Source organism: Vulpes lagopus, chromosome 1 (assembly GCF_018345385.1).
Source record: "Vulpes lagopus strain Blue_001 chromosome 1, ASM1834538v1, whole genome shotgun sequence".
NCBI classification, from domain to species: Eukaryota; Metazoa; Chordata; class Mammalia; order Carnivora; family Canidae; genus Vulpes; species Vulpes lagopus.
In genome coordinates this window covers 52045822-52172654 of record NC_054824.1, presented here as the reverse complement: position 1 = coordinate 52172654, position 126833 = coordinate 52045822, and the positions used below count along the sequence as shown (strand labels likewise).

The window sequence follows — 126833 nt, the reverse complement described above, 5'->3', positions numbered from 1 at the left end:
TCTCCTCCCTGTGCTTGTGTCTCTGCCTCTCTTTCTATGTCTTATGAATAAATGAACAAAATATTTTTAAAAATTAAACCATTTTTTAAAATTTTTTTTAATTTTTTTATTTATTTATGATAGTCACAGAGAGAGAGAGAGGCAGAGACACAGGCAGAGGGAGAAGCAGGCTCCATGCACCGGGAGACCGACGTGGGATTCGATCCTGGGTCTCCAGGATCGCACCCTGGGCCAAAGGCAGGCGCCAAACCGCTGTGCCACCCAGGGATCCCAAAAATTAAACCATTTTAAGATAAACAATTCAGTGGCATTAGTCCATTTACAGTGTTGTACAACCGCTATCTCTTATTCCAAGCATTTTCCTTACTCCCAAATAAAACCCTATACCTGCTAATGCTGTGGTTTTACTTTCTATTGCCTCCTCCTCCCAGCCACCTATTTGCTTTCTGCTTACCTATTCTGTATATTTCATAAAACAGAATCAGATAGTATCTGTTATTTTGTGTCTGGCTTCTTTTACTTGGCATGTTTCAAGGTTCACTCATGTGGCATGCATTAGTACTTCACTCCTTCTTATGGCTGAATAATATCCTATTGTATCAATATGTCACAGTTTGTTTATATATTTATCCACTGATAGACATTTGGGTTTTCTCAACCTTTTGGCTATCATGAATCATGCTACACTGAACATTTAGGTACATGGCAAAGAACTTTCGCTCTTCTCTTCTTTGAACTCCCTCAAAAGATGAGGATTGGTAGAATTTCACCTGATTTCATTCCTAATTCTTTTTTCTGTTGACTCTCTACGATTCTATTCTTATCCCAAGTTCCAGCTTGTCTCATCACCAAAGGAGAGTGACTATACCAGTTACATGACATCTTTGTGGATCAAAAGACATTGTTGTATGTATGTGCAGTATGTCCTGCCCATTGAGTTTGGTATTGACCCTGGAAATGGTGAAGAAATGCTGGAGAAATGATTCCAACATTGTGCCAGTTATATGAATCCCGACTTGGAGTGTCCATGATCATAAGTGATTTGTTCAAAACCTAGATGTCAACTTTTTGCTGTAATATGCTGTGTCCTCTGATTGTCAACCCTCTCTTCCCATAGCTAGAGTTGCTTCAACCCCCTGTGGTTCTCTGCCTCATGTCCCACTGTGTATAAAACTAGGAATCTGTCCTCTTAATTCCTACAGGGTGCTAAGGTCTGTGCCCCAGCACAAATTGTTGAGTGAGCCCCACTCTTGAGACCTAATGTCAATGAGTCCCAGGAGTCTCCATCACCACACTTGGTCTTAGCACAATACTTACTTCTCTAAGCTAATTATCTTAAATTACTTCCATAACCACCACCCCCACTCATTCAAAATGGGGATCCTGACTTCCACTGCTTAGTGTTACTACAGAAATTAAATAAGATATGCAAAGTACCTAGCACAGTTTCTGGCATATTCCATGAGAGCAACTGCAGTATTATAATCTCCCTGCCTCTTACCTCTTGCTGAATCTGAGTTTTACCCCTCTGTTTGATCCTATAGCTTTCCTTTCCTGCCAACTGTTCTCTGTCTGCATGCTTGATTTCAGTTTCATCCCTTTTGCCACAACTGAGCACGTCCCCAGGTGCACGTTCCATCTCAGCCTTTGTACTTTTCAGTGTGGGCCTCTTCTGACTGGCAAGTCGCATTGCCTTCTGACATCTCAATTTTGGATGTTTCACTCAGCAAATGCAATGGTAGAAAAAATAAAGGGCTCCTGAGGTATATCCAACCAACATCTTATTTGAAAATTAAAAAATTTAAAATAAGCCAAATCTTGTGTTGAATTTCTTCTCACTGTCACTTGGAAGTAAATAGATCTCCTGTGGGAATGGTCTTACATACTGAGCTGAGAAATTCACTCAGATCTGTGACAAACCTGCCTTTCACAAAGGCAATCTGAGGAGGGATCAAAAGAAATGGTATTTTATTTGTCATCATTTATCAAGTATACAAAATGATTTCAATCATGTTAAGGATGAAAACAGGCTTATAATCAACATAAGATGAGCTGCTTTTTGTCATTCTTATGAATAACTGTCATCAAAGCCAACATAAAACCAGATCAAGTTTGTATTATTTCTCAATTATAGGAGAAAGAAGGGGGGTGGAGTGACTTTTTGAATGCTGCAATAAAGTCTCTCCAGCCAAAAGTTTCAGGTAATAATGGGCATAACTTTATAGCCCTTTCTAATTTACAAACAACATTGCATTTCATCTTCATGATGCACAAAGGTAGCACAGCCCACACTTGCACCTGAACCAGTAATGGAATGTATGTGAACATGTGCCTGCACATAAGGATGTTAATCAACAGTATGTGTAGTAGATAGAAGCAGAGAGAGAGAGAGAGAGAACAAATGAGCATGTCAGCATAGACTCAATAAAGAATAAATATTCACAAGAAATGGAAAATGCACCCAGCTTGCTTTAAAGAACCAGTACTATTCATCCATTGTTACAGTATAAGAAAAAAGGTAAAATTGGGTGTGTAGGGGGAGATGAAGATCTGTTTACATTTACTGCCTTAGTTAAAACACACTTTGAACTGCCTATTGCATAGTATTTCTATCAAGCCAGGCTTTCTGTTATACAATGGACTCCTTCCTACATTGTCTTCACAAACTCCAAAGCTACTTGGAACAAAACCATTCTCCAGTGCTTTAGGTGTGATTGAGCCATTGCCTTTCCTCCTAATCTCATACTTGCTGTCTTTCAGAAACCTTATTCTTCACCTCATCCTTTATCCCTACTTTGAGTTGCATGTGGATTCAAACCCTAACTCTAACTTGCCTCTGTGAAACTCACTGTTATGAGTTGGAACATGGGAACCATATCTTCCCTCTAAAGTTAGTGTGAGGATTAAACGAGAGAGTACATGAACAAGAAGTGTGGTGTCTTGTGTGTAAGTAGAGATCCATAAATGTTCCCTTCGTTTCCTCTCTGACTCCCCCATTCCTCTTTCCTATCAGTTAAGTGATCTTTCCGTAGAGACCAAAGACAAAGAGACACTGGCTGCCACCTGCATACCACCTTCATCCCAACATGCCCTAGCCCCCTGTTCATCCAAGAGAAGTGAACTGAGCAGGAGCAGAGGCAAGTGTTGACCAGGCCACAGAAGTCAGTCCTATAGAGAAGAAAAATATGTCTGTCTCTTACTTAAGGCCTGTCCTGGTGTGGCCTCAACCTAAGTTTGAAAATTTACTTTGCACTATTCCCACCTTATGCTTTGACCATATTTGACAATTTTTCTTCCCCAGAAACAGTTGGCCACACCTCACACTCCTCCCCACTGAGACCCTGCTATCTCTCTCCCTCACCCGATGCTCTTGCTCTTGCAATTTCCTCAACACAGAGCTCTCTTGCCTTGCTTCTCCTCCAAAAGCCTCAAAAACCCTTTAAAAGGCACAATTCCCAAGTAGCCAGCTTGCCCATTTACCAACGCCCCTTACTATTATTCTCCATGCTACAACCAAATGACTGACCCACCAAACACAAATGATGTGGTTTCCTTTCCCTTGAACCCTCCCTTAACTTGCATGCTTGGATCTATCATGCAACATATATTCCATATTTCTACCCTGCCTTCTCCCACAAGGCATGACTATGTGCTTCAGTTATTTCTGTACCTCTTTCTAGACTATAGGTTATAAATTCCCCAAGGTGAGGGATTATATCCTCCTCATCCTTAAATATCCCTAAACTACCCATTGACCTTTCCTTTTAGGGGCTAAAATACTTATTGAATTGAATTGAATAGAATAGAATATATTTCCCTTTATTTTAGAGGAAGCTTAAAGAAGGTTTGGGGGCCATAAGGCTATAAGATAAAACAACCAGTTAAATTTGAATTTCAAATAAACAAAGAGTCATTTTTAGTATGCCTCAAATATTGCATGAGGTACACTTACACCAAAAATTTATTGGCTGATTATATAGAACTCAAATTTAACTGGATATTCTATATTTTTATTTGCTAAATCTGGCAAATCTAACTGGGAAACATATCGTAAAAGGCAACAATGGAGGGAATATACCATATTCGTTTGAAGTATGTTGGAGGGATAGACTCAGAGTCGATGTAGTAGTTTATTTTTAAAGTTTTTTATTTTAATTCCACTTTGTTAACATATAGTGTTATATTAGTTTCAGGTGTACAATATAGTGATTCAGTAATTCTATGCATTACTCAGTGCTCATCATGATAAGCATGCTCTTTAATCCTCATGACCTATTTCACCCATTCCCTCCTCCTCCCCTCCTCCCCTCTAGTAAGCATCAGTTTGTTCTCTAGAGTTAACAGTCTGTTTCTTAGTTGTCTTTCTCTCTCTCTCTTTTTTTCCCTTTTGTTCATTCATTTTGTTTCTTACTCTACATATGAGTGAAATCATATAATATTTATCTTTCTCTTATTTATTTAACTTAGCATTATAGTCTCTGGCTCCATCCATGTCACTGCAAATGGCAAGATTCATTCTTTTTATGAATAGATAAATTCATCATAAAAATTATGGCTGAATAATATTCCATTACACACACACACACACACACATCTTCTTTATCCATTTATTAATTGCTGAACATTTGGGCTGCTTCCATAATTTGGCTATTGGAAATAATCTCTGCAATAAACATAGGGATGCATATATTTTTCTGAATTAGGGTTTTTGTATTCTTTGGGTAAATACCTAGTAGTGTAATTGCTGGGTTATAAGGTAGTTCTATTTTTAACTCTTTATGGAACTTCCATACTGTTTTCCAGAGTGACTGCCCCAGTTTGTTTTTCCACCAATAGTGCATGAGGGTTCCTTTTCCTCCACATCCTCATCAGGATTTGTTGTTTCTTATGTTTTTGGTTTTAGCTATTCTGACAGTTGTGAGGTGATAATATCATTGTGGTTTTGATTTGCATTTCCCTGATGATGAGTGATGTAGAGCATCTTTTCATGTGTCTATCAGCCACCATCTTGTATGTCTTCTTTGGAGAAAAGTCTGTTTATGTCTTCTGCCCATTTTTAATTGGATTATTTGTTTCTTGGATGTTGAGTTGTATCAGTTCTTTATATATTTTGGATAATAATCCTTTATCAGATATGTCATTTAGAGATATCTTCTCCCATTCTGTTGGTTGTCTTTTGGTTTTGTTGATTGTTTCCTTCACTGTTTCAAATCTTTTTATTTTGATGTAGTCCCAATGGTTTATTTTTGCTTTTACTTCTCTTGCCACAGGATATATATCTAGAAAGATATTGCTACAGCCAATGTCAAAGAAATTATTGCCTGTGCTGTTTCAAGTCTCACATTTAGGTCCCTGATCCATTTTGAGTTTATTTTTGTGTACGGTATAAGAAAGTGGTCCAGTTTCTTTCTTTTACAGGTGGTTGTACAGTTTTTCCAACACCATTTGTTGAAGAGACTGTCTTTCCCATTGCATATTTTTGCCTCTTTTGTTAAAGATTAATTGACCATATAAACATGAGTTTGTTTTGATGCTCTCTATCCTGTTCCATTGATATATGTGTCTAGTTTTGTACTAGTACCGCACTATTTTGATTACAGCTTTGTAGTATAGCTTGAAATCTGGAATTGTAATACCTCCAGCTTTGTTTTTCTTTTTCAAGATTGTTTTAGCTATACAGAGTCTTTTGTAGTTACATACACATTCCAGTATTTTTTGTGTTATTTCTGTGAAAAATGCTATTGGTATTTTGATAGGGATTACATTAAATCTGTAGATTACTTTGGGTAGTTTGGACATTTTAACAATATTTTTTCTTTTGATCCATGTGCATAGAATGTCTTTCCATTTGTATTATCTTCAGTTTCTTTCATCAGTGTCTTGTAGTCTTCAGAGTGTCTTTCAACCCCTTGGTTAAGTTTATTCTTAGGGTTTTTTTTATTATTTTTGGCACAACTGTACATGGGATTGCTTTCTTTTTCTTTCTCTCTCTTTTTTAAGTCTTTTATTTATCTATCTGAGAGAGAGAGCAAGAGCACAAGTTTGGGGGAGGGGCAGAAGGAGAGGGAGAAATGGGCTCCTTGCCAAGTAAGGAGCCCAATGCTCCTTGCCAAGTAGGGGCTCAATCCTAGGACCCTGGGATAATGACCTGCCCCAAAGGCAGATGCTTAACTGAGCCACCCAGGTGCTCCTGGGATTGCTTTCTTAATTTCTCTTCTGTGGCTTCATTACTAGTGTATATAAATGCAACAAATTTCTGCACATTGACTTTGTATCCTGTGACCCTACTGAATTCATTTATTAGCCGTAATAGTTTTTGGCAGAGTCTTTCAAGTTTTCTATATAGAGTATCATGTCATCTGGAAATAGTGAAAGTTTTACTTCTTCCTTACCATTTGGATGCCTTTATTCTTTTTCTTTGTCTGATTGTTGTAGCTAGGACTTCTAGTATTACATTGAATAAAAGTGGTGAGAGTGGACATCCTTGTCTTTTCTGACCTTAGGGGAAAAGCTCTCAATTTTTCACCATTGAGTATGATGTTACCTGTGGGTTTGTCATATATGGCCTTTATTATGTTAAGATATGTTCCCTCTATACCTTTGTAGGGTTTTTATTTTCATAAAACCTTTGTTGAGGGTTTTTATTATGATTGGATGTTGTACTTTGTCAAATGCTTTTTCTGCATCTATTGAAATTATCATGTGATCCTTATCCTTTCTTTTATTAATGTAGTGTATCACATTGATCGATTTGTGAATACTGAACCACCCTTTGCAACCCAGGAATGTATCCTACCTGATTGTAGAGAACAATTTTTTAATGTATTGTTGCATTCTTTTTGATAATATTTTATTGAAGATTTTTTAATGTATGATCATTAGAGATATTGGCCCATAGTTCTCTCTCTCTCTCTTTTTTAGTGTCTTTATCTAGTTTTAGTATCAAGGTAATGCAGGCCTCATGGAATTAATTTGGACATTTTCCTTCCTTTTCTATCATTTGTAAGAATTTGAGAAGAGTAGATATTAACTCTTCTTTAAACATTTGATAGAATTCACCTGTGAAGTGATCTGGTCCTGGACTTTTGTTTGTTGGAAGTTTTTTGATTACCAATTCAACTTCTTTGCTAGTAATCAGTCTGCTCAAATTTTCTTTTTCTTTCTAACTCAGTTTTGATGGGTTAAATATTTCTAGGAAATTGTCTGTTTCTTCTTGGTTGTCCAATTTGCTGGGATATAATTTTTCATAATATTCACTTATACTTCCTTGTGTTTATGTGTTGTTGGTTTTTATTTTTCCTGTTTCTCTTTTGTATATTTGAGTCCTCTCTTTTTTTGATGAATCTGGCTAAAGGTGTATCAATTTTGTTGCTCTTTTCAAAGAACCAGTTCCTGGTTTCATTAATCTGTTGGGTTTTTTTTACTTTCTATTTTGTTTATTTCTGCTCTAATGTTTATTATTTCTTCCCTTCTACCGGTTTTTGGTTTTGTTTGTTCTTTTTCTAGTTACTTTAGGTGGAAGCTTAGGTTGTTTATTTGAGATTTTTCTTATGTCTTGAGGTAGGCCTGTGTTGCTATAAACTTTCTTCTTTGAGCCATTTTTGCTACATCCCAAAGACATTGGTGTTTTCATTTTATCTTCGTGTATTTTTTTATTTCCTCTTTAATTTCTTGGTTGACCCATTCATTATTTAGTAGCATGTTATTCAACCTCTATGCATTTTTGCTCTTTACACATTTTTTTTCCCTTGTGGTTGATTTCTAGTTTCATAGCATTGTGGTCAGAAAAGATCCATGGAATGACCTCAATCTTTTTTACTTTGTTGATATTTGTTTGTGACCTAACATGTGATCTATTGTGGAGAATGTTTCATGTGCACTTAAAAAGAATGTATATTATCTGTTGTTTTAGGATGGAATATTATGAATATATTCATTAAATCCACTATTCCAGTGTGTCATTCAAAGCCACTAATTTTCTTGTTCATTTTCTGTTTGGATGATTGCTCCATTGATGTGAGTGGACTGTTAAAGTCCCCTACTATTACTGTATTACTATCAATGATTTCTTTTATATTTGTTGTTAGCTGCTTTAAGTATTTGGGTGCTCCCATGTTGGATATATAAATATTTACAATTGTTATATCTTCTTGTTGGATTATCCCTGTTGTTATTATATAGTGTACTTCCTTGTCTCTTATTATAGTCTTTTTTTTTTAAGTCCATTTTGTCCAATATAAGTGTTGCTATTGTGGCTTTCTTTTCACATCCATTTGCATGATAAATGCTTCTCCATCCCTTCACTTTCAATCTGCATGTGTCCTTAGATCTGAAGTAAGTCTCTTATAGTCACTATATAGATGGGCCTTGTTTTGTTTTTGTTTTGGTTTTGGTTTTCTAATCTGTTCTGTCATCTCTGTGCCTCCTGAATCTGGATATCTATTTCTTCTCCAGATCTGGGACGTTTTCAGCTATGATTTCTTCAGGTAATTTTTCTGCCCCCTTTTCTCTCTCTTCTCCTTCTTGGAGCTCCATAGTGCAAATGTTATTACACTTGATGGAGTCACTGAGCTCCCTAAGTTTATCCTCAGTTTGCATATTTTTTTTTCTCTCATCTGCCCAGCTCGATTACTTTCCATTACTTGTTCTCTAGGTCACTGATTCATTCTTCTGCTTCACCTAACCTACTATGTAGTCCATCTAGTTTAATTTTTCATTTCATTTATTGTGTTCATCTGACTGATTCTTTTTCATTTCATTGTTAAGGGTCTCACTGATGTCCACCATGCTTTCCTCAAGTTCAGTGAGTACCTTTATGACCATTACTTTAAATTCTCTATCAGGCATATTATTTATCTCCATTTTGCTTAGATCTCCTGCTGTGATTTTTGTCCTGTTTTTAATTTGGGACATATTCTTCTGCCTCCTCATTTTGTCTAACTCCATTTCTGTGTGTTAGGAAAGACAGCTATGCCTCCTGCACTTGAAAGTGATGGCTTATGAAGAAGAAGGTCCTGAGTACCCTGTCATGAAGTGTCCCCTGTTCACCAGCCTGGTGCTTGATGGTTATCTTCTACATGTGATGAATGTGCCCTGCTATTGTGGCTGAGCCAATTTTTCCTTTAGTCCAGTCATCAGCAATGAATCTCTTTGCCTGTGGTGGGCAGTGTGAGTCCCTGTGGTGTAAGTAGGGCCAGTCTGGGGATGCCTTGGGTTTGAGTTGAGTCAGACCCAGTATTTGCCACATTTGCAGTAGCTCCAAACTCCAGGGTGCTTTCTTTGTGTTGTCCTCTGAGAAGCTTTCATCGGTAGATGGAGCCTGCAGTCAGATCAGTTGTCTGCCTCCAGCCCCCCATTGAGGCATCCATCTGACTGGGGCATGTGGTTATCTTTCTCTCTCTCTCCAGGGCAGGAGACACTTTGGAGGGGTGCTGGCCACTGTAGGGGCTGCTTGCACACTGCCAGGCCTGTGGCACTGCTCTGTATGGCCTCTGGCCAAAGGCATATTGGAGAGGGTGGATCTGCCAAAACACAGTGCAAGGTGGGAGCCATAGAGTGGCCATGCTAGTAAGTTTTGTGCCCCCAGCCCAATCCTCTGCTGGAGGGGCCCTGCAGTGTTAGGACTGAAGCAGCCTGCCAGACTCTGTGGAAGCACAGCACGGGCAACAGTGAGGTCATAGTATTAGCAAGTTTTGTGGGCCCCACACCACATCCTCTGTCAGGTAGGCTGCCTGGAGGTGTGGATTGGTGGACGCACAACATGGGCAACAGTGCTGGCAAGTAGGTAGGAAGTCCTGCAGGTGGTCATGTGTTTACACTGGGGGGTGGAGGAGGAAAATGTTCCCTGCCAGTTCCTTTGTTCTAACAGGAGTTCACCAGTGGTTTTTGTCCCTCTGAGACATGTTCTGAGTTGAGTAAATAACTCTTCCTCTCTGATATACCAGGGATCTTTCAAACTGCTGCTTCTACACTTCATCTTCATGGGCCATTCATTGTGCTGTCTCTTTAAGGGCAGGGACTCCGTTTCCTCTCACCCTCCTGGTCCACTCAGAGTCAAGACCACTGTTTTTTTGTTTGTTTGTTTGTTTTTTAATTCCGGGTTTTAAGTTCTGCTACTTGAAAGAACTCACAAAATTCAGCCCCGCTGGTTTTCAAAGCCAAATGTTGTGGGAATTTGTCTTCCCTGTGCAAGGCTCTCCAGTGATAGTCTGTTTCTCTCCTCTCTCCATGCCTATGGGTTCCCTCACAACTGTGGACAGTCCAATGAGTCCATATGGTTCCAACCATGTCTCTGTTCTCCTTCCCCTCTTTGATGTGGCCTCTTTTTTACATTTAGTTGAGGAGTTTGTTCTCCAGTCTCTAGATTGTTTTCTGGGTTATTTACACGTATGTGAGTGTTATCTAGTTGCATCCATGGGATAAGGTGAGCCGAAGAGTCTTCCTATTCCATCATCTTCCCTGGAAGTCAAGGCTTCTGAGGGAACTGCTGTGACTTTCATGTCTGTTACCAGCATTCATCTCTTCAACACTCATGATTACTCATCTGGGAGACACACAGGTTGCTGTGCCCTGAAAAAGTCTCTTGTGATGTCTGTAGGTGGTCACCAAACTTGCCACATACTTGCTCTCAGCTCACACCATATCTGTGCCAGATCCTTGGGTTGCACAAAGAATGGGATCAGGAAGGTAATTTTTTGAGAGAAAAAGCACTGAGTTAACCGAAGTTACTAGGAGAAGTCACTCTTTTCTTTTTATTTGAATAACCATTCGTATACTTTATATAACTTTCCCATCTGTGTGTACCTTTCAAACAAATGAGGCAGCCCTCTCTTACTACAGTGTTTTTATTTCCCTTAATGGAGTTTTTTCTTATTTCTTCAATCCTAAAATTTCCCCTTTCAAGTCTGTTTTTTCTGCTGTTTCACATCTTCAGGCATCTCGGAGAAAGAAAAAAAAAGGGTTCATTTGAACAATAAACAATGGTTTTAAAAATGTTCTTACCATTTCACACTCCAAAAACTGAGGAAATGAAAAACACTTTCTCTCTCTGTCTCACTCTCTTTCTCTCTCTCTCTCTCTCTCTCTCACACACACACACACACACGCACACACATACGCACGCATGCACACACACACTAAAAGCCAGTGCAATCCCCTTCTGATTGCTTGAACTCCATTCTTCCCTGTCAAAAGATATACACCCGTGAGTACTTTCACATCTTAGCTACACTAGGCTTTCTGAAGAGCTTTCCTGCAGCAGGGACAGGGCAGCCAACTCCCCCACAGACTAGATGTGAGGGAATTTCCACAAGGACATTCCAGCAAAGCACCCAGCAGGCAGCAGGGGAACGCACTGTGCTTATTCTTAGTTGAGGACAGTTGGCGTCTTTGTTTTTATCTTTATTGAAACAAAACAAGTAAACCAAAGAATAAACATCTCTCTATAAACCTAGAAGCATCTCTCTTTCTCTATTCTATTCACTATCAAGCTATTGAAATTGGGGAACAGCTAAATGTAAAGAAAGGTCCTGCCTCCACATTTTCATCTATCTCCTTAACCCAGTGAAATCTAGCACTTGTTTCTAACCCTTAATCTGAAACTATTTCTTTCAAAGGTCACCAGCAACCAGAGTGGCCAAACAGGGACTCTTTGGCGAGTAAAAGAGATGCTATTAGTAATTATACTAAAACAACAGGTATAAACATGAATTGTTCCCATCAAGAACCTCTTATCTGATAAATCCAAACCCCTCTTCCCAAAAACTTTCTTGACCCTTCAGCATCTGACATAGTCACTACTCCTTTTTGAAACTGTTATTTCCACCCTTTTTCTTGACACTACTACTCCTCTATTCAAAGGACGGCTCAGATCTTTTTGTTGGTTCCTCTTTCTCACATTGGATGGAAAAGTTCCGAGCCTGATTACTTGGCTTTTCTGTCTCTCTCTCTCCCCCTCCTCAGAAACTTCTCCATTCCCTATGACATTAACTCTCCTCCCACCATGATTCCCAAGTGGGAATCTTATCTCCATTCCTGATGTATAATTCGAATTCTGGTCTCATTAAACTTCCTCGTAGATATTTACACTCAAATATTCCACCGTCACCTGAGAGTCTACCAGGCACGGCCCAACTCACTATCCATAATGTATTCCACATGAATTATGCTCCCAGGTTTGTGTAGTGAGGTGGTACTGAGCCACAGGTGATTCACACAACAGTGATCATCATCTGAAGATCATTTCCCACCTCTCTCACTCCTTCAACCCCTTACCACAAATGAGCTCATTCCAAAATGTTCCTTGTCTTTCAGTGGCCTACCATTCATCTTGCTACTCAAGCTTGAGATTTGACATCCCCTTAATTCCATTCCTTTTCCAGTCAGCATTTCTCCTAATTGATCTTGGACATAAACTTATCATTTCTTTCTTCATAATATTGATGGAGTCTCTCCCTTACCTTTGATTCCTACTGATCTCATCACAATTTCAGTTTAGAGATGAAAAATTTCTAAGCCAGATAGTAGGTCTTAAAAATGTCTGCTGCCTGGAGAGAAGGAGCAAGGTGAAGACTTAGGGGGTCTAATAAGTTTGGCCATTCAGGGTTCATTTACAATCTCCAAATGTACTGCTTCAGTACTGAGACAGGCATTGAAGATGCATCACAGAACCATGGCAGTATCCTGTAACACTGGGAACCTATGTGCTCCTTCAGCAATGCTGCTGTCACCTCTTATTCAAGGTCCAGCCCAAGTCCTCAAGCCTGGCTCAACCTGCCTGGGGTGATCTCTCTTATCTGAAGATTGAGTATATTCTATCTGCCATTGTTAAGTAGCTGTTTCATTGAGTATGTTTGACTTCCCAGAATTACACTGTGAACTCCTAGGTGGAGAGGGTAGGACCCATATCTTCATGTCCTTAGAATCCCCCACATTTCCTAACATGTGCCAGGTGGCCATCAATAACTGTTAAACAGGGCTGATCACATAGTTTACTGGGGTCCAGTATAAAATGAAAATGCAGGGGTCCTCATTCAAAAGGCAAGATAAAAGCTCATTCCTTTCTTCCAGAGTCTCTCTTGGTCTGTCTTGATCAGTTTTGTTTATTTGCTTTGAATTTGGGGATTTTCTTTTTTATTTCAAGTTTGTATTTTAATTCCAGTTAGTTAACATACAGTATTATATTAGTTTCAGGTGTACAATATGGTGATTCAGCATGGCTTTGGGGGGATTTTCTTAAATAATTTTCTGTTTTCTATTTAAATGATACTGCCTTTAGCACAGGGATTCTCATGAAATAAGTGCAGACCCTCACAGGCATTAAGGTCTTCTCTGAGACCTGGCAGGCTAACCCTCTTGGTACCTGGCACTGGAGTGTTCAGACTTCTGCAAGGGCACATGAATGGCAGAGTCTGGCAGGGCACATAGTGCCAAGGAAGGGAAGCAGGTGGCAAGGGAGGTGGGATTGCATGTGATCTAAGGCTCCAACTTTCATTGTCCCACCTGAAAGATTCAAAGATAAAATTATTAAGAGCTTTAGGGCGACAGCAGAGTATTAAGCTGGGGCCCCATATGACCAGTTATTGCAGTGGTCATATGTCCATGAGGCCAGTCCTGATGTTAAATGATTAAATGAATGTAGTAAATTGTAGATCATTCTTTCAAAAGGCAGTAGAAGAAAAATGGGGAAAGAGAAAGAGGTGGGAGAGCCAATGGTGTTTTTGGAGTCTATGATTACAGAGTGAGGGGTTTTGACAGGAAGGTTGCTTGAGAAGGCTGGTGCTGGGCGGACGGGGTGATGGCCTGGGGCAGGTGCGCAGTTGAAGGGTCTAATCTCTGAGTAGATGGATCACATTTCTTGGCCAAAAGTAGAGTGCAGAGAGAGTGAGTATAGAAGCAAAATGTTCAGAACTGTGAGACTTCATCATGGATATGGGGTAGAAATTGGCAGAAGTATTTAAGATTTAATGAAACGTTGTTTTGTCTCTTTATTTATGGATTCAGCAATTATTTGTGAAAAACAATTATATGCAAGGCACTGAGCTAGTTACTGTTGTATTCACTAAAGTGAATCAGACCCTGTCACAGTGTCTTGAAAGAGCTTGCAGTTACAAAGGAGACAAGAACAACATACATGTGTATGTAAAATTTAGGGCAGGCTGTGATGAGTGGCTTGGAAAACACTTTTTAGCTAAATCAAGCTTCCTAGAAATATCCTTGTGCTAAAGATTTAGTAGTTGAGTCTGTTTGGTACAGAAACACAAAAGAAAATAAACATGCACAATAGTCACAGCAAGAAGGATTGCCTCAGATTACTGCTTCATTTTCCTTTCAGAGAAATCTCCATGTTCTTTCAGTGGTTATATACTAAGGGCCTGCTATGTGCCAGGCACTGTGTTATATCACAAGTGAGCTGGAGTTTGCAAACAGTGGAGGGTAGGGAAACAGTTTATGATGTTTCAGTTTGCCACAGGAGAATTTTTAGCTTTGGATATCCAACAGAAATCTTCCTGTCTCCAAAAGTCCTGTTCTGCAGAAATTTAGCAGCTAAGACAGAGCAGTATCCTACATCCCCTAAATAATAACATGGCTGGCGACAGAATAGACTGTACTAGAACTTTGGAAACTCAAATCTCTGTAGAGTAGCCCAAAGAGGAGACTCAGAAAGAATTCTTCAAGATTGCCCTTTGATGTGACCTCAGGGTCCTTGCACAGAAAGAAATGCAGGGCCTGTCACAAGGAGAGAGCATGAGGCTGTGTGTGGTGATCACCCAGCAGTGGTTGGGAAAGAAGGTCAGAGAACGGGAGATTATTGCGGAAGGGAGCAAATTGCATTTCTCTTGCTCTCCATGGAGCCCAGAGGCATGTTTTGCGGGTACTTCAGGACTGAGAATGATCAGGGAACTGATGAACTTTGAGCAAGACCAGCTACCTAATCTTCTGGGCCTAGTGCAAAATGAAAAGGGGAGGTGCCTTGTTAAAAAAATAATTAAGAATTTCAAGAAAACAGCAGCAGAGCATTGAAACAAGTATGGGACTGTGTGCAGGACCCTGTACATTTGTACTGGTTGCACACCCATGTAGCCAGCCTTGATTTTCAGTATAGGGTTTGGACAAAGGGACAGTTCAAACTGGCACCTTGGCTGGCTTAGAATGTAGGTAGGCAACCCACTATCAGAGTAGTGTGCCCTAAAAGAACTATGAAGGAAACTCTTGCAATCATATTGTGTCCTTTATAGAGAACATGAAATACATCTTTCACATTGGTGTTTTGAACCAACAATACACACACCCACATGCACATATATATATCATTTGAATCAAATTCACATGAGCCTTACCTAGAGTTTTCTCTTTATTCACAGGTCTAGAGCAACAGAATATCAAGTCAGAAACAATCTTTATTCAGCTGCTGTTTACTGGGGCATGCTGCATGCCACATGCTGTCCTGGAAGGCTTATAATGCACTGGTGAACATAAATGCCCCTGCAGCCATCATTCCCCTTCCTGGGGAAGCAGTTAATGAACAGAACATGTATATATATATATATATGTACCATAAAATCAGATTGTGAGGGACACCTGGGTGTCCCAGGGTGGCTCAGTTGGTTAAGTGAGTGACTCTTGGTTTTGGCTCAGGCCATGATCTCAGAGTGAGATCAAACCCCATGTTGGGCTCCATACTCAGCATGGAGTCTATTTGAGATCCTTTCCCTTCCCCACTTCTCCTTCCCCCCAATTGCAAAGCATGCTCTCTCTCTCTCTAAAAAATAAAAACAACCAGATTGTGATATGTGCAATGAAGATAAATGTGGGTGGATAGCACATGATGATGTGTGTGTAAGAGGGGACAAACACTATTTTACGTAGGAATCAGCAATGGTCTCCTGAGAGAGCTCCTCTGTAGGAAGAGGACTGACATGAGGAGTGAATTGTGTAAATAGTGGAGAGAAAAGCATATCAGGCAGAGGAAATGGTGTGTCCAAAGGTCCTGTGGCAGGGTGTGTTTGGAAGCTCAAAGGACAGGAGGGAGCCCAGTGTCATCTGAGTAGAGTGAGATGAGAGAGTGTTGGGAGAAAGAGATTAGAGAGGAAGCTGGGCCAGGTCACTGTGATCTTTGCAAACCAAAGCAAGAATTTTGGACTTTATGAGACATTGACCTCTGTTTTAAAAAATGAAGAGTTATCCAACAGAGGAGGAAGAAAAGTTCCAGGCAAGGGAAAGAGCACATGCAGCAGTGCAGGGGAGGGGCTGGCCTCATATATTTGAGAGAATGTCTGAGACTTGATCCTGGTGGAGTCAAGCATAAGGAAAGATGAGCCTGTGAGGGAGGTCAGATCCAGGCCACAATGTGCTGTGTGAAGATCTCTGTGTCAGCCCCTCTTGCAGTGTGGCCACAAGGCTGGAACCCAGGGGAGTGTGACAAATGCCATGATCTTCTTTCTGAGGAGAGCCTGTTCCCACAGGCCTGATGCAATCTTATTTCTGTTAAACCATCTCATCTCTGTTTTCACATCAGCACTCTACAAAACAACACAGGCCAAGAGTCATAAGTCAATCTCCTAAATATGGAACAGGGAATTTTTTTCATGTTCTGAACCAAGATGACATGTCACAATGTTGTGCCATGGTTGAACCTGACCTTCACTGCATCCCACATCCACCTGCAGCCCAGGGCTTGTTTTGGTCTCAGCAAGGTTTGCTTTCATGTCAGCTGATTAGGCTTTAGGTGTCACTGACATACAGGGTGTTTGAAAGCTTCTGGGAGGCACCTTGATACTCATTTCTAAAGGCCATCTTAAAAAATAAATAAATAAATAAAGGCCACCTTAGAGGTCTAGGGGGTCAGGTAGGATAGGTGAAGATCTGCTTTACTGCTGAACGTGAAGACTAGAAACTACACCTCAGTTTTCTTTGCCTACAAAGAAAGCATGATTTTAGAACAGTGCTTGATCTGCCTGAAGAAAGTTTCTGGAGTGATGGGAAATAGAGGTGTGAATGGACAGTGCTCATCTTACATTGTGGGAATTATGTGTTCATTCATTTGACCAAAATTTATTGAGTGCCTCCTGTATGCCAGGCATTGTCCAAGGTGACATAGTTACAGCAGTAAACATATATTCTGCTGCTTCATATTTCAAATATTATATGGAGTTGCAACAGAATCAAAGGATGTTTTGAAGTGTCCATTCTCTTTCTTGGTATTTCTTAGTAATGAGTCATCACAGAACATTCCAAACCCATAGAGGGGCTGGTAGCCTGCCTAGATCATTCAGGGACCTCAGGACATGTCTGTCTTTTCTAATTGGTCAGTCAACTAGGAGATCAGAATAGAAGGATATAGGTAAGTAATTGATATTCCAATTGGTAGGTAAACTTTGAAATATGAAGTAAATTGTTTAATTCAGTAATCAACGCATTTCAACTTTTCTTGGTTGTATTAGTTTCCTGGGGCTGCCATAGCAAAACACAGCAAACTGGGAGGCTTAAAACAAAAGAAATTTATTTTGCCATGGTTCTGAAGACTAGAAACCTTAAACCAAGGTGTTGACAGGGCCATGATCTCTCTGAAGACTCTAGGGAAGAATCCTTCCTTGCCAGAAATCCTGGGAATCCCTTGGTTTGTGGCAGAATGACTTCAAGTCTCTGCTTTCATCTTTCTAAGTCCTTTGTCCCGGTGTGTGTTTTCAGATCTTTCTCTTATATGGACATCAGTCATTGGGTTTAAGACCTGTCTTCATCCAATGTGACCTTATCTTAATTATATCTGTGAAGACTTATTTCCAAGTAAGGTAACATTCACAGGTAGTGGAGATTAGGGTATCAACATATGGGCGGGGGGGGGGGGGGGGACACCGGAGTGGCTCAGTTGGTTGGGAGGCTGCCTTTGGCTCAGGGTCCTGGGATCCACCCCACATGGGGTTCCCTGTTCACTGGGAAGCCTGCTTCTCCCTCTCCCTCTGCTGCTGTCCCTGCTTGTGCTCTCTTGCTCTGTCAAATAAATAAATAAAATATTTTAAAAAACATATCTTTTGGGAGAACACAGTTCAAACCATGACACAGTTAAATCAAGGTGTGCCAAGAGGGATGGTAGAGGGAGCAACCCACCCAGGTGCAGGTAATCAGGGCTACATTATTCTTACAGGGTTTAAAAGCAGTTTTGTTATCATCATGGTCCCAGAATTCTAAGCAACATCAGTGGTCAAATACTCCTCCCCACCAGGGGATCTCCTACCACTCCAACTATCCTCCTCCTACTTCCACCTGAACAATGGTGTGAATCACTTGTTTTTTGTTTACTAAGGCTATCATAACAAAGTTCCACAGACTGGGTGATTTAAACCACAGCAATAAAATTTCTCCCATTTCTTGAGGGCAAGAAGTCCGAGATCAAAGTGTTGGCAGAATTGGTTTCTTTAGAGGCCTCTCTCCTTGGCTTGTCATCAATCTCTCCTTATGTCTTCACAGGGTCTTCTTTCTCTTTATCTGTGTTCAAATTTCTTCTTCTAAGGACACCAATCATGTTGGATTGGAGCTCATCCTAATGACTTCATTTTAACATAATCAGCTCTTTTAAAAAAATTTTTAAATATTTTATTTATTCATTCATGAGAGATACAGAGAGAGGCAGAGACATAGGCAGAGGGAAAAGGAGGTTCCCTAAAAAAAAAAAAAAAAAAGAGAGAGAGAGAGAGAAGGAGGTTGCCTGTGGGGATCCTCATAGGAGTCTTAATCCCAGGACCCCGGATCATGACCTGAGCCAAAGGCAGATTCTCAACGTGCCACACAGGCGCCCCTCCTTTATCAGCTCTCTAAAGATCTTATCTCAAGGCAGCCCAGGTGGCTCAGCGGTTTAGCGCCACCTTCAGCCCAGGGCGTGATCCTGGAGACCTGAGATCGAGTCCCACATCGGGCTCCCTGCATGGAGCCTGCTTCTCCCTCTGCCTGTGTCTCTGCCTCTCTCTTTCTGTATGTGTGTATCTCTCATGAATAAATAAATAAAATCTTTAAAAAAATAAAGATCTTATCTCCAAATAGAGTCTTATTCTAAGATAAGATACTGGGGATTAGGACTTTAACATATGATTTTGGGGAGACATAATTCAGCCCATTACACCATTGAATTAATCTATTAAGTATTTTCAGTCATATTATAGTAGAAACAAAAACCCTACTTTTTCCAAGAAACACATTCTCGTTACCACCATTCTGTTATCACACCTATGACTGTAACACTTCACAAATGGGTTCCTAGGAAAAGTTTCACAGCCATTACTTGGTAACAGAAGTTCATGGTGAAATAAGTTTTAGAGCAAAAAAAGTAGCAAGATTCCGAAACTTCCTTTATAAGGGAACCCCTTTCTCAATTGTTTTTCTGATGATAATGCTTTTCAGAAAGGTGCTGTCTAAAATAAAGCTGAGCTGAACAAAGCTGACTTTTGGCAATATAAATATTGTGGTGAGATTGTTAGGAATATATTTCATTGCTCTTAAAAAATAATGTATTTGTCATTAAAAATTGTAATAATCTTGTGTATGTTGTGTACTACCTATTAACATAAAAAGAAATAAAAAGCTGGTAATATTGCTAGGACTCATTTTATGACTTAAGTCTAGGACACAAATATGAACTTGAGAGCTGAAAAAAGAGCTAATTGATATTAACCCCAATGTCAGCTAATTGAGAACCACTGGCTAACAGAGCCAGTAGGTAACTGAAGGTAAAGATTGCATGTTCCACTGAAGGTCTTGAATGACCTTAGATCCACTAAAACAAACAAACAAACAAATAAAACTCCCCCCCAACACACACAAAGAGTATAAAGAATGAAATAAAATCACCCTAAGTTTGACCAACTAGAGGAAATCATTGTACATATCTAAAATTGTTTCCATTCTTTTTACTCTGCTCACCTATATTTATTGCATAATTCTTAAATTACATATTAAGTTCTACACCCTATTTCATATACTAAAATTACATCCTAACCATTTTCTCATGTCATTAGAAATTGTTCATAAATATCATTTCTGATGGATACAGAATGCTACATAACATTTATTCCATATGTTAACATTTGAAGCCATTTCCTTGTTGGTAGACTTTGGGTTGTCTAATTTTCTTTGTTATAAATAACACTGCAAAAAGACATCAGAATACATATGAATATATATTATGTATATAAATATTGTGTATTTAATGGATTCCTAAAAATAGACTTCCTGGGTAAAGATATGAATATTTTAAGGCTCTCTGACTTAGTGCTATTGAATATCGGAAAGCGCCCATTTTGCTATGTTAGTGTCAAGTATGATACCTGAAAAATGCTAATTTGATTAGTAAAAATTGATCCTGTTTTAATTTTTCACTTCCTTGATTCCAAGTGAGTTTGTATAGTTTTCCATATACTCATTAGCTTTCCCTTTTTATTATTTTCTATTTTAAAATAATAAAAAGTTTTTAACTGTGATAAAGTACATATAAAACTTACAATTTTAAGCATTTTTAAGTATAAAGCTCAGTAGCATTCAATATATTCAGATTGTTGTACAATCAGTATTCAGAACTTTTTCATTTTGCAAATCTAAACTCAGTGTTCCTTAAACAACTAATCAGTTATTCCTTTTACCCCTGATAACAAGCTTTTACTTTCTGTCTCTATAAATTTGACCATTCTAAGCATCTCACATAAGTGTTATAATAATACAGTATTTGTCTTTTTCCGACTGGCTTATTTCATTTAGCAAAATGTCCTTAAGTTTAATCTATCTTAGAGCATGTGTCCAAATTCCCGTCCTTTCCAAGACTGAATAATATTCCATTGTATGTATACATGACCTGTTGCTTTTCCACTCATCTGTTGATGGACATTTGGATTGTTACCATTTTTAGGCTATTGTGAATAGTGCTGCAATAAATATGGATATAAAAATATCTCCAAATTTGAGGCTCTACTTTCAATTCTTTGAGGTATATACCTGGAAGTGGAATTGCTGGATCGTAAGGTAATTTTATTTTTAAAAATTTTTTTGAGGAACTATTATAATGTTTTCCATAGCAGCTGCACCATTTCATAATCCAACCAACAGTGCACCCCATTTCTCTATATCCTGCCAACACTTGTTTTCTGTTTATTTTTTAATAGTAGTCATTTTAATGGGGGTGAGATGATATCCCATTGAAGTTTTCATTTGCATTTGTCTAGAGATTGTCATGTGAAGCATTTTTTCATGTTTGTTGGCCTTTTGTATATCTTCTTTGAAAAATAGTGGATTCAAGCCCTTTGCCCATTTTTAACAATTGGTTTTTCTCGTTATTGTTGCCAAGTAGGAAAAGCTCCTGAATATCTGTATACAAACAAAAGATCTGTAAATATTTTCTCTCATTTTATAGGTTGCCTTTTCACCCTACTGTTTCCTTTGATTCCCAGGGTTGTTGTTGTTGTTGTTTTTTACATTGTTGTGTTTATTGGCCTAAAATTTTGATTATTTACTTTGCCCTGAAATTTTCCAAAATTTAAATGTTGGAGGTAATGCAAAGAATATCACCTGGAATTTAACCAGGGAAGGCATAATAGCAATGTGATGTTTGGGGCGGGGGGGCGGAGTGGTTTTGGCTTTGGCTTTGGTTTTATTGAGGCATGATTGGCATACAATATTATATTAGTTTCAGGTGTACAAAGTAAGTCTAGTTATCATCTGTTACCATACACAGTTATTTTTATTTTTTTTAATATTTTATTTATTCATTCATGATAGAGAGAGAAAGAGAAAGAGGCAGAGACACAGGCAGAGGGAGAAGCAGGCTCCATGCAGGAAGACTGACGCAGGACTCGATCCCAGGACTCCAGGATCACGCCCTGGGCTGAAGGCAGGCGCTCAACTGCTGAGCCACCCAGGGATCCCCAACCATACACAGTTACTAAAATATTATTGACTATATAGCCTATGCTGTACTTTTTACTCCCATCACTCAAATATTTTGTAACTAGAAATTTTTCCTCTTAATCTCCTTCATGAATTTTGTACATCTTCTCACCCTTCTCCCTCTGGTAATCACCAGTTTATTCTCTGTATTTATGGGAATGTTTTATTCATTCGTTTTGTTTTTTTAGATTCACATGGAAGTGAAATCACATAGTATTTGTATTTTTCTAACTTCCTTCATTTAGCATAATATGCTCTAGATCCATCCATGTTTTCACAAATGGGAAAATTTCATTCTTTTTATGGCTGAGTAATATTCCATTTTATACATGGCTATTGTAAATAATGCTACAATGAACATGAGTACATATATCTTTCAAATTAAGTTTTCATATTCTTTAGAAAAATATACAGAAGTATAATTACTTCAAGTATGTTATTTTTAAAATTTTTTTCAGGAAACTCCAAGCCATTTTCCACAGTGGCTGCTCCAATTTTTGTTCCCTACCACAATGCACTAGGGTTCTCTTTTCTCCACATCGTTGCCAACACTTATTTTCTCTTGTCTTTTTGATACTAGCCATTCTGACAGATCTGACAGATGTGAGGTGGTACCACATTGTGGTTTTGATTTGCATTTCCCTCATCGATTAGTAATGTTGAACACCTTTTCATGTGTCTATTGGACATCTGTATGTCTTTAGAAAAATGTCAGATCCTCTGCCCATTTTTTAATCAGATTGTGTTTTTTACAAATTGGGTTGTAGGAATTCTTTATATATTTTGAATATTAATCCCTTATGAGATGTATCATTTGCAAATATCTACTCTTATTCAGTAGGTTGCCTTTTCATTTTGTTGATAGTTTCTTTACTCTGCAAAAGCTTGGGATCCCTGGGTGGCTCAGTGGTTTAGCACCTGCCTTTGGGCCAGGGTGTGATCCTGGAGACCCGGGTTTGAGTCCCATGTCAGGCTCCCTGCATGGAGCCTGCTTCTCGCTCTGCCTGTGTCTCTGTCTCTCTCTGTGTCCCTCATGAATAAATAAATAAATAAATAAAATCTTTAAAAAAACTGTGGAAAAGCTTTTTAGTTAGATGTAGTCCTAATTGTTTATTTTTGCTTTTGTTGCCCATCACCAATGAGACATATCCAAAAAAATACCATTATGACCAATGTTCAAAAGTTTACTGACTATATTTTCTATTAAAAGTTTTATGGTTTAAGGTCTCACATTTAGTCCTTAATTTTTATAGGTTTATTTTTGTGCATGATGTAAGAAAGTGGTCCAGTTTCATCCTTTTGCATGTTGCTGTCCAGTTTTCTTCAACACCATTTTTTGAAGAAAATTATTTTCCCCATTGTATATTCCTGCCTCTTTGTTCTAGATTATTTGAATGTATAAATACAGGTTTATTTCTGGGATCCTTACCCTATTCATTGATCTGTAAGTCTACACTTGTGTCGGGAACATACGGTTTTGGTTACTACAGCTTTATAGTAGATCTTAAAATTGGGGATGTGATACCTCCAATTTTGTTCTTCTTTCTCAAGATTGCTTTTCCTATTTGGGGTCTTTTTAGGTTCCATATGGATTTTAGTATTATTTGTTATAGTTCTGTGAAAAATGCTATTTTGATAAGGATTGCAGTGAAACTATAGATTGCTTTGGGTAGTATAAACATTTTAGCATAATAGGAACCATGAGCATGGAATATCTTTCTATTTCTTTGTGTCATTTTGAATATCTTTCATCAGTGTCTCATAGTTTTCAGAATACAAGTCTTTCAGCTGTTTGGTTAAATATATTCCTAGGTACTTTTTTGGTGCAAATACAGATATAATTTTTTAAATTTTCTTTTTCTGCTACTTTGTTATTAGTGTACAGAAACACAACAGATTTCTGTATATTAATTTTGTATACTGCAACTTCATTGAATTAATTTATTACTTCTAATAGTTTTTTGGTGAAGTCTTTAGGGTTTTCTGTATGTAGTATCATGTCATCTACACATAGTTTAAATTTTTCCTTAACAATTTGGATGCCTTCTTTTTTCTATCTTTTCTTTTTATCTCTTTGTCTTGTTTGTTTGTTTGTTGTGGCTAGAACTTGCAGTACTATATTGAATACAATGGTGAGTAGACTTTCTTGTCTTGCTCCTGATCTTTTTTTTTTTTTAAGATTTTTTATTTATTTATTCATGAGAGAGAGGAGGTAGAGACACAGGCAGGGAGAGAAGCAGGCTCCATGCAGGAAGCCTGATGTGGGATTCGAATCCTGCTACTTTGGATCATCACACCCTGAGCCAAACGCAGACACTCAACTGCTGAACCACCCAGGCATCCCAATCTTGCTCCTGATCTTAAAGGAAAAGCTCTTAGTTTTGCACCATTGAGCATAATGTTAGCTGTGGGTTTTTCTTATGTAGCCTGTATTATGTCGAGGCATGTTTCCTCTAAATTCACTTTGTTGAGAGTTTTTATCATGGAGAGATATGGAATTTTTTTCAAATGTCTTTTTTGCATTTACTGAAATAATCATATTGTTTTGTTAATGTGGTGTATCACATTGATTGATTTGTAAATATTGAACCATATTGGACTCCTGAAATAAATCCCACTTAATCACAGTGAATGATCTTTTTAATGTATTGGGGTTTTTTTGTTTGTTTTTTATTTTTTTTTTATTTTATTTTTTTGTTTGTTTGTTTGTTTTTTAAAGATTTTATATATTTATTTATTTGAGAGAGAGAGAGAAAAAAAAAAAAACACAAGCATGGAAGATGAGCAGAAGGAGAAGGAGAAGCAGTCTCCCCACTGAACAGGGAGCCCAATGCAGGGCTGGATCCCGGGGCCCTGGGATCATGACCTATGCCAAGGCAGCCACTTAACCAACTGAGCCACCTAGATGCCCCTTTTTAATGTATTGTTGAATGTGGTTTGCTAATGTTTTGTCGAAGATTTTTGCATCTATGTTCAAGAATATTGGCCTATATGTATATATTTTTTGTAGTGTCTTTGTTTGGTTTGGGTATCAAGGTAATGCTGGCCTCATAGAATGTATTTGGAAGCCTTCTTTCCTCTGGGACAGATCAAGAAGAATGGATTAACTGTTCTTTAAATGTTTGATAGAAGTTACCTGTGTATCTAGTCCTAAACTTTTGATCATTGGGAGGTTTGTGTGTGTGTGTTTGTGTGTGTGTGTGTTACTGATTCAGTGTCATCTCTTTAGATTTTCTATTTCTTCCTCATTCAATGTTGGAAGATTGTATGTTTCTAGGAATTAATCCATTTCTTCCATGTAGTCCAATTTGTTGACATATAATTTTTAATAGTTTTAAACATTATATAATCTTTTGTGTTTCTATGGCATCAGTTGTTACCTCTACCTTTTTTGTTAATGATTTTATTTATTTCTGTCCTCTCTCTCTTTTTTCTTGATAAGTCTGGCTAGAGGTTACCAATTTTGTCAGTCTTTTCAAAGAACTAGGTCTTATTCATCTTCTCAATTTCTTTCTTTTTTGGTCTCTATGTCATTTATTTCTGCTCTGATCTTTGTTATTTCCTTCCTTCTACTAATCTTGGGCTTTGTTTCTTCTTCTTTTTATTTAGGTATACTTTAGGTATAAGGTTACATTATTTGTTTGAGATTTTCTTGTTTCTTAAGGTAGGCTTATATCACTATAAATGTTTTTCTTTAAAACCACTTTCATTGCATCCCAAAGATTTTGGTCCATTGTGTTTTCATTTTCATTTGTCTCCATGTATTTTTTTTGACTTAGTCTTTCATTTCTTCATGGACTTGTTTCTTCATTGACCCATAATTAGTAGCATGTTATTTAGCTTCCATTTCTTTGTGTGTTTTTTTCAGTTTTGCATGTGTATGTGTGATTGGTATTTAGTTTCATACTACATGTATGTTTGAAAAAGACCATACAAACTACATGTGTGGTTGAAAAAGATGCATGATATAATTTCAGTCTTCTTAAATTTATTGAGACTTGTTTGTGGCCTAACCTGTGATGTCTCCTGGGGAATGTTCCATGTGGACTTTAACGAATGTATATTCTTTTGTTTTTGGACGGAATGTTGTGTATATGTCTGTTAAGGGTCTATCTGGTCTAGTGTGTCATTCAAAGATACTCTTATTGATTTGCTGCCTGGATAATCTATCCATCGATCTAAATGGGGTGTTAAAAGTCTCCTATTAACATTATATCACATGACTCTCTCTCTTTATGTCTGTTAGTATTTGGTTTATTTACTTAGGTGCCCCAAAGTTGGGTGTATAGACATTTGCAATTGCTATATCCTCTTGCTGGTTGATCCCTTTATCATTATGTAATGCCCTTCTTTGTCTCTTGTTGAAATCTTTGTTTTAAAGTTTATTTTGTTTGATATAAACATTGCTAGTCCTGCATTTCTTTTTCACTTCTATTTGCATGGAGTATCTTGTTCTATACTCTCATTTTCAGTCTCTATGTGTCTTCAGGTGTGGAGTGAGTCTCTTGCAGGCAGTATATATATGGGTCTTTTTAAAAAAAAATCCATTCCACCACACTATGTCTCTTGACTTGGAGCATTTATATCATTTACATTTAAAATAATTATTGATAGGTATGTACTTACTGTAATTTTGTTAACTGTTTTCTGGTTGTTTTTGTAGTTCTTCTCTGTTCCTTTCTTTTTTTCTTCCTCTCTTCTTTTATGGTAATGACTTTCTTTAGTATTATGCTTGGCTTCCTTTCTCTTTATTTTTTGTGTATATAATACAGGTTTGAGGTTTGTGGTTCCCATGAGGTTTGTATATAACATAAGTATATGGCAGTCTATATTAAGTCGATAGCTGCTAGGTTATAACATATTCTAAAAGAACTTCCTTTTTACTCCCTGCCTTTATGTATATGTTGTCATATTTTACATCTTTTTATTCATAATTTTCTTACTTCTAACTATGGGCTTTTCTTTGCCACTTAACAAAATCCCTTTAACATTTCTTGTAAGGCCAGTTTAGTGATGATAAACTCCTTTAACTTTTGTTTGTCTGGGAAACTTTTTATCTCTTTTTCCATTCTGAATGATAACCCTGGGAGCTAGAATATACTTGGTTGTAGGGTTTTTTTTTCTTTCATCTCTTTGAATATCATGCCACTTCTTCCATCCTATTAAGTTTCTGCTGAAAAAATGAGCTGATGGCTTTATGGAGTTACCCTTTACATAACTCTTTACTTCTCTTTTGCTGCATTTGAAACTCTCTGTTTGTCTTTAAACTTTGATATTTTAATTAATATATGTCATGGTGTGGACCTCCTTGGGTTCATCTTGTTGGAACTCTCTGTGATTCCTCAACCTAAATGTCTATTTCCTTCATAGATTAGGGAAAATTTCAACTCTTATTTTTTCTTTTTTTTTTTCAACTATTATTTTTTCAAGTAAGTTTTCTTTCTCTTTCTCTTCTTGTTCTTGGACCCTTCTAATGTGAATATTTGTGTGCTTAATGTTGTCCTAGAAATCTCTTAATCTATCTTCATTTTTTTAAGCTTTTTTTTTAAAGATTTATTTTTATTTTATTTTTTTTTTATTTATGATCGTCACAGAGAGAGAGAGAGAGAGAGAGGCAGAGACACAGGTAGAGAGAGAAGCAGGCTCCATGCACCGGGAGCCCAACGTGGGATTTGATCCCGGGTCTCCAGGATCGCGCCCTGGGCCAAAGGCAGGCGCTAAACCGCTGTGCCACCCAGGGTTCCCTTTTTTTTTTTTTTTTTTAAAGATTTTATCCATTTATTCATGAGAGACACAGAGAGAGGCAGAGGCAGGCAGAGGGAGAAGCAGGCTCCACGCAAGGAGCCCAATGTGGGACTCGATCCCAGGACTCCAGGATCACACCCTGGGCTGAAGGCAGGGGCCAAACCGTTGAGCCACCCAGGGATCCCCATCTATCTTCATTTTTTGAAATTTCTTTTTGGTGATTAGGTCAGGTGCTTTCCATTACCTTTTCTCCCAGCTTACTGATCCATTCTTCCACACCCTCTAGTTCACTATTGATTCCCTCTAGTGTGTTTTCCATTTCAGTTACTGCATTCAACTCTGATTGATTCTTTTTTTTTTTTTTTTTTTTTTTTTTTTTTTTATGATAGTCACACAAAGAGAGAGAGAGAGGCAGAGACACAGGCAGAGGGAGAAGCAGGCTCCATGCACCGGGAGCCCGACGTGGGACTCGATCCCGGGTCTCCAGGATCACGCCCTGGGCCAAAGGCAGGCGCCAAACCGCTGCGCCGCCCAGGGATCCCTGATTGATTCTTTTTTATATTTTCTATCTCTTTGTTGAAGTTCACATTGAGTTATTTCACTCTTCTTTCCAGTCTGGTGAGTATGATCATTCTTTTATTTTTTTATTTTTTAAAAATATTTTATTTATTTATTTGAGAGACAGAGAGGGAGCACAGGAGGGGGAGGGGCAGAGAGAGAGGGAGAAGCAGGCTCCCCACTGAACAGGGAGCCTTATGTGGGGGCTTGATCTCAGGACCTTGGGATCATGACCTGATCCCGCAGATGCTTAACTGACTGAGACACCTAGGCCCCCATGATCATTCTTTTAAACTCTTTTTTAGGTATATTGCTTATTCTGTTTCACTTAGTTCTTTTTCTGTGGTTTTGTCTTGTTCTTTCATTTGGAGCATACCCTCTGTCTACTCATTTTACCTGAGTTTCTGTATTTGTTTCTATGAATTAGATGGAACAGCTACTCCTCCTAAATTCAAAGGAACTGTCTAGTATATGATCATCCCCTGTGTAGGCTGTGTGTGCTTGGTGACTTTGGTTGGCTGGTTCTGTGGCTATTGTGGGCAAGGGGTCATGTATAGGACACTCCATTCTGGGGATGCCCTGGCAAGACAGCTGACCCTAAAGTGGGTATGGGCTGGGTATTGCTTGATGCTCAATGCAAGGGATGACCTGAAGGCGATTGGAGCTGAGGCAGGTGTGGGCTGGAGTGTTATGGGGTACCCTACATAGGATGCACAATGGTAGGGAGGCTGGATCTGAGACAGGGTGTGGGCCAGGGGGGTTCCTGGCCACTTCATACAACACATATTGTATGGGTTTTTTTGTTTGTTTTTTTTGTTTTGTTTTGTTTTGTTTTACGGTTTTTAACATTTTCTTTAATGTCACAATTTTTAAAAATGTTTAATGCCTCCCATGACTCCTCCATTTTGAAGAGAATAAAGTCCAAATTCCTTAACCTAACATCCAAGGATACTTCTGATTCAACATCAACTTCTATTTCAATACAGCAAAGTGGCTAACAGTGCACGAAGGCAGGCCACCCCAGCTGGAATCCCAGCTCTGTGACTTACTAGCTGTGTGAGCTTGGGCAAGGAGCTTGGTTTCTCTGTGCCTCTGTGTTCTCATCTGCAAAATAAGGAAATTAACAATTCTCACCTGATGGGGCTGAGGTGCTATGTGCAGTGTCCCTCGTGTGGAAGTGACAAAGGTGCCTGGGGGCCAGTGGGGCTCAGCCAGCACTGCTCCCAGATCCACCCTTACCTGGGGCCACGTCAGCTGGCCACACTGTCAGGCTGGGCATCAGTCTACACTGCAGCACCTGAGGGCTGTGATCCACCTGGTAAAAGCAGTGGCTTCCCACGTGCCATCTCCTGCTTAGCCTGGCACCTCCTATTTCCATTCTCTTATGATCTCCAAAATGTGGCGACCTCACTCTAAATATGCCGTCTCTTTTCATCATCCTAACTCCTCTCTGGCAACTAGGACTCACGGCCAGACCAAGCTCACTGAAAGTCCTGTGTAAGACAAACCAGGGATCACTTTAAGTGGCACCTCAGAAGCCCCCATTGTGTGCAAGCCTAGTCTGTGTCTTAGCAGTGCTTTAGAAGGCATGTACGCATGTATAAATGTACCATAGATATTTATATATGTTACTATAGCACTATGTGGAGGGCAACATAACAGGTGGACAGGGTCTGTCAGAGGAAATGAAAGAATCTTTCTGGTGGCTATGGAAGTAAAATCTGTATAAAGAATAAAACATTTTTCTGCAAAAAAAAAACCAAACCAAAACAAACAAACAAAAAAACGTGCCTTGGTAGGGTGGCTGGAACTGAGATGAGCCTGGACTAGAGGTTTCTGGGATACTCCATATAAGAGACACCTTGGGTGGGGTGAGTGGAGCTGAAGCAGGCATGAGCCAGGAGGACCTAGAGCACTCTGGACTAGAATGCCTTAGCACCCAGCTATCTGGAGCTTAAGTGATGTGGGTCATTAGTGTTCAGGGTACTCTGCACCTGCATCATCTTGTCATAACAGCTGAAGCTATAGTGAGAACTGACCAGGGTTGTCCAGTTGTGTGGCATGTCAGAGCCACTTTGGGGTGATGGCAGGGGGTGGTATGTGGGGTAGGTGCCTGGGGCTCTTTGGGGTAATGAGCCAGCTAGGGCATCTAGACCTTATTCCTGACTATGCTATCAAGGGGAAGGGGAAGTAAATCATGATGTTCATCAGTCACTCTTATTATTTGGTTTAGAAAATATTCTGTTTCTTCATTTTGCCTGACTCTCTGTGTTTGTTTCTCTATATTAGGTAGTTTAGCTATGTCTCTTTTCTTAAAAGCATGGCCTTATAAAGATGTCCTGTGGAGCCAAAAAGTAATATCTTTCCTGAGCCAGTAGAGCCAGGTGTTCTAGGAATTTCCCCTGTGTGGGCTATGTGTGCCCTCTTGTAGCATAGCTTCAAGTGTTGTGAGCACAGTGCCATGTGAACTGGTTGGGACTATTACAGGTGCACAAGTGAGCAGGGGTGGCCATGACACAGCTGGCTGCAAAGCCCTGCCAACTGCAAAACCCGGTTGCAACTTCAGGCATGCTGTTTGGCAGGGTGGCTCCAGGCCCCTTGCTGTTGCAAGTTTCAGTGTGATTTCTGTGGGCATTCTGGTAAGCAGAGGTAGTCCTGGCATTGTTGGCTATGATGACTGCCTGCAGCTTGATGCACAGAAGTTATTAAGTTTGGTATAGTCCCATTTGACCAGTTTTGCTTTTGTTGCCTTTACTTTTTGGTTTTGTATCCATGATATGATTGCCAAACCCAAATGTCATGAAGATTTTCTTTTATATTTTCCTCTAAGAGTTTTGTTTAGGTCTTTGATTCATTTTGGGTTGATTTTTGTGTATAGTGTAAGGTAAGAGTCCAACTTCATTATCTTGCACATGAATATACAGTTTTCCCAGCACTACTTGCTAAAAGAACTGTCCTTTGTCCTTTGAATGGTCTTGGCACCCTTATCAAAAATTCTTTGGCCATATATATGATGGATTATTCCCAGGATCTTTATTCTATCCACTGGCCTATATATTGATCTTTATGCCAATACCATGCCATTTTAGATACTATAGCTTTGTAATAAGTTTTGAAATAATGAAGTATAAGACCTCCAAATTTACTTCTTTTGACCATTCAGGGTGCCTTGAGATTCTATGTGAATTATAAGATGGATTTTCTATTCCTAAAAAATACACCATTGTGACTTTGATAGGAATTTTGCTAATTTGTAGATCACTTTGGGTAGTATTGACACATTTATGGTATTAAGTCTTCTAATTCATGAACACAGTATGTCTTTCTAAGCTTTATCTCTTTTTTGAATAATTTTTCATATCCTTTGCCATTTCTAGGCAGTCTTAATATCTTTAGTTTTCAATGTTTATGAACTCTTTACATATTAAGGACATTTACCTTTTGTCATACTGTGACAAATATTCTTCACAGTTATTCATCTTTCTACTCTTTTGATGATGGCTTGAAGTAAGTTTTACATCAAGTTAAAATTTATAATAGTATTTTGAATATTTTTTTTCATTTAGGCTAATTTTTTTTGTTGCTGAGATATAATGAACATATAGCATTATATCAGTTTCAAGTGTACAACATAATGGTTTGATATTTGTCTATACAGTTGACCTTTGAACCACATAGGTTTGAACAGCATGGGTTCATTTATGGTGGATTTTTTCCAATATGTACAGTACTATAACTGTATTTTCTCTTCCTTATGAATTTCTTAATGACACTTTAATTAAAGAAAATAACATTTTATTTTCTCTAGCTTACATTAAGAATACAGTATGTACATATATGAAGTATGTGTTAATGAATTATGTATTACTATTTCAGTAACTCTCAGGTAAATGATTCCTTAAGCTGGTATGTTCTTCACAAACACTGATTTATTTATTTATTTTTTTTACAAACACTGATTTATTGTAAGTGACTCTGATCATACTAAACATTCACTTCACTAATAGTAACTTCCTCTTACCAGGGGCTTTTTTGAGACAAAAAATAAGAAGAGAGGATCCTTCTTAGTTTTGTTCTTGTTCTTGTTCTTTTTTTTTTTTTTTTTTAAAGCTTAGCAGTGTATTAAATTCATCCCTTCTTCATCAATCAAAGAATGCAACCTAAGCTCTCTTGACCAAACTCAGTCTTGCATATTTGGGGCATATTTTAAAAAGAGGAAGAAAACAACTAAAATATTTTGGATCCCATTCTGGTGAGCATTGTGATACCAAGCAAGCCTGGATCCTTATTTCATGTCTTGTTTATTTTTTCCAGAAGGAACCTTACTTACACATAGTCCTTTAATTTTGAAAAAGTTGTTTTATCTGTTCAATTGTGTAGATGATGTTGACCTTGCTTCATGGCAGGTTCCAGTAATATTTCCATATGTTCCTAGTGGCTGTCTCATGCATGCGCACAAACAAGTCTGTCACCTCCATACTTGTCCAACCTGGGCAACCAGACTGTGGAGCCAAACTAGGGATATAATATATGGTAAGTAACAGCACTGTCTATTGATGTTGGAACCATTGGGGTAGCAACGCTATTCAACCTTCAGCAGCAAAATGGGTGAAAATGTCCTCTGCTTTCTGTATTTTAGTTTTTTAAAAAAGAATAATGTAGGGAGATATTAGTGCCTCGCTGTTTTAAAGGGCTTTCAGGAAGCAACTCTTCTGTGTTCTTCATAGAACTCATAAATGAATCCAGGGAGGGTGGACGATGAAAAAATCTGAGTCATAAACCCTGTGTATAACACTTGGTGTATATTCATGCAGGATTTTTGAGGAGAAGAACTGTCTGTTTTGGTCATGCTGCATTTCCAGTTCAATAGTTCCTGATATTGAGTGGATGCTCAATGAATATTTGTTGGCTGCCAGATGCAACTTACCACTGCATTGCCAGTTTTCTCAGTAACAGGGCAGTGAGAACCTAAGTAACATTCCAGGAGCTCCAGGGCCTGGGAATCTTTTCTCTAGGCACAGCAGATAATCGATCTAATGTCCATCTATAATGGGTGACTTAAAGCCACCCTAGGAAGAAAGGTTTCCCCATTGATGCCTGAAATTCCATGAATAGATTATTTTTTCTGTTTATGTTATTCCAACTTCTTTGAAAAATGCCTAGAGAAGGGGTACGCATATTGGGATCTTTCATGAGAATGAGTTGATTATATGAAAATTTTCTTCACAAGAGAGACCATTAACAGAAAGGGGAAGCTGTTGAGTTAGAAAGATTATACTCTCCCTGCTCCAGTATTCCCAAGCATGGGAGCTCAAGAGTTCCTCCAGACTTTTCTCTCAACCTTCAACATTGGCTTAAAACAAAGGTACTACTCAAGAATCTCTTCTTTCAAGAATCAGGCCTTAGTCTTGTTGTCCACAAGCCTATTTCTTTGGAGCAGAGACCCTCCTCTTTGTCCCCTCCCTACTCTCTACCCTAGCAGGTTCCACACAGAGAATCTATCCCTGGCTAAACAGCCATTATTATGGCTATACATATATTTTTAAGAAAGATAAATTTGTTTCCTATTAAAAATTCCATAGTGCTTGTGTGACTTGCATTTGAGACCAGCCAAAGGACCTGCTTATTAGACAGAGTGGAGGTTGATGTTTATTGAGCATCTTCTTCGAGCCAGGTACCTTTTTGCATTGGTGTTGGCTCCTTGGTGGTTTCTAGGATACGTAATCTTGGGCACAACAGTACCTAGCCAGATGGATACTGCCTGCGGGAGATGACTTTATTAGGCAAATGTCATCATTTCCATGTTTATTGAGAACAAAACTAAGGCTCTGAGGAAAAACAAAGGACATTCTCAGGGTTTCGGAGCTAAATTAATTTAGGATTCCAGAAGACCAATTCTCTTCTCTAGCAAGGAAGATTACCATTCCCATGGGGGCAAAGAACAAGTCATACGTTCCTTCTTATATTCTCACTAGACTTTAACATAGGACTTCGATGTGTTTCATAAGAAATGCATGTAACAGAAACCCATCCAAAATAAGCTTAACCAAAAACAACCCAGAGTACCACCTAGGATTGAGGAAGGTTGAACAACCAAGGCTACAGCTGCAAGAACGCAGTTGACTTCTGGCCAGACAGTGAATTCCATCCTCTGGAATCAGGTGTTTACCTATAATCCAATCAGCTGTGGCCCAGAGTCTTGAAGTAGAAACATGGTTCCTGTGAACTAATTTTGTGGATGAATGAGACATTTCTTTTAAAACAGAGTCATGTGCTGGGCAAACAGCCCAAAGAGATTTGTTATACTTGGATGCAACTCTATAAATGTTTATTGCCTGATTGTTTTTTGTCCTGACTAAACACTTTAAGAACCTTGTATGAATCATTCTGTTTTTTCCTTTAGTCCCAAGGCAGGGATTCATATGGGTTAAAGAAAAATATGTGTCATTTCCATATGCCAGTGGTTCCGTTGTTTACAAGTCACTGGAACAAATCAAGAAAGAAGAAACACACTGTTTATTCTCAAATACTTGGTTTCAAGGGGGCAGAGGAAACGGGAAAACATCTATGGTGAGGGCTATTGTGTATGGGGCTGGAAGACTATCAAGGTCAGTTACCAAATGGGTGGGTGGCAACAAGTAGGTGCTTTGTTTTGTCCCCACAGGAAGTTATTTTCTTTGTTTTGCAAGTTGGTTGAATTTCTCTGGAGTCAATATCCTGGATGCTCAGAACTCTTTTTTTCCCCCATTCAGAGTGCCCTAATTTTACATTTTACATAATTCCAGAAGTGACCAAAAGCTGATTTTCTGAAGTATGATACTTGCAAGTGGAGACTGAAGGCTGCACATACATGGGTCGTACTTCTACTGCCACCTTAAGGAAGCTGCTAGAATTTCAAGGTGGCTTGGTTAAAATGATTGTTAAATGCAAAGTTTCAGAAAGGAAAGTGAAAAGTTAAAAAAAAAAATCATAATGGAGTAATCCACCTCCTAAAAAATGACCTTCTGGAAGGTTTCAGGGCATAGGCAATGTTGCTAGGTGTGTCTGAGTTATGTAGGTTAGGGTTTGGGACCTGCCTCAACCCTCCACTCTCAGTGACTATCCTTAACTCAGACGTTTACATTTTCTAAGCCACAAGTATAAGAAAACTGATGTTAGTACCATTTCGCTGGGTTTCATGTTGACTAAATGACATCACCTGTGTTAATCTTTAGCACTTAGTAAGCACTCAGTAAATGATTGCTATGTTGTCATCTGAAATTTGCTATGTCTGAAGGCATTAGGGAAGCCTGTGGCAGAGAGAGGTACAGAAAGTGGGGGAGGGGGGCATCCAGGAGCTCACATATAACCAAATACTCAACACACAGCCTACAGTGGATCTTTGATAAACACCTAAATGAGGAGAAAGGGGAAAGCAGTGACATCACTGGAGATGACTTGAACTGTCAGAATGGGGATGGAAAACATTTTTTTTTACTATTCATTCTAGAATCGGGGAATCATTAAAATATAGAATGCTCATGTGGTAAGGATTCTAGAAATGTACTCCGATTTCTTTTTTCAACTAGGGTAACCAAATTGTTGAATCACTTCTCAACTTAAAATTCGAGTGAGTAGCATACTGGCATTAGAACCCAAGATTTTGACAAATAACCTAGTGTCCTTTATATAATGCTGAAATATAACTCAAGATTGGCTAAACAGAATTGTCCTGGTTTTTTCTTTTTTAAAAAAGATTTTGGGCAGCCCTGGTGGCCCAGTGGTTTAGCACCGCCTTCGGCCCAGGGTGTGGTCCTGGAGACCTTAGATCAAGTCCTGCATGGGGCTCCCTGCATAGAGCCTGCTTCTCCCTCTGACTGTGTCTCTGCCTCTTTCTGTCTCTCGTGAATAAATAAATGAAATCTTAAAAAAATAATAAAATAATTTTTTCATTTGATAGAGAAAGCACAAACAGGGGGAAGAGAAAGAGGAAGAAGCAGGCTCCCCAGTGAACAGAGAGTCGGACCCAGGCTCAATCCCAGGATCCTGGGACCACAACCTGGACTGAAGGCAGACACTTCACTGACTGAGCCACCCAGGTGCCTCTTTCTTTCTTTCTTTCTTTCTTTCTTTCTTTCTTTCTTTCTTTCTTTCTTTCTTTCTTTCTTTCTTTCTTTCTTTCTTTCTTCTTTCTATCTTTCTTTCTTTCTTTCTCTCTTTCTTTCTTTCTTTCTTCTTCCTTCCTTCTTTCTTCTTCTTTCTTTCTTTCTTTCTTTCTTCTTTCTTTTCTTTCTTCCTTTCTTCCTTTCTTTCTCTTTTTCTTTCCTTCCCTCCTTCCTTCTTTTTTTTAACAACTCAGGAAAGTTATTTAATCTATGGTTTAGTTTCCTCATCTGCAAAATAGCCATAATAATAATATCCTACTTCAGAGGGTTGTAGTAAAGATCAAATATGAGATGCTGCATATCAAGTATTTAGAACTGTGCTATAAATGTTAACCAGTATGATTATCAGACAACAAAGTTCACCTCTCACAATTAAATTGTTTCCTGGGCATGACAAATTAGACTTTGCCATCTCTAAAACCATTGGATTCCTAACTCTGTGTCTCCATGATAATAAAAACAGTCCATGATAATAAAAACAGTTGTTATCTCTTTATATCTCCGGGCACCTGGGACAATTACCTTTTTTTAAAAAAAGATTTTATTTATTTGAGAGAGAGACAGAGAACGTGATAGAGAGAGAGAGAGAGAGAGAGAGAGAGAGAGAGAACAAGCAAGGGGAAGGTCAGAGGGAGAAGCAGACTCTCCTGCTGAGCAGGGAGCCCAACGTGGGGCTCAATCCCAGGATCCTGGGATCATGACCTGAGCTGAAGGCAGACGCTTAACCAACTGAGCCACCCAGGTGCCCCTATTTTGATATAATTATAGATTCATACATAGTCATAAGACATAACAGAGAGATCCCACGTACCTATTACCCAATACTCTCCAGTGAAAACAGTCCACAGAACTGTACTACAGTTCTAGTATCTAGTATCACAACTAAGATATTGACGTTGATATCATTCATCAATCTTACTAAGATTTCCCCAGTTTTACTTATAACTCATTTATGTGTGTGTTTTTAGTTCTATATAATTGTATCATGTGTGCAGGTCCATGTGTATAATATCATGGTCTAGGAACAGGATAGATCCACCATCCACAAAGACCCCTTGTACTATTCTTTTATAACCATACCCACTTTTTTCCTGCCCTCTTTTCACTCCATCCCTAAACTCTGGCAACTATTAATAGATGTTGGGCTTTTCTCATTCTGCGTAATTCATGGAGACTCATCTGGATTGTTGCTTATAACCATGGTTTGTGCCTTTGTTATTGCTGAATAATATTTGATGGCAGATGTGCCACTGTTAAACCATTCACCCCTCAAAGGATGTCTAGGTTGTTTCTTGTATTTGGCTACTAGAAATAAAGCTGCTATGAATATTCATGTACAGGTTTTGTGTAAATGAAAGTTTTCATTTCTCTGGGCTAAATGCCAAAGACTGCAACTCCTGAGTAAGAATGGCAATTACATGTTTAGTTTTATAAAAAATTGCTGAGCTGTTTTCCAGAGTGCACCACTTTAAAGCAATGTGCCAGTGATCCAGTTTTGGGGCATCCTTACCAGCATTTAGTATTATCGCTATTTTTTATTTTAGCTTTCCTAATAGATGTGAAGTGATATCTCATTGTGGTTTTGATTTGCATGCCCCTACTGACTAATGATGTTGAACATCTTTTCATGTGCTTTTTGGCCATCTGCCTCTCTCCTCTTTATTGAAATATCTCTTCATATATTTTGCCCTTTATATAATTGAATTATTTCCTTTTTACTGTTGAGTTTTGATAGTTTTTACATATTTAAGATATGAGGCCTTAAGATATTTTACTTTAGAGTAAAACATCCACATTGGATTATGAGTAGCATAGTGTACATACTAGTAAAATACATGGCAATAGAGCACAAAGAATGGGAGGAGGTAAATGAAAGTATGCCATGGTCTGGTTCTTAACATTGTATATGAACTGACAGTTTAATCCATGCCAAACCATGGTAAGTTAGACATGCATATAGTAATCATTTAAAAGATGCAGAAAGAAGAATCATTTAAAAAAATTTAAAAAGATATCTAATTAAGTCAACAGAAGGATAAGATGGAATACCAAAAGATGGCAAGAAAGGAGGATTGAAGGAACAAAGTGCAGCTGAAACAACTAGGAAATGAATACCAACATGATACACTTACACCCAACCTTATCGTTTATTATATTACAGTAAATGATAGTGGAATATGACCTTTAATTTAAAACAAAATTTTTAAGGACTCAACTATTCAGGTGTTTACAAGGGACACACTTAAGTATAAAATCCTAGATAGGTTGTAAGTAAAATGATAGAAAATGTTTATCATACTAGCATTAATTATTAGAAAGGTGTTGTGGCTAGAGTAATATCAAACACAGTAAACCTCAAAATAAGAAGTACTACCAGAGATTAAAAGGGACGTTTTATTATGTTATAAGTAGGTCAATTCATTAAGGAGACCTACTGATCCTAAATATGAAGGTGACTGCTAACAGAGCCTCAAAGTATATGTGGCAAAAACTGACAAAACTAAAGAGAGAAATGACAAATCCACAATCATATTTTGAGATTCAACACTCCACTCTTGGTAATTGACAGTAAAGCAGACAAAGGAAGTATAAAGGATTCAAAAGAGTTGAGTATTCTAAAAAACACAACATAATAAAGAACATGATACACTGCACATATCAAATACACTTTTCACTGGAACATGGGGTATTTATCAAGAGAGATTATGTGTTGAGCAATGAGACAAGCCTAAAATTTAAAGCTTTAAATCACACAGAGTATTGTATGCCCACAGTGAAATTGTTAGATGTTAGGTGCCTGGGTGTATCAGTCAATTAAGCATCCAACTCTTGGTTTTGGCTCAGGTCATGATCTCAGGGTCATGAGATAGAGCCCCGCGTCAGGCCTCTGCTCAGCGTGGCCTGATTCTCTCTGTCTCCCTCGGCCCCTCTCCCCTGCTTATTCTCCCTCTGAAATAAGTAAATCTTTAAAAAAGTGTTAGACATCAATAATAAAAAAGATATCTAGAAAATTCCCAAAGATTTTGAAATTAAGTAACATGCCATTAAATAACACATTGTTCAAAAAACAAATCATAAGAAATAAAAATATGAACAATGAAAACACCACCAAAGAAAATGTGTGGATACAGCTAAAAGAGTAGTAATAAATATGAAATCCGCAGCTTTAGCTGCGGATACTAGAACACAAGCCTATTTCCATTTAAAATGGGAGTGGAAATAAAATAGATTTCAATATGGAATTTCATTTTTAACAATTTTGTTCAGATCGTTTCTCTTTGAGTTGGAAAATGTAAACCAATGAAAACTAAATAGAAAGGCAACTATAGAATAGACCATGAGAGGGCACTATTCTCTAACTCCAGAGGAAGAAGCCCTTCCTGTGAAAAACTGAAGGATTAGCTCTGGAACAGACCCGAGAAAACTTTGAGATTTTATCTCCTTATTTCGAGAATGAGACAGTTAAGGTGTAGAGTGAGCAAATGACTTCTCAACATCGTACAACGCTAGGAATAGGGTATTCTAGGAATAGCGTCAGAACTAGAAACCAGTCTCCTGACTTTTACAGCACATTTCTTTGTGAAATCAAAGACAGACCCAGACTTTCCTATGGGTTTATGCTAATGAGCTCTTTTCCCCTAGGATCTCCCAGTGATGGGATGGATGCCTGGAGTTGCTCAGCTGCTGTGGGGAAGGCAGAGGCGAAGAGGGAGGAAGACACCAAGACCTGGTGGTATTTGAGCGCCCAATAAGCTGTGCTTGAAACTAGTGCCACCTCCTGGATGTTCTGCAAGCCCATATAATCCTTTTTATTTAAAGCCAGTTGGTACCAGGTTTTTTGTCACTTGCAACCAAGAATCTTGAAAATGCCAAACTCCTCTGCTTTACAGGAGAGCCAATGAAATTCAGGACATATGGTTTTATTTTGGAAAGAGAAAAAAACGTTCTAGGTAACTCACCAGAACTGTGTTTGCCAGGTGAAACTAAGGATGGAAAAACATATGAGGACATTCTCACATTTCCCTTTCCCCCAGAAATTTTAGTTCCTAGTTATAGATACAATTTATTTTTCCTCTGCTGACTTCTCCATTGCATTTTTGGAAAGGCAAATTATTTCAAAGATCATTAAGAATGTATGTTGGTAGAAGGGAGATGCAGGTTGTGTCATCTTTAATACAACAGTCTCCTCTGACTCTCTAGGGGTATAGAGTAGGAAGTAAAAACACTGTACAGTTGATGTACTTTGCCTGTGTGTGCACTATCTCATTTCCAACCCATAGCAACTCTGTAAGGTATTTTCACCTGCCTTTTACACATGAAATAGAAACAAAGATGTTATGAACTGCCTAAAGTCACCCAGCTAATATATATAAATGTAAGAATTTGAACTCAAGTCTATGCTCTTGCTTTATGCTAGACGTGTTTGTACCCCTCTGAACCCAGTCCTGATAAATTTCTTAGGAACTTCAGAACATATTACTTTTGATTGAGGTGTTAGCTGTTAAACAGCTTTCATTAAGAGGGCGTGGTGAGGCAGGTTCTCTTACTTAGACCACTTAAGAGTCCTGCAAGAAGCAACAATCTCCTTTTCCTCCTCGCTTTCTGCTCAGCAGCCACAAGGCAGCAACCATGCATGAATGAATCTCCATCCATGTTGGCCAGGCTGGTGTCCAGATTGGCAATGCCTGCTGGGAGCTCTATTACCTGAAACCCAGCATCCAGCCCAACGGAGAGATGCCAAGTGACAGGACCACTGGGGGAGGAGATGACTCCTTCACCACCTTCTTCAGTGAGGTAGGTGCTGGCACACATGTGCCCAGGGTAGCATTTGTACACCTGGAACCCACGGTCATTGATGAAGTTCACACTGGCACCTACCGGCCACTGCAGTACCCAGTGGAGACCTGGCTATAGTACAAGGAGCTGTGTGCATGCTGAGCAACGTTACAGGTATTGCTGAGGCCTGGGCTTTTCTGGACTACAATTTGACCCAATGTATGCCAAGTGTGCCTTTGTTCACTGGTATGTGGGTGAGGGCATGGAGGAAGAAGAATTTTCTGAGGCCCCTGAGGACATGGGTGCATTTGAGAAGGCTTATGAGGAGGCTGGTGTGGATTCTGTTGAAGGAGAGGGTAAAGGAGAGGAATACTAAATGTCACAGAGGTGCTGATTTTATAGGGAAGCTTATTCTGTTTTAAGTCTTGAAAGATTGTGCGCTGATCAGTTAATTTATATGTGGCAGTATATACTCTCATATATGATTAGTGGCCTATGCTTGAGAATACAGGGCTTTGTTACAGACACAATCTGTCCATTTCTTTGATGGGTTTAAATAAGGTATTCCTTGTCCTAAATGGGGGGGGGAGGGAAGCACAATGAAAGCATAATGGTTTCAAAGGTATAAAAAATGCAGTTATACAGTTTGAGATAGTTTTTGCTCAGAAGTTCCTTCTAAATCATTTTTACCCACTTTCCCCCCATTTGAGGTATAACATACATAACATGTTTAAAGTGAGCTCATCTTAAGTGTAGAGCTTGGTCACTTTTAAACATATAACTCTATTTATTTATAACTATTTTAAACATATACTATATTTATAACTATGAATCATTACCCAGATTAAGATGTAGAACAAGTCTAGCACTGTAGAAGTTTCTTTTATGTCTTTCCAGTTGGTACTAGTCTACTCCTACCCAGAGGCTACCACTAGCGGGGTTGGATAATTGTCACTTAGTGTTGTCTGTTCTCAAACTTGTAAATTGAATTATACAGCATATATTCTTTTTTTTTTAATCTGGCTTCTCTACTCAACACATCTGTGAAATTCATTCATGTTGTAACAGTTCCTTCTTTCCTATCCTTGTGTTATAGTGCATTGCTCTTCCTTTTTTTAATAGAGGTATAATGGACATGTAACATTATATTAGCTTCCAGTGTACCACATAATGATTTCATATATATTGCAAAATGATTACTACAATGAGTCTAGTTAACATCTGTCTCTATACATGGCTACAGAAAAGTTTTTTTTCTTATAATAAGAACTCTTAAGTCTATTCTCTTAGCAACTTTCAAACATGCAATATAGTATTATCAACTGTTACTATGCTTATTTTATAACTGGAAGTTTGTACCTTTTGACCTCATTCACCCATTTCTCCCATCCCTAAACCCTCACTTCTGGCAACCACTTATGTGTTCTGTGTATCTATGAGTTTGTGGGCATGTGTGTTTTAAGATTCCATGTATTAGTGAGATTATACTGTATTTTGTCTTTGACCTATTTCACTTAGCATAATGCCCCCAGGGTCCATCCATGTTTTCACTACTGGCAGTATTTCCTTCTCTTTTATGGATTAATAGGATTCCATTGTATGTATTTATATCATACTTGGTTTATTCATTCAACCACTGATGGGCACTTAGATTGTTTTCCTGTCTTGGCAATTGTCATAATACTGCAGTGAACATGGTGGTGAGGGGGTACAGATAAATGTTAGTGTTTTAATTTTCTTCAGATCTACACCCATGGAATTTCTGGAATATATATCAGTACTAGTTCTAATTTTTTGAAGAACCTCCGCATACTGTTTTCCATAGTGGCTGCACAAATTTACACTTCCATCAACAGTTCATGAGCAATCTCCTTTCTCCACATTCTTGCTAACACTTATTTCTTGTCTTTTTGATGAGTCATTCTAACAAGTGTGAAGTGATCTCTCACTGATTTGCATTTCCCTGATAATGAGTGTTGTTGAATACCTTTGTATGTACCTGTTAGCCATTTGTATATTTCCTTTGGAAAATATGCAGATCCTTTGCCCATCTTTCTTTAATGTTTATTTATTTATCCATGAGAGACACAGACAGAGGCAGAGACACAGGCAGAGGGAGAAGCAGGCTTCTCACAGGGAGCCTGATGTGGGACTGGATCCTGGATCCCGGGATCACACCCTGAGCCAAAGGCAGCCACGCAACTGCTGAGCCACCCAGGTGTCCCACCTTTGCCCATTTTTAAATCAGATTGCTTTTATTTTGTTGAGTTGTATGAGCTCCTTATAGGGTTTGGATGTCAACGTTTTATCTGATAGAGGATTTGCAAATATTTTCTCTCATTCAGTAGGTTGACTTTTCATTTTGTTGATGGTTACTCTGCTGTGCAGAAGTTCTTCAGTTTGATGTAGACCTACTTGTTTACTTTTTGCCGTTTCCGCCTTTACTTTTAGGGTCAAATCCAAAAAGTCACTGCCAAGATTAATGTCAAGAAGCTTATCACTTTTTTTCCTAAGAGTTTTATGGTTTCAAGTTTAACATTCAAGTCTGTCATTTTTTTAATTGAAATGGAGTTAATGAACAATATTACATTAGTTTCAAATGTACAACATAGTGATTTGACTACTCCTTACATTATGCCAGGCTAGCTACAAATGTAGCTACTATCTGTTACCATACTATGTTACTACAATATAAATGATTATATTCTCTACTCTATACCATATATCCCATAATTTATTCATTCTATAACTGGAAACCCATGCCTCCCACTTCCCTCATCCATTTTTCTCATCTCTACTCCTTCTCCTCTGGCAACTAGCAGTTCTTTGTATTTATGGGTCTGTTTCTGCTTCTTTATTGGCTTGCTTGTTTGTTAGATTCCACATATAAATGAAATCATATGGTATTTGTCTTTCTTTGCCTGATTTATTTCACTTAGAATACCCTATAGGTCCATCCATGTTGTTGCAAATGGTCAGATCTCATTCTTTTTGATGGCTGAGCAATATTTCAGTGTGTATGTATGTGTCTGTTCCTGTATCAGTGGATGCATGGGTTGCTTTTACATATCTTGGCTGTTGTAAATAATGCTGCAGTAACTATAGCGGTGCATATATCTTTTCAAATTAATATTTTCATTTTCTTTGAGTAAAATACTCAGTAGTGGAATTACTGGATGACATTTCTATTTTTAATTTTTCGAGGAAACCCATACTGTTTTTCGTGGTTGCTATACCAATTTACATTCCTACTAATAGTGCACAGAGTTTCCTTTTCTGCACATTCTAACACTTGTTATTTATTTTTGTAAAAGATTTTATTCATTTATTCATGAGAGAGAGAGAATGGCAGAGACATAAGCAGAGGGAGAAGTAGGCTCCCTGCAAGGAGCCTGATGCGGACCTCGATCCCAGACCCTGGGATCACACCCTGAGCGAAAGGCAGATGCTCAACCGCTGAGCCACCCAGGCAATCCAACACTTGTTATTTATTGTCTTTTGGAGTCTAGTCATTTCAACAGGAGTAAGGTGATATCTCATTGCAGTTTTGATTTGCATTTCCCTCATGATGAGTGATATTGAGCCTCTTTCTTGTGTCTGTTGGCCACCTGTATGTCTTTATTGGCCACCTGTATGCCACCTGTATGTCTTCTAAATAATGTCTATTCAGGTCCTCTGCCCATTTTTAAAATCAGATTGGTTGTTTTTTTGGTGTTGAGTTGTATAAGTTAATATATTTTGGATATTAACCTCTTGTCAAATATATCACTTGCAAATATCTTCTCCCATTCAGTAGGTTGCCTTTTTGTTTTGTTAATGGTTTCCTTCATTGTGTGGAACTTTTTATTTTGGTATAGTCCCAGTGGTTTATTTTGCTTTTGTTTCCCTTGCCTGAGGAGACATATCCATAAATATGTTGTCAAAGCTGATGGTAAAGAGATTATTACTTATATTTTCTTCTAGGAATTTTATGGTTTCAGGTCTCTCACTGAGGTCCTTAATCCATTTGGAATTTATTTTTGAGTATGGTGTAAGAAAGTGGTCTAGTTTCATTCATTTGCATGCAGGTATCCAGTTTTCCCAGTACATATTTATTGAAGAAACTGTCTTTTTCCCCAATTGTATATTCTTGCCTCCTTTGTAATAGATTAATTAACTATGTAAGAGTGGGTTTATTTCTGGACTTTCTGTTATGTTTCATTGACCTGTTTATCTGTTTTTGTACCATACCATTTTGATTACTATAGCTTTCTAGTATATCTTGAAATCTGGGATTGTGATACCTAGAGCTTGTTCTTTCTTAAGATTGCTTTGGTTATTTGGTATCTTTTGTAGTTGCACACAAATTTTAGTATTATTTGTTCTATTTCTGTGAAAAATGCTATTGGTATTTTGATAGGGATTGTATTGAATCTGTAGATTTCTTTGGGTGGTATGGACATTTAATGATATTAATTCTTCCAAGCCATAAGCATGCTATGTTTTTGCATTTGTTTGTGTTATCTTCAATTTCTTGCATCAGTGTTTTGTAGTTTTCAAACTGAGTACAGGTTTTTCACCTCTTTGGTTAAGTTTATTCCTAGGTGTTTTATTATTTTTGATGTAATTGTAAATGAAACTTTTAATGATTTCCCTTTCTGCTACTTTATTATTACCCTGTAGAAATACAACCTATTCCTGGGTATTAATTTTTTTATCCTGCAACTTTATTGAATTCATTTATTACTTTGAGTAGTTTTTGGATGGAATCTTTAGGCTTTTTTATGTGTAATATATATCATCTGCAAATAGTGACAGTATTACTTCTTCCTTACCAATTTTTATGGTTTCTATTTCCTTTTCTTGTCTAATTGCTGTGGCTAGGACTTCCAGTATTATGTTGAATAAAAGTGGTTGTTCTCAATGATGGAAAAACTGAGAGCTTTTCCACTAAGATCCTGATCCTAGATCCATCATTGAGTATGATGTTAGCTGTGGGTTTTTCATATATGGTGTTTTTGATGTTGAGGTATGTTCCCTCTAAGCTTGTTTGTTAAGGGTTTTCATTGTGAACCATTGTTGAATTTTATCAAATGCTTTTTCAGGGTCTATTGAGATAATCACATGGTTTTTAATCTTTGTTTTGTTAATGTGGTGTATCACTTTGATTTGCAAATATTGAACCATTCTTGCATTCCTGAAATAAACCCCACTTGATTGTGGTAAATGATCCTTTTAAAGTATTGTTATATGCAGTTTGCTGATATTTTGTTGAGGGTTTTTACATCTATGTTCATCAGAGATATTGGCATATAGGCTATGTGTTTGTTTGTTTTGTAGTGTCTTTGGTCTTTATATCAGGGTAATGCTGGCCTATAGAATGTATTTAAAAACTTTCCTTCCTCTTCTATTTTGGAACACTTTGGGATGAATAGGTGTTAATTCTTTTTTAAATGTTTGATAGAATTCACCTGTAAAGCCATCTGGTCCTGGACTTTTGTTGTTGGGAGTTTTTTGATTACCATCCCAATTTTAGTAGTAATAATTTGTTTGTTTGAATTTTCTATTTCTTTTTTATTTTTTTATTTTATGATAGTCACAGAGAGAGAGAGAGAGAGAGAGAGAGAGAGAGGCAGAGACATAGGCAGAGGGAGAAGCAGGCTCCATGCACCGGGAGCCTGATGTGGGATTCGATCCTGGGTCTCCAGGATCGCGCCCTGGGCCAAAAGGCAGGCGCCAACCCGCTGCGCCACCCAGGGATCCCAAATTTTCTATTTCTTTCTCACTTTTGGAAGATGGTATGTTTCTAGGAATTTATCCATTTCTTCTTGGTAGTCCAACTTGGTGGCATATAATTTTTCATAGTATTCTTATAATTTTTTATATTTCTGTGGTATCAATTATTATTTCTCTTTCATTTTTTATTTTATTTCTATGAATCCTCTTTTTGTTGTTGTTGTTGTTGTTGTTGTTTTCCTGATGAGTTAGCTAAAGATTTAACAATTTCGTTTATCTTTTCAAAGAAGTAGCCCTTGGTCTTGGGAATCTTTTCTATTTCTTTTTAAAGTCTATCATTTATTTCCACTGTGTTCTTTTTTTTTTTTTTTTCCCCACTGTGTTCTTTATTATTTCCTTCTACTAACGTTAGGCTTTGTTCTTGTTCTAGGCCCTTTATGTGTAAGGTTAGATTGTTTATTTGAGATTTTTGTTTCTCAAGGTGTACCTATCTCTAAATTTTCCTCTTAGAACTGTTTTTGCTGGATCCTAAAGATTTTGGATAGGTGTTCATTTTCCTTTGTCTTCACAAATTTTTAATTTCCTCTTTGATTTCTTGGTTGATTTTTTGTTTAATAGCATGTTGTTTAGCCTCCACATCTTTGTGGTTTTTTTTTTTCCAGTTTTTTTCTTGTAATTGATTCCGTTTTGTATCATTGTGCCATGAAAAGATGTTTGATATGATTTTAATCTTAAATATATTAAGACTTGTTTTGTGGTCTAACATGTGATCTTTCCTGGAGAATATTCCATGTACATTTGAAAAGAATGTATACTATTATTTTTGGATGGAATGTTCTGTATATATCTGTCAAGTCCCTCTGGTCTAATGTGTTGTTCAAAAACACTTCATTTTCTGGCTGATCTATTCACTGATGTAAGTGGGACATGTTTAAAGTCCTCTATTGTTATTGTATTACTGTCAATTTCTCCCTTTACATCTGCTATTATTTGGTTTCTGTATTATTTGGTTTCTGTATTTAGGTACTCCCATATTGGGTGCATAGATATTTATAATCGTTTTATCCTCTTCTCTGAGAGAGATTTCTATATCATTATGTAATGCCCTTCTTTTTATTGTTACAATTATTGTTTTAAAGTCTTTTGTCAGGCACATGGGTGGTTCAGTGGTTGTCTGCCTTGGCTCAGATTGTGATCCTGGGGTCGTAGGATCGAGTCCCACACCAGGCTCCCCAGAGGGAGCCTGCTTCTCCCTCTGCCCTGTGTCTCAGCCTCTCTCTCTCTGTCTCTCATGAATAAATAAATAAAATCTTAAAAAGTCTATGTCTATTTTGTCTATGTATTGCTAACTGGCTTCTTTCTTTTCTCTTCCATTTACATGGAATATTTATTCCATCCCTTCACTTTCAGATGCATTTGTCTTAGGTCTGAAGTGAGTCTCTTATAGATAGCATATAAATGGGTCTTTTTTTTTTTTTTTTTTTTTTTTAAATACAGTCATCCGGTGTCTTTTGATTGCAGCATTTAGGGCATTTACATTTAAAGTGGTAGGCATGTACTTACTGCCATTTTGCTCATTGTTTCTGGCTATTTTTGCAGTTTTCTGTTCCTTTGCTCTTTCCTTGTGATTGATGAGTGTTAGTGTTATGCTTTTATTCTTAAAATAATTTTTTGTCTATCCATTTAGGTTTTTGGTTTGTAGTTATAATGTTTATAAATAACATCGTAAGAATATAGCAGTCTATGTTATTACTTAAATTCAAACATATTTAAAAATCACTAAATTTTTACTCCCCCTCTTCCATGTTTATGTTGTCATATTTTACATCTTCTTAAAATCCCCTTAATTTTTAGATATAACTGACTTCACTACTTTGTCTTTTAACCTTCATACTAGCTTTATAAGTGATTAGTCTACTACCTTTACTGTATGTTTGTTTTTAGTTATGAAATTTTTTCCTTTCATAATTTTCTTCTAATCATGACTTTTTTTTTCCACTTAAAGAAATCCCTTTAATATTTCTTGTAAGGCCTGTTTCATAGTTATGAACCTTTTTAAACTTTTTTTTTTTGGTCTGGGAAACTCTTTATCCTCTCCTTCAATTCTGAATAACCTTGTCAGGTGGAGTATTCATGGTTGTAGATTTTTTTCCTTCAGCACTTTAAATATATTGTACCACTTTCTTCTGGATTGCAAAGTTTCTGCTGAAAACTCTGCTTATAGCCCTATAGCATTTCCTTATATATATAACCAATAGCTTTCCTCTTGTTGCTCTTTAATTTTTCTCTTTATCTTTAATCTCTGATATCTTGATTATTATGTGTTGTGGTGTGGACCTGTTTGGGTTCATCTTGTTTGGAACTCTCTGTGCTTAACCTGGATTTTTATTTTCTTCCCCAGATTAAGGAATTCCCTAGCTACTATTTTTCTGCCCCTTTCTTCCTCTCCTCTTTCTTGGACCCCTAAAATGCGAATGTTAGTGTTTGATGTTCAAGAGATCTTTAACCTGTCTTCATTTAAAAAACATTTTTTTTTTGAAGATTTTATTTACTCATGAGGGAGAGAGACAGAGACATAGGCAGAGGGGAAGTAGGCTCCCTGCAGGGAGCGTGATGCAAGACTCAATCCTAGACCCCAGGATCATGCCCTGAGCCAAAGGCAGACACTACACCACTGAGCCACCCAGGTGCACCCCCCCATTTTTTTTGGTGTTCAGCATGGGTGCTTTTTAAATTCTGTCTTCATTTGCTGACCCATTCTGCATGTTCTATGTTGATTCCCTGTAGTATATTATTTCAGTTAATTGTATTTTCTTCAGTGCTGAATCTTTTAAAAATTATTTTCTATCTCTTGTTGATGTTAAGTTCATCTACTCTTCTCTCCAGTCCAGTGAGCATCTATTTTTATGATGATTACTTTGAACTCCTTACCAAGTGGGTTGGTTTCCTCTGTTTCATTTAGTTCTGAGATTTTTGTCTTGTTCTTTCATTTGCAGTATATTCCTAGGTCTCATTTTACTTGACTTTTTGTGTTTCTGTGAATTAGGTGGAATAGCTACTTTTAAACTTGAAGGAATGGTCTTGTGCATGGTTGTCTCCTGTGTAGATTGTGTGCTTGGTGACTGGCTGGCTGGAGGTGTGGATCGCAGGAATGGTGGCTGGCATGAGCAGGGGTCTAAGGACATTCTATGTTGGGCCTGCCCTGGTGGTATGCCCAAAGCTGAAATGGGCACAGGCTGGGCAGTTTCAGGGCTCTCTGTACAGTGTCTCCAACAGGACAGCTGAAGTGGGTGCAAGCTGGGTGTCTCCAGGTGTTCCTCTCATTTTCATGGGTTGCTGAAGCTCAGGCAGGGCACAGGTTGGAAAGATACCAGAGCACTCCATATGGGGTATCCTGGCAGGGCAGCTGGAGGCAAAATGAATGCAGGTTACGTGCCCTGGTAAGTTATGGGGAGCTGAAATGGTGCAGACTAGAGTATTTTAGTATGCTTTGTGCCTCTGTCACCTTGGTGAGATGGCTAGAGCTGTGTGCTACGCTGGAGCCACTTTGATGGAATGGCTGGATCTGGCATGGGCTGGGGCTCTGAGGTGGTAGGATTGACCCCTGGGCCTGTTCCCATCCATGCTATTGAGGTGGAAGGCAAATGTAAACTGCGATGCTCACCAATCCCTGCAATCCAGATAGCTCACCCAGCATTTCTAGTTTCCAGCTAGTTTCAACCTTTACTTATGCTCTTTAGACTATTCATGTTTTTATGGTATTTCTCCCAGCCAAGGTTGCCTACCCAGGTCTCCACATTTTTAACCAGTCCTCATCAGCTCCTCTTCTAACTCCTGCTTTTCTAAATCTCTGCCTGTAAGTTCAGAAGTGTTTACAAGTAATGTTAAACATTTACCAAAAGCATAATGGAAGAGACAGCAGTTGGTAGAACTCAGATGGCTTATACAAAAGGGAAGGAAGCCTTAACTTAAATGAAAAGCTTATTAGCGGCACCTATAAAAATCTTGCCATTAAGCAGCCTATTTATAGCTCTGAAAGAGCCCCTTATCTAAGCCCACATCATATCCTGGATTTCCACACATTTCATGGTTCATGTTTTTGTAAGTGGTGGTTTAGAAAGAAGTGGCCAAGGCAGGCTTTCTCCATCTTGAGCAGAAAGACTTATGAACAGCCTCAGGAATGAGCCAGATGGCAGAGGCATTCTAGGACCAGAAGCTGACTTCTTACTCATCCATGAGACCTGATGGGTAGGAAACTAGCCTTTGGATCAAGTAACAGCAGTTGTATTCTAAGTGAGAATGTGAGTCTGAGCTCAGCTGCAACTGCTTCCACCAGGGATAATGCCCTTTGCTCTTCTCTATGCTTATAGTTCCGTTCCTAAAATCCTGGATTCTCAGTTGTGCTCAGGTGGTAAAGCTCAGGAAAGGTGGTGCTTCCTTTCCGAGTTCTGGTTTTCAGGATGAGAAGAATATAGCTAAAAGATCTTAGAACTAAAGAGAAGTGTCAGTTGAGACTTGTCTGTAATTGAAGGACAGAGTGTGATCTGAGTCGTTACTCAATGTAGCCCAGAACAGTAGACTCAGCAGCTCCTGGGAGCTTTCTAGAAGTGAACATAGGCACTACTCCAGGCACACTGAACCAGTAAGAATGTGTACATCCTAGGATCCCAACACATCTAGATGCAGGTTAGTTTGACAAGAACTGTCCTAGAATCATTTAGATAAAGTCAGAGCTCTGAGAAAAGTGGACTGACCAATGAAGAAGATGGTTATGTTACAAGAGGCTGGATCAATATCTCTTTCCTCCTGCCAAAGACATGGGTTGGCAATAGCTCTTGGCTGGGCTTGCTGATTCACAATCCTACATCTCATCTCTAGTTAGAGTACACACAGCACCCAAGTTACCAGTATCCCCCTTGTGACCACTGACTCATACAGCAGCAGTCTAGAGTAAAAGAAAAATCCACTTCCAGGGGTCCTTTTATCCATCCAGCAGGTACCTCCCCTCCGCAAGGGGGTTGACAGCTTCTAAGGGAGAGGAGGCACCTGTTTTGAGACCAGGCTTCTAAAAACATCTGAGGATTGGAATGAAGAAATAAGGACATGGAGGATCTGGGCTAATTACAACAATTCCCATTCACCCTCCATTTAGCTGTGGAACTCATACATTCAAGAGCTGTCAGAATGCTAATTCCATTCTTTTATTTCCTCATACCACAAACATTTTTAGTTTATCTGCCTTTTTACAACCTCATTTACACAAGCAAACTGCAAATGAAAAACACACATCCTTTAATTCTCCAAATACATGTATGAAACATCGCACAAAGCCTAGTATTGACAAACAGGCTCAGCTGAAGCAGCTTTAGCGCAGTTTGTTAAAATTAGCATTATGGTTTAAATATTTATGCCTGTGAAGGTTTGGATGATCTACTATACACAGTTATTTCAGCAGCAGGTAGGACCTAACTGAGGAAAAAAACCAACAGAAAGCACTAACGACGATTGTGTAAACTTAAAACTTAGTGCACATCATGATTCACTGATGATTTTCATAGAGAAAAGCAAGCATTATGTGGAATAGTTCCCAGATAAAACCTAGAATGGTTTTTGGGAGAATGTCAATATGCTTACTGGAAACGAGAGAAAAAGTAACAAAACAAGAACCCCAGCAACTGCATTTGATTTGAAGATTTAAGTATATAAAGAGCAATCAAGGGTCATAAGAGAAGGGCTGGTGCCATTTCTGACATTACTCTTGGTATACTCTTGGTATACACAGGAAGAGAAACCATTCTGCCCCTTTTTTAAATTAAGAAAAAAAAATTCCCCCCTAATCTCCATAGGGGAACTCAGAGTTAATAGTCTTCTTTCCTCCTCCTACAAATTTCTCTTTAAACTTAATGCCTAAATAAGCAAACTTAAAAGAAGAAAAGTACCTTTTATAACAGCCTTCAGTTCAACGGATTTTATTTAGCAGTGAAAGCTTGAGGCAGGATGACCAAGCTGTTAGCTATTCCAATTACAAAAGAAACATCATAGACAAGGTGCCAGAAACCCAAGGTCGCTGTGAAGCATTTCAATGGATTCAAGAGTGACTTTAAGTATACAACAGTGGAGAGGACTCAAAGTAACAAGACTAATTGTTTTTAAAGGGAAGTGATAGATTTCAGTGAATCAGGTCCCAGGTAAAGTCTTTCAAAAAGCCAAAAATTTACAGGAAACATCTTAAACTCTGGAATGCAGGTATAGTACAGTTACCAGTACATTACATTTACAAAACTGCTTAGACAGTAGGTATATTCCAGAGTAAGAATTGAAAAATGTACAAGCCAGTTCACAATGACTTTAGATACAATGTTATTAAAATACATTGTTAATCATAAAAATATTTTACTATGTACATGTACACTGTATAAACTCTAGGTTTAACTACTGAAGGAAAGCCTCTAAATCCGTCTCTGGCCACTGGTCCAACAAACAGTGCCATTCTAGAATTTGGTCTTCATACCACACACAGGGGCTGAGGAGTACTGCATTCAGTTCTTCAATAAAATAGTAAGAGTTTTTCCTTCTGCAGAATGTCTAGTTGGAAGAGTCAGTTTTACTTCCACTATATTTTACTTTCCTAAATGCTGGTCCAAGTAACTCTGGACATTCACATAATTCATTTGCAATTTGGTTACACTTTAAAATAAGGCTGTAGTTCATTTCATCAGTTATCACACTGTCTTGCTTGTAGTCAGGATGGTTTGCAATAAACTCTCTCATCCACCTGGCAACTGTCATTAGTTCGCCTTGCGGGGAAAAAATTAAGACAACGTAAGTTAACAGAAGTGTCTTTTTTAAGCAAGGTGACAATTTAGTGACCAGCATAAACACAATCCTGAAGAGAAATGAGTAGGACCTTGGTGTGCCCACATGGCAGAGGCTGGGGAAAATGTTTTCCAGTGCGTTTGAAGAATTCCTCTTGGGAAAGAATTTTAGGTTGCAGGTAGGCAACGAGAACACACATCCCGAGGTTAGATGTTACTCACACAGGGACACTGCCAGCTCTTCTGAAACGAGGAGCCGCTAAGATGTCATGGACGTGAGGACGATAGCTAATACTGACATGTGACATAGAAGTTGGTAAGTGGATCCTAGGAGTTCTCATCACAAGGAAAAACTTTCTTTTTATTCTATGTAAGAAAATCCTAACTGAGCCTACTGTGGTAATCATTTCACAATATATAAAAATCAAACCATGATGCTGTAAGGCCTTACACTTCTACTGTGATGCATGTCAATTATCCCTCAACAAAACTGGAAAGAAATCCAAAAACAGGAGCTGGCAGGTGTACTAGAGCATGTGTCCTCCCCATTTGACCAAAAAGCTGCAGACTTAGGGCTAACACATGGTTCTGGAAACTTCAGACTCTATAGTTCCTAACGGTATCTGGTAGGGCTAGCTCTCCACTTCATTTCTCTTTAGAATATCCATGATATCCATGTTATTTTCATTTGGTCATTCTTCCAGATGAAGGTTAAAATAACTTCCAAAGTAAAAATAAATAAAAAATTAAAAAAATAAAAGACCCCATTTAGCTATTCATTAAACTACATAAAATTTAAGAGAGTAAACTTCTGGATAATATCCATGCTAAGATGTTTCCTCTCATCAAGTAGATCAGGGTTCTGATAGGTTGTTCTCCTCTGTCCAGTTTGCTCTTTTTTTGGGCAGCGGGGAGAGCAAAATTCATTTCTTCATTTGCATGAGGAAGAAATTTCCGATTTTTGTGGTTTTTTTTTTTTTTTTTTTTTAAGATTTTATTTACCAAAGAGGTGGTGAAAATAAGCACAGGTAGAATGAATGAAGGGAGAGACTGGCAGACATGCCCTTTGGGGGGTAGAGCCACCATGACTCCAGAAAGTTTATGGAAGCCTCAAGGGAAACATAGAGGACATTAATGTTATGCTGACAGCTCCCTTGTGCCAGGCCCTTGTTAAGCATGATCAACATCATCTCAAAGTGGACAAAAAGATGGGGGTTCTGGGGTGCTCACTCTATGGAAGCAGGCTGAAGAACCAGATGCCCTAGCTCTCACTCCTGTAACCTAGACTTACTTAGCCCTAAAGAGGGAGCCCATGATGATGTATAACAAATAGCTGCCCATAAAGGACTAGTAGGCAATCTGCATACTCTAGTCATTGTCTAAGATGCAGCACTGCCTTATGAACCAATAAGAGAAAAAACGGTCATCGATTATGAGGTGTAGCCCATTGCAGAGACGTCAAATGTGAAAGAATGCACAGATAAAATAATGCAGTCTTTTCAAGTATACCATAAGAAACTGAATATTGTAAGATTGTGAGGTTCTACCCACATCAAAATTTAAAAGCAAAACAAAGCAAAAGATGCCATACCAGATGCTCTCTTCTTAATTAGCTTTAGGTAGTTCAGAATACTACATCTGGTGTCCACATCCACTTCCATGTTTTCAAGGTAAGAGTTCAGAATTGGGATCAGCCCAGGAAACACACCTTCCTACAAGAAGCAGGACACATCGTTAGCACTCTGGCCATGGGTGTAGGTGGTGAGGTGTGCATAGCAGGGTCCTTACCTTCCCGTTGATGATGGTGTCTATGCTCATCAGGGTATACTCCTCTACAGCCACTTCTGTGCTGTTCTGGGCCTTGCCGTAGCCATCTACTACAGTGTTGCCACCTGCCAGAGGAGAGGACAGAGGCACCTGAGCAGCCTGTTGTAACCTGAAGTAAGTGACCCTAGAAATCCAAGAGAATGTAATACCTTTGCAAATATCTTTCCTGAAATAAAACATTCCCCGCAAGACAGCATCTCGTTTCTGTGCAACTTTCATATTTTCATCAACCTAAGGGAAAAAGATAATCATGGCTACATCAGAACATTCTCGATCCAACATAGAAGTTGTGGTGCCCTCCTCACTTTTACAATTAAGACTCACCCTGTAAGAATCCTGCTTTCCCCTTCAACAATTTCTGGTTGAGGAACAGACTTTTCACTTTTTTTTTCTAATTTTTATTTATTTATGATAGTCACACAGAGAGAGAGAGAGGCAGAGACATAGGCAGAGGGAGAAGCAGGCTCCATGCACCGGGAGCCCGACGTGGGATTCAATCCCGGGTCTCCAGGATCGTGCCCTGGGCCAAAGGCAGGTGCTAAACCGCTGCGCCACTCAGGGATCCCAGACTTTTCACTTTTATGTGAGCCTGTGTCATTCAACCAGATTGGCATGTGCTTTTTAACAAATTTAGAATTCCTCCGTTCTTATCTTAAAACCCACACACACACACACCAAAAACATTCACATAGGCTGCCTGCACTACAAAGCACCTTTGTGACTAAGTCTGGTAAGAAGGAGGGCAAGGGCTTGGTTCTCTTCACACAGCACAGTGACTCACCCAAGATGCCAGGGTAACCAAATGTAGAACCCAGAGAGAACTTCTGGTTCAGTGCTGTGCCCTCCCTACCACTGGGGTTTTCCTGCCTCATTGTGGTGAGATGAAGAGGTAATAGGTTGTCAGATATGGAATAAGGAAGGTTAGCCCTCTAAGAACAGAGGGTCCATCTGGTAGTTCTGGCTACACCAACTATACAGGTGTCCAAAAAACTTAAAAATATATATATATACCTATGAGCACCTGGATGGCTCAGGTGGTTAAGTATCTGACTTTTGATCTCAGGTCAGCTCTTGACCTCAGGGCCAGGAGTTCAGGCCCCACGTTGGGCTCCATGGTGGGCAAGGAGCCTACTCAAAAAAAAAAAAAATATATATATATATATGTAGATATATATACACACACACACACTCAGCAGTAAGACAGCTGGATCATGTGGTATGCCCAGGCCACACATCAGATCAGTTAAACCAGAGCCTGTTTTATGGGCCCCAGCTATCAGTATCTTTATTTCATTCAAAGCTTTGTTGATACACAATGTTATTTTAGTTTCTGGTGTACAAAATAGCACTTTCTCATTTTGCTCATTTCCTCACCACCTCCCCTCTGGCACCCATCAGTTTGTTCTTTGTATTTATGGGTCTGATTCTGTTTTTGGTTCATTTTGCTTTTTTTAGATTCCACATAGAAGTGAAATCATAAGGAATTTGTCTTTCTCTGACTTAGAATAATATTCTCTGGGTCCATCCATGCTGTTGCAAATGGCAAGATCTCATTCTTCTTTATGGCTGAGTACTATTCTGTTGTATATATATATATATACCACAACTTTTTTCTCCATCTATTTATTGATAGACACTTGGATTGCTTCCATATCTTGGCTACTGTAAATGTTGCAATAAACATAGCAGGGGTGTATGTATTTTTGAATTCATGTTTTCATTTTCTTTGGGTAATAGCCAGTAGTGGAATTACTGAATCACATGGTAATTCTAATTTTTTGAGGAACCTCCATACGGTTTTTCACAGTGGCTGCACTAACTTACATTCCCACCAACAGTGTACAAGGATTCCTTTTTCTCATTCTCACCAATATTTCTTGTGTTACTGATTCTAGCCATTTTGACAGGTCTAAGGTGGTATCTTATAGTGGTTCTGATTTGCATTTCCCTGATGGTGAGGGATGCTTACATCTTGGCCATCTGCAGGTCTTCTTTGGAAAAATGTCTATTTGGGTCCTCTGTACATTTTTTAATAAGGTTGTTTTTTGTGTTCGTGTGTGTTGAAGCTTTTTAAATATATTTTGAATATTAACCCTTATCAGATATAATTGCAGATGTTTTCTCCTGTTCAGTATGTTGCTTTTGCTGATGTTTTCTTTTTATTTGATGTGGTTTCAGTAGTTGATTTTTGTTCACTTCCACTGCCAGAGATGTACCTAGAAAAATATTGCTAAGGTACACATCAAAGATTACTACTTATGTTTTCTTTTATGAATTTATGGTTTCAGGTCTCACATTTAGGTCTTCAACCCAATTTAAGTTTATTTTTGTGTGTGGTGTAAGAAAATGGTCTGGTTTCATTCTTTTGCATATAGCTGTCCAGTTTCTCCAGCATTGTTTATTTTGAAGAAACAGTCTTTTCCCCATTGTATATTCTTGCCTCCTTTGTCACAGATTGGCCGAATAAAAATGGGTTTATTTTAGGGCTCTCTATTCTGTTCCATTGCCCAATGTGTCTATTTTTGGGCCAGTACCTTATTGCTTCCATTACAATAGCTTTGCATGTAATACATTTTAATATCTGGGGCTTAAAGAACAGAGAACAAAGCTGGAGGTATCACACTCTCAAGATTGCTTTGGCTATTTCAGGGAGGTTTTTATTGTTGTTCCAAACAAATTTTAGGGCTATTTTAGTTCTATGAAAAATACTATTAGTATTTTGATAGAGACTGCACTGAATCCACAGGTTGGTTTGGGTAGCAGGGACATTTTAACAATTTTCTTTCAGTCCATCAGCATGGTATGTCCTTCCATTTGTTAGTGTCATCTTCGCTTTCAGTGTGTTTTATAGTTTTCAGAGTACAGGTTTTATACTCCTTAAGTTTAATTCCTAGGTATTTTTTTTCCTTTTGGCTTAACTGTATGTAAAATGGTTTTCTTTCTGCTTTGTTATTAGCATATAGAAATGCAATGGATTTCTGTGCATTTTTATATCCTGCAGCTCTACTTAAGCCGTTAATTCAAATAGTTTTTTGGTGTAGTCTTTAGAGTTTTTCCCAATGGTATCATGTCATCTACAAAGGATGAGTTTTACTTATCCTTTACCAATTTGGATGCCTTTTTTTTTCTTGTCAAATTGCTGGGACTAGGAGGGCTTTCCAGGACTCCATTGAATAAAAGTGGTGAGAGTAGACATCCTTGTCTTGTTTCTGATCTTCAAGAAAAAGCTCTTTTTCACCACTGAATATGGTATTATTCATGTCGTTCATATTAATATGATGTTATTCATATTCGAAACTGGGCTTTTTCATACATGGCCTTTATTGAGATATGTTCCCTTTAAGTCCACTTTGCTGGGAGTATTCATGAGTGGATGTTGAGTTTTGCCAATGTTTTTTTTTTTTTTTGCATCCACTGAAATGATTTTTATCTTTCATTAATGTGGTATATTACACTGACTGATTTGCAAATACTGAACCATCCTTGCATCCCCAGAATAAATCTCACTTGATCGTGAATGATCCTCTTAGTGTGTTATTGAATATGGTTTGCTAGTATTTTGAAGATTTTTGCATCTATATTCATCTTCAAAGATACCTCTAGTATCTTCATGTGGTTTTAGTAATGTATTATTTGGAAGCTCTTCTTCCTTTTTTTTTTGTAACAGTTTGAGGAGAATAGGAATTGGTAGAATTCACCTATAAATCTATCTGATCCTGAACTTTTGAGTTTTTGGATTATCAATTCATCATCACCACTAGTATTTTGTCTGTTCATATTTTTCTATTTCTTCCTGATTCAGTTTTAGAAGATTCTGTTTCTAAGAATTTACACATTTCTTCTTGGTTGTCTAAATTGTTGGCATAGAATTTTCTTCAGTAGGCTCATAATCCTTTGTATTTCTGTGGTGTCAGCTGTTACTTCTTTTCTGATTTTACTTGTATCCTTTTTTATACTCAAGGAGTCTAAAGGAGTTTCAATTTATCTTTTCTAAGAACCAGCTCTTGGTTTCATTGATCTTTTCTATTTTTTTAGTGTCCATTTCACTTATTTCTGTTCTGATTTGTATTTCTTTCCTCCTACTAACTTTGGGCTTTGTTCTCCTTTCTCTAGTCCTTTTAGATATAAGGCTGTTTGGAATTTTTCTTGTTTCTTGAAGTAGGCTTGTATCACTAAGTTTCCCTCCTAGGAATTGCTTTTTCATTCTGTCTCCCAAATTTGGACCACTGGATTTTCATTTTCACTTGCTTCCACAAACAAAAAAAGTCCTCTTTACTGTGAATTCTTTTTTTCTCCCCCATGAGTTTTTAAGACTCTTAAAGCAGAGCTTTGGAAACTTTTCAGTCCCTTATTTCCCATAATGAAATCACAGGAGCATCTTAACATGTACAAACTCAAGGGTCACGTTCAACTAGGATGGATGGTGCCAGGTTTTTGAATAGAGCCTATCTCCCCACTCAATTTCTATAGTTATGGTTTTATTTTTTTAATTTTTTTTTTATGATAGTCACAGAGAGAGAGAGAGAGAGAGAGAGAGAGAGAGAGAGAGAGAGGCAGAGACATAGGCAGAGGGAGAAGCAGGCTCCATGCACCAGGAGCCCGATGTGGGATTCGATCCCGGGTCTCCAAGATCGTGCCCTGGGCCAAAGGCAGGCGCCAAACCACTGCACCACCCAGGGATCCCCTGTTATGGTTTTATTTTAAAGAGACAGAACCTTCTGAATAATCTACACTACTAGGCACATATCCAAATAACAGCCTAAAATTTCATCAAGGCTATAAACAGGTTTTCATTTCTACCTAGTATTTTTTTTCTTGGTCTGGACTGAAGTTCATAAAGAGCACTATTTTGTTTTTATAAGTTTCTCTTTAAAAGTATATTTTATTACTGCACTTTAGAGTCTCAGTTTGCTAAGGTTTACTTCAAATCTCTTATTAAAGAATTTAAAGCTAGGATTTTCCCTTTAGAGACTAGCTTTGCCAGCATCCTAGTTTTGAGTTCGCCTAAAACCTACCAGGAAAACAATTTTAAAATTTCCAACAGTTAAATTTCCCTTGAACATCTTTTTGTTGAATTTTGGTAGGAATGCCATCCTGTATGGTGTTTACTTTTGAGGAGTGAAGATTTTTATTTGTTAACTTTTTAAAATCTTCCTCAGAGCCCTTGAAAAAACATGCGCTGTGGTAAGTGATTTGTGATCTTAAAGACTATACAACCTAGCTTATTAACCATGCCATTTAATTCCCCAACAGCCTTTCTCCTCCTTTGGTTATATGGCCTGTCAAGTATTGAGTAACAGATAAGGCACTCAGCTAGGTGAATCCCATCGGTTTTTACAACCATGCACTTATCCTCAGTTCTACACATGCAAATGGAGGCATTGTGATGGTAAATACCTTGTTCAGGGTAAAAAGCCAGTAAGGGGTACAGGTCATTTTATGAATTTAATGGTCACAAAACAGCCATATCAGAGCCACCACACTGCAGTGCCGTGATATTCTTTCGTGCTTCTGAGAAACATCTACTACACTTTAAGGCATAAAACAAAAATCACAGCTCTAACATCATTTTAGAAGAATACAGAAAACTGCTTTATCTAATACTTTATTCTCACATTTTTGTCTGTTACCCATTTGTCATCTCTGCTAGCTCTTTAAAAGGTCATTATATCTAGTTCTTTGCTTTCCATACTTGTCCTTGTTTTAGGGATGCAAACACCCTACATCATTATGTGGTTTTTTTATACCTGTTTCAGGTTTTTAATAGGATAGTTTAGTCTATTCAAATTTGTTTTCAGGGGGCAGCCCCGGTGGCATAGCGGTTTAGCGCTGCCTGCAGCCCGGGCTGTGATCCTGGAGACCTGGGATCGAGTCCCACCATTGGGCTCCCTGCATGGAGCCTGCTTCTCCCTCTGCCTGTGTCTCTGCCTCTCTCTCTCTCTCTCTGAATAAATAAATAAATCTTTAAAAACAAAACAAAACAAATTTGTTTTCATCTTATTCTCACCATGTTATGTTCTCCAGCTATACCAGAGCTATATCATCATTGTACCAATCCCTTGCCTCCCCCCTCCATCTTTTGTGGCACTGGCAATGGTCTCTTTGTTCTTTTCCCATTCCCTTTTAACTAGCAGGTTAGAAGTAAAAAAAAAAAAAAAAAAATCTTATTTCTGTACTATTAGTCTTTCTCTATCCCCGTGTATGTAAGAGTTCTGGCATTCTATTAGCCCTAATAATCTATTAAGTTTTGTTAGAATCACCTGGAATTTAAAGTTTAAGAAGGCAATTCCGTCTTCTTTACCCTTCAGGATTCTGTAGATTTTTCTCCAACTCTCAGCATTTAATGTTGGAGATGAGGAAGGATAACCATTTTTTTTTTCCCTCTTGGAACTATCTGATCTGAATTCTCTCTCCCATTCTGATGGCTTATTTTTCTCTTTAGGATTCAGAAATTCCTAGATTTGGGTTTAAATATTTCTGTCTCATCCTTAAGGTTCTCTTTCACTCTGGGAAAATTCTATTTCTCTGATTTCTGGATCTCATTTTTTTTATATAGCTCATTCTCTAGATTATTGTAAACACTGAACTTTCCAGAGCAATTCTCCAAGTTCAGTTTTTCCATGATTTCCATTTCCTTGTCATCCTGAGATAAATTTCAGTTTGGTTCCCTAAATCATTAACTTGGATCTTGAATAGCATCAGCTCTATTGGTGAACATACAGTTTTAAAAGCACAGTTTTTTTTGTTTTTTTTTTTAAAGCATAGCTTTTTCTAAGAACACTTTTCCAAATGCTCTCTCATCCATAGTGCTTGCTTGTGACCTTTCTCAGAATTTTTTCAAGGGCACTAATGAGAATTAAGAATTCTTTCCAGTTTCTTGAATTAACTATTTCACTGAGGGGAATGCATTCTGTAAACCCAGCTGGGCTCTTCCCTTAAGGCTATTAAAAGTTATCCATTTTCTATCGACTTTTAGACATCTATTCTTATTTGTTAACAAAGGCTTATTAGATGGGTAGCTGCCAGGGACTCTTCCTCACAGGGGCTAATCCCCCTAGCAGGTACACCCACATGGGCCAATGGCCGGCAGAACCCTATGGGTTACTTTTAGCCTGAGTGTTAAGAGCAGGCACACACAGGTTAATGGCCAAACTTCCCTCAGGGTGTGTGGGTGGGGACAGATGTGGGCTGGAGATACCCCTCATGGAGAAAGTCGAGAGTGAGGTGGGGGCAGATGGTGAGGTGGGCATTTATTTCTTCCTTTGGTGCTTGCTGTGACAGGGCTGTTCTATCTTTCCTTTCTTTGGCACTAAATCCTCAGCAGACCCCTCAACCTAGTCGAGCAACCTTTCCCAGCCACTTGCTGTGCCCAAGGACCCACTAGCCTTGGAATCAAAGGTCTCTGGTTATTTAGCTGCTGCCTCACAGTCTGGAATTGTTCCAAGGCTCTGCTGGGAAATTGTTCCTAGAGAGCTCCTTTTTTGGTTTTTGTTGGGCTGGAGCTGATGAGCTATTCATTGTTTTTCTGATAGTCCAGTCCACCTTCTTCAGACACATCTACAGTTTGGTTCCACTGAAGTAACCCTTCCCTGCATCCCAGCAGTTACAGTTACCCCTCTCCTCTTAACTTAATATCGTAACCAACATTGCAGTTGGGGGAAGATGAAATCAATTTGTGGATTCTCTCCCATCATTATCCTGAATTGAATGCTTCTAGAAATAAAGTAGTTATTCAACAGCAATCCTAAATCTCTTTCAAACAGGCTAAGGAGCTACTGTTAGCACTTTTTCTTTGCCAGGAATCTCTACTAACACAGTACAGAAATCTACAGCATAAACTTAGTTTAAAAGGAAAAAGAGTAGGGTGGAGGGAAAAGCATTTTATTCTAAATGGTAAAAATTCTCAATCAGGTCAGATCTGAAATACTTTACGTAAATAAGCAATAGATAGTAACCTGTAGATACCCAAACCCATTGCTATACCAAAACACATTCTTACCTTTGATAGTGGAATGAGAAAATCCAATTTGTATGAAAGGATCACTCTGGTAAGCAGCACCACAAACACCACATATGCAGAATTCTCAAAGTCTGTTAACTGAACCTAGACAAGCAGGAGCCCAAAGCAGTTAAGGACCAATCACACAACATGGTCTTCCCCAATAGGTCCCCTCCTTGGATCATGCCATTTCCAGGTCAGTTCCTACTTTGCCATGTGGGGCTCAGAAGCCCTCTGTCAATTCTCAGAAATCAATCCTTAGCTTTTGGATTTGCTTTTATCACACACACATGTGATCTGTATTTAAAGAGCCTCCGAGAAGAGCATTAAAAGGGTAATGGGCAGATGACAGGCATGCTGGAATCATTTCCTGCTGATGTGCATCTTACCTCCATGGGTCGGAATTCTACTCTCCATCCAATATCAGAGTTTGGAGGAGGGGGCTTAAATCTCATTGTCTGCCAATTTGTGGACTGGATATTCTAGAGTAAAAAAGCAGAAAAATCAACTTTCCACACATCTAGGAAAACAGTAAGATTGTTTGATAGTTACTAAGGGAAGGTTATTCACTGTTGATACCAAATACTTTTGAGTTTACAAATGCAAAAAGGTATAATTTAAGATTTCCTTGGTGTGTGACCTGCTGGGAAAACAAACAAGCATTTAGCAAAAGTTGGGTGATATGCTGGCAGCACAGCAATAATTGAGGCTTTTTTTTTTTAAATGCAGCATGTTTGAATTTTTCACCTTTATGCATGCAAGAGAAAATACTGAAAAAATGCAGAATCAGAGACAGAACTAATTAGAATCATAAAAATAAAAGTACTTTAAATCAATTTAAAATTTCTTAATTCTTTATTGCATGAGACAATGAAAGGCACAGGAGAGTTCTCCTATCACTAACTGCTCACAGGTACACTAACATCTTGGTTAATGAAGTGAAATGCATTTCAAACAGAGGAGATACCTCGAAATGGTCAGATTCATTGGCATCATCCAAGTGTATTTTCTCTTCAAACAAAGTCAGTGGGTCTCTAATGAAGAGGTGAGCAACATGCTGGGCCAGGAGACGATCAATGCCTGTTGAGAGGTTACACCAGATTCACGTCAAAGCTGCAGGCTTCACTTAAGTCCAGTAAGAAAACAAGACAGCTCCACAAGTTTGAAGACAGGGCATCTAGAAGCTTAGGAAATGGCTGGTTTGTTCAGTGTCCATGTGTCACCCAGGGTTTTATCCTACAGACCCTGAGGAAGTGCCAGGGGTTTATTTGCTATTTACACAATGCCTGGCAAGAGACTGGTGTAGACCTAGAGACAGACTTCCAAAGTAAGTTCCTTTGCTAAAAGTCAAGATCTCACAGCTACTTGGAATTTGAAACTTTAGAACAAGCACTCTCATATAAAAGAGACCTCACACTAAAAATAGAAACAAGACCAGAAGTCTTGAAAGAAAGTTCTAAAGACCAGAAAGTTCTAAAGAGTGCTGGAGAACTACAGACATACAATCAAATTTAGAGAAAAGGAGTGGCTGCTCACCTTCCTGCAGCAGTTGTTCGTAGATTTCTTTATCTATTGTCAAGTCGATGTCATTGTATTTCTCACCACACTCAGATAAGTAACTGTCTATAGAATCATAGCGGGATTTACTGATCCTATAGTTATTGTTCTTCAGTGGCTAAAATTGAAAAAAATACAAATGAATGCCATATAAAATGCTCTGGAAATAAGATAATGCCCCAACTACCTCTATTAAATGCTTATTTTTTTATGTAATAATTATATATAAATGTCCACCCTTAAGATCCAGAAAAGTTAATTGGGAAAACTTAAAAAAAAAAAAAGGAACTAATTTAAGTAGCTGTTCTCTGATAGGATTTAGATTTGTTTCATTTTATTTATTTATTTTTTTTTACAAAAAAGCAAATTGCCTTCATTCTTACTAGGCTAGGTACATAAATGCCAAGGTTGAAAACAAAATTCACGTACAACAAAGTCACATTAAAATAATTTCTCCTTTAAAGTTTAATTCTTCTTAGGCCACATGTCCAACAATATATGAACACTCACATGAAGACCAGAGCAGTGGTAGTACAGCCCCTGCTGAGAACATCAGAGGCACTTGAAAAGGCTCATTTAAAAATCCCTTCCAGGTCCCAGTTCTGGAGGTACTTGTTTATTAGATCTAAAATGGGCCTTGGTGTCTACATTTAAATGTTTCCACAGGTTGTTTTGATGCACAATCCAGGTTGGAGTGATACATCAACGTATGAATGGTACAGTCACCATTCAATATGCAAACAAGAGGCACAACCTATCCTTATTAGGCAAAGCTAACCCTTATATGGGGCAAAATAATCTTTGACAACAGATTCTGCAGCAGAATGCATCATATACAAAGCACTCACGTAGTGACGAAAAGCCTTTTGGTAACAACAACCCATCGGCACTTCCTTCCAAAATATTGGGGGGGGAGGGTGGGAAGCACCACTAAGTTTTAGAAAATGATGAAAAAGATTTCAACAAGATAAAAACTCCTCACCCAAACCAAAATCATTTTCCCCATATTCACCCCAAAACAAACACCATGACACCAAAGATAGGTTTATAACTTGTGAATTTCCTACCACATGTGACTTAACTCACTCTAGATAAAAATTTAAGAAAGACTTCAACATTGTAAGTAGTTACAATAACCCCATTTAACTCGATTTAAAAGAAGGTTATTAAGGAAAATCACTCCCACCTCCAGTCCTCTCTCCTCCCGAGTTCTATCATCTACAGATGCAGAAATCACTCCCCAGCGACAATCAATGTCTGACACATAGCCTCGGTAAAAAGGAGACGCAGCGCTCAAAGCCATCTAAAAACAAACAAGAGTCAGCACCTGCAGATTCAGTGTCACTTACATGCTGAGAAAAGTACCTTGCAGTTATCTCTGGTCTAGAATCTGTTTGGGCAAGCCCTATAGTTCTACTCCTCTGACTGTGCCTGCTTTTTCATAATGAAAGACACCAGAAGGGACTCAAGTCCCTGCATGGGATTCATTTAAATCATCCCCTCTATCACGTGAGAATGGGAAGGATGGAAGAAGGGAGGAACAGCTCCGCTCAAACTTGACACATTAACATGCAAGTCTCTTACTAACAACAGTAAACTTCTACAGCTTTCTTAGTCCATTACACCTCTAAATACGTACTAATGTTCATTTCTGAATAAAGTCTTAATTGGACTTAAATAGCACATAGTCAGCAAATGTGGCACAAGCACTCTCTACAAAGAGGTCATTTCTACTTACAACAATTGGACAGATAGTGGCCAACTGATCATAAAGGGATCTGGCCTCAGATATGCTGCAGGCTTGGAACGTTACCTGTTTAAGAACAACAAGTGATTAATGACAAATCATCAACGTCCTCCCCTAGGAGCAAAGTCTAAGGAGGAGGATGGCTGGGGAGGAGAGAGGGCATGGTGTGCAATGGTCACTCCACAGCTAACGCTTAACACAGGAATTTTGTTGAAAAGTTGCCTTGGGCAAATTTTGTCAAAAAATGGCATTGGATCGTGTTCACAAGTAATGTAAACAACCATTTCCTAAGTTAAATACAACTGAAATATCAGGAAAGGCAAGGAAGGCACTAAGTAAATATAGTTCAGCAAGGCATCATCTCTTCTGCTGGCTCATTTCCCTCCACAGCATCCCATGCTCTTCAGTTAGTTCAAGAGGGAGACACATTTTGGTACAGAAGGATAGAGATACTTATGATGGGTTCCAAAGTTCACTGGTAGCCAAGTATAAGGAATAGCTTGGGACAGGGTGAGACTGGAGGAAGGTATAACAGTTAAAATACTGCAGATGAGAAGGATGTAACACAGGAGGGCTGTGGGAGGAGGTAAACTAAAGTCAAAGCAGCAGCCACTGGGGGTGACTAGGGTACAGAGAACGAAGGTGTGACTGAGGGTTTGGCTTGGGTGTTCCTGGGACATGCAGTGAGTGGGGGCACCAGGACATGATGAGTGTACAAAGGAAAGGAGCAGATAAAGCAGCCCTTTAAGTGTCTGGGTCTCCAGGGCTGAAGTTCAGAAGGAAAAGTCTGAGATAGGAAAGTATTTAGGGAGTAGGCTCAGACAACATTCTGAAGATGGGCAGGATCACCCGGGAAGCCTGCACAAGAAGGTAAGTAGAACATTGTAGAGTTAGATCAAATCATTCTTTACTACAAATGTTCTAAAAACAATTACCCAAAAGAAACCAAAGAAGTGCTTCTTGCCTTGGGGTGGGGCAATGGAAGGGACTAGGAACACAAATCCTGGCTGGGTTAGCATATTGTATTAACCACAAACAGGGAACAGTTTTCATGTCCTCTGTTATTCAATAATGACATTTTGAACTTAGTGTTGGTGCAGGAAATAACTTAAGGGCTTAATCCCTAAAAGAGTAGCTGAGCGAATGTTTAGTATTATAATCTCAACCTGTTATTTCCCGTAGCTTTCGCCAGGCCTCAAGTTTCCTTTTTTAAACAGAGAACTTCTGTTGGGAGACTCACCATCTACCTGCAGAATTATATTCATGTCAGTGTGGTAACTACAGACTATTTAGACAACTTGCTAGAATTTCTGTTGCTGATTCAATGCTATATTTTAATTGAAATGTACTGGCAATTAACTAGCCATTACAAATTAATTCAACAGAGAGAAACTGTATCCTATACTTTAAGGAATAAGAACACCAAAGGTTAAGATAAGAGATTAACATTCTTCACCAAAACAAGGCAGTTTCTGCAAAGAGGTGGGAACTGAGAAATCCGCTTGTGCAAGGGTAAGGATAAAATGGAAAGAGGAAAGAGGGTGGGGGGAGGGGAGAGCATTAAGCCAAGTACTTACACACTTCTCTGCTGGGACACCGACCCCCCCCAACCCCCAACCTAAAATGTAAGCTTCAGAAGGGCAGCAATCCATCTTGCTATGCTCTAGTCCAAATGTGGAGAGTATCTGATACTGCCTTAGTGTTTAGTAAATATTTATCAAATAAATTAGCATATCTTGGAGAGAGGGAGCTAAAGAAGAGAACATAGGGGCAAAGATAAGTTTTATAAAATGGTGGTGAGATACTTGAAAAACAGTGATTCTACAGGCCAAAATCAGACAGATTAAGAATATCTCCATGTTCCCCAAGTGTTTTGACTGCTGAATTCTTTTGAACGTGCACCTCTTAGAGTTTTTTTTTAATACTCTTAGGCATTTTAGCCTGTGTGTTGTTTTTAAATAGATACAATGTTAAGTGTTTTCTCTTTTTAATTTTTTTGATTGGCTTCCCGTAGATAGCCTAAGATATACAACAATTCACAGGCAAATCCTGGAAAAAAGCATGCTTATGAAAATTCACACCTGGAATTCCATAGTTAACAACAGTGAAGTAACTTAGTTATTTTAAATATATTTAGTAACTGGCTTCAGTGTTCTAGAGCTAATATATCTCCAAATAGGACAGGACTGTTGTTAATGGCTGGCAGTGTAGGGGGTGGGGAGTTTCTATACCTTAAAGTATGAATATATAAATTCTGGTGTCCTTTTAGGGTATATCTCATAAGAGAAACTGCGTTGCTAGGGAACAGGGAAAAAAGGGAAGTATGAAAAATAGATGTTAGAAATCTAAATGTCTAATCTAAAATTTACCTAGAATCCAGTTTGAAGCCACCTGATTTTCTTGGAGAAAACCTATCACAAGGTAACAAACTTACTAAATGATTCCTAAAAAAACGCCCCAAGAATCAAGATTTGAGTGGAGTTATGTCACTTCTTGTTTTGTACAGTTTTCCATTAACTTAAATTACTTTAAAACTTTTTCTGCTTCACTTTTACAAGCAGTTTCTAGTTCTCCACTTGAGAGACACAGGGTGTTTTTGTGGTGATGTGTAGAATTCATCTCATTTCCCACACACTTAAAAAAAAAAAATCCACACAGATCATGTAAAGATTTATTCATGAGAGAGAGACAGAGACAGGCAGGCAGAGACACAGGCAGAGGGAAAAGCAGGCTCCCTCCAGGAGTCCGATGTGGGAACCAATCCTGGAATCACACCCTCAGTCAAAGGCAGACGCTTAACCATTGAGCCACCCAGACGTCCCTGTGTGGATCATTTTTTAGGTGGAATGTTCAAATTAGGGTCTTGGACGTGCTACTGAGAAAAAAACAACTTAATTCTAAACCTATGACAAAGCTTAAATTTGGATGAAAAACTGTATCTACAGGTAATAATTTTTAACTACCCACCATTAGAACACATTTATTTGTACAGTGTTTCAAGGGAAAGACTATCCCCCTTCAGAATGAAGTAACTGTGCTGTCCCTGGCAAGGGACCCTAGTTTAATATTAAACCAAGAAAAGGCAATCAGTACTCCCATTGCCCTGATACAATTTTAAAGCCATGCACTGTAAGTTCTAGAGCTTGATGGTTCTTTTTAGAAACATTTCTAATTAAGATAGGAAAGCAGATATGCAGGTAAAAGTCACTTTTTTATGAAATGTGATCATTTGTAAGAAAACTTACTGGCCTGTTTGGAAGACGCACATTTTATACTGCCTATGTAAGTCAGGAAAACTAGAAAAAAAATTATGGTTATGTAAACACATTTTAGCATGGAAAAATCTGACCCTGGCATTCAATTTTCACTTTATATAGTTGTAAAAATAAGCACATCAGAGCTTTACGCCCAAGAAGGCATATATCTATGCTGTAGCTGTCTGGGGTGATGGAAATGCTGAGTTTTTTGGCCTCTGGGTTGGAGAGCAGGTAGTTGGGAGGTCCAGGGACTCACGTGGGGGGCCAGGCTTCACACCACTCCAGGCCTCTAAAGGACACCATTTCTAATCTTCTGAAGTAATCAGAACTGGATACAATCTCCATGGTCAATAACAAGTGGCCTCTCTTTTTATCTGAAATTTTCAATTTATACTTTGTGCAACTTGTACTCCTGTTCTCACATGACTTTAAACAAATGAAAGGTTAAAACAAGCACTTCTGTTGATAAAAACAACAAAGTACGTATTGGCTTAGAGTCAGACCTAGACGGGAACTTAGTATAAACCTTCCAGTTAACTAAGGAGAAAATCAAGACAAAAAGAATTGAGGGGAGCTACCCAAATCCCAAAGGAGGAACAGCTGCAGCCTGAGCGCATTACCCACTGCTGCCAGGCGGGTCCTGTGCCCGCCCACCCAGATCCTGAGTGAGCTTGGGCACAATCCCTGCCAGGGGCACCAGCCATCTGGTTAGATCCACAGAAGGTTTTAACCAAGGAAAAGAGAAAGGCTGTACTACCTTCTGTGTGAGACTTAGCCGGGACAAGGCAAATATGGGCTGAACATTTCTTTTCATACCACTAGATGGCCTTGCCTGAATATGAAAACTTAAAGTCCAAACAATCCTTTCCTTGGATCACAAAGTCACTAGAGCACACCCAGAGTTCACTTTCAGAAACAGATCTGAATGTTACATGTTCTAAGCCTGTCCATCACTAGAAAGAACAGAGACAGATCATGGAATATCTCACACTGTAAGTGAATTAGTGACCATTTATCTTTGTACTGAACTGGAGATTCTGTGAATTTTCTATCAAGAGATAGTTACCAATGAATTTACTAAAATCACCAGTTTTCAGAAAGGCACACTTTGCTTTCATTTCAACCTGATTACAATGTAATTGTAAAAAATGCATGTTTATTTGAAAAGTAGCAAGGAGAAATGGATGAGGGTACTCTGCCTCTGTGTGTGATTGAAACAATACCTGAAGACAGCAATTGCCCATCCCAAATCCCATGGCATCCATATAAATATGATCAGGCTTAGAAGCCTTGGCTGCCTCCTCATCCTCAGGAAACATTTCTATAAACGGAGACGGTGTATTCTTGTCCTTAAATACTGTAGGATTAAATTAAAAAAAAAAAAAAGACAAGGGTAAGATTTAAGGATTAAACAACAATTCCCCAGGTGCCTCTCCCACTCTACCACCTTGCTGTGGACTTACTTGGTACATTGATGACAACTTTTTCTCCTCTCCTATGTCGGATATTTCTTGTTAGGGTACTGAAACAGACAACCAAACGTCATAAATCAGTCATTTAAGAATTACCATGTAAAAGAATTTGATCATATACAAGTAAATAGAATGAAATCCTACCTCAAACTAATTCTGAGGCAATCCTACAGAGTATTTATGTGGATCAAGATATTCTGAGGCAATTTTCTGTGAGAAGGCTCTGCATTTTTACCACTTCCTCTGCTGCTTGCTTCAGATTATCATCCTCTTCTATTTTTTTATTTTTTAAAGATTTTATTTATTCACGAGAGACACAGATTGAGGCAGAAACACAGGCAAAGGGAGAAGCAGGCTCCATGCAGGGAGCCCAAAGTGGGACTCGACCCCGGGACCCCAGGATTACCCCCCGGGCCAAAGGCAGGCGCTAAACCACTGAGCAACCCAGGGACCCCCTCTCTTCCCTTTTCAACCTTGGATACCCCAGTTCCCTGTAACTTCTCAAATCAAATCCCAGTTTCTGCCATGGTCTGGTCTCACCATATATTTCTAACACTCCCCATGTCTACTTCAAAAACTTCAAGCTTTAATACTGCCTTTTCCTAGGCATCTCTGGAGCCCCAATACCTTGTTACTGTCCCCCTAAATCAGCAGCATTAAAACCCATTCTCTAAACCCAGTGTCTAATCCAGAAGCCAACAGGCACACTGTGGCTGCCGTGCACTTAAAATGGGGCTAATCCTAATTAAAATATGCTGTGAGGATAATATATACACCAGATTTTGAAGGCTATAAAATACAAAAATAAAATGCCCTATCACTAATTTTAAAATATTAACCACATGTTGAAATAATTTTGGATAAATTGGACTTAAATTTTGTAATATGTTCCTTAATCCATCTTTACTTTTTTCATGTGACTATTAGAAAATTTATTTTTTATTTTTTTCTGTATCATTATTTTTAATGTCCAACATTTATAATATGAGGGCCGGGGCTTTCTCCTCAACTCAAGTTTATAAATTTTCAATTGGCTTGTGAGGCCAATAGGGATACTACTTCTTGTCTAAATTTGGTTTCTGAGAAGACTTCATTCAGGTCCTTAATGGTCATCTGATCAAATGGAATTATGTTCTTCATCTTCTCCAGCTCTTTTTCATATTCTTCAATCCTGGCCTTGAGAGGAACAAAATCTCAGCACAGCTTTTCACATCTTCTTTCTCCTCAGCATCCACCTGGACAGTGTTTTTATCCTCTGGCACAGGAACCTTCAGGGCATTAAACTTCTTCTCAAAGTCATCTACCAAGACAGCCTTTGCCACATTGGCCTCGTAGTAAGCCCAGTCGATAGCAGGTGGTTTCTCAGGAAGAGTAGCCAACCTGGAGGTAAGCATCTCATTCCAGGATTTCAGGGGGTTGGCAATGGCCTTCTGGTTTCGGGGTATGATCTCCCCAAAAGCTACCCAGTCAATGGTTTTTAGAGCAAGTTTTCGCCCAGCCATCTTGAGATCCTTCACCCACCCCGGCGGCCCACAGTCCCGACTGTTAGAAAAATTAAAACTGTATCTGGGGGTGACACGTTCCTAGTGAATAATGGTGATGTAGACTCAGCTAGCAGACCACCTCTTTCACAGGCCTGCTGGGATCCCCTCAGCCAGAAGCATCCTTTCTCCAAGGAGGGTCTCTGGTGCATCTACCTTTTGGCATCCAGCATAATCTTGGCTTTTCTTACAGCTGAATCTATTTCCCCCTTGACACATTATAACATTTGAAGTTGGGAACTACACCTATAAATCTGTTTCCCTCCAAAGACTGCATTTAGCAGGTGTGCAGACCTGTTACAGGAATGAACACTGACAAGTCCCAAAGTCTCCACCTGCAGGTCAGGAGCCTAGGTTTGGGATGACAGAGGAGACTCATGATACAAAAAGCAAGATCAGACTGGTGTGGGCCATGAAGCCACTTTAAAACCCAGGAATGAAACTGCAAACTCAGAACTAGAAGTCAACAGAACAGAAGGTAAAGAGCTGTACATATTTTTTTTTCATATTTTGTTTTATTATGAAGGTTTATTGAGTGGGATGAGATCACTTAGAGAAGGGGAGAAAAAGTAGGAATGATGAAGAGAAAACTTCCCCCAAATAGGTGTTTATAGAACTAGGGCTGAAAATTCTATTACACTAAAGACAACAGCAGCTAAACCAATAACTTTAAGATGACTTGTAAGATGGGCATGTCGAGCTGGGCTCTAAGAAGCCCCAATCAAGCAGTCACATGTACATATCCTGCTGGCTTCTCTGGTTAATTACAAAAGAAGCCTAAATTCTGTAAGTGCTCAATGAGGATTCTGGGAAGGAGCACCTTACTTTCAGCAGGCAGGGCTAAGAGTGAGGGACATCTACATTTAAATGCAGAGTCATACTCACCTGAAGCGGGGGTGCTTGTTTATGGCTTCATCAGGAAAGAAGAGGGACTTGGAAGCTCCTCCTTCAACTGGATTGGGTTTGAATTCTGGCAGCGTGAACCCAGGACAGCCTAATCTACAACAAATTGAAGAACTAAGTAGGTAGGATTTATTTTCAAAAGTTAATTATGTCTTGCCATCACTCCACCTGTTTAGAACCACCCATGACTGTCTGGTTTCCCCCCTACAGGGAATCTAGCACATGACTGCTGTGTAAATACTGTGCTTTACAAACTCCCCCTTGTACTTGGGTCTTCCTCACCAATATCTTTTGTGATTGCAGCCCATTAGTGACTGTCAGAGACCCTCCATCCACTCGGGATCTTCAGAGTGCTTCTTCATGTCCTATCCATCTCAATTTAATAGTGAGGATCAACAGCACAGAAGTCCCTCAGCTGGGTCACATCAATTGTCATAGGTTACAGGTTCCCCCTACACAGCATCTGATGGTCTTCCTTTACTAGCTTTCATCTCTTTTGACCCCCGCACACCCCTACTTCCCTAACCTGTTGATAAGCTTTATTCATATAGTGAAGGGCTTTCCTGCCTTTTGCCTTTACAGGTCACCTCAGGAATCCTTCAATTACGTTGTGTCTCTACAGGTGTCCCTGTCTACCTGAGATCTCTCTCTGACGTCCGACACCCAACTCTATTATCTTACTTGACCAAATGATGAGCTTTAATTCCAACACAGAAAAAGGAAGCTCTGTATTTTTCCTTAAATTTAAAGCTCAAATTCCACATCCAGCACTTCAAATTAAGAATTTTAAAGTCATTGTTAAGTGTGCTGTGAGAGAGGACGAAGACCTACAAAGTTCATGAATGCAAAACAAGGGAGGCTCTTGTCAGGGCTTTAGATCAGTGGTAGGAAACTTTTGGCTTAAGAGCCAAGACTACCCATGCCTTATGTTCAGCCCCTACCTTTTATAAAATAAAGTGCCTATTGGCTGCCCATATCCGCCTTGTGAACAACAACGGAATTTGCTGATCTTATCTGGAAAACAGTTTCCAGCTATAATGAGGGTTCCTAAGAATTCTTGTAGCTGTGTGCATTATTTACTATGAGCCTGCAAACTTAGAGGAAGTCCTGTAGAGTGGCAAACTTTGATCTTGGGAATTTTGAGCCATCCAGAATTAAGCTGAATGGAAGGAAAAACAAAAGGTGTTTGGCAGGACAAAGTAATCAGAACTCAGATTTTCAGATTTTTACAGTACTGCTTATTTTCCAGACCAGCAGCATCCAACAAAACCTTCTGCAACAATGGGAATGTTTCATGTCTACCCTGTCCAATACCAGTGTGTCCAATACATGCGGCTAGTGAGCACTTGAATTGAGGCTACTGACTGAGGAACTAAAATTTCCATTTAAGTTTGATTAATTTAAATTTAGATATTCACTTGGCCACTGTTTTGCATTACAGCTCCATGATAGTTTGGCCTCTTTATAGAGGCTAAATATAGTTTATACTTAAGAAACCAAGTACTCCTTTCTCTCTTGACCCCAAATCAAAACTTTCCTTATCATTTACTGCTGCTAGAAGGTGAGGCTTCTCCAACTGAATTATTTTGTTTACAAGTCCAAAAATACCCTCCCATCAAAAAATATATATATTTTTTTAATTTTTAGAATAAATTTACTCCTCTGTCTCAACTCACCCTTTATATTAATTCCTACTGCTTTTAGGATAGCAACTTAAATTCTTGGTTAACATGATCTGGCCCACCAACTACTTGCCCAGCGTCCCCTTCCCCAGCCTCCGTTTCCTTCTCAGCATCCTGGTCCCACTGGCCAGTCTTCTTCCGGTTCTCATGAGGCTCCACACTCTCCTCATTCATCCTGGAATGACTGCCACTCTGTCTCCTCTCCGTAAGCTGTCCCTCTCCTCCTCCCTCTTAGTCAATTCCTACCAGGACTCTGTACATCAATCATCCTCCCCACCTTGCAGAATCCACCTGACAACCACGTCCCACACTCTGCTCCACATCTCTTCCTCACAGCACTATAACTTTATATCCCCTGGATCTGTGGGTATCTAATCACTCAGTCTCCACATACACAAAGACGGTGCCTATTTGTATTCATGGCTGCGTCCCCACATTGCATGGATCTGGCATGGAGCAGGTACTCCAATAATTGAGTGAATGGCAGAGTCATGATTTCTTTTTACCTCCTCCTTAAAACACTAGGGCAAAGGACTATGCCAATTCTCTTCCAAGCAAACCTGTCCACCCTCATCCAGCTGGGGTTTTTCTTCTGGCAAGGGAGAAGAGTGACCTGCATAATGGAATGAAGGAATCACAGAAAATAAGAGCTCTATCTCTAAATGTTTGAGTTGTTTAAGTAGGGTTTCAACTATTTAGATGTTACACTGAAGTTTTTTTTTTTTTTTTTTTTTTTTTTTTTTTTTTTTTACACTGAAGATTTTTAAAAAAGAAAATTCCAAGTGTCCTTCCAAAACCAGCGATAGGACTCTGAATGCCTGTGTTCATTATGGACATTTAACAGAAAAAAAAAATAGGGCATCAAAATAGTTCTAAATGTTTCAGTCTATGGATATCAATCCCCAAAGCTCTTCTGAACCTTGAGGAAGTAAGCATACTTTGCCACAATGATAGACATCTAGCACAGATAAAGCAGATTTACAATTTGGTAGAACTGCATTTGTATGCAGAGCTACTAATGTATAGTTGTACAATATTTATGTACCTCAATCTAAACTAAGAGCATAGCTTCACTATTTAGGTTTACCTTGTATTTACTTTTATAAACTTTGAGCTATGACTAGTTTGATGACAAACTGTAAATTTCCATTTCAACCCAAGACTCAAACATGGCCTAATGACCCCCCGCCCCCATTCATAGTTAGGATGTATCAGCTGCAGACTGGGAGCACTGATACCAGCCCTCTATCACGTGACCCTCCAATCAGCTACCAATACCACCATTCGCCAGTGGGGAAAGAGGCATGGGGAAGCAACTGTGAGAGTCTGAGAGAAGAGCACCTGATAATCATCAGACTCAGCTCTTCCTTACAGGGTCAGAAATGCTTGGCAGATCCACTGCTCCCTCCACCCCAGGCTGGGGTGGATGCTGCCACAATGCTAGCAGTCAGGTGGTCCTTATGGTCTTGTCCACTGAGGCCAGATGAATGCTCTCACCACAGTGTTCCCCATCCCGCCCCCCACCACCTCCTGCTGAAACTGGCACATGATTTTTGTCTGCAGCTCTAATGTTACAGATTCCATCCAACACAGCATAAAGTATGAACTGTTCATGAAGTATGAGAACTAAATGCTTGGGTCATGATCTGCTCTTTATAACCCAAAGCTCTGAACTATCTGCTGGGGCATGTTAATATAGAAACTAACCTGGGAAATGAAGTTATTGTACAGAGAGCCTGATTTTCTCCTAATAGAGAAGTTGCTTCCTTCCGGCGTTTCCTCATGTTGTCTTCGACTGTGTTGAACTCAGACATGGTTCCACCATACGGCTGTCCAGGTGTGCCTTCAATCATGTAACTCCCATACTCTGGTCTCCACAGGGTAGGATGGCTACAGTGGAGGAAACAATTCCAGTCCATCATATTTTGCTGCTGTCTACTCAATTTTTAGAAGTCTTTAAAAAGTCACTTCAAAAAATTTAAACACCATTCCATATAAATGATGCTAAGAACTCCTTTACAGTTCCTAAAGGCTGGTAATTCTCCAGAGCTCTTCAACTGTGAGAGGGTTAGGAGTACAGGGTGCAAAATATTTGTAAGTAACTGAAAACCACACCCAGGGCACTCATTCTTCAAGACAAGCTAGTCCACTTTGTGAGAAGTGAGAAGAGGCCAAAAGGGCTCTTTCAGTTCATACTGCTGGGCCTCCAAATCCAAATGCTGCCTTCCAAAATTGAGGGAATAGAAAGATGGAACTGGAAAGTACCTTTACCTCTTTGTCTACTTTAAAAGAAATCTTTCAAAAATCCTGCTAGCCCAACAAACTCATCTGCAAGTTTTATCTGCAACCATGGTTTGGGATCTCAAAAACACTTTGTCCATGTTTTTTTTTTTTTTTTTTTTAAACATTTAATAGTAAGCAGGCTTTATACTGAGTTTATAGTTCTAAGTGCTTAAATACATTAGTGTATTTAAAATGTCAACATCCTACACTGGAGGCATTATTATCCCCATTTTACAGATGAGAAAACAGGCACAGGGAAGCTAACTTGCCCACAGCTATACCCAGCTATGAAGTAGGGGGACCAGAGCCTGTGCTCTCAGCTACAATGCCATCCAGGCTCCTATACATCTGAGCAAAGATTCTATTTCAGTAGTTCAAGCAGGTTCAGAAACACTAAGACAACCCTCTGATATAGCAGCTTACTTTGGGTTTGTCCTTTCCCCCTTTTCTTGTAGAGTTTCAAGAACTTCCTCTCCGGACAGGACCAACCGGACTTTTTTATTTTCATGATCAAAAGACACCAACATGTACTCCACCTATTGAAAGTAAAAGAAAGATTAACCTTCCAGACCGTGTTCAGTGCAACCTTCAAGAGAAGGCAGGGAAATGTGAAGGTTGGAAAGGACCCACAAAACTCAAGAAAGTACATCTGCTCACACTACATGGCACACAATGAGTGTTCTTTTGCATAACAGGAAATACAGGAGAAAATGATCAGTCAATAGTGCCACTGTTTGAGGACCAGAACTTCTTTCCTTACTTTTTCCTCCTGCTCTCACTTAATATCCCAAAGAAAAGTCAAGATGCCTATTTTGACAGACTGAAATACTTTTGAAGTACAAAGCTAAAATTCTGTACACTACAATTAGAAAAAGTTGCACTTTAAAATTTATTTCCTCAAATGGCTTACTGTAAGTTTATGAAAGTGGTTAACTGGGAATATTGTCATAATAGATTATTGTTTTTTACTGGTGGGGTATTAAATCCCATTGAAAGTCTCCCTGGTGGAGAGTTAAATCATAATCATAAACACACCAGTATGGAGAAGTTATTTTAGGAGTTTCAACAATTTAGTTTTGGTTTTTCAAAAGTAACTTAGGACAACTTCCCCACTCTGAAACCATATACAATTTACAATGCTGGGTGCACTAGTGCATTTGTAACAATACCTGGTGGAATTCTGATAAATATCAGGAGTTAAATACAAAAGTAAGACTTTTTCTGGACAAAGTACAAATAGAGCCTGCTTTTTGTTTTCCCTGAAATCACATGCTTTAAATCATGATAGTTGGTGTAAATAATGAAGACTATGAATCACAATTTATGGCTGAAATAAAACATCCATACATAAGTGAAAAGGTATGGAATCAGATCATTCAGGCAAACACTTTAGAGTACCCTTCGGAGAAGATACCGAGACAGAAGAGGAAAGGTATCCTTGTGAACTGAGCCCCACCCGGTGCCCCATAAGGCAGATCAGTTAGCAGAAGTATTTCGTTTGGCTTAAAAAAAAAAAAATCTAGTATCTGACATTTTACATGCAAATCCAGATTTCCAGCCTTATAAACAAATACCCAGAAGCCCAATCCTACTGGGTAGGGTATGAGCTGCTCTCCTCTAAGGGGAAGTGGTCTGGTCTGCAGTGACCTATTTCTTACTTATGTGTACCTGCCTAGTCTTGGAAGGCGTTTCAGTCAGCCATCCATTACCAGACACAGTAATGTTCAACAAGAGGCTGTTTTGCACCTTAGCTAAGAAATGTGATTATAAAGGGGAAAAGTGGGGCACCTGGGTGGGGCTCAGTTCACGATCCCAGCATCTTCAGATTGAGCCCCATACCAGGCTCCCTGCTCTGAGGGGAGCCTGCTTCTCCCTCTGCCTGCCGTTCCCCTCAAGCCCCCACTTATGCTCACTTTCTGTAAAATAGAACTTTTAAAAATTTAAAAATAGTAACCGTTGCCTGCTAGGTTTAAACAACAAAAATGGAACTTTCAACTAACTTTTATCAGTTGTTATGGACTGAATGTTTGTGCCCCACTCCCCCAAGTTTGTATGCTGAAGCTCTTATTCCCCAATAGGGTGGGATTAGTGCCCTTATTAGAAGAAATGAAAAAGATGATCTCTCTTCCCACCACGTGAGGACACAGCAAGAAGGCAGCCGTTTCTAAGCCAGGAAGAGGGCCCTTATCTGGAAATAAGTATCTCACCACCTTTGACCTTGAACTTCCCAACCTCCAGATCCACAAGGACTAAGTTGTCTGTTGTTTAAGCCACCTAGTCTGTGGTATATGTTATAGCAGACTGAACTTAGATAGCTGTCTTACTGATGAGTTTAAGTTCCCACTCTTGCTCTTCTATTAGAATTTTTCAGTTCAAGAAATAGGTAAAGACTACTTGGTTAGCTACATGAACCAGAAATGTGATATAGTAGTGCATTTGTACAATCACTCAATGTCAAATGCCTGAAAACTGTGGGCTGTAGAATCTGGAATTGCTCCTAAATTTAACTACAGTTTTTCAGATAGCTTTTCCCTCCAGAGCTCAGACTCCTGAATAGCTAAGAGCTGATGGAAAAGGAAACTTTATTGAGTCTCAGGATGGATATATAAAAATATCCTAAGAAACAAGTTTACTTTTAAATAAGCATGAGAAAGGGTATGCTGTGAATTTTCAATATATGGATCCTAATTCTCAAATCCATCATTCGAAGTAGGCATGATCACCTATTTTACAGACGTGCAAAGCTGTTCCAAGAGGCTAAGCTACCCAAGGCTACAAGTGTCAGGGCAAGGATGGGAGCCTAGTCTGCCTGGCCTCAAGGCACAGCACACCTCGCTGCTAGAGGATGCCAATCTTCATTAGTAGTGTGATAAGCTTTTAAAAAAATTATAAGCTACATGAGGCAGGGATAGGATAGGATACTGGCTGAAAAATCTCATAAATTGATTATGCCTCCATTTATTGAAGTGGACCTGACATTATATCATAGAAGCTGAGACATAGCAGTTACAGTTATAAATTTAAACAGATGCCTTAAAAATAAATAAGTAAACAGATGTCTTAGCCTATCTCTTTGGCCCAGGACAGAGCTTCTGGTTCTATGACGCCTTGCTAACTTTCTCAGGAGCAATCTTTCTACTTCAGTATTTCCTCTGATCACCAGCTCCCAACACATCTGCAGGGCATCAATTATCTGCATTATCTTCCTAACCAGATAGCATGTTTCCTGCAAGACAAAGAGATACTTCCTAGCTTACCGGGTTCCCATCATTTATCTGATCAAAATGAGCAAGATTTCTTCTACCACTTATATAAATTAGAGTGCAATAACTCTGGTTGGTTTTTTAGTTTTGAAATAATTGAAACCCTTAGTTTTCAAAGTCACTCTGAGGCCACGTGTTGGAAGCATGAGAAGGGCAGACAGAAGAAGCTCAAACTCAGCCTGAGTTTTAAATATCAGCCAAACGGATGACATTTAAAGTGTTTATAAACCAAACTCTCCTTAATTAAAAAATAATCACCCATGATCTCATTAAGCAAATGAAACAGAAACATCAGAATATTTACCCAAAGAGACAAAAACCATAAATGTGGAACTTACTTTTGGATAAAATGAAAGTTCAGTTAGAAGCCTTAAGAAGCCTTAACTGCCTCCCTGAGCAGGCAGCCTGGGTGGCTCAGAGGTTTAGCGCCACCTTCAGCCCAGGGCGTGATCCTGGGTACCTGGGATTGAGTCCCATGTCAGGCTCCCCGCATGAAGCCTGCTTCTCCCTCTGCCTGTGCCTTTGCCTCTCTCTCCCATGATAAAAAAAAAAAAAAAAAAAAAAAAAAAAAAACCCTCCCTGAGCATTTTTCAGACTCAAATGTAAGGTGTTCTGAAGTAATCATCCCTCACAGTCACTGATTTTTCTGCCTCTGTGCTCAGGATGATTCTTTTAGCTCTTGGCTTTTTTGTTATCTTTTTAAACCCTTCCCCCCCCCCCCCCCCGCCTCAATACATTAATGTTTATTTCTAATTCTAGATCACACAGGCATCAAAAAAAAAAAAAAAATCAACTCAATCTTTCCTAACATGGCCAAGCTAGAGCCAACACAGTGTTTGGTTCAGTGAACTGGCTACTAAGTGATAATAAAGTGACACATTAAGACAATGCTTTCCCCATGTAGAATACCTAAAGCCACAGGTTTTTTTTTTTTTTTTAATCATATCTGGATATTCTCTCCATCTTAAACTTCCTTTTTTTTTTTGCATCCAAAGGATGAGAGGAAAAAAAAAAAAAGAAAATAACAGGATATAGAGGCCCTTCTGAACACAACAGATTTCAAGGATTAAACCATACCAGCTTCCTAACTTCAAATAGTATGCGAGCCATGTATTCAGAGTTACAGCCACATCTATGTAGGCTGCACACACACACAAACCTGAAGGTATGATAAGCGGACTGCAGAGTGACTACTTCGAATCTGCATAATCAGTATAGTATTTGGAACTAGCAAAAATAGCCACTGGGCTTCTCTTCTTGGTACATAGATTTCAACTCCCTAAATGTAACTTAGGGACACTGCTATATGGTACCCCTGTCAGTTATCTTTTTAAATGGGGGGGGGGGGGAGACAACAGACACAATAAAAATAACTGGTCACTGTGAGAGACCCTCATTTTAAAATGTGCACTACTTTTTTCTATAAATAATTCAGAAATATAATTAGATTTCATTGCTAATAAGGCTAAATTCTATCTCACTAGGGTAAAAAGCCACTAATATCTTGGAGCTGTTGAATCAAAGACAAAGGCCCATTCAAAAGACTATTATGTAGGTTATGTGTTATATAGAGCTGCTAGGAACGGCCTGAACACAATCTACTAGTCATTCAGTGCAGGTTTACACAAGCATGAGGTACTTTACGTTCACCTGAAATTAGCCCAATAAAAGTAAAGCATCTTAATTGAGGGTGATGTAAGTACTCAGGACAATGCTGAATATATAGTAGACTGTGAAATACTCATGGCATCAGAATTCAAGATAACAAGAGTAACCATTAATGTCAAAATAGTAAATTTTTCAGGATTTATGTTGTCTTTAAATGGCATTTACCACTAGATGAAAATAAATTTCCTTTGTATTTTTTTTTTTTTAAATACTCTCCCATGAAGGTAAGAGTTTCAAGGAGCTTAGAGTTTGAGGAAAGTGGGACACCTGGGCGGCTCAGCAGTTGAGCACCTGCCTTTGGCTCAGGGTGTGATCCCAGGATCCAGGATCGACTCCCACTTTGGGCTCCTTGTGAGGAGCCTGCTTCTGGTTCTGCCTGTGTCTCTGCCTCTCTCTCTGTATCTCTCATGAATAAATAAAATCTTAAAAAAGAATTTGAGGAAAGGTTAGGCATTTTATAAAACACAAATGAATGTTTACATTTTTACTCCCTGGAGGTAAAAATGGTACTTAATTAGACAAGTAATATAGTTCTATAAGGCTCAGAAGCAGTTATAGGCAGTTCTCTATTTAGGGAGATTATACTTTGAGAAATTCTTTTCTTTCCAGCCATCCCACCGAAATTCAGAATTTGGGGCTCTGGGCCAGCTCCTCTGCTCCACTGTTGGCATTTTTCCAGTGGCCCAAGCAGTAGTCTTGACTCCTGCTAGAACTACCTGTTGCTTCTCAAAGACCCAATTTTTCCCTTCACACTAACTCTAAAACAAGTCTACAGTCACTTTGAGGGTTAAGGTTCTAGTTAGAGTTCATGGCCAATCAGTACCAAAACCCATGGTCTTGCTCTCCGCCCTTATTCCTCTGCCCTTTCATCCACTCAGTGAGGCCCAGTGTTGGGTGGGTGCTGGCAATCTGGTGAAGAGTCAGACAGGTGTGGCTCCTGTTCTCAAGCTTCCATTGCTGTTAGAGCCACTGCCAACAACACAATAGAGCAAAATGATCTGGGTGAGTGCTCCAGATGACCAAGTGGAGCTGTGCATATGTAGTAGGAGGAAGTGACCCAGTCTAGGGGATCAGAAGTCTTTCTGGAGGAAAGGGACAGGCCAATGGGAAGTGTCTACTATGTTTCAACTCCTCAGAGGATTCCTGTGCTTTCCCCAACCACCATTTTGACTGCAGGATAAGCACATGTCTGGCTGGTCAGAGATGCAGATAAACTGAGCTCACCCCATAGAGATGACACCACAACAGTCCTTCTCTAGATTAGAAGCTGTCTTAAAAGCTAGTGGCCATGTCTTCTGTCCAGAAGACTGTTTTATCACATGGCAAAATACAAATGACCAATATTTTTGAGCACTGTCAACCACCCAGCTGGATGACATTCATTTCCTTACCTAGCATGATACCCAAACTCAGAGCACTCAAAGAGGTGCTAGCTGCAGTGATGTTTATTTTTGTAAACACCTGTACTTCAATAGGGAAGACCCAAATGATGAGACCAAAAGAGCTGTGCTTGATAGTGAATCAACGTGAACAAGAAGTTCTAATACAAACGTAATGAAACTTCATGTGGCTCAGAATTTAAGGTGGACTCCCAGGTTAGACACATCTAATGGCATTGCCAACATCAAAACCACTGTTTTATGTGGTAACGTCTGAGCACTTTTGGTAGACTACTAACTATGAAGTACAAACTGTAACACACACGCTTTTGTATAGCTATGTATGTGGTGATGTTTTAAACTGCTGATATATAAAACTGTCCTATGTTCCCCCAAATACTTTAGTAGTTTAGTCTAAAGTTGTATCAAATTCTTATAATATTTTATGTATTTTGACTTTCTCTCCTACTAATGAAAGGTCATTTCATATCACCAAATTACACAGGGAGTGCTCTAGTGAAGTTTACACTTTTAGAAACCAAAATAAATGTGGCCTAGCCCTGACCTGGTCTTCTGTTACAGAAGCTTACAGAGCAGGCTGATTTTTATTTATAATATGTTAATCTCCATTTTAACAATACATAACATCAGTGAATTTCCTGTATGATTCCGTGAAGTAACTTCCTTGAATCATGATCTTGGCCCACACAGAGAAAAAATTTTCACATGCCAAGATTAGTAATATGAAGCCTAAGTGAAAAAATTTAAGACTTTAAGAGGAGGAAAGAAAATAGGAGCTACAGGGAAAATGAGAAACAATGACACCTTTCACTAAAGAAAAAACCTCACATTGTCTGTTCTAGTAGATACTAATCACATGTGACTATTCAGATTTAGATTTAACTAAAATTAAAAATCCAGTTCCCAAGTCCCACTAGGCACTTGGATTAGTGGCTACACCCTACCAAGTAGAGCAAATATTTCTATTACTACAGAGACTGTGTTGGACCACACCGGACTAAAACCCAGAAGAAACCACAACGCTGGAATTGTACCTGGGTATATTAATTACATAGGAAATCCTTGAAAGTAAATCTGCTTTCACCTGCTATTAATAGCATGAGACCTCTATTTTTTGGACCCCTGAAGCTACGTTCAGACTTTTTTTCTTTAGCCATATCACTACACTTTAAGCATGTCAATTTTAATGTTCTGATGGTTATAAAGACCATGTTAAGGCATTCCTACTTTCTTTCTAATCAAATCTAGCAGAACCCAACCAGTCTTCTCACATAAATTAACCACACAAAAGGTAGTTCCACCAAGTAGAATTACCAGTGGTAACTACGGCCACCAATTTAACACAGGCATTCAGTGATTAAAACCATCCTAAACCTAAACCAAAACACAATTCCTCCTGAAGAAACAATATTGCAAATATAGTTTTTATTTACCTCAGAACATCTGTACTTTAGTTCTATCACTTCTGGGTTCTAAGGACAAGTGAATTCTTTGGCTCTTTTCTGTGAACATATTCCTCTGCCAGGGCCCTGGTCACCATGTGGCTGACAAAAAAGGAAGTATCCTGGTCCCCAACCAGATAGAGGCTGCTTTGGACCAACTGCTCTGCAGTGCTCAGTGGTGGAGGTCTGCATCAAGAACCTCAGAAGTGGCTTCTACTAGGTGTGAGTGAGCTTAGGGTTAGCAGGGGGCCTGCCGTTGCTGGAGAGAACACCCACCCTCCACGGTGGTACACAGAGCTCTGCCTGAATGCACTCAGAGCTGGGAAAGCAAGAGAACAAGCACATTCCTTTAATGTATGTTTATAAATTAGGTTGGCCTAAATTCAAGGACTGCCTGAGAAATAGGGAGAAATTTGGCATTTTAGTTTTTAGGAACTAGGGGTAGACTAACCCACCAAACAAAGAGGTTTTAAAAAATCATGCTTTCTAAAGAGACTAAATGAGAGCCAATGCTAAAACAAAGAAATTCCACTTCCAAAGCAATGACTACTGTGCCCAGAAGGCCACCCTGTTCCTCCCTGCCACAAGGCAGGGGCAGGATGGGGGTCAGGGATTCAACACCTCTAGTTTAAGGTTCTATTCCACTATCAAAAGAATCTGAGGAGATAGTCTTTCACAGTCAGGTCTCATAGAGGTAGCATCAGGGCTCCTCCTTAGGAGTGACACCTGGAGTTTGAGCAGATCCCACTGAGAGAGCAATTCTAACCTTAATTCGGGAGGTGGAAAGATGGGAGACTCCTGTTAATATAAACCTCTTTCCTGCCATATTTGAAGTTCATGTTAAAGAGGTTAAGTCAAAGCTCCGGATTCTGGCCCACTACCTGTTGCCCTGGGCCGAGCCTGGCATAGACTGCATAACTATCAAGTGAGGTCAGCCTGATTTTCATAGAAAGGGCTCATCCATGTCTGCCTTTTCACAGGGCTCCACTGCCAGCAGAAGATTAGCTGGGAAGGCTGCGGTCACATTACTAAACCTGTTAGCATGTGTCCTGCAGACCGAGAAGTTCACCAAGCATAGTCAGTATTTTAGTTTTGAAAGGATGTTGGCATTTCAACTAGAAGGGAATCACAGGCCATCTGGTAACGATAAATACTTAAGCATCTGTGGCTCTGAGACATTTATATTTTCACTCAAACAAAAAGCCTACTTCATTTATCATGAACATATCTTCCTCTTTCTTTCCACCTTCAACCTCATCCTGGGCTGGAGCCCATGGAAACTGTTGCAGAGCGCTTTCCCTCCTGCTTTTTTGGGAGCCGGTGCATGGGGGGTGGGGGCAGGCTTTGGAGTCTATCAGTTTCTGGGAAGGAGCACATATAACTACATGTCACCTGCCTAAAACAGTAAGTACACAGCACCACTCAGATGCTTTTGGCTATCGTTTTCTAGTCCGTGGGCAGGAGTAAGTTTACTGAGGCAGAATAGGGTCTTTGAGGTGTTTTCCAAATGCTACTTACAAACCCTGTAGTGGGCCGAAGTAGGCTGTAATCAACACTACATTAAAAATTTTGAAATAGAGAATACCAGAATGTGTCACTCATGGGAAAGGCAGTAGCATTTCACCAAAATATTTCATTTGGCATTTGTTCCAGGTACTATTGGTCTCCGTCAAAAGTGAAAGCTTGTAGGACAGACCACTACCTAATTCTGCCATTGAGTGGTCTTGGGTTCCTGCACCAAGCAGATCTACTCAATCCCCTCCTTGAAACTTTCAAGTGGCTCACATGGAGCAAAAAAATCCAACACCCGTCACCAAGAGCATTAGGGTCAGTCTTCAGCGATGCTGCCTCCTTTTTAAACCTCCCTTTTCCCCACCATGTTGTGGCCATGCTTCCATTTATTTCTCTAATAACCAAGAGAGGGCCTTGACAGCAAGTACTTCTCTGGGCTTGGGAAGATTTTACTTCAGCCCTTCAAATAGCTGGCTCCTGTGGGTCTCAAGTGCTATCTTCTTAGAGACACCTTTGCTGACCACCCCCCCCCCCAAAGCTTTATGACCTCCTTCTTGTTCCCCTTCCCAAGGGGCACCACCCTTTTTAGAACAGTCTTAAATTTCCCCTCTTAGAAATAATACAAATATAGACATTTGAAATATCTGTCTCTGGGCTTTAGTTTCATCATTTGGAAATATAGGAGGAGAAAAAGTCCTTTCCAGCTTTAAAGCAATACAGCTATCCTCTTTTTAAAAATTCGAGCCAAGCCACTTTATTTGTATGAAAGACCTACATTAGCATAGGTTTCTCTGTTATCTGAAAGCACAGTGCTCCTATTAAAATCTCTCATTAGTGGAATTGGTGTAGAGTGTTCCCTGTTTTCCAAAAGTTTGGTAAAAACAAGTGGCCTATTGCAAAGACCTACATTAGGATGTAACTGCCTTTTTCCCCCCATAAAAGCAAAAATCCTCTTTGGATTTCTGTTAGCGAAATACAAACTAATGTAGGTCTTTCATAAAAAAAAAAGTGCCATAATGCAAAACTTTCAGAAAGTGGGGTATTTGTTTTTGCTAACTGAAAAACGAAAAAAGGCAAAAATAATGCCTTTATAGAGCCCTTATAGAGACGTTGGGCACCCAAGCAGTGAGAGGGTGCCATGAAGTCCCTGCCCTGGGAACCACACCCAGCCTCAAGTAGGCAGAGTTCTGCCTCAAGTAGGCCTCAAGTAGGCAGAGTTCTGAACTGTGTCAGTGAGCATCTGGGCTTTATTTTGTGGATCTGATAGCAAGATATGTCCGAAGGTATCAAAAAAATCTAAGGTTATTTTTGGGGTCTCAGAGCACTCAAGATTTTTTCTATATTAATGGTAATTGCTTCTTCGATTTACAGCATTTTGGGTTACAAGGTTTCATAAGGACACTCTACTTTCTGTTGGGGGGGGGAATCTGTATTTCTGTAGGTCTATTAAACTCGTCTAGAAATTCTAAGCATATGACCACCCATTTTTCTTTCACTCTCAAATACATTACTCATTCTGTATTGCCAGGATGGTAATTTTATTTAAATGCATGGTCTTGTTACCCCTTTTAAGCATATGATCTCTTAAAAATTTTTATGTATGTATCAGTGGAAATCTTTCTAAAATTGATTACGCCCTCTTCTGCTATCAATAGGAAGTTCCTAAACACACACTTCCACTTTTACAGCTTCAGGCTTCATTAGCAATTTCCTTTAACTAGAATCACACCAGAGCGAGGTTCTTGGAGGTACACTGGGTTGCCACGTCTAGATGCGCTTTTCACAGCTGCTCTCTGTATTGGTCTCTCTTGTTCTGCCTCAATTGATTTGTTTATAATCTATCCTGAGCTGAGAAACCAGATGCCAAGCTTGCAGAAATTGGGTATAAAGTGTTCTCTGGGTAAGGGCTTGAGATGCTTCTGGGAGTAAAGTGCATAAACTTTGTATTCAGAAACCTTTTGTTTACTTCCTTATCCTCGGAGTACTAAAGCCCCTAGGATCAGGGCCCCAGGTAAAATTTAATACAGCAACTGGCAGCCTTGGAGAAAGGGAGGGGGAGGGGAGAGGGGGGGCAAGAGAGAGGACTACTGTGCTTAAGCACAGGCAGGGCTGTTGAAATCATGCTAAAAAGGTACCTTCCAAATGCCCAACTTGTGTAAATATGTGAACATTTCCAGAAGGAAATGAAGGACACACTCCTAAATAGCTTCTCTTCAGTTTTGTCTGAGGTTTAAAGTTCTCAGAGCATATCCTTTCAAACAAAGCTTTTTTTTAAATTAAAAATGTTAACTTTCTAGAAAGGGTTGATGGTCACTGCTATAAACCCTAACTCTTAAAAAGTCTTCAAAGAAGTGCCAGCCAGCTTTTTACAGGTACTTCAAGATCTTTCTCTCTTCAGAGCACTAAAATATGTAAAGCCCTGTGTACCCCAGCCCATGACCTCTGTAGGTAATCCAAATGGGGCAAAGTCACAGCCTGGATTCTTACTAGCTTCCAGGAAAAGGGTCATGAAGTCTCTTGCCTAATAGTTTTGTTTTAACTCTGCTACATCAGCATCCAGTTAAAAAAAAAAAAAAAAAAAAAGCGTTAACCAAATCCAAAAGACTAAAAAAAGGACCTCGGGGGAAGGGAGACAAGACCAGTGGATCTGTGTGAACATTTATGTAATGAGGAACATCTGGCTTGGGGTTCTTTTGTAATCTTGTTCTGGAATTAAGTTTAACTACCAAATCCCAAATGATCTGACCATAACAGACACAAAAAAAACCCCTAAGCATACAGAAAGCTCTCCAGAAAGTGTCCAATGGCATAGAATAGTAGCCATATATTCTCCAAGGATATACCAATCCAGATAACCAAGGTTTCCGAATAAATATATATATATATATATATATATATATATATATATATTATATACACCAAAATGAGCTCTTTTGGCTAGCAGCCTGCGGCTTAATCATGTTTCCATCTTAATGACTAAGAAATCTAATCTTTAAGTGGAGATTCAGGGTCATCATTCTAATATACTCAATACATTACAATTATTTTCAATATACTATGGAAACAACTGAATAGCCATGGCAGTGTTACTTAAGTGATATTCAAACTCACATGCCATCCAGTTCAACTGAAATAGTTCAATTCTGTCTCAAATTATAATCAAGATTTCAAGGACCCTACGAGCTGTGAAAACATCCATGGGCTTTGTGCCATTTATTTTGGCCAGAAACCAATTTTTGTTTTCCCCAAATTCTTAATATGTTCCAGATAATCTGTTGCCAAAGCCTTCAGTCCCTGCCTAACCAGCAAATCCAGTGGCTTCACTTCAGTTCCCATCCGTCCACAGCTCTCAAAAGCATACTATCCTCCTTCCCACACATGCCAGTGCTACTATCCCTCACACTGTTTCCTTTCAGGATCCCATGTGTATTCATCAGGGTTCTGAGGCACAGCCTGTTTCCTCTCTCTGCCCTACCTCACTCTCCACTTTGGTTTTAACCACCATCTTCAGGCATGTGGCTTCCCTGCCATACACACAGCCAGCTCAGATGTTGCTCCAGCTTTCACTTCATTATCTACCTGGTATTTCGACTGAAGGAGTATGACACTCCTTAAAGGGTTCGAAACCAGAGTATTCAAACCGATAGCTCCCCAAGGAACCATCCTTGCAGGGATTCTTACTCACTTGGTCATCTATGCCAGGAACCGGTATGAGAGACATAATCTAACCAGTCATGTGCTAGGTCCTTGGACTTTTCGAAAGTATCTCTTTAATATACACAAATCTTTATCTCCAGAGCCCTGGGCTATACTCCTCCTCTCTCCTAGCAGTGAAAGGTCCCTCTGTAGTAGGAGTTCCTCGTCTCTAGTTATTCCTCCCAACCCATTCTATTTCACTATGACCAAAGGGACCTAGAAGAAACCTCCTTTTACCAGTCTTGGTAAAACAATACCTGAACCCAACCCACTGCTCTAGCCTCAACTTCTAGCTATTCCCTTTTCCCTGCTTTGGTCCGGTGTTATAGCAGTACTCCCTCAACATCAGGCACCTCCATAATTTCACATCTGTTCATACTCTTCCTTTCATCTCTTCATACCCTTTCTTTGTTCATCTTCCTTTGAGACCTACCAGAAGGTTCATTCCCCACCCTCCATCCATAAGACTCCCAGATCTCCAGGTATACAGCAAACGCCTCCCTCCCCCTTGCCTACCCACTTGTCTTCCACTGGAATTCAAGTGCAGAGAGCTTCTCACTTTTGATTTCTCTCTTCAACCCCATGACCTAGCACAGAAGGCCTTGATGTGTACTTCCTACATAATAATTTAAAAATTATCCATCAAGGAAATAAAGCCTTTGGTGTTTTGTCATCACATGCAAGTAAAACTTAAATAACAACTTTTCTGAAGAAAATATTTTTGCAATACCATCTTGCTTTAATAGAAAAGTTTTGAGGCTCAACTAGGCTTAAGATATTAAAAAAAAAATTCTAGAAACCTAGTCTCTATGGCTTTATAATTACATTACTTTGTCGGCCAGTGAAGTGTATGATCTTAGATCAGTGTTAAAACCTGAAGTGTGACAAGGTAAGGAAAAAGATTCTACCATTTCTTGTAAGCATTTCCTGATTTTTAGAAGTCGTATGGAATTTAAAGTATTCTGAAGCAATTAAACTGTCAAAAAAAAATACACGTAGAAACTAAAGATGTAAACACGCAGTTCAAAACTAAATGATATATATATATATTTTTTTTAATTAGTCTTACAGAGCAGGAAATCATGGTCTCAAGAATTTAAGTTCTGTATCTAAGATCACACAGTCATTTGGGGGAAGGCTTGGGCCTTAGACTTGCATCTTCAAATTAAACTCTATTCATAAAATGTATGCAAAGTTTTAAAGTAATTGTGTTTTCACCAAATACCCAGTCATAGGATGAAAACAGTGATACTAAGTGATGAACCTCATAACAAAGCCAAAGAAAATCCTGACTTTAAGAATTGGCTAGGGGCACACCTGGCTGGCTTAGCCACAAGAGCATGCAACTCTTAATCTTGGGGTTGTGGGTTCAAGCCCCACGATGGGTTTAGAGATTAAAAATAAGTAATTTTTAAAAAATAAATAAAAATAAAAACCTGGCTACATCTTGGTTGGAGATATCTTATAACCACAAGGGCAGTCACCCTTTGGATGAAGTTTACAGACAAAGGAGAACAGTGCTGAAATAACAGAAAAAATGGGAAAGACTTTTATTTCTGCACAAGACAGAGTAAAAGCAACCAATTTTACCTTCCCACCTGAAAACAGCCAAAAAGAGTATGAAAGAGTAGCTTTTTCAAGACACTAGATGATAGGTAACAAAAGGCAGAGATTCCTGAGACATGGGGGAGAAAAGCAAAACTGAGCCCTACAATTGCCCCAGCTCACTGCTTGGAAGAGTCTGTATATCATGTGCAGGAAGGTGAAGCAGAACCTGGAGTACTCCCTGAATTGTAGAGATAAAGCTGAAAGTCTGAGGAAACCAAATCAATTAGAGTTCACAGGACCAAGTACCAAGAGAAGAGAGCTGCAGAGAGAACCCTGGAGATCTGTAGAGGGTTAACCCTTAAGGATTCAGTAGTAAATCAACCTATACACAAGGCAAGTATCCAAAACTGGGCCTGAGTGTGTTCCCAACAAGCCAAAATAGTATTAACTCCCAACTCTGGAGCACTGAGGAAAGTACTCATAAAGGTCCTGCCTCAGTAGAAGGATTAGCCCTAGAGACTTCTCCAGATCTAATTATAAAATCAAGACCTCAAAAGATTAAACTATCTCCCAATGACTATAATGTAGAACAAAGCTTAAAGAAGATGGTTAGGAATATACAAAACAAGCACCAAACAAGGTAAAATTTGTAAAATCTGGCATCCAATCAAAAATTACCAGGCATGCATAGATGCAGGGAAACATTCAGAAAAGAATAAAACTGGGTGGCTCAGTTGGTTAAGCCTTTGCCCTGGGCTCAGGTTATGATGGCAGGGTCCTGGGATGGAGCCCCAGGTTGGGCTTCCTGCTCAGCGGGGAGTATGCTTCTCCCTCTGCCCCCTCTTGTTGCTTGTGCTCCCTCTGAAATAAAATCTTAAAAGAATAAAAGTGAACTTAAACAACAAAGATGACAGAATTAGCAAAGATTAAAACAGTTGTTAGAACTGTATCCCACATGTTCAAGAATGAGTTTAGTAAGGCTGCAAAAGATAAATATGCAAAAATCAATTTTATTTCAATATATTAGTATGAACATTCAGAAACTGAAACGTAATAAATACCATTTACAACAAAAGAAAAATATGAAACCATGAAATCTAACAAAAGATGTGCTAGACTTGTATATGGAAAAACTATGTTTTGTAGCACAAAACATGAACAAAATGTAATGTACACATGTAATACAAAACATAGATGAGAGAAATTAAAGAATTTTTCATGGGTCAGAATACTCATTAAGGTATCAATTCTTCCCAACGTGATCTACAGATTCAAAACGATTACAGTCAAAACCCCAGAAGGATTTGTTTTGGTAGTAACTGCCAAGCTAGTTCTAAAATTCAGGTGGAAATTCAAAAGACCTAGAAAAGTCAAAACAAGCTGAAAAAGAACAAAGTTGGAGGGCTAACACTGCCTGATCTCACAATGTATTATAAAGCCACAGCAATAAAAAGAGTGTATTACAGGCATAAAGATAGACAAATAGATCAATGGAACAGTACAAAGAACCCAGAAATAAAGCCACACACACAGATAGACAACTGGTATTAGACAAGCTACAAAGGCCGTGTACCTCTGGCAGTAGAGAAAGAATAATCTTTTCAACAAATGGTGCTAAGGCAACCAAAATCAAAAATCCCTTACATCACATACTAAGCTACCTCAAAATGGATCATAGACCTAACTGTAAAGCCTAAGATTATAAAACTTCTAGAAGAAAATATGGGAGAAAACTTTTGTGATCTTGGATTAAGGAGAGATTTCTTAGGTATCACACCAAAAGTATGATCTGTAAAAGAACAAGCAGACAAACTGGACTTTTATTAAAATGAACAACTTCTGTTCTCCAAAAGACACCCTTAAGAGGATGAAAATGGACTGAGAGAACATATGTGCAATGTAAATTATCTGTTAAGAATTATATCCAGAACTCTCACAGTCAATAAGAAAACACAACAAGGCAAATGGCTTTAAGCATACTTCACAAAAAAGAGATGGCAAATAAGCACATGAAAAAGATACTCATCACCACTGGTCTTAAGGGAAACGCACATTAAAAAAATACAATATAATATCACATACCTATTAGAATCGTTAAAATTAAAGACACTGACTATGCCAAATGCAGACAAGGATGTGGACATATACACTCCTGCTGGGAATGTAAAATGGTACAACCACTTTTAAAAAATTGGGATTTCCTTAAAAAGTTAAAACACATCACTCCTAGGGAATAATCAAAGTAAATAAAAGCATAAGTCCATACAAAAACGTATATGTTAATGTTCACACAAGGTTTGTAATAGCTAAAAACTGGATACAATCCAAGTAATGGATAAACAAATTGTAGTAAATCCACAAAATGGAATACTACTCAGCAATTAAAAGGAATGAACTATTGATACTCAATAAAATGAATGAATCTCAAAATATATAAGCAGCTTAAAAAGCCAGACCAAAAAAGTACGTTTTATGATTTCCTAGATATAAAAGTCTAAGAAATGCAAACACTCCTACAGTGCCAGAAAGTAGATCAGTGGTGGTCTGTGGAAGTGGGGAGGGGAAGGGGAAATTAAAAAGGAGCACAAGGACATTTTTAGAGATGTGCATCATGTTCATGATTTTGATTCTGGGGATAGTTTCACATGTGTATACACATATCAAAACTTAACTGTACATTTTAAATATGTGCAGTTTATTGATGTCAACTATATCAAAACAAAGGTGTTAATATGTTTTTAAAAACTCACCTAATGGGACGCCTGGGTGGCTCAGCGGTTAAGCTTCAGCCTTCAGCCCAGGGTGTGATCCTGGGGTCCCAGGATCAAGTCCTACATCAGGCTCCTTGCATGGAGCCTGCTCTCTATGGGTCGCTCATGAATAAATAAATAAATAAATCTTAAATAATAAAATAAATAAATAAAATCTTTAAGAAAAAAAAAACATCCAACTTGGTTAAATCATGACAGAATTAGCAAAGATTAAAACAGTTGGTGAATGTATAAACAGAGAATATTAGCAAGCTTATTAGAATATGGTCCAGTACCAGCAACATCAGTATAGTTTTCTAAATTTAACCACATTCAGATGCCTTGAGTATATAAAATGTTCAGAAACACAAATTTGTTTTTTCCTTGATTTTACCACTGTGTTTATGAATAAATACTGTTAAAACAATGTCCCCGGTAACAGAGACAGAAAGAAAACAACTTTGCTTATAGGTGACAAGATACTCAATGAACTATGTAAGAAACCTGAACATTCCTAGTTACTATTAAGAAACACTTGTGCTCAGTATATACTTCTAGTCAGTGTCCAACAATGCGTTAAGACACAATTCAGATTTTTAAATGCAGTTTAGAAATACTAGATTTACCTTCAAACACCATCAATATCAAAAATAACTAAACTAATGGAATATAAATATATCTGGGAAAAACAAATGTAAGTTAACTGGTTAAAAAAAAAAAAAACAACCCACATACAAGGAATGCCTCATTCTCTAATGACCATGGCTATCTTTTTAATTTTTTTCTTCAAGTTTTTATTGAAATTCCAGTTAATAGTAATATTAGTTTCAGGTGTAGAATGTAGTGACACTCACTTACATACAAATGCCACATGCTCATCACAAGTGCCCTCCTTAATCCCCATCACCTGTATAACCCCTCCCTCTTCCCAACTACCCCATCCCAGCAACCCTGAGTTTATTCTCTATCATTGAGTCTGTTTGACCATGGAGATATTTAAAGGAGATAGAACAGATATTATAAAACTTCCAAGTGAACATTTTAAGTTACCATTTACAAGTGTTTGCTTGAAAGGTGAGGCACTGACTAGTAAACCACTGCATCAATATTATTACATTTAATATTAATAACCCTATAAGACATTATCATCCCCATTTTATAGATAAAAAATTGAGGCTGAGATCATTTTGCCCACAGCTATATGTTCATTTACACTAAAATGAAAATGCTTTTGACAACTCTAGATTTATAGCACAGAGTTATTTTATGGGATCATAAGCTTGTTAATAAGCTATGTATTTTCTAAATACTCACTTAAGCAAATTTGGGGACTTAACCTACACAGGCAAATTGGTCCTTCAAACTCAATGATGACATATCAGCCTTAATATTTCCCATCCAATTTTACTGGCTTTATGCATGGTAAGAACACACTCAAATATTGAAGATATTTTCCTAAATTCACATGCACTTCTCTCCTAACAAGAGGACAATTTTCTTAACTTTGACAGCCACTACACAGAGTTAAAAACAAACTTAGAAAAATTACACATTTGCTTCTAAATGTTGTTTTCTGACATGTTTACAACCTGCAGTTGGAACTCTGTAAAAGGAGATTTGATGAAATCTCATACATTGTAAATAATCCAAAACCTGGTATTACCTGTTTAAGAAATGGACCTGAAGTCAGACAGATTTCAATTTTGATAATGCCTCTTGCCATTAAGCAGCTGAAAAGGCCTGTCGGGCAGCTAACACTAGAGTGAATTCACAAGTTGTACTTACTGCCACATTTGCGGCATACATTTCCTAAGTTTGTTTTTGAATAGGCACACTCCAGTAATAAACAAAATCTGCACCAGAAAAGTTGTGCATCAGCTATGAAAAGGTAAGTGCTTTCTTTCCTTTTTTTTTTTTTTTTTGCATACATAGAGTGCTTAGCAGACAAAAGAACACCCAGCAACATCCATCTTACCTCTCCCCCACAGCCCTCAACCTGGTGCAAAATGAAGTGTTTTCCTGGCAACCCAGGAGTTAGAACTTCTATCTCCTACAGAAACAGAGTAAATGGTGGCTAGCGTCAGGACCTTTTACACCAAAGGTGAAAGCATCTCCAAGCTGCTCTGGGAATCTACGCATTTATATGGTTGTCACGACAAAATACTTTTGATTTCCAAAAAAGCCAGCATACACATATCTTTAGAATACAACATATTTTTACCCACAGCAACTGGTGGCAGGCTTCGCTTTACTCCACAGTCAAAAGATTACCTTCAGGTGAATTTCAAAACATCCCACAAAAAGCAGTAATTTGGTATCACGCCAACACAGTCCAACATATCACATCTCAAACACCATCTTCTGTCTGGCAAGGCCATCGTCCATCTCCAGGGCCACACCAGCCACCACACCCTTCTCCACTTTTATCTGCCCAGCCTTTTGCACAGTTACTTCCCGAGGCTTCTGATTACAAACACACTTGCTTGCTACCTGACCTTGCCTGCAGACTTCTACTTAGCAGTTATGATCCTTGAGATCCTTTGTGCAAGGGAATGGTGGTAACACTGGAGTAGTTAACTTCTCTCCTGCTTTTTCAAAAGCTCATCAAGGAAGCCTCCCACGACAAGGAGTTTGAAAATCAGACTCACATTTTAAGTGGCAACCATCCTAAGAAATAAATTACATATGACTTAAGACATACCTGCTCATGCACACTCTCAAATCACTCAAAAGTTTGACATGATACTCTTGCTATATTTATAACAAAGTGATCCTCTTCATCCCCCCCTTTTTTAAAGTTTGGAGGAGAAAAAAAAAAGACACCTAGGGAAACCGAAATTTATTTCTCAACCCGCTAATGGATCATGACCAGTTTGAAAAATAATGTTCTGTAACACAAAAGAGTGATTACTTTGACATGATACTAGAGGCATCAGCAAATAGGCGTGAGGCTTTCCTACCCTCCTCTAAAACCTCACCTTCTCCCTGCCCAGTCCTAGAGATACCACAATGGAGAATGAGTTCTTGCAACACCACAGGTCAGGGATGGGACAGAGAACCAATTTTGGAGGAATAAGGTTTCACGGAAGTGCCTTTTCAGGAGTAGAAAGGAAAGTGGGGCTCCCCTCCCCTTAACCATCTGTTACACTTCACAATCTCAATTCTTCAAGACCCTTGCATCAAGGCTGCCTATTTCCAACTGGACTGTCAACACTTGCCAGCAGGAACTTTCCTCTTCTTGAAAATCCTACACCCCACCCCAACATGTGGCTGAAATAGAACTTAAAGTAATGAGAAACTTTTTTTTTTTTTTAAATCTAATATAACTTTTCTACTTCATCCTCTTCAAAGTACGTGGATTTAGAGGGAAAAGAAGCAAAAGGAAGTGAGGGAGAGAAAAAAAAATCGGGGCTGGGGGACAGAGGATAGATCATTAAATGAACATACACGATGTCAGGTGCTGTGAAACAAGGAACTTTAGAATAAAACTGTAGAATTACCAAAGTAGGACAAACCCCTTCTAGTAGAAGTGTGAGTTACTATTATGCCTTTCTCAGGTAAAACAGCACAATTATTTCAACTGTAAAAATAATTATTTTCCAATCTTAGAAATAAACTGAAGTTTTGGGAGGACAGTGATTCTGCATTGATGTAGCAGCACCCTGACACGTGGGTCAAGCATTAAGAACAGGGACTTGGGGTGCCTGCGCTTGGCCCAGGGCATGATCCTGGAGTCCAGGGATAGTGTCCCACATCAAGCTCCCTGCGTGGAGCTTGCTTCTCCCTCTCCCTGTGTCTCTGCCTCTCTCTGTGTCTCTCATGAATAAATAAAATCTTTAAAAAAAAAAAAAAACACGGACTAAAAGATAAATTTACACCTGAGCAAGCCATGGAAGGCAAATGGTAAAAACAGATGCATGCTTTTCGAAAAAGCATTTAATGATCTGAATTGTATCTGTATAAGACTTGAAGGGAGAAGCACAGAAAGCTTTGGCAGAAGAAAACTCCATCTAAAAGGGGGCAAGTCTTTCCAGATCCTTCCAACAAACATCGGTTCAACATACTGAAAATGCAAAGACATTTCAGCTCTAGGCAGAACACACGTGGAAGCACCGATAGGTCAGGGTTAGACGTCGGATCCAGGATCCAGGCCACGGGGAGCCAACTAACATCTCAAATGCGAAGCTTCCAAGAGTTCCCTTTTAGAGTTTTGTTTTGTTTTTCCCTTTCCCCTCTTTTAGAATTTAACAGGACCAGGAAGTTTCTTCCCTTTTTGGGGGAAAACTGAGCCGTCATTCGTGTCCCATGCCTATAAAGTGGTGATGGGGTGTGTGTGGGGGGGGGGGGGGGGGGAGTGCGAGGGCGAGGAGGGGTGGGTGAAGAGGGTGCGAGGGAGCGGAGGGGAAGCAGCTGGAGGTCCAGAAAGTAACCTGCCCGAGGTGGGGCTGAAGACCGGACTCCCAGCAGCAACGGCCCTCCCGGGACCAGTGGGTCCAACTGGGTCCTTTTCTCACTGATGGCACCAGACGCCAGGTCGCGAGATCCCAGCCTGGAAACTCCGGAGGCACCAGGTGTCACACTTGCTCACGATCGCGCCCTCCCAGCGCCTAACCCATTGGCTGAACCAAGGGGGAAACCCTAAGAATGAATGACTGGGAGGGAGGGAGGGTTCGGGCCGGGCCCGGCTCCGGAGGGCCCCCGCCGGGCGGGGACCCCGGGGCGCACCGCAGGACGCGCACCGCCGAACAAAGGAGGCGCGGGGTGGCCTGACAGGGGCGCCCGGCGGGGGCGGAGGCCGCGGGCGCTCACCTCGTCGCCCCACTTGAGCACGTCCTTGTGCCGGTCCTTGACGGCGTGGTAGATGTGCAGGAACTGGAGGATCCCGTGCCGCCGCACGTGGTCGGCGTGGCGCTTGGTCTCCTCCCAGCTCAGCGGCGAGCCTTGGGACAGCAGCCCCATGGCTGCCCCCTCCTCCTCCTCCTCCTCCTCCTCCTCCTCCTCCTCGGGGTGGACGGCGGCCGCTCGCTCAGGGTGCGGGGCGCGAGCCGGCCCCTCGGCTGCCCGCAGAGGACCGCGGCGGCGGCGGCAGCGGCTGCTCCGCCCCGCGGGGGCGCCCTTGGGTCGCGGCCGGCCGAGGGAGGGTCCGCTCCGCTCCGCTCCCCTGCGCGGGGTCCCCGCCGCCCAGGTGACCGACTCGGGGGTGGCGCACGCCGCGCGGACACAGAGGCACAGGACGGGAGGGCAGGCTGCGCGGCTCTCGGCCCCGCGGCCTCGCCCCTCGCCCCCCGCCCGCTCCGGCTCCGGCTCCGGCTCCGAGGCGGCGGCGGCGGAGGACCCCGCAGCCGCGCTGCCGCAGCGGCTCTCGCTTCTCTTTACCGGTGTCGTGCACTGGCTTCTTCCTACTTGTGACCAAGACCTGCGCCGCCACCGAGCATGCCCAGTCCTCCTATCTGCTCGCTCGCGGGTCCAGGGTGCGATCCGTCGCTCCGGGTTTTATAGACTACGGGCGGGGGCGGGGCAAGAAGGCGGTGCAGGAGAGGGGGCGTGGCCGAGCGCTCTAGGCAGGCCTCGGAGGAGGCGTGCGCAGGCGTGGTCGGGGCGGAGTCAGGGGGCGGAGCTCTCCGAGGGCGCGGGGTGGAAAAGTGAGGTCTGGCAGCCTGTAAGCAAACGGGAGATAATGTAAAAACCTGTTTTCTCTGATCCAAAGAGATAAACTTTGGGTTGGGGAAGAAACTCGGTTATTTGAATTAGTGAACAACTCACTATATTCGTTTTGGGGTGAGCAAAGGCCTCTCACACAGGTGAGAGCAGCCCAGTATGGTAATGACTCCATCGCTTGGGGGTCAGGTGAAACACCTGTTCAACTCTAGTTTCCACTGTTTACGGACTGTGAGATCTCGGGCAAATTATTTCCATACCTGTGTAAAATTAATTCTATCTTTTATGGATTTTGTAACACTGTACAATGCGGACATGCATAGAGTCAGCAGCCGATAAATTACTTGGTTATTAAGAGGAATCAATTTGTCTACAGGTTTTATGTATATTCAATGTGTATATATCACAAGTATTTGTGTATTCTTTGTGTGTGTGTATTCTTTATTTATGACATGTATTCCTGGGATGGCCCAGGTACCATCATTACAACAGAAGGGACTTTGTCAACATCTCCAGATGGATTTTTTTTTTTTTGAAGGAATCATCTCCAAAGTATATCCCTCATCCAAACCTAATATTCATTATGTGACTAAAATGGTGTTCATGTGAGCTTACCAAGGAGTAGAAAATATTAGGTACAACTGGGGATGACCCTATGCTGGTAAAAAAGAGAAGGGAGGAGGTACCTCACCCCAAAAACTCTGTGTTGTTAGAGTAGTGATGTGTCAAGGAGGGAAAAAGTGACAGCAACTAGACCACGCGTGCACTGAGGCCAGAAAATGTGTATTTATTGTGCCCACTTCCATCAACTACAAAGTCAACATTTAGTAAGCGCTCATTAACTGCTGAATAGATATATGATAGTGGGAGTCTCTTAATACCCCATCATAGTGGATGTGCCCCTCAGGCACTGGGGACATGGATACCCAAGGTCTGGCTGTAATTTCCGCAGTGGAACGTGTGTATGTGTGTGGGGTGTGGATGGGGACATGGGACTGTGGGAGTGTTTGAAGCTAAGAGGATGTTTCAGTCCCCAGCACACAGCAAGAATAAAAACCAAGCCTCATTCTAATTTGTTCCCGGCTGACTCAGCAACCTCAGCTCCTGCACCTACTATTCCTTGTACCCTCTGCACCAACATCACCAGGCTTGTTTGGTCCCAACTTTCCACTGTTTTGTTTTGTTTTGTCTTGCTTTTTTGTGGTGAGAATTCTCCACCTGACACATTCCTGTTTATCCGTCTAGTCCCAGCTATTCCCCTGTTTAATTTGGTTGCATTTGTACATGCCTCTATTTCTACATTACAGTAGGATCATTTAAAAAATATCAAAAAAAAATATCACCATGGTACTGACTTCCTGTGGGATAGAGATGATTTATGCGTTTTGTATCTTTTTTTTTTTTTTAAAGAAAAGTGCGTGTATAAATCTTAGCTTCTTATGGAAAACGGAGTGTGGGGAGCTAGACTGGCAGTGTTGCTCATGTTTCACATGCAGGTGAGGCATCTAAAAGATCATTTTTTATTCTCAAAATCTCACTTTTGCATAGGCCTGCATTGTTCAACCCAATAGCCATCAATCACATGTGGCTACTGAGTATTCGAAACATGGCTAATTTGACTGTAAAACCGAATTTTAGTTTTATTTTAATCCACTTAAATATAAATTTCAAATTTGATATTCCATTTCCTTTACTGGAAAACTTTTACATAAATTTGGAGCAGGTCGGGAATGTGAATTTACTTTTTTTGTCTTAGTTTTATGAAATGGAAATACAGACCAAGTATTTCCAATGAAAATTTAGTGACCTAGGAGATGTAGTGTGAAGATAGTACACATACTAGATGCAAAGACAATACAAAAATAAAAATGTAAACATTTCATTAATCTTATATTGATCACATGGGGCTGTAACAGTATTTTGGGTGCATTAAGATGCAGGATAGTGCTTAAATTAATTCACCTGTTTCTTTTTAGTTTTTAAAGGTGGTTAATGGGAAAACTTAGGATCTCTGTGGCTCGTATTCCACTTAATTGAAACACAGCAGGTGTAGACATTTACATTGTGCAAAGAACACACCTTCTCCTACACCTGCTGGATTTCCTCACAATACCCGAAGCTGGTCTCTTGGGAGAGTATCAGTTTCCTTCTAAGGAAGAATACAGGGACAAGGGTGGTTCAGTAAGAGACTAAGTTCAAGTCTAGCCAAAGCTCTACGTGGTACTGAATGCTGAGAGCCAACGCTGTAATTTGAGTCAGTCAGCCCCAGGTTCTGGTTGACACAAAGCGGGGCCTCTCCTACCCGAATTCTGAACCAGCACCCGAGAGCCCCTGGGCTCTGTTCAATCTCCAATTGGGTGCAGCTTGGTGGCACTGGCAGTTATGCCTTCACCAATTGCTGTTGCAAGGGGAGGACGGGGAACCCACCACAGATCAACAGAAGTCATATTCAGCAACAATCAATCCCCTTTATTTGGCTGTGGGTTTTTGTTTTTGTTTTTTTAGGTTTACGTCTCATTCGGTACTTCTACGAGTAGGTTTTCAGGGACTAGCTCTGGACAGCTGTTTTAGGGCTTTAATGATGGCTAAAGGGAAAAGGCGCCCAGAGACTGCAGAATCAGCTCTTCTCCAAGCCTTGCCCAAAGGCGGATTCCTGCTCACATCTTCCGCGGAAAAAAACCGGGACTCGGTCGGCCCGAACCAACCACAGCCAGGGGCGATCCTGCCAGCGCTTCCCCGCCTCCTACCCGGGGGCAGCCTCAAGCCCCGCCCCCGCGACCGCCCGGAAAACCCGGACCGCGGAGTCCGGAGGCTGGCGACCCGGCGCCACCGCGGGGCCGAGCTGAGCATGCTCCGAGAGCCGCTCAGTCGCGGGAGGAAGCGGCGCGGGCCGCGGGCGCTGCACGCCGCGTCGTTGTTGTGATACAGCCTCTGCCACGTGACTGCGCCGGGCCCGCCTCCAGGCGCGCGGTGCCGCCTCCCCGTGACTCAGCATTTTGTGCCGGTTCCGTGCTAGAGGTCAGTGCCGGGGATGCTGCTGGGGGCAAAGTCCCGGCCCTCCACTCTTGGCACCTTCCCCCGCCGCCGCCCGCCTCCTGCTCAGTGTTGCAGCAGCCATTTCAGACTCGAGGGTTTTCAGGCCTCTCCGCAAGGAGGAAAAGATACATTTCCCTGTGGTCACGCCGCTTCCAGTCTTCCCTGAGTCAGCAGCTCCGCGGAGATCCCGGAGCTGGCCTCCCAGAGATGGAAGGAGGAGCAGAGGGGCTGTGCCTAAGGGCCTCTGAGGGAGATATTTTGCAGGTGCAGGCCCCTTGTGGTCTCCTGCCCCATTCCTTACCGTTGTGTTTGGCTTGAGCATCCCCCTAGGTGCTCTCTTGGGGGGCGGGGGGGCGGAGCGGGCGGGTCTCAATAATTCACTCTTCAGGTTGCACCTGCTTTATGCCAAGCACTTTGTTCTAGAATCCATAGAACAATCCTGGTCGTTGCCACGTTTTATAGATAGGGCAACTAAGATCCAATAATAGTAAATAACAAGTAGAGGCTACCCAGGGATCTGAACTCCCGTGCACTTTTTTTTTTTTTTTTAAGATTTATTTATTCACAGAGAGGTAGAGACATAGGCAGAGGGGGAAGCCTGATGCGAGATTTGATCCCCAGGACACCGAGAACCCAGAGATCACCACCTGAGCCGAAGGCGGATGCTCAACCACTGAGCCTCCCAGGTGCCCCTCCTGATGCACCTCTCTACCAGACCTCACAGCCTGGGTTAAGCTGAGGGCCTCCCTCTGGGGGTTCTTCCTTGCTCTTGATACTGCCTCCACTGAGCCCTCCTCTCCTTTGACACCTCCTTTCCCCCAAAAGACCTCTGTTTAGACAATGAGGTGTTTCAGATTTTCTTGCTTTGTATTTTAATTAATTGGTAGAAACAGCTGTTTCTTAAGTGTACACGGTACAAAATACAAAAGATGCATAAAGGATTTTTTCCCCTACATTGCATTAAACTTGGAATTTGATTTGACTACATTGAAGAAGTACCCCCAGGGCTTTATCACAGAAGCATAGTACCCAAAGACTAGTCTTCACCATAGCTCGGGATAACCTGCCCAATCTAAGCTGTGTTCTTTATCATCAGGGACACTTGTTCAAATGAAGTTTTCCTTCCAACCTAAACATTCTCTGATGTCACTACTACTAAATTCGTTGAAAAGTGCAAATCTTCTTGTAGTATGTAATATTTCTAACACATGTTGCTGAGATGTGCAATTGTCATTCCAAGTTAACAAAACACAGAACATCTGTCAACTTGGTTTTTAGTGTATGTGCTGCAGAAGTGAGCACTGTCAACTTTTTTTTTTTTTAAGATTTTATTTATTCATGACAGACACAGAGGAGAGAGAGAGAGGCAGAGACACAGGCAGAGGGAGAAGCAGGCTCCATGCAGGGAGCATGTGGGACTCGATCCCAGGTCCCCAAGATCACATCCTGGGCTGAAGGCAGCACTAAACCACTGAGCAACCCGGGCTGCCCTCAACTTGGTTTTTAAAGCCAACTTTTAGTTCAAAGGGATTTTTCTAAAGTACAAAAGTGCTTATTTTCATGTAGGGTTGCAGAAGGTTTGCTCTGTCAAGTGAAGGCCTTTTTAAGATGTGAAAAGCTGGAGTGTATAAAGAAGATGGGTAGGAGTGAATGGTGTAAGATTAAAGATGTGAGAATGATATAGGATGTCTCTAGAAGCAAGATCTCTCAGGAGGCGTGATAGAATCCAGAACACATGTCAAGTGGTAACACTTTTCATAACAGTATCGCGGCCTTCTTACAAGATGCTAGGGAAGAAGATGGGGATGCCAAAATTGATGTATTGGGACAGGAAAGGTAATGGGTGAGTCTAGCAGACTCTTTTATTTCACTGGAGTGTGGTTAAAGAAACATAACCTTTTATTACAGACACTTCCAAACAAACACAAAAGTACAGAGGGCATAATGTAATGTACCCACTGTAACTGTTACCCATCTTCAGTATCACCACATGGCTAATCTCATTTCAGGTGTTCATCCCCTCCCAGTAACTTAAAGCAAATTTCACTGGTGTATGATCTTAGGTATTAGCTCTAAGTGAGGAATGTAAAAGATGATTGAGCAATTAGTATGAGGGATGATCCAAGAAGATGAAAAGGAGTGAGCAATAGGCTAATCCCTTACTGGAAATCAATTTCCTTCGTCCTGAAATTGGAGACAGTTGGTGTTATCCAGTTGTTTTTATTCCAAGTTTTCTTGCTATTGCTCTACATTATGTGACCTTGCATTTAAAAACAAAACTAAAAATCCATCCTTCTCTCATGTAGCATAAACTGTTTCACAATGGCTGGCAGGGATAATTATTATTGTCAAAATAGGCTCACTGTCAAATGTGAGTGTGGTCTTTAAGGCATGTGTTTATGTTGTTTAAGATCCAAATTTTACTCTCTACCTTTTTCTTCCCATTTCACTCACCTTTGTTCACATAAATGTATGTAAACTTTATTTTAGCTTAGATAACATCAAATAATTGAACTTTGGCACACAGCACTCCATCATTTGTGGAGGATAAAATGTTAAAAAGTACTTATCATAATTACATCATGTAGAAAGGCAATGGTACTGGATAGTAAGCAGTTTTGCTTCAATAAGGCCAGTTCCTAGAAGCAAAAACAAAAACAAAGGAATAGTATAATTCTACTTCTGAAGGGCATTTTTCCACACATAATACCCCTGCTGCTTAGCTTAGTACTTAGGCTAAAATCCAATAGGTATTTTGAGGGGAAAAATCAATTCATCTAAAGAAGACCTATCCTATAATGCACAGAACAGCCCCACACAAAGAATTATTCACATCAGTAACATGAAGGTTAAGAAACCTTGGTCTACACATATCAGGATTATATCTGCAAGGGGTTCTAAGGTCATCAAAATGACTAGTTGAGAAGTACTAATATGTACAATGGTTAGTATCATTTTATTTGCAGTCATCATGTATACAAATCCATTCAGCTATTAAGTATACTATTAAGTCTCCAGTATGCTGATGGAGCCCATGATAAGAGGGAGTAGGGCTCCTTCTTTATCCTTTCTTTTCCTCATGGCCACAATACCAATCCAGCTCTGGTCTACTCTCCTAGTCTTATTTCCTATCCATGTGAGACCAGTTATATACTTATACCAATATTAATGTTAAACTGCAGTTCTTAGTTCCTTGCCTATGTTTTGTTTTTTTAAGAGTTCAATTTTAAAGAATGAAAACTCATTAGATCTCTTAGAATCTCTGTTACTGCTGGGCAGAGAATATGGCATACTGGGAAAGTCTTGGCTTGAGCGTTAGAACTGATTTGGAAACCCACCTCTGGCCCGTTTTAGCTGTAAGACCTGGGGCAAGCTCCTGAGCTTGAGAGTCATCATCTAGTAAAAAAAAGTTCATCGTCTGTATAGTGGGAGGAAATTGATACTTTGCTGACTGCTTGTAAAGACTGGAAATAACATGTAGAGCATCTGACACATATGGGGGGTAGCTCACTGAATGATACTTCTTTTGCATCAGTTAAGGTGAAGTAAGAATTTTAGGAGACCCAACATTACTACACTTTAGCAGCAGTAAGCTCAGAAAAGATCTTCCTGCCATGGATGTTGGAATGATATTCTGTTGTTGCAATGGTAAGATGTTTTAGCCTTTCCTGGAAAGACACTGACTCCCCTATTACTCAAAAGCCCAGCACCTGTAAAAAGCCAGGTTTAAAAGCTCTCTCCAGGCCACTAAAATCCTCTTTGCCACTTTAATTTTTAATATTTTGTGACTACTGCCGGTGTCTTCTCTTCAAGAGTAGTTCAGGTGAACCTTCACTGGCTCTTCTATCTTCTCCTTTCCTCAGTAGACACCTGTACAACGTAGAGAACAGCTTGCTGGTTACCAGCTGTCTCCAGAGCTTTGGGTAGGAACATGTGGAACATGCTGAACACAGCTCAAATGGAAGGGTGTGCCAGTAAGTTCACCAAAGAAGGGTTGCCATTAAGCATCACTTGGTGTGGACAGCTCTGCTCTGGCCCAATCCAACTGTCACCTTCAGAGGAGTGTGCAGCCAGGGCGATGGGCCTAGCTAAGCAGGTTGTTCTGTTTGTCCTTGATCTAGGGAAGGAAGGGAAACTAAGAAATCATTTATTTATTATGACCAGGAAGATTCACATTTATTCCTCCCCTTAAAACAAATAAGGCAGAGCTTCCCAAAGAGTATGCCCCACAATACTAATGAGCTCTAACGAGTAATGAAATGCACAAATGACATTCTCCTCAGTCCTTGTGATGGCAAAGCAGAACCTGATTTGGGTGACCAGAGCCTCTTGGTTTGGTCACATCTCACTGTGGGCAGCAACATCCTTTGGGTACAAATATTCTCATTTTCAAGATGTATAATGTGATCAAAAGGGTTGGGAACGATTTCTGTGAGCTGTTAGCCCATTTTTACAGAGAAGGAAGCTGAAGCTCACAGGTTTTAGGAAGTACACTCAAAGGCCATACTTGTAAATAGCAAGAAAACAGCAGAACTTGGGTTTTATTCCAGGGCTGTTTGCCTTCAGAGTCCAAATTCATTCTACTTTCCACTGATTGCTGAAAGCAAAACACAATCATATCAACAGCAATACCTAAATTTTGAATAGTCCTTTTTGGCCTATGATGTGCTTTGACAGAAGAAAGAGGTAATTAAAGAGTGAATGAATGAATATTTCCCTTATAGCTACAACTGAATTTTGTGCTTTACATAAACAGACTTATTTAATCTTCTTAATAGTTTTAGTTGCTGAGCCATAAACTTATAGCAGATAGCTTTGGTGTGTTTTATACATTTAATTTGCTCTTTCATAATTTTCTTTCTATACCTCACCTCACTACTTCTAAGAACTGGACTCAAAGAATGAGCACACTAATAGGTCATATACAAGTATGATGTGTAGCTTTTGCATGTATTTTATCTTGATTCTTATCTGAGTGGAGTAAGGCAGTTTTACAAGGGAGGAAACAGGCTGAAAGGTTACTTGTCTTGCCCAAAAGTCATATTGGTAGTGCTCAAGCTAGTGGCCATTTGGAGGCCAAGCTGGGATTAGAACATATCATTATTGTTCCAACCCTGCCAGCACTTGGCCATGGATACTGATTAGTGAATATTTCATCACAAACTGAAGTCAAAAGTTGAAGGTTTTTTTTTTTTTTTTAAGATTTTATTTATTTATTCATGAGAGACACAGGCAGAGGGAGAAGCAGGCTCCACGCAGGGAGCCCAATGTGGGACTTGATCCCGGATCTCCAGGATCAGGCCCTGGGCTAAAGGCGGCGCTAAACTGCTGAGCCCCCTGGGCTGCCCAGTCTTTCCTGACAGTACCTTCATCTGACCTCCTGCCTGCAAAAGATCTTACTATGTAGGCTGCCCTAATTTAACATAGAATATAATGTAATATATGAGGGTGCCTTAATATATATGTCCCATTTTCACACTTTACAGAATTTTAATAAGATTTTATTTTAGAGATGAAAAAAACTGACCTAAAGAAAAGTTGAATGCTAGAAACTGTACTTGAATCCAGGACTTATGACTGCAAATTCAGGAACCACCTTGCTCCAAGAGTTTCATACAAGAGAGATTTTCAAAATATCATCACCTTTACTGGGTCAGGACTATACAAAATAAACTCTTAAATTTGATATTTTAAGTTTTTATACATTTATGTTTATCTTTTTATGCCCTTTAACTTCATAATTTTTGGGTTTTAGAATATTAGCTATGTCTTGTGCTCATGGAGGAAGATATAGAGAAAAATCAAATAGTGGGTGAAGGGTTGAATCACCAATCACTCAAAGAATAGCCTTGAGAGGTGAGAGTACCATAGAAGCTACTATAGCTACAAGACCCTCAAGAAATAGTTTCTTTTTAAAGGAAAATCCTAAGGATGACCCATAAAGTAAATCCATGGATGTAAGACAGTATATCTTTTTAGTATCATATAATCATATTATTCACTAAAATTCATGATATTGAAAATGAAAATTCTCTGGTCCACAAATGTACCTCAAACACATATTAAAGTCCTTTTTCCTCTTCAGAAACCCAAACATAACTTATGTGAGAGATTATGAACCACTTCAATGTACAGGGAACTAATCAGGGTTCCCCCTTGCCCTCAGTAAGATCAGGGGCACAGTCCTGTGATTGTGGACATGAGTGATAGGGAAATTCACTAGGCTTTTTGAGTCATAATTAGATTGCAATGGTTATAACAATAACTAAAAACTTGAATGTGAGAATTTGTCCTTGAAATAGTATTATTACTGAAGTTAGAATTAGGTACTATCTTCTCATTTTCACTATGCAAAACAAATAACTAAGAAATTTTTTTTACAGATGTCTTTTAATATTTAAGAACATGGATAAAATATGTCCATAAACTAGCTGTGAAATTAGTACCAGTGTTGATCTGGGCTACAAAGAATGTCTGGAAGTTTGGACAATATATAAAGTTTTATGATTAACTAAAACAATTCTTTGCCAGTTGGATTCAATTTGTGTTTATTTAACAAATATGTTTGAGGTACCCTTTCTGCATGAGTCCTGTTCTTGGTGCTGAAGATACTGGGTGAATGGGAAAGGCAACATTTCTGTTCCCATGGAGCTTTCCTTCTAGAGGGAGAAGGTAGATAATGAACAAGAAAATAAACTTAATTTTTGAAGAAAATAATAGCACCTATTATCGTGATGATTTGTGTGTGTCAAACTGTCTTCTGCTTAGTTTTGCTAATGATTTAGCTACAGTGCTGTTATGTTGCACCCTGAAAAAAAGGACTAGCTCCGGAGAATTTCTCTTTGGTCCCCCTGGAGATTAGATCAGTTGAAGAATTCCCCTCTGCTTTCTTGATCTTCAGGTAGGGCATATAGCTTCCTTCTCAGATTCCTTCAAAATGAGATAATCAGTGGGAAATGTTATTGAAAGACAGATGCTTTAGTTACCTTTGATAGTTTCTGGTTTCTGTTATGAATCTATAGACCTTAGAAGCATAATATTTAAACAGTATCTAAAGCCTGAAGGGTTTATAAGAGATTTACTATGGAATTTATTCAGTAAGTCAAAATAGTGTCAAAATGTCAAGGAATATTTGATTTGATGTTAATTAAATTGACTGGACTTGTTACATGATTAAGGTTTTTATATTTTCAAACATTACTTAGGATGAAAACATTAATTAATAGCATGCCTTTGGTAACATTACACTGTACTTCTGCAGGCCGACCATATTCAAAAAAACCTCCTACCACAGATGGTAGAAGGCATCTAGAATGTAAAAATAGAGAGGAAAAGTACAAATAATCACATTTTTCAGAAATTTGGTACATTTGATGATGTCAGTTTTGTAAGGCGTAAATAATCTGATTCATACTCATTACATTACACTCAGGGTTGCTTAAAAATCCTTTTTCCCCCCTTGTAAGTAAACAACATAAATTCTTCTTGAAGATGGAATCCTCAACAAAAGTTTTCTATCTCTTATCTATTTTATTTTTATTTTTTTATTGGAGTTCAATTTGTCAACATATAGCATAACACCCAGTGCTCATCCCGCCAAGTGCCCCCCTCAGTGTCTGTCACCCAGTCACCGCAACTCCCTGCCCACCTCCCTTTCCACTACCCCTTGTTCATTTCCCAGAGCTAGGTGTGTCTCATGTTTTGTCACCCTCACTGATATTTTCACTCATTTTCTCTCCTTTCCCCTTTATTCCCTTTCACTATTTTCTCTCTTATCTATTTAAAAATTTTCTAGATGGGGGCACCTGGCTAGCTGAGTTGTTAGAGCGTAAGACAGACTCTTGATCTCAGGGTTGTATGTTTGAGCCCCATGTTGGGTGTAGAGATTACTTTTAAGAATCATTAAAAAAATTTCTAGATGTGAAAAAGGAGACTTAGGGTCATCACTTTTTAACTAAAGTCATATGTCTTGAGGTTTCCAAGTTTTGGTTTTCAAGTTATGGCTAGTTTAGACAGTTTCAGGCTGTTTGTTTTATATTCAGATGATTATATGGTAGTTTATTTAAAAGGCAGAAACATGCCAACGTAAGTCGGCAAATATTTACTTCAACGTTTAACGTCTGTTAACAGTTCAGTGCAGCTAACGTGTTGTTGCATGATTCATGAAAGCAGGATTTCTTGTAACTGTACTTAGCACACTGCTGAAATAATAAAAAAAACAATGGCTATTATGTCTTGTTTTCTCTGAGGCTTGTAGTTTAGGGATCGCATTAGTATTGCATTCCAGAGTGCCAGAAGAAGGACATAGAAACTGGTGCAGATTATAAGAAGTTCCCAGAAAATGGGAGAGAGGAAGGAAGGACAGAGGGGAAAAATGAAAGAAAGAAGAAAGGGATAAAAAGAAGGAAAGGAAGAAGATAGGAATACTGTTTTAGATTTCTGACCTACCAGTTCATTATAACCTACTCCTTCATTCCTTCAAATATTCATGTGCTGGTGATATTACTTTGGGCAAATAAATTCATTTATTTAAATTTGATATTTAATTTTAATTAATATTAAAGACCCAGTCTTAGCCTGGGTTGGGGTGGGGGGTGAAGATTAAGAAAAAAAAGTAAGAGAAAAAGCTGGTGGGAACGATAATAATTCCAGCCCTAGATCATAGTCATTGTGAGGACTAAACATCATGATACATATGAAAGTGCTTTGCAAAAAGTCTCTACAGAAAATGTTCTCGATAGATACTATCAAGAAAGGCATTAAAAAAAAAAAAAAAAAAAAAGGCACAAGCCCAGTTGCCAACCTATTTTAAAACTGTATTGGAGGTATTGCAAGTGGCCTCCAGGCGAGGCTCAGGCCCCATCACATAGACGGTAGGATGAACACTTTAACAAGTGAGAAAACTTGCAATAGTTTCTCACTTGCAAACAAGTGAGAAAAGTGTGCAATACTCCAGATGGGTGTATGAGAGTATAGTAGGAACAGAACAATTTCTCTTTCATTAATGCCTATAGTAAAATTTTTAAAAATCTCTAGTTTTGCAATTTAAGATATGATATCTCGTTGTTTGGGAAGAAATTGGGTAATTGATTCATCCCACAAAACAGGAAAAGATCAAGGAGGCTGATTCATCTCATTCATCCACCTAAAACAAGGTCAGGATCAGATAATTACAGACACTGTGTTCCATTAACTGAAGCCAGAGTGTGAGTCTGTCACTGTGTTCAAACTCAGCATCCTCTCATTTAATTCCCAACAATACAAGGTGGGCGACAACATCTCCATTTGCCAGGTGAATAAAGCAGCCTTTTGAGGATTTAAGCCTAATTGTAAAGTTACATATCTAGTAAATAGAATCTCAATTCAAATCCTGTGTTCACCACCTTGCTTCTCTACCTCCAGCTCTTGGGGCATCCCTCTGCCACCTGCTCTTTCCCAATACCACAGGAGAACAAAGGTCCCGAGCCCAGGGCTCTCCTGCAAAGTCAGCTGTTGGCTCTGAGGACATTGAGGTCAGTAACCTTTCTTTCCTTGCCCTTTCCCTATTTTCTGTAGCACTTCTGATGAGTATGGGCATTTCCTTCTCACTTCATGTGGTGGTGGCACCATCTTGGAGAGCCGCTCTCCATCTGGTTGGATTGTTTCATCTCCAGCTTTTCCATGATGTTCTTCTAGTTTCAGTAGTCAGTGAATACTTTGCAGGCATTAATGGAGGAGCTGGGAAGGGTGGGGGTTCAATAAAGAAAGGCAGGTAGAGGAGTAAAGTAAGGGTACTGGGGAAATATGAATATATCTAATGCGTATTTATTAAGTGCCTACTAAATGCTAGGTATGTGCTGATGCTGGGACAAAAAAGTGAGCAAAAGGCCTGGCAGTTCTCTTACAGTTCACAGCTAAGCTGGGTAGGAAGATACTGGTGTTAAAGACCCATATGAATTAATGTATAATTTTAAATTGGTATGCTTTTGACAGTAAAAGAATAAGGACATAGTTTAGATGGGACAGGGGGTGGCTGTTTCAGGAAAGGCCTCTTTGGGAAAGTGATGTTTGAAACAATGTGTTGATCAATAGTTTGAATCCTGAAATACTTGTATTATTGAGGATTCCAGAATAATAAAATTATTAACTTTTGATGAAGTTCTATGTAATAGTGGGAAATACATTTATTTTTATTACACATGCATACTTTTACTACAGCTTTTAAAAGTAAGTTGCAGCTAGAGGCTAGTATTTCTACATATGCTATAATTATATGTTTTAAGAAACTATTATTGCCTTCATATTTCCTGAAGTAAACTATGATAATCACCATTTTTTTTTTCAGGTAAAATAACTATTGTGTTGTGAAGGGATTTCTTTTTTCCTTATATCCCCCAACTAACCAAAGTCTACTCCTTTCTATACACACACACACACACACACACACACACACACACGTACCTATATATATATATATATATATATATACTTTCTATACATACACATTCTTTTCTCACTATTTAATGTCTGTTTTAATGTGAATATCTACAATGTATGCACTATATCACATTTTTAAGTCTTATGTAAGCATATAGTGTTTTGTGCCCAGTAAAACATTACTTAAATACTTATTTAGGATACACCTACATTTTCATAGAGAATAAACTGATGAAATTTTAGCAACCTTTAGTGGTGACCAAATGAAACACTTCAAAAGCTTTTAGAAAGTATTTAATAAAATATGTACTTTCCTTCTTTTATGCAGGGTATAAATTATCATTTTGTTTTCTACTGAAAGTTAGTGTTTGAATAACTTACATTAAAAAAATGAAGTCATCTTCACTAGTGGGAAATAATATTGATCAAAATCCTTTACGTTTCATCCTACCACTATGCAAAAACTTTATGTAAAACTATATATGTCTATTTCAAAATGTAAAAGTAACATTTGTAAGGAATCTCACTATCATCAAAGCATTAAAAGCACTGTTAAGGGCAGCCCCGGTGGTGCAGCGGTTTAGCACTGCCTGCAGCCCAGGGTGTGATCCTGGAGACCTGGGATCGAGTCCCATGTCGGGCTCCCTGCATGGAGCCTGCTTCTCTCTCTGCCTGTCTCTGCCTCTCTCTCTCTCTCTCTGTGTCTCTCATGGATAAATAAATAAAATCTTAAAAAAATAAAAATAAAATAAAAGCACTGTTAATTTTTTAATTGCTGAATAACAGGAAAGTTTGTTAAATTGTATCAATATCATATTTTCTTGGTTCTGATTCTTCCTGTAGTTTACATCTAAATTCAAGGTTTATTCTATAATAAACATGTAACATATGATCATATGGTATTCTATAACATGTTTTATTATTCTATATATATATAATATGTTTTATTATTCTATATAACATATGATCTATGATACGAGCAGGGTAAAAAAATTTTTCCAAAACCCCCCTCTTATTTAAATCCATGGTGCAATTTACAACTAATGGCAAAATATGGGATGACTTACATACCGTTATCAACAGCATGTCTTGACTTCATCCATCTGAGGTATGCATAAAATGAAATACTATTACATTCTAATACCCAACTTACCGTGGTTCCTCTGCCCAGAATGTGATCATTTGATCTCAGTCCTGCTCCTCAGCTCCCCACTGTTCCATGCACCTGCTAGGTTTTTCTGAGAGTCCTGGAAGGGATACCTTAACCAGCTTTATAAGCTGGTCCTCTGGCGTCACCACAAAGGACCTATGTGCTCTTCTTCCTGCTCTGGTTCCTGTGACAAGAAGCAAAATCACATGAGATTTTCTAGGTCTGCACAGAGAGCGAGGAAGTCCCCTGATGCTGCCCACCCAGCACTGATTAACTTTCCTAACCCCTATAGCTTCAGTGTGCTTAGGCCAGAAGGGGCTGGGACTCAATGCCAAACTGCTCTTAACTCTCCTTGGTCTGGAAGCAGCTCTGTTCAGAGCCAGATGGTCTCCAAGTCTCTCTGGGAAGCTTCTGCTGCACCTCCTTATCTTACTGCCTCTATGGACCCTTTAACCCTCTTTTTGGTTGGCCTCCCTCCCAGATGCTAGTCTCCACAGTTAATCCAGGTGGTTCCAAACCATTACCTTCTTAACAAGAAAACTCTGCAACAGCCTCCCTTTTTTCCCCAGAACATCAAGTCTGGGTTTTTTTGTTTTTTGTTTTTGTTTTTTTTTAACATCAAGTCTGTTAATGGAAAATTGAGACGGAGGCAGTCAGCAGCAGACCACGCTAGCTGGTAACCCATTTTTATTTTTAATTTAGTTTTTTAAAGATTTTATTTATTTATTCATGAGAGACACACACAGAGAGAGGCAGAGACATAGGCAGAGGGAGAAGCAGGCTCCCTGCGGGGAGCCCGATGCAGGACTAGATCCCAGGACTCTGAGGTCAGCCCTGAGCTGAAGTCAGATACTCAACCACTGAGGCACCAAGGCATCCCTGTTACCCCATTTTTAGATTAGGAAACTCAACAGAGAAAATAAGAGCTTGAATGACTTGCCCAAGGTCACTGACTTATGAAAAGCATTCACAGGATTTGTCCTCAGGACTGCCTCTTCAAAGCCTGCTATGCCACCTCCCATAAAAGGTTCTGAGTTTCTTCTGCCTCCCATGGCTTTTTTCCTTCTTGCTGGGCATAGCAACTGAGGTAAACAGAGCAAGGGGTAGAAGCACCCACATTACTGCTGTCATCAGGGCAGGCATAATGAGAGCACAATGCACTAACAAAAAGGCTTCTGAACAGAATTTTCAGCTTTTATCTTGTATTTTTGTTTCTTTTATACAGTTTGATGTATGCACTTAGATGCTTAAAAAAGAAAGAAGCTCCAGATTGCTGAGAAAAAAATTATAAAATTGATAATGTCGTTTGTTACTAAGTCATATTTATGGTTTTAAGTGAGTTTGGATGTTTTTCTCACCAGTTTTCTCCCTTAAAAGAACCGCAAATTGAAATTCAGTTTATTCACTCAGTCAAGCATTTCCTTTCTTCTTTCCTTGCTCCCACACCCCCCTGCATTGATCATTTTAGGAAGCACTTGCAAGATTTGAGACACAAAAGCTAAGCATTATGGGATATAGAGATGAACGCAACTGATATGTTTCTTAGGATACTACACTGCAAAGAACTGGATCTTTAGAACAGAAGATAAATATAAATACAAAAACAAAACCCCAAACAAAAACTTCTAATGAAAATTAGATAAGGATGAATATTTAAACAAAATTCTGATAAAGTGCTGTTTCATTTGACTGTTTGTCTTGTACATAAATTTCTCTCCACTGGAAGATAGGAGAGCAGGGCATTGCTGGGTAGTAATGCAGAAGTGGTATATAGGCTATTTGAAAGATAGTTGAAAAGTTGTTACGTAGAGATGGGACCTGGACATAGAGTTTTAGGCAGTAGGACCATAAGAACTACATCATGGAATCAGAGATTGAAGCTGTTCATAGTCAATGGTATTTTGCTTTGATGGAATGTTAGATTTTGAAGGTGAATGATAAAAAATAAGTTTTAAGCAATAGGTCAAATCCTATCCCAGAAGATGTAAAATGCTAATCTAAAGACTGAAGATAGAAAGAAAGAAAGAAAGAAAGAAAGACAGACTGAAGACGTTCAGGGGTTTTTTTTTTTCCTCTAATGTGCTGAAGTCTGAGTCAGTTGCACTCCTTAATTTATAGCAGATTGGCCATTGGTCTGTGCTGGACTCTTCTGTTTCATTCATTCACTTATTCATTCATTTTTATTTCCTTTTATTTCCACTTCTGATTTCTATCCCCACCTCCACCAATGGCAACCATTCTAATGCCCTTGATATTTATATTTTCTTTGTGCATTTTTTTACAAATATTGTGTGCATGCTCTTTAAAATACCCTCTTTATAGCAGAAAATTTCAAACATAAAAAGTAGAATATTATAATGAATTCCCATGTATCCACTTGTAATAATTTTCAATTCATGTCTAATCTTGCTTCATCTATAGCCCCAGTTACTTTTTCAGTCCCTCCCCTCAGATTATTTTAAAGCAAATTACACATCATATGGTTTTCTCTGTAAATATTTCAGCATTAATCTTTTTTTTAAAGATTTACTTATTTGAGAGAGAGACTGTGAGTGCGGAGGCAGGAAGAAACAGAGGGAGAGGGAGAGAGAGTCTTAAGTAGACTACTGAGAGTGGAGCCCAGTGTGGGTCTCAATCTCATGATCCCAAGATCATGGCTTGAGCCAAAACCAAGAGTCAGACACTTAACTGATGGTGCCACCCAAGTGCCCCTCAGTGTGAATCTTTAAAAGATAAGGACTGTTAAACATAACTTGAATGCTATATTATCTACTTTAAAACTTAGAGAAAGTTCCTTAATTATTTCTTAAATAAGTGGTGTTCATATTTCCCCAATATTTCTGTAGCATATTAAAGGAGATTGAAAAGATTAAAACCTATACACTTGGTGGAGGAGCCTTGCAGAGGAAGGCTGAGCCTTTTGAGGAGGGTATTACTCTCTGGAGGGTATGTTGAGGCTGGCTGTACGAATGTTGGAAACATGGCAAACTGGAATCAACTCTGCTATTGGAACAAAATTCCACTACTGGTGGAAAGGAGGGCTGGTGTGCTGGTAATGTTTCCCTTTTTAATTTTTCAGTTCTTGAAAAACCTGGCTAGCAATTCCTGAGTTATGTTAAATTCTATCTGTCCACAATAGCTGTTTCTGCCTCTCGACTGGATTCCAACTGATACACATCCTTCCCTGTTTCTCCAGCTTGCCCTCCCCACCACTTTGTTGTTATTATTTAGAGTTTGAGTTCTACCTTATCAAATATATCTATATATTTTATTTCCTCTCTGTTTATCTTTTCCATAAAAAATGGAGCATTTCATCTATATTTTTCATGCAAAGATTTTATTTTATTTTATTGGTAACTTTTTTCATACTAGCAACTTAATCTTTGTATCATTGACATGCAACAAACTGCACGTATTTGCTAAATTTTAGTAGGTGCATATACTTGTGAAACCATCACCATGATTAAGATAATGAACATATTTATCACCCTCAAAAGTTTTCTTTTGCTCTTTTGTAATCCTGCTCTGCCACCCTATCCTGCCCTTCTTCACGTACAAGTCTCTGTACAACCATATACTTCTTTTTCCCTGGGCAATACATTGGGTTGGAATAGCTCGTTAGAAGGTATGTATATGTTTAATTCTTAAGAAATGGCCAAACTATTTTTCAAAGTCGTTGAACCATTTCACATTACAATCAGAAACTCAGGAGAGTTCTACTGCCTCTATATTCTTGGCAACACTCAGTATGGTTGGTATGTGGAGGTATCTCTTATGGTTTTAAATTGCTTATCCCTAATGACTAATTGTGTCAAGCATCTTTTCATGTGCTTATTTGTCATTTATACATCTTCTTTGCTAATGTGTCTGCTTGAGATAGACCGTATTTTGAGCCATAAGGCAAATCTCCATAAATTTAACAGGATTCAAGTCATACAAAGTGTGTTTTCAGGCCACAATGGAATTGAATTAGAAATCAGGAACTGAAAGGTATTTGGAAAATCCCTAAGTATTTGGATCCAGTGTTGCTATTTATTTTTTATTTATTTTTATTTTTTAAAGATTTTATTTATTTATTCATGAGACACACAGAGAGAGAGGCGCAGAGACACAGGCAGAGGGAGAAGCAGGCTCCATGCAGGGAGCCCGACGTGGGACTTGATCCCAGGACTCCAGGGTCACACCCTTGGGTGGAAGGCGGCGCCATACCACTGAGCCACCAGGGCTGCCCCCAGTGTTGCTATTTTAAAAAATCTGATGCCAGTCTGATTCTTGTAACTTTGTAGGAGATATGCTCTTTTTTCTCTGGAAATTCTTAGAATTTTCTTTTTCTCTTTGATATGCTTAAATTTTGGAGCAGCCCTGGTGGCCTAGTGGTTTAGTGCTGCCTTCGGCGGGGGGTGTGATTCTGGGGACCCGCGATGGGGTCCCACATCGGGCTCCCTGCAGGGAGCCTGCTTCTCCCTCTGCCTGTGTCCCTGCCTCTCTCTCTCTCTCTCTCTCTCTCTCTCTCTGTGTGTCTCTCATGAGTAAATAAATAAAATCTTAAAAAAAAAAAAAAGGTATGCTTAAATTTTCCAATCCTGTATCTGAGTTCTTCATTTCTCTTATTGGGCACTCAGTTCTTTCCATCTGAGTTCTTTTACCTTTCTTTAATTTAGGGATATTAGTTTTATTATTTCATTAAATATTTTTCCCTCCCATTCTTTTTCTCTCCTTTTGGATTCCTATTTTCAGTATATTGGCTTGTTTCCTTTTTTCCCCTGCTTTCTGGGAGATTTCCTCAGTCTGCTCTTTCAATTTCACTATTTATTCCTTGGCTGTATTCAGCTTGCTATTTATTCCATCTATTCTTTCTTTCAAGTTTTAAATACATAGATATATGAATAGATACTTAATCTTTTCATTTGGATCTCTATTTGACTTTTTTACTGCTTTGTATTACCAATATCTCGTTGACAACTTTGGTTGTGCTAGTTTTACAATTCTCAATTTGTTTGTTCCAATATTTCTGCTTGGTACGATATATATTGTTCAGTTTATGGTTTTCCTTCTGTAGTAGTTCTAACCTTAAGTACTTTTAGGCTGCAAGCTAATGTTCCTCTAGAGTCATCAAGTACAAAGATGAGATACCAGGGCTTAGCCTTAGCTTATGGCACTTTTTGATTTTAAGATATTAGAAAATGAGCCCAAGGGCAGAGAATCCTAGACACCAGAGTGCAGTTAACCACCTACCTGTTGCCCCTCCAACAGGCATTCCTCTGGCCAGAAGTCTCCTCTAAAGTTTTAGAAAGGAGAAGACAATGATCTCATATGTGATCTACTATCCCTTAGGCAGGCTTGCCAACGGGGTCTGAGGAGTGAGGGCTCAGGGCGACTGGTCAGCGCCCCTTACTTCTGTGGGCTGTTGCTGCCTTCTGACTCACAGCAGATCTGAGATGGCCAGTGATCCAAAGGAAATCTGAGAGAGAGGCAGAGCAATCTAGCAGGGGTCTCTTTACCTGTGTCACTCCACCTCTGCATGCCTCTTCACTCAAAGTTTATGTGGCCTTTAGTCTCCAGGAATTTCTCAGTTTTTAAGATCAATACATTCCTGTCTCTTCTGTGGTTTCCCCAGAGCTGGTGTCCATGGCCTTTGCCTGGTAAACATCTTGTTTGTACTTCATGGATTATCAGTAGGGGGTAGGTTATAGAGAGGTTTTGAATTTTGCTATAAGAAAATGACTCTTGCAGCAAAGTGAAATGAAAGGAGGAAGGAAGCAATTGCCAGTCTAGGTAAGCAGTAATGAGGATTTGAATTAACTGTATGTTGAAGTGAAATGACATTCTTTTCCCTGTGTAAATGATTTATTTGTTAGTTGAGCCTAAACTTGAAGAAGCTGTTGTTTTATTTTGCTCCCCCCATCCCCTACCTAAATATGTTTATTCTTAGTTTTTTTTTGTTTTGTTTTAGTGAATTGCAAACTAAGCCCTGGGAGAAATTCAAGATGTTGCAGTGAAAAAAGGAGCTAAATGAGGCCAGATTGGAGAGCAAATTGTTATTATTTAAAACTTATGGACCACCCTGGATATGCTGTTTTACTTAAGAAAAATACAGAAACATGATCCCTTCCATCAAACAGCTAACATTTTCAGGAAATTTCTACCACATTTCTCTGTGTGTTTTACTGCACTGACTGCCAGTATTTTGATTTGTTTAATTTGAGGAATTTCCTTTCTTAGTTTTCTTTCCATCAATGTTTTTTAGAGTGGTTCCTTTTCTTTTTTTCATAAAAAATAGAGACTCTGAACAGATGTCATTGTATATATTCATATTCTCAGGTTGAAAGTTAGTGATTAAGACACGGTCTTCATCCTACAATTCTTCATAGGGCAGGCTAGACCTCTTGCAAGTTTCAGCGTGCCTACCCCTCCACTCAGTAGTAACTGGCTGGTCTCTATATTTTAGAATAAAATAAAAGAAATTAGTTTGAATTGCAGCATGCAAGATTTATGTTAACAATAAACATATGAGAAATGTTCAGTTTTAAGTCAGATTAACAATTTTTTGTGGGTTTTTTGTTTTGTTTTGTGTTTTGCTTATCAAAACTGCCCAAAAATTATATGTACAAAGATTTGGGCAGGGGCACCAGGGTGGCTCAGTGGTTGAGTGTCTGCCTTTGGCTCAGGTCATGATCCTGGGGTCCTGGGATCAGGCTCCTTGTGGGGAGCCTGCTTCTCCTCCTGCCTATGTCTCTGGCTCTCTCTCTCTCTCTGTCTTTCATGAATAACTAAATAAAATCTTAAAAAAAAAAAGATTTGTGCAGTGAGAACTCTCATACAATGCTGATGAGAATATAACTCTGCTGACCATGAAGGATACTTACACACACAGGTGTAGTGGCCTCTGTGCAGCAGGTGAGCCCCACCCCCACCCCATCCCATATACCAGTGCCTCTCAAACAACAGCATGCATCACAATCACCTAAAGAGCTTGTTAAAACATAAATTACTGGGCCCAATCACCAGAATTCTGATTTAGTATGTCTGGGGTGATGCCTGATAATTTGCATTTTTAACAAGTTCCTGGGTTACAGTGATACTGATAGTCCACAACCAACTTCAAAAAAACACTGTCATATATCAGTGGTTCTCAACCCTGGCTGTTATAGTGGCTGGAGATCTTAAAAAGAATACTAGTGCCAGGGCACCTCTCTGGCTCAGTCAATAGAGCACATGACTCCAGATCTCAGGGTTGTGAATTTGAGCCCTGTGTTGCATGTAGAGGTTACTTAAAAATAAAATCTCTTAAAAAAAAGAAAGAAAGAAAGAAAAAGGAATACTGTTGCCAAAAGCTAACAGTGTTCAGGTCTATTCTCAGTGATTTTGATATAATTGGTTGGGGGTGGGGTCTAGATATCTATGTTTTATGAAAGTTCTTTGGGAAATTCTAGGGCGTCCTTCACACTGAGAACCACTGCCATATACTCATTCTCCACCCGGCATCCAGAGGAACTCATATAGTCACTATTCTACTTCCATTCAAGCTTTCAACATTAAGTTATTATAGATATTTTTACTTAAATTGGTTTGCCCATTGGTCCTGGTCACCACCGAAACCTAAGTCCTTATTTTTCTTCTCCCCTAGTTTTACTAATTCAACCATGATTTCTCTCCTCTGATCCAATCTCTCCTTTCTCTTTTCCCCATTCCTTCATCTGATTCATCGTCCTGTTGCTTCCTCTGGAGTTCTTTGCTAACAATCTCATCTATACTTTCAGGCTTTCTAGTACTTTTCCCTTTGTTTCCTTGCCCACCTGAAGACTGGCTTATTTCTGAAGACAGTACTTCCCTGGCAGCTCTTTCAAACGTAGGCTGCTAGCTTTCCCACATTTCCTGGGTGTGGGAGTCTGGACATTAGTTTGTAGTCTCTTTCCCGTCTCATTATAACTTCCAGATGTTTACTCCTCAACCCTTGTGTAAATTTTCTGTGCCTCTGAGGTTAATCTCTCTGGCTATGTCATCTTATCCTCTTATGTTGATGTCTACTCATCTCCTTCTCTCTACTCATTCACTACATTTTGGGCACCTGGCTCTCAATCTTTCAGCTGTGTGCCCTACCATCACGCTAGGATGACTATCTGGCACTCTGGCATTTCACTCTGATCTCGTTTTGGATAAGCTCTCCTTCACTTTATTTCCCCATCCAATGTCACTGTTATGTTTTGGGCCTTTGCCATCACAAGGAGCTAACCATCTGTGAATTACTGTTTTCCATCGTCCCAGCCCATACTCAGTTACCTAACTCATAATCACAAGAACCCTACCCAGAATAGGATTTAATTCTTTTTTAGAGGAAAGTACTGTGCATGGGTACAGAACTGGGCACATGTTGCTGATAAAGAAGCAAAAAAACCAACCAAACAAACAAACAAAAAAACCTCACATATTTTAAATCTTACATGCAGTGAATCTGATGAACTTTATGTTTCATTTGTGTACCTACTATGTGAAATAATGAAATTCAAAAGCCTACTTCAAGGAACTCAAATTCTCTAAGGGAAAAATAATCTGTTATAAAAGGAGACTCTCTTTGGGGCTTTTTACACAGAGGCCTGAAGTAGGTAACATATGGCCCTAGACCCCCTAAATTGCCTTTCCCAGATACCCCAAATCTTACTGTTAACATTTTAATCTTTAAGCTAGTGATAGGTAACACTATCATTATGTTTTCTTAGATATTCAAGTTTTACTGTGAAAAAGTTTCAGATGCCTTCTGAATAAATTATGGGCCTTATATGAGAAATCAGCTTTGATAAAGCATGATTGATAACACAATTCTACAACAGGTATCAAGAATCTTACAAATATTTATATCCTTAGACATTCTGGTGAGCAGAGGGAACACAGGATAGGGAGGTAGGGACCCATGCCAATCTCTTCCATTTATTTTACTTCTTCATTAAGAGATGTGTGGAAGCAGAAATTACTTACCATCTTTTGACCGGACACAAAACAATGCACAGTGATCCTGAAATTCAGTTCTCCCCAGAGTTATCATTCTCACTGGAAGTAAGTTTAGGGATATTGCAAGGAGAGATGTTGACTAATTTATCTATGAACACTTTGGACTATTTTTTTAGTATCTCTGTGTCACTGGCTGATAGAGTTCTGTTTTCATAGTTTTTATGTATGCATAAGTTCTGGGTACGGGGATCCCTGGGTGGCGCAGCGGTTTAGCGCCTGCCTTTGGCCTAGGGCGCGATCCTGGAGACCCGGGATCGAATCCCACATCGGGCTCCCGGTGCATGGAGCCTGCTTCTCCCTCTGCCTGTGTCTCTGCCCCCCTCTCTCTCTCTCTCTGTGACTATCATAAATAAATAAAATTAAAAAAAAAAAAAAGTTCTGGGTACGGTTTGGTGATGATGGGAAATGAGAGTACTATGAAGGGTATGATTGGGGCACAGCTGATAATTACTCTTCGAGCCATGCATATTCTGGCCCATGTACAGATACTGGGTGCACAGAAAGCAGAAAATCAGGACAGTGAAAACAGCAGAAGTCTAGAAGAAAACTCGGAGTTACGATTTTTGACTTTATAGCCTCATGATTTGGGACACTTTGCTTAGTTTTTCCAAGCCTTGATTTCTTTATCTGTAAAATGGGGAATAGTATGTCTGTTTTCCTTTCCTCACAGGGTCATTGTGAGGATGAAATCATGTACTATGTGTGAAAGTCCTTTGACAATAGTAAAGTACCACAGAATGAAGGTAAAGTATTCTTGGAGGGTGGGGTGTGGTGCTTGATGTGGGAAGCAAAGGCAAAAAAGAAAACTAAATTTCCTTATTACCTACAGCCCACTGACAAGTCCTTGAAACAGGCAGAGTGACATTCCTCTGGGGACTTAGCTGCCTCAATGTTAATACTTTGCTAAGGGCAAAAGGTCATCTTAGCCCGACCCCCAGGATCCTGTAAGTCTACTCTCACATATAAAAATTCTTTTGGAAACTTACTTCATCTCTACCCCCCAAGATATAAGTTGGCAACCATCCCCCTAACATGTGACCCGGTGATATATATCTGAAGGGTCTCATGACTGAGTTTTTACTAAACAGTAATAAATGACTTTTCCTCACAATAGCTAGCCCCTTCAAGCTCCTGAAAACCTTGTTTCCAAAATACCTTGAAGGCTTGGGCTGTCCGTAACCCCCTCCCAACTTGAAAGTATATAATCAATCACCTGTCACAAACCCAGTGTAGTTCTTTCTGTCCATGGGTCCTGTCCCAGTGCTTTAATAAAACCACCTTTTCGTACCAAAGACATCTCAGAGTTCTTTCTTGGCCATCAACTCCAGACTCCACCACTTCAAACAGCATCATTTGGTGTTCCAACATGGGGCTTCGAATCTTTTCATCTGGACTCTGAACCTCAGTGTAGACTTGATGAGTACTTCCTCTTCTCTTCCTTTATTTTTGTTCCAGGGACTTTTGGGAGAGGATGGTCTTATTGGAGCACTTTCATGTCAATTGTTCAGGCTGCTGTCCTCTAGTCATGGCTTCTCTATGGGGAGGAGAAAGCTTGCCTTTTGGCAGGAAGATAGTACCATGCCAGAATGGCAATAGACCCAGGAACTTGATGCCCTGTCTTTATTCTTGTCCTTATGCCAAGTTGTCTGTCTTGGGCATGGGACAACCATGTAAATGACTAGCACCGATGCCAATCTTAAGACTCCTGTGTGAGGTTTTCTCCTTGTTGGTTTAATGTGAACTCCTTCATATTCCTGATCTAAGCCTCTTCTGGCCTCAGGACCTCCACTTGGAATTGGCTGAAACCAGTACCCAATGGAATTAAAACCCAACAAGGAGCCATTTCCTAGAGAAGTTGCCTGCAAAGGCTACCTATATTGGAACGTCCCTTAGACCATGATGGATTTCTATCTTTACTGTTTGCTTTCAATGTCCTCTACTAACGACTTAACTGACAAAGTAATTGTCAGGTAATATATCCCCCTTATAAAACCTTTCTTGTGTTTTCCACAGGTTAAAAATGGCGAGCTCTTCAAGGGTAGGTAAAATAATACATGACCTTTATGACATGACCTTCAAGGTAGGGTACCTTGGTTCATGCATCAGCACCCATTTTGCAGTCTAGAATGCGATGGGCAAGTGGAGAGGACACTAGCATTCTTCCTACTGAGGCTTTTAACAGCAGATGGTAATCACAGTGATTTTGTTCAAGGGATGCCTCAGGTCTCTTTGACACTAGGAGCCTCTGACATATCCTGTGTGGGACACCACCCGGGAGTTGGGGGGAAGGGAGGGAATTTTCCTGGCAATGGACCTCTCCTTCAGTTCCCAAGGACTCTCCCT

General features: G+C 39.4%; 1 protein-coding gene and 2 long non-coding RNA genes across 4 annotated transcripts; 2 read left to right on the top strand and 1 right to left on the bottom strand.

Moving 5' to 3' along the window:
• Window positions 1-13737: 13737 nt before the first annotated feature.
• LOC121493934 lies at window positions 13738-15786 on the top strand. Its single transcript, XR_005988593.1, has 2 exons — window positions 13738-15152; window positions 15363-15786. It is a non-coding gene; the product is annotated as an uncharacterized LOC121493934 (long non-coding RNA).
• A 12441-nt stretch (window positions 15787-28227) lies between these two features.
• LOC121493926 lies at window positions 28228-40764 on the top strand. 2 transcript variants are annotated; one of them, XR_005988592.1, is made up of 3 exons: window positions 28228-28287; window positions 32663-32760; window positions 40014-40764. It is a non-coding gene; the product is annotated as an uncharacterized LOC121493926 (long non-coding RNA). The 2 variants fall into 2 exon arrangements; XR_005988591.1 differs by lacking the exons at window positions 28228-28287; window positions 32663-32760 and adding an exon at window positions 36244-36305.
• Window positions 40765-52815: 12051 nt separating this feature from the next.
• GCLC (glutamate-cysteine ligase catalytic subunit) lies at window positions 52816-100686 on the bottom strand. Its single transcript, XM_041743687.1, has 16 exons — window positions 100034-100686; window positions 78369-78481; window positions 77370-77552; window positions 73963-74076; window positions 71528-71586; window positions 71288-71421; window positions 66799-66873; window positions 66247-66363; window positions 65040-65178; window positions 64471-64583; window positions 63893-63985; window positions 63504-63608; window positions 55654-55735; window positions 55466-55569; window positions 55269-55389; window positions 52816-53659 (listed from the first exon to the last, which is right to left on the bottom strand). Exons 1-16 carry the CDS (start codon window positions 100181-100183, stop codon window positions 53448-53450), a joined length of 1914 nt encoding a protein of 637 aa, XP_041599621.1. The 5' UTR covers window positions 100184-100686; the 3' UTR covers window positions 52816-53447.
• Between the last annotated feature and the right edge of the window lie 26147 nt (window positions 100687-126833).

What these genes read in the sequence shown, in the direction of transcription:
- GCLC (XM_041743687.1), bottom strand. Translation starts at nt 100,183, where the DNA reads ATGGGGCTGCTGTCCCAAGGCTCGCCGCTGAGCTGGGAGGAGACCAAG. An exon ending in CCACTATCTGTCCAATTGTT is followed by an intron (nt 66,364 to 66,798) that starts GTAAGTAGAAAT and finishes GTTTGTTTTTAG; the next exon opens with ATGGCTTTGAGCGCTGCGTC. An exon ending in CGAACAACTGCTGCAGGAAG is followed by an intron (nt 64,584 to 65,039) that starts GTGAGCAGCCAC and finishes ACCTCTCAACAG; the next exon opens with GCATTGATCGTCTCCTGGCC.